At 38.9% G+C, this 144,179-nt stretch overlaps 2 long non-coding RNA genes across 2 annotated transcripts; both read left to right on the forward strand.

Annotated features, from left to right (window-relative positions):
• Positions 1–19,084: 19,084 nt before the first annotated feature.
• On the forward strand, positions 19,085–72,924 carry LOC119869681. Its single transcript, XR_005371822.1, has 3 exons — positions 19,085–19,295; positions 35,250–35,353; positions 72,137–72,924. It is a non-coding gene; the product is annotated as an uncharacterized LOC119869681 (long non-coding RNA).
• A 43,302-nt stretch (positions 72,925–116,226) lies between these two features.
• Positions 116,227–124,132, forward strand: LOC111090509. Its single transcript, XR_005371823.1, has 2 exons — positions 116,227–116,310; positions 123,941–124,132. It is a non-coding gene; the product is annotated as an uncharacterized LOC111090509 (long non-coding RNA).
• Positions 124,133–144,179: the final 20,047 nt, after the last annotated feature.

The raw sequence follows: 144,179 nt of genomic DNA on the forward strand, positions 1-144,179 counted from the left end.
GAGCCCTACCCGGGGGTGAGGGGGCTCAATCCCAGGATCCTGAGATCATGACCTGAACTGAAGGCAAATGCTTAACCAACTGAGCCACCCAGGTGCCCAGGGACAAAATTTCTATATGTAAGTGTAGAATTTAATTATTCATATATTCATGTGAAATTTAAAAATTGAAATATGAAATAAAAAATCAAGAATGCATATAATTTTGTTTTGATTTCTCATCTGCCTCATAGAAACTGTTGTCCCCTGGAATACACACAATCTTTTAAGACTATTTTATTGGAAATTCATTCCTGTAATGTGACTCTAAAGATAGGTGTCTATGTGACACACTACATGGACATATTGCAATTTGACGTAATCAATTTATAAATGTAAGCAGAGTGTTTTCTGGGAAGAGAAAGCACAAAACAATGTTAATATGAGGATCCTGGTATTTCTAAAATAGAATTTATTGCTTAAATGTAGCCTTTTCCATTGAAAAAATGGAATTATTATAATTTGCCCTTTGTTTCTGTTATTGCTGCTCTTTCCTGGAGTGACTCATTGTAATCTTTTATCAGTTCTATTTATCTTTTCACAAGTAAAATATTAAGATATTTGAAATAGATTAATATATTAAGCTATTCTTTTCATTCTATTTAGTATTTGAGGTTTGTGTATACCTCTACACACATTGTGTGTGAATACATATATCTTCGAATGTGTTAAAAGTAAAAAGCAAGCAGAGACATCTTGCAACACAGAGATTTTACAGAGATATACAAAGAAAAATTTAGTCAGTCCAGATATCAGTTGATAACAAGAAATCCATTTAACTGATGGATAACTGATACTGCAAATCTAGAAAGCATCGGAGAGACTCATGAGAAAACTGAGTAACATTTTGGACTATCTCAAAGAAACAGAACCATGCTGTATAGGCAAATGTAGCTAAGTCCATGGAACAAAAATAATATTATGTAGGTTCTGGTCCTTCTGTAATGGAATATTTGCTTAAATGTTTCTTAAAGTGAAATTTTTATAATATTTCTTTTGTTGTAGCAGTTTCTATTATAGTGGCATGGCTTAGATTCAAGAAATTTATTGAGGAATTTGGGTAGAAACATTTGATGATTATATTAATGGTCTAGTCTTGAGAATGTCAGAATCAAAAAAGCCAGAGAGGTCAAGCATTGTGGCTTCCTCTTTAGATGTGAATCTTCTCCAGCATTTCCAGTATGTGAAATATATATATATATATAATGATGAAGAAGCTTTTCCCTGCCTATACTGACAGTTCCTTCTGTTGATCTTGAATTCATCCATTCAACCAATTTTAGTGACTACTATATGCCACACACATTTATGTATTGAGACATATACAAAGGAAAAATAAGATACTGCCTCTGTCCTGAAGGCCCTCACAGTCTCCTGAGGGAGAGGAAATTATAAGTAGTTTATTAGAATGACAGGTAATATGCATGTAGTAAGAAAACATTAAAAGTTCTGAATGAAATCAGAGGAGAGAGTGATAGATGCTGGACTGAAGAGTTGACATGGAAAATTGGTGTTGAGTCATTACAAGGTCCTATTAAATTCCCTATTCTCTCTCTCTTTTTTTCTTTCTCTCTCAGACATACATGATAAAATTATGTAGCCATTTTTTTGTTCTTCATGGTAATAACTTTATGACTTATTTATTTTATTTTTTTTGCATTTGCCATGCTCATGTTCTAATCGATAACCCTAATAATGAACTTTACCAGAAATATACCCAGATGACCCAGTGAAGCATGAATTGAGCTAACGTGCCTCCAAAAGACATAACAAAGACTTCTGAGTAAGATTACAGGGCTCAGTGAAAACAACTGTTCTCTAATAATCAGCAAAGTTTAATGATGCAGTGAGCTGCTGTGGTGAGTACTAAGTTCTTCAACATCAGAGCCATCTGAGTAATGCTATACTTTTGAGTGGAATCAAATTATGTTGACTTTTGAGTTAAAGTTACAGAGTTGTGGGTTGGATCAGAAAACCTTTATATATAAATATTTAGTCATTTTAACCTTTTGTTCTCTTTCTGGATACAATTCTATGATCTGTGTCTGATAGTAATTTTAGGCAATCGGAACCAAGGACAGAGATTTCTGTCACAATGTCATGATGTTGATTTGATATTAAATGGCAACAGTAGAGGGGCACCTAGGTGGCTCAGCAGCTGAGCATCTGCCTTCAGCTCAGGGAGTGATCCGGGGTCCTGGGACCAAGTCCCACATTGGGCTTCCTACATGGAGTCTGCTTCTCCCTCTGCTATGTCTCTGCCTCTCTCCCTGTGTCTCTCATGAATAAATAAATAAATATTTTTTTAAATGGCAACAATAGCAACCACAGATTACCTGCAAATATATTGTGTAATAGGTCCAACTAATCGATCAGATTAATCAATCAGTCTAAGTTAGACTTGAGAAAGAGGAAAGCAACACACTGTACTCTTATTTAACAATAAATGTGTGCAATAAACATTGTTATTTATAGATATGAATGATGTATATATGTGTATATATGTATATATATATGCCTATAGGAATATGTATATATACATATATGTATGTACATAAGAATAAAATATTTTTATAATCTGTCAGTATATGTTTATGAATGAGGAAGTGAAAGCTAACCATTTGTTCTCAATTTTTTGTCCACCAGTCTCCATTGACCCTTCTGAGAGGCAATGACAAATGACTATAATAAACAAGACTTTTCTCAAGGTCACATTATTAGTAAAGAGATTCAGTCCCAGTTATGATTTTAAATCTCATTGCTTTTCTACATATAGAAGAGGAAATATGCCAAAAATGGAAAGGTTGCATCTGCATAGCCCAAAATAATCATGCAATTCAACCAAATTCAAAAGAAGAAAAATGCATTTTGTAGAGAATGGAGAGAGACATTACTGGAAAAGTAGTTTATTACTAGCTATATTTAGTTGCTTAAAAACACTTTGCTTTTTAACATGTATATTTGTATATATACTGAAGCTTTATTTTCCCAAAATGACCCTAACCTAGTTTGAAACACCTCCTGAGACCAGGAAGTTATAGGTCAGAACCAGTGGAAATCTGTCTAATTCTGTTGACATACAGTCAGACTGGGGGGGTAATTTCTGGAATGGGGTTATGATATCTTTGGTACTATGTAAGAAGTTTCTTGTCCTCAAGATTGAACTTTTAATAGGAAAATGAAAATGATCCAAACTGAACTCTGAATTTACATGGAAAAAATAAGGACAGTGTTTTGGAGTGAATGAAAAATAAATACAATAGTTAGATAATGTAAACAATTGACTCTAGGGTAAGCCCCTCAAAATAATTACACCTAAATTCTCATGAAACAAATAAAGGCTTTGTAAGAATGTTGCTAGCATGCCTGATTAATATCTTTGGAAGTTAAATAATAGGTGTTAGGAAATTTGGTGATAGTTTATACAAATTTCATGAAGCCATATCTCTTACATATCTCCATATGTAAACACGTGCACATATTGAGGAATGAGCAACCAGTAAAGCCCTCACATCCTCATTAATAGTAGTGCAAATCTGACCCCCAGATGCCCTCGGTGTTTCTTCAATATGCTATTCCTCAAATTTATTTTCCTATGGAAAATCCTACTCATCCTTTAAGGCCTTAGGTATAGCCTTGTTTGTGGTTGGCAGACTGGTTATTATTGATGTAAACAGAAAAATAAAATGTTTGAATTTTGCACATTTCTAGTACTATCAATAAATACTTAGCTTTAGGATTATCCAATTTTATGAACTGTAACAGAGATCTTCAATGTGAAAAAAAAAAAAAAAAGCTCCAAAGCCATCTGTTAAAGATATACAGAACATTAGCTCGGTGTGGAGTAGTACATAGAGTACTAGCTTGGCAGCTTGGAGATACAGATCCTTGCCCTGACTCATCATCTCTGTGCAGCTTTGGGATAAGGATGTTACCTTTCTGATTTACACAATAGAAACTTAGTAGTTACTACATAGGACATGTGGCTACTTGTCTTTCCAACTAGACCATGGTCATAGGCATTCTTATGTCCCTTTCTATCCCAGAAGGTACTAAGATATTTAATTTTAATTGACTTAAATAAGTTGAGTTTGATTTTTCTTTATGTGTGGAATATGAATAATAATCCTCTTTTTGGGTGCTTTGTCCTGTGGGTATCAGTGCGTGGGAAGGTATTTTTAGGAAAAATATCCCTTATGCAAATAGAGAGATTTATACCATAGTTTCATCCCAAGAGAAGCAGATCTGACTTACATGGCCTAAGTGTGACTAAGAAACTGAAGGAAAATAAATCCCTTGTAATTTGAATAATAGCAACCTGAATACCAATTCTAGAATCTGAATGCTAAAACTTCACATGCTTCAACAATTTCCCTGCAGCAATATTGGAGAAGAAAATTCTCATCTATTTCTCTGCCTTCATCTATAGGTGCCTACAATTGATTTATAAATATGGAAAATTGATACACTTATTTAGAATCAGGACCATATCTTTGTATGTTATACAATATATCACAGGGGTTCAATATTTTTACTCATATTGTTGCTTGAGCTTCACAAAAAGTAAAGCAAGAATATGTTTCACTACTTTGGAAGACTGAGACCCCAAAAATAAATGTTTGCCAACATCAAAGAGCTTCTTGATATCAGAACCAAGGTAAAAATTCTGGTGGCTCAATCCCCAACCCCCCCCCTATAATTTCTTCCCACTATGGTGTCTGGAACATGAGAGGTACTGGAAAACTTGACTCATGTAATCTTGATCCTTAAGATCAGAATTCATCTCTGGTGTCCATGTTCGGCTTCGTATCACTGACCTGTGACTAAATCTGTTTAATCATTTTCTTAGTCTCCTGAGATCCTGTGTGATGTCTTGGTTACTTCCAGAAAAGCACACAAGATAGATGATTAGTCATTTAAAGGAATATACTCTTCCAACCCCGAAAACAGCTGTTCAACATGAAATAAATCATCAATCAGCAAGGTCTTAGTTATGCGATTATCACTCTAAGACTTCCAAAGATCATATTCTCAAGGCCATCCTCACATGGAAAATTTGAACTGTAATTCAAATTTTGGAACTTAGAAATGTAGGTCTATTTTATATGGGATGGGTTGGGATATTAGGAGACTGTGTTGAAAATATCTTCCTAGGAAAGACTCCAATCATGTACTTTCCATTTGACAGCTCTTTTTTTTTTCTTTTTTTTTTTTTTTGGTCTTTCCGTAAAGTCTTAAAATTATTATGCTAGTATTAGCAATAAAATCCCTTCCTTGTTCCTTTCCACAAAATAACAGATGGTGAATAAGTCAATATTTTGGATATTTTACACTCTGTGACTATTTTCAGGCCAAGTATAGCTTTATCCAGATGTTCACAACCATGATCTAGAATGGATTTAGCATTTATCTAGCATTTATCAAATCTTCCACTGTCTTCTAACCACCAGCTCTTGCATATGACCATGGCATGAATAAAAACTTTAAAGTGAAATTGTTGTTGCCTATCTTGAAATACACAGAATAGTTTATTTGCATTTATTCATTGTAGGCATTGGTTGATATGTAATCTAGATATAGCTCATACTATCTTGCATGTCACTGTTTACCAGTATTTTAAGACTAAGTACTTGTAATAGACCTATTCAGAAACATAAAACTCATAGAGTGTATGAAATAAAACTATCTGCTTTCTAGCAGTTAAGATTGCATTGCTTTTGTGAAATCAATGTAATAAATTTATGGAGGCATGCCTATGATTCTCTTACTCCTTTTTATTTCTTAGCTGGGTAATATGCAGAAAAATGGGTTTTGATGTTTCATAATCTTTTTAATAAATATGTAATACCATATATATGTAAATCAGCATTCTAGGTTCTTCATTAGCAGGTATTAATAATATAGAATGTATTTAACTTTATAAATAATTCAATATGCCGATGTAATTATGCCTCATGATTTTTCTGTGTTGTGTGTTTCAGCTTCTGCCATTTTATTTAACTATAAGATCTTAAGGAAGCATGTGTTAGTTAAGAGGCTGGGTGCTGATTGGCATTTTATGTTCTAGAAATGGCTCAAGAAGAGAGTACGGTTTGATGCCTACTTTTGAGGTACTCACCATTTATATGTGGTGATTAAGCAAATAGATCAATGCCCTTTGGAGTTTCGGGCCTTACAATGAGGAGGAGCTTTATGCAAGGGGCTTTCATCTTTTAGACCTCCAAACTTTGGTTCCTGTCAAAGGAAAACCTCTTTATCATCAACTAACGTAGAGTGAAGGCTGAGGGAGAGAGAGAAGCTGCACTCCTGAGATGAGTCAGCTAAGAACAAGGCCAACAATCTGTCCTGGAATCTTTTGGTCACCAGCCTCCACAGATCCTCTGGGAGGCCATGATGATTGATCTGAAACAAGTCTAGGATCTCACTTACATTCCCATGAAATATGTTACTGATAATGTGATGAAATATGTAGTTTCTGTGCCATATGATTCCTTGTCAGGAACAGTCACACTAATGTTTCTTTTGCTAAGCACCAGAGTACCTTCCATGGAGGAGTCAGGCTCTATGCTCCTTTTCTTCATTCATCTCAGCCCTGGGGCAGCCTCCTTCTCTCATTCATTGGTTGCTTACCCCTCTCTATTTAGGATGAAAGGATTTTCACTTCTCGGAAATGTGAGCCCCTACTTCGGCTTTTTCTTGCTGCCCAAACTTATAAAGCATTAGGAATTTCATTCCAAGGGCTTACTCCTATGGGAAAACATGAGTAAAGAATTATAAACACAGGAAAGTATAAGTTCATACCAAGGGTTTACCAAGTTCTGTCGGTCCCTTTCTCTGGCCTGGCTCCTTTGGAAAGCTCAGCATTTGCTTTTATGCTCTCAGTGGTGTGAGATTTACTACTCCCTTCCCCAGATTCTATGTTTCTTTTATCCTACCTGTGAGAAGCCTATGTTTAGGATCCTTTATGTCTTAGTGACCCATTATCCAAATCTGAAGATAAGGCCTAGGCAACTCAATGTCAATGAACCTTATTTTATGAAAGATGAGATCAAAGGAGAGGTACACAGTTACTGAGAAGATATAAAGAAATTATGCTGAAGGACATTTACTGAAAGTCTACTATATGATAGCTGGATGGATAGGAAAGGACTGAACTCTAAGAATTTTAGCATTGTGGGGAATATATGAAAAAATATCCATTGAAATAAGCAACTGGAGTTATTCAAGCTGGAGAACAGAAGCTTGGGAATGGGGAAGGGAAGGGGAGTGTGGTGGCTGGCTGTTTTTAAATAACAACAGAGCAGTCTTAGACAAAATGGCAGTTGTCAGTGATACCAAGGGCTCAGACTAAGACCTGTGATTAAAAGGAGCAGGTTTTTGTTTTGTTTTGTTTTGTTTTGTTTTTTGTTTTTTGTTTTTTTTTTTTTTTGCTGCTTAATATAATGAAGAGTTTTCTGGTAATCAGAGCCATCTGATTTTGGATTTGGCTCCAGTGTGATGTGGTAAACTTCATTTCTGGAAGAGAGATTATCATTCACACATTGAGACAATCTAGAGGTCATGTGGATATCAGGGGGAGCTCAAGACACTCTAAATCTACTTGGGCTGTGTGTTCCACAATGTATTGGCCTGGATTTTCAGAACTACAAGGGCCTGAGTTGGAAGCTATTGAACCTCAATGCTAATTTCTTACCTATGATTTCTAACCAGGTTTGTTCACCTTAATTCCTGCCTTTTGAAAGCAGCACTTTCATTAAGCAAAGTAAAAACATTTCAGGAAATGAATTTTTTTCTTAAATTTATTTGTCCAGACTCCCTTTGGTAAACAACCTTGTTTCTTTCAGTTTTCTGACATTTGGCCTTTATTTTACTCAGTGTATTTTGCAATGTTCTAATCATTATTTCTTTGCTACTGCTAAATTACTTCCAGCCCCAAGATTTTGCTGGATAGAAGATTGATAAATATTTGTATTGCAAAGCTATACTCTCTAAACTTCAATGTCTTTGCAATGCAAGTTTCATCAGAAGTGGGGGTTTTGAATTTTTAGTAAATATGAATACTCACTCTCTCAGTGCTGCTTAGAATTTTACTGATTACACTTTGGAACTGCATAATTGTGTAATTAATCTTGAGGATGTCAAAATGCATATTTTTAAAAGTAATTTTCTTAGGGAAATAATACATATCTCATTATTTTTTATTGTAATTGGTATTCATACTCTCTTAGTTTATAGGTATAAGCTTTGCCAGAGATGGCCAATATCGGTGCCATATATTATTAAAATGGATTAATTTTTCAAACACATCTTCCATTCAATTTCTCATTAAACGAGGCATTGTAAATTCTGCTGTCAAGGAATACAAATAACATGATTATGCAATACTTGCATTATACAAAGTCTTCTCGGCTAGGATGGTTATCTGCTATAAACACTGATTCATTCTTTATGGAAAAGACTTTTAAGACACAGTTATCCAAACTGACCAGGAGCCAACTTCAGTCCAAACCTTTGATAATCTCATTGCTTTCACAAGTAATGATCTTGTGATCATTCATCTAAGAAGTGCATCCAAGGGCAGACCTAAAGATAGAGTCAAATTTGCTCTATGTATAGTTTTTGAAAAATGCATTGTTTATTTCAAGGACCACCACCCTCATCTAACACAAATGTGAACACATGAATGGATGAATGAATGAATGAATGAATGAGAACAAGTAAAGGAAAAATGATATATACCAGCACTGACATGGGTAAATTGTAACAAAGAGATGAATGTCATATGAGTATCTTATGCTGCCTATATACTCATAGACACATCAGGATGCTGATCTGTCTGAAGGCATTTAGCTTCCCAATGATGAAAGGGTTTGTAGAAAACTGTGTGGAGGTTCCTCAAAGAGTTAAAAATAGACCTGCCCTACGACCCAGCAATTGCACTGTTGGGGATTTACCCCAAAGATACAGATGCAATGAAACGCCGGGACACCTGCACCCCGATGTTTATAGCAGCAATGGCCACAATAGCCAAACTGTGGAAGGAGCCTCAGTGTCCATCGAAAGATGATAGATAAAGAAGATGTGGTTTATGTATACAATGGAATATTACTCAGCCATTAGAAACGACAAATACCCACCATTTGCTTCAACGTGGATGGAACTGGAGGGTATTATGCTGAGTGAATAAGTCAGTCGGAGAAGGACAAACATTATATGTTCTCATTCATGTTGGGGAATATAAATGGTAGTGAAAGGGAATATAAGGGAAGGGAGAAGAAATGTGTGGGAAATATCAGAAAGGGAGACAGAACGTAAAGACTGCTAACTCTGGGAAATGAACTAAGGGTGGTAGAAGGGGAGGAGGGCGGGGGGTGGGAGTGAATGGGTGACGGGCACTGGGGGTTATTCTGTATGTTGGTAAATTGAACATCAATAAAAAATAAATTTAAAAAAAAGAAAGGGTTTAGTGGAAATCTTGAGACTTTAGCCCTAAATAAGTGACAGATGTTGGGCTATGCAAAGAAGAATGACAGGGTCTTGCTATTAAGGAGCTCACGATCTCATGGGAGAACTACATAACTGGGCATAATAATATCAATACAACATTCCACAAGTGCCAGCAAAATACTTTGTGCACCTGTGGAAGCCATCACCTCACTCTGTAGGATATGGGGGGATTAATAGGCAAAGATTCTAACAGGAAGAGAGATCTAAACTTTGGCTTGAAGGATAGAGAGGAGTGTGTCTTCAGGAGTGGGGGGAAAGGCACTCTGTCAGGGCTAAGAGACCAGTAAACACAGAGGCATGAGGTTGGGATGGGTCTGGTGTTGGGGGAATCACTATTAAGCTCTACTTGTCCAGAACAAGCATTGGTCCTACCCTGGAACCTATTCTGGGAGTAGTGGAATATACCTGGAGGCTATGATGCATGGAGGAGCATAATGAGACTGTTTATTGGAAGGCCTCTCTGGAGACAACGTAGAAGGCAGTATGGAGGATAGAAAGGCTAAAGAATCTTTGCAGTATAGTGCTGGGGAGATGGAAAAGGGAGGTGTATTTGAAAGAGATATGCATGATTGAATTAAACAGAATATTGTGACTGATAGATATGAGGCACAAAGCAGGAGTGGAAAATTAATATTGGACCTTAGATAGATTATTAGGCCATCAATGAAACTCAGAAATGCAGAAGGGGCAAGACTGATGAGCGGTGGTGTTTCAGCTGATACCTTCAGTTTGGAGCATGTCGCAGTTGAATTGCTTATGGTGCTCAGGCAGAATATTGACCTGAAAGTACAGTGAGTTCCCATATCCGACCCTCCCCACCCTCCCCATTATCAACATCTCCCACCAGAAGGGTACATTTGTTGCCATCACTGAACATACACTGACACAGTATTATCCAAAGTCCATTGTTGATGTTAGTATGTATGAATGTACTTGGTGCTGTGAATTCTATGGATTTTGAAAAGAGAATAATGACATCTGTCTACTACTACAGCATCACACAGAATATTCACCACCCTAAAAATCCTCCGTGCTCTGGCCATTCATCCCTGTCCCCTGAAGCCCTTGGTGATCCTTGATCTCTGCTCTATTCATTGAGCACAAGTTGCTAAGTCCTGCCCCCATCAGGAGAGGAAAATTAAGTCCCATTCACCTGATTTATTTATTTGCTTGCTTGTTTGTTTATTTATTTTTAGAGCGAGAGAGTACATGAGTGGGAGAGGAGGGACTGAGGGAGAGAAAGAATCTGAAGCAGGTTCCATGCTCAGTGCAGAGCCCAAAGTGGAGCTCAATGCAAGGTTCAACTTATGACCCTGAGATTTTGACCTGAGCTGAAATCAAGAGTCAGATGCCTAACAGACTGAGCCACCCAGGCACCCCTCCACTCACAATAATTTTTTGAAGCTGTGAACAGTAGAGGATAGTACAGTTGTTAATAATAATAATAATAATTACAATGATTCTATTGTTGTTGTTATTACTGCTTTTTCTTCAATGAAAATCTAATAGAAGTTATTGGTCACTAAGAAAGCACTCTAAAGAAAAAACATCTTAATGGGTTTGGGAACTCAGACCAAGATATACTTTTCTGCCAAAGCTTGAAACTCCCCAGGAATAACCTGTTCTTGGACATTTGATGTTATTTTGTAGATTGTACATCAATTAGGGGACATCCTACAAAATGACAATTTTATATTGAGTTATTTGAGCTCAATCCAGAGCTAGACATTTTGACTGTGTCCACATCTTTCCAAAATCACCAATTAGGCATCAAAGTGTCTGCTAAAGGGCTAACTTAGATTACATACTTGAAGGAGCACCTTCGCTCAGAGATGCTAAAACCTGATAATAAATGAAGGCAAACAAATAAAACCCTCTGGTGAGGGTTGCTTAGACTAACTGGATTCTGATCTGAATGTTTATTCACTTCCATGAGAGTACTATATGTTCACAGAGTAAATATTTTATGATCCACGGCATATGTTCAGACCAAGAATTAGAGTAATAAACATCTAATTTCAAGCTGGATGTAAATACAACTATGTGCAAGTTTCTAGAAAGAATAATAAGCATCCATATGGCTGTTATGCACCATGTATGATTTATAATGTTTAAGTATCTGAAATGGCTTCTCTCTGTGTGTAAGTACTAGTTTTTTTTCTTCCTAGTTCTTCCTTCTCTTTCTTCCTTAACAACATTTGACATGTTGCAATATGCTGAGATTCCACTGAAGGAGCAGCCAAATTTCCCAAGTAAACCTGTGTGTGCTGTGATTCACTGTTCACACGGATTACTGGGAGTAGTGGCAGAGAAATGTGGTAAGAGCACCTATGGAGCGGGGGCTGCATTTGGCTACTCTTTGTACATCAAGCCTCCCCTCCCAAAGCATCTATGGCTAGCAGCTTCCTAAATGAAAGCAGACAGTCCAGCTTGAGCTGAAGAGCTGCCATCCAGAGGCAAATCCTCCTCCCTGGCATTCTCTGATTCCCAGCCAGTCAAGTAGAACAGCCAACCCTTCTACCTTAGTTTGCTTGTTACACCTTTTTAGCTAAATAGTAATAAAATGTTTCCCTCCACACAAAAGGATTCAATCCTAAATATGGCATTTGCTCATCTGATCCAGAGTTTAAAAAAAAATGCATCTTTAGAAAAAAATGAATTTCTTTACTGAGATCCACGTTTTACTACTATAAGTCACTGCTGAGAAATTATTATGGAATTGTACAAAGAATACAAGATTTGAAATGAAATAACGTGGTTTGAGTCATGACTTCTCAATTTGCAAGTTGCATGAAAATTAAAAATGAAGCAACATGGGAGGTGGGGTTTGCCCTGGACCTGGCAGAGTGAGGTGGGCAGTCAGCTGGGACTGAACACAAAAGGTATGAGCATAAAAATGCTTGAAAATGCTTGTAGAGGGAGGTGGTAGGAGCTAAACAAAAATTAGGGTATTGCTTTGTTTAAAAGAATGCTAGACGCCATGTTAAAAAGGTCAGACTTTAATTGTAGGGCATGGGAGGTCATCATAGGTTTCTGGGTAGGACAGAGCCTGACCATGTTTAGGCTGGTCTGGAATGGTGGCCCTGGAGAACGTTCCTCTTCCTCATTCTCTGGGGGAGGAAAAGTCTGGTCCATCTCATCTCTCTGGTACTTTCTGGCCTTAGCATTGAGATCTTGTGTTTTCTTGAGAGGTTCTATGACCTTACTTGTTCTCTGAGGCACTCGAGGGCTACGATAACTTTCTGCTGCTACTGAATGACTTTGAACTCAGTTACAAGCTCCCACAAGTGTTTTTTGAGGCCAAAGATTTTCATTGACTGAAAAAAAAAAATCTCCATAAGGGGAAACCACCTCCCACTTTGAGGAATGTAATGAGGAAAGTTGAACATTTCCAGCTAACAGCTTTTTATGGGCTATGAATAAGTAAATACAGAGCTAAATAGGAGAGAACAAACAAGTGTTTCACTGAAGAAAAATTTGTTTAGTGAACCAGTTGATATCAGCCCCCTTATCCCTCAGAAGGGCTAAGGTGGCCATGCTCACCTCTGTGCTCAGGCATGACACATACACTAGGTCTTCCGTTCATTCATGTGTTCATATACCAAACATTTTCTGGATATCTGCATTATTCCAGACTCACTGCAAGGTCCTAGGACACAGAATCCCCAATTTAGTGGGTGAGGCAGGCTTATATGTAACTAATTAAAATGTCATTTGGTGGGTCTGATATTGACACTAGTATATACTTCATTTTCTCAGCTATTGTTTTACTGGCATTTATCATATAAGAGTGACTGAGCATTCCTCTTCCATGGGGATATTCCTGGGCTGGAGAATAATATAAAACATCTGAAATGTTTCATGTACCTACAGTACATTTGCTTTGCAACAATCCTGTAAATAAACCTTTTACAACTGAGTGGTTAATAGAGAAAGAGGTTAGGTGACTTTCCTCAGATCATAATAAGTGATGTAACCTTGATGTAAATTGATGTCACTTGATGTCTGACTCCAAAGCCCATGGTGTTGAGGTGTGTTCTGAGGCTCCTACTACACCCAGCCCATGGAGAGGGGTGGGTGCAGGATCCAAAATGGTGAGGATCTTCTCAGACATCTCCTGTTTATCCCTTGGTTTCTCCTATATAGCCTTTCATGTCCACCTGGTAAACCTGTCATCCATACAAGAGTGTCACTCTGCAACATGTTTCTAATTGGGCAATGTATATCTATCAGGACTGTTTCACTGGATGACCTGGGCTCTCTGAAGATGTTTCTAGGACCAGAAATGCAAGAAAATTCAGCCCAGAGGGTCACGAGGCCAGAGAAGACACTCGGGAGTAGTTTCCCTGCTTTTGCTGAGCATTCCTGTCAATCCAGGCACTTTGTGATGGAGCAGGACATTTTCCCTGTGCCCTGCATGAGATACTTCTCTGGCACAGACTCATAAAGGAAACACCAGGAATGGGGAAAGCCTGGATGTAGAGTACTTCCCTAAGAAAACTGTGAACTCATTGCAATTTTGATTCAAAATCCCACCTCCTGTGTTGGAGTCTTCTCCCCCCACTACTTCCTGTGGGTCTTTGTCTTCTCTTTTCTTTCCCTGTCCCCATATGTCTAGGGAAGCCTCTGTAGAACATCTTGCAGCATGGTTCAGTGGAAAAGATCATGGGCTTTGGGGGTAAGCATGCCTGGACTTGCAGTATAACTTTGGATGGGGGCTGAATCTCCCTGAACCTCATTTCCTCACCTGTTAAAATGAGGTCATGACACTTATCTTGAGGAATATAGTGTGACTGCAGAAGATGAGATTGGTATATTGCTTGGCATAGTCTTGTGATATTATAGTTTGGTTTATAGACAGCAGTCCTTCCAACAAGCATTGCTATTACTATTAATTAAAAAGCAATTGAATTTGTTCTCACATTATATATATATATATCTTTACTTTTCATCTTTGTAAGGGATGCTTTGTTCTGTGTTAGGGTTATTTTCATCATCATGGGAAGGTATAGGAGCAATTGCTGGGGCCAGGTGTCCCTTCCTCTTGTTTCTGAAATAAGGAGATACTCAAGGAAGGGATTACTTGTTCCCAGAACAAGTAGCCATCCAGCAAAATACTTGGAGCTCATCTCCCAAGTACCCTCAAAGCAGTCAGACTCCAAGCTATTTATCCTTCTACTCTTTCCCTCTGCCTCCCTCAGTGGCAAGATCATTTCTTGCTGCCTGATTCTCTTCCTATGGGCATCCCTCTAGGTATAGGACAGACAGTGGGGAGACCTAGAAAAGTCCCCTTTAAGGTCTTCATCACAATCACGTGATGATAAAAGAGGGTGTGGCCTCTCAAGTATTCGGTGATTTGGAGGCAAATATATAAGCCACATTTACTCCACTTATACAATAAACATTACTTGGCAGCTGCTTGGTGCCAGGCTAACACAGTTAAGAACTGGGTTAGAGAAGTAAGTTAGATATAGTTCTGTCTCTGAGAAGCTCAGAGTCATTTTTTTAAAGATTTATTTATTTATTTGAGAGAGAGATGTTATTATCTCCTTTCAAAATGAAAAAGACAAACTGCCATGGCTTGTCATGATGTCCCATCAAGGACTGAGCCAAAGTTAGACTCTCCTTCTCCTCATTACTATCCCACTTATTCCCAAATCCCTGAAAGCAGTTTTATGCACACATATCTTATTTTAGAATCACACACATATACATTGATGCAGGCATTGATAACTATGCACAGGGAGACCCTGATGCTGGAATAATTCTCCTTCACATTTTCTATGCAGGTGATCATGTTTTACTGTTTTACAGAACATCTCAGATGAACATGTATTATATGTGTACAGTTCCAAGATCTCACATCCTAGAACAGTAGAATAAGACTCATTAATGGCCAAAAGATGACAACATTTTAGGAATGGAGACTTAACTATTGCCATGAATGCTGCTTTGGAAATTCCTCTACTTGCTAGCCAAGAAGTTTTCGGCTTGGCTTCTATAAAGCCATTTTTGGCATTATGGCCTTGATAGTTGAGTGAGGGCTAAAGCTGACATGACATAAAATATTCAGTAAAAGCCAAGAAGGTCAGTGAGCTACTTTGCAAACATACCCCTAGAGCTAGAAAGTTAATGTCAACCAAATCCATGAGGCCTGCATGTGTTTGAAAGTCTCTACAGAGATAGCTTAACCACTAGTCTTAGAATTCCTAATCAGATCCTAATATAACATAATATAACATAATACTAATATACCAAAATATCATAATGTGCTTCTGCCTTAATCTATAAACTATCACAGGAGGCTACCTGCCCTATCATCCCAATGGAGGGTATGGCATTTTTATGTCTTTCCTTATTGTAAAGCACAGTTGATATTCCAGACTTCTTTGCTTAATTTGTTGAAAACACAGAAACTGCCTTTTGGCAACAAAGATGAAGAAAATATATTTGCTTTTACTCATCAAAAAATATTAGTTTTCTCACATCTATAATATTTCCCTGAACGGTCTGAGATACTCAGGAGTAAAGTGATTACATTTGAATTTGCATTCCAATGTCTTAAAATAGTTCTTGGAGTATCCCACAAACATTCATATAATTTGATTTGTCTTTAATTATGACTAGTTTGGTTAGGATTTATAAATCTGTAATACTCCTAGGAAGCCAGTAGCTTCTCAAAGGAAATAGAAGTTAGACCTTAAAATGTTTTGATTAAAAAAATTACTTTCTTAGTGACATCTGGGCAATTGTCAGGTGAAGTAGGAAAGCTATGTGCTGTGTTCTGCAGTGTGGATATGAGCTGAGGTGGAAGATAGTACATAAGAGCATCTCAGGGCAGCTCAAGGTGTCATGTGAAGTATGGCATAGCTCTCACATAGGCCACTTTGCCAACAGACAGACCAATTAGCAAAGTGGCAGGTAACAGCTGCTCACATGGTCAGCTTACTTTGATATTTAGATTTACCAGAAATAAGTGGGAGGCTGGAGAGGGTGTTGGCTAAGAACACAGACTCTAGTTCAACAGCTTGGGCTCAAAGCGCAGCCCAGCCATCCAGTAGCTGGGAAAACATAGATAAGTTATGTGTTTTCTCTTTGCTCAGTTTACGCATTGTGGAATGATGATGATAATGGCTGTTATGGATTAATTGAGAGAATACATTTAAACACTTAAAAACCTAGAGGAAAACACAGGCAACACCCTTTTTGAACTTGGCCACAGTAACTTCTTGCAAGATACATCCATGAAGGCAAGAGAAACAAAAGCAAAAATGAACTATTGGGACTTCAAGATAAGAAGCTTCTGCACAGCAAAAGAAACAGTCAACAAAACTAAAAGACAACCTACAGAATGGGAGAAGATATTTGCAAATGACATATCAGATAAAGGGCTAGTTTCCAAGATCTATAAAGAACTTCTTAAACTCAACAGCAAAGAAACAAACAACCCAATCATGAAATGGGCAAAAGACATGAACAGAAATCTCACAGAGGAAGACATAGACATGGCCAACAAGCACATGAGGAAATGCTCTGCATCACTTGCCATCAGGGAAATACAAATCAAAACCACAATGAGATCCCACCTCACACCAGTGAGAATGGGGAAAATTAACAAAGCAGGAAACCATAAATGTTGGAGAGGATATGGAGAAAGGGGAACCCTCCTGCACTGTTGGTGGTGGGAATGTGAACTGTTACAGCCTCTCTGGAAAACTATATGGAGGTTCCTCAAAGAGTTAAAAATAGAGCTACCCTACGACCCAGCAATTGCACTGCTGGGGATTTACCCCAAAGATACAGATGCAGTGAAATGCCGGGACACCTGCACCCCGATGTTCTAGCAGCAATGTCCATAATAGCCAAACTGTGGAAGGAGCCTTGGTGTCCATCGAAAGATGAATGGATAAAGAAGATGTGGTCTATGTATACAATGGAGTATTACTCAGCCATTAGAAATGACAAATACCCACCATTTGCTTCGATGTGGATGGAACTGGAGGATATTATGCTGAGTGAAATAAGTTAATCGGAAAAGGACAAACATTATATGGTCTCATTCATTTGGGGAATATAAAAATTAGTGAAAGGGAATAAAGGGGAAAGGAGAAAAAATGAGTGGGAAATATCAGAAAGGGAGACAGAACATGAGAGACTCCTAACTCTGGGAAACGAACTAGGAGTGGTAGAAAGGGAGGTGGGTCGGTGGTTGGGGGTGACTGGGTGACGGGCACTGAGGGGGGCACTTGATGGGATGAGCACTGGGTGTTATTCTATATGTTGGCAAATTGAATACCAATAAAAAATAAATTTATAAAAAATAAATAAAATAAACACTTAAGTTTCGGGAACATAGGATGCATTGAGCAAATGTTAGCTATTATAATAAAATTTGTTTTATTTATTTACTCTTTATTCAAATTCCAATTAGTTAACATACAGTGTAATATTAAGTTTCAGGTATACAATTTAGTGATTCAACTCTTACATACAACACCCCAGGCTCATCCAACAAATGCCCTCCCTAATAACCCTCACCCACTTATCCCATCCCCCACCCACTTCCCCTCTGGTGACCATCAGTTTGTTCTCTATGGTTAAGAATCTGTTTCTTGGTTTGCCTCTCTCTTTCTCTTTTCTTTTTCCCTATGCTTGTTTGTTTTGTTTCTTAAATTCTATGTATAAGTGAAATCATATGCTATTTGTCTTTCTCTGATTAACTTGTTTCACTTAGCATTATATTCTCTAGCTCTATCCATGTCCTTGCAAATGGTAATATTTCATTCTTTTTGATGGCTGAATAATATTTCATTGTGTGTGTGTGTGTGTGTGTGTGTGTGTGTGTGTATCACATCTTCTTTATCCATATCAGTTGATGAATACTTGGGCTGTTCCCATAATTTAATTATAGATAATGTTGCTATAAACATCCAGGTATGTGTATCTCCTTGAATTACAATTTTTGTATTGTTTGGCTATATACCTAGGATTGCAATTGCTGGATCATATGGCATAAAATTCATTTGAAACATATAACTACAATCTTAAATTGTGTGGTGCAAGAGTTACTGGAACTCAGGCCTCCCATTTCATTGATGAGGAAATGGAAACCTAGAAAAGAACGAGCCTTGTTTAATGTAAGGTAATGTAATCAATGTCCAGTGGGAAGCCTGCTGACTGGCTCCATTATACAATTGTTTTTACATTGCAAGATTATCCTTCTACTTATTCAGAGCAGGAATACAGAGAAAAGAAAAAACAAGTTAACATAAGTGTCTTTGATTTTTAGATTTCATGAAAGTTTTTAAAAAGTGAATTTTAATTGCTCTTTTAAGTTACCATCTGTTCTTCCATATAGGTGAGTTAAAAATTAAGTGAATCGTTTTAAACTTATTGTTTTAGAATTCATTAAAAGTGTCTTTTAATTAATTTTGTTATACGTAGGGCCCTGAAGCAAGCTTTTTTGTGGTGCTTCTGCTGAACCATCTGCCAACTTGATAAATGATCTCATTCTGCACAGGGCCCTGTGTTCCTGCAAGTGGAGACCCCCTCCATGGGGTGAAGTATCACCAGTGCTATATCTGGGAAGTGGACAACGGTGCTGCCTGGTGATTGACTCCAGCTAATGGTCTCTTTGTCAGCAATCCATCAGTGACAACAGCTTGCCCACTGTTTTGGGTCTGAGCAGCACCTGTGCTGAGGACTGGCCTCCGTGCAGAGTAGAAATCAGCATGTGGCAGTTCTGGCTTAAGGTAAGCAAATTCAGGCTTTTGCAAATTTTTATTTATATGATATATTTCTCTCTACCTACAAATGTCTTGGTATTTGTATCATTTAAGCGTTCGGAAACTCTTATAGTTTCTAACTTTTAGCTGTCATGTTGTTAATCTTTCAAGCAGATGTAAATATTAATCTTAGAAATCTTTTCAATCTGGTGGAGGTGGAAGAGCTAGGGATACCACAGGGTAGAGAAAAAAACCCCGCCGGATTTCAAGATAAGCCTTGATTTCTGATTTTGGTCAATAAAATAGTTCAATAAGTATTTATTGAGCACCTGTGTGCCAGGTGATCGTTCATCTCTGTAAGTGGGGACTCCCTTTGGACAGCACCTACGTGTCTCTGGAGATGCTATCACCCTGCCTCCTATGATTTACAGATAACTAAACATCTGCTTCCATGTTAACTGTACATACTCTGGGAGAATGTGTGGCTCAAATGTTTCTTCTGACGTTCTCACCTTTCTCCATGTGGCTTCTCTAGCCAAGACCACAGATTCTTCTCTAATAAGATCATCTCAGACTGAAGTTCCTTTTCTGAGCTCCTAAAATCATGTGTATATAGCACATGGCTCAGATCTTAATGTATGTCTTCCCTAGTTATCTAAGGCATAGGCTTCTGCAGGAAATGGAGAATCTCATCCATCTTCTTCTGCGGTACTTACAACATCTGGAGTGGACTCAAATTCAGAGTAACTGCTAAGAATTACTTATTGGCTGATTCTTAAGACTTATTGTACAGACAAATAATATATTGAAACAGGCTACTTTCTCTTCTAAAATTGATAGAACCTACTATTACTCATTGATCTTGCAAACTTAAGGATGTTTGCTTGCATTTCTAATGGGAGGTTGGGCCCAACAAAATAAATTGGAAACCACATATAAAAATGAATCATCTATTTTTTATTGAATACACATTTTCACGTTAAACATCTTGAATACTTAACATGCATTCCTGCTAGCTTTAGAAATCAAACATGGTTTATGGATTCAATTTAAAACCTTTCATTGAAAGGGAATCTATTTTTAATTTTCATTTTAATCATTTAAATATTTAAAGATGTTGCCTTTGTTCTCCAAACTTCTTTAATCATATTGGCTATGTTTACATAGGGACTTCTGAGACAATGCATATTTTTATTAATAGGCTATTCTAAAGCAAATGCATTTTTCACCCTGAAATGCATTTTCCAGCCTCTAGATTGGCTTTTGAGTTCCATCAAAGGTGTGAGTCCTTTGTTACTATGCATAAGGAATTCTTATTGATGGAGTAGATGGTGAGTCAAAAGTGGCCTGATGCTTATCATTCAGTGGTATTAGTGAGGCTCCTGTTTCAGCTTCCTGCTCGTGCTCAAACCATCTCCATTGTCTGCATTCACTACTCTCACAGGTGATGAAGTTAAAAGGCAGGAATTCAGTTGGAAGATATTGGGCTCTGGAGGTCTGTCTATCTGTGGAATCTATCACGTATTTTCACTTCTAGCCTGATGCGGAGTCTAGGTTGACATGGCATGGGCTTCATGTAGACTGAGATTCCAAATTTGGCTCTCTTACCTCTTAAATTTGTGACTTGAGCAGTTTATTTAATTCCTTTAAGATTCAATTTCCTCACATAAAGTAATGTCCACTCTGTAGAGTCGATGCACAGATCAGGGATAATATGTCTGGCTCATAAAAGGTCTTTGGTAAATGGTCACTGTGCAAAGATTTCCAGTTTCCCATGAGAATGAGAACCTTGAAGTAAGAGACACTAAGTGGACACCCAAGGGGACCTCAATTTATCATTTACATATCTCCTGACCCTATTTTTAAGTCTGAAGTGCCCATTCTGTACCTAAGGGGACAGCTCTGTAACAACTTCACTGCTTAAAGCACAGATATATTGTGATTCTGAAAGCAGAGGATGCTGATTTGCCTATGAACAATGAATGAGATATACACTCTCCTTTCTGCTAACATGGACTCAACTTTGTTTTTCCAAGAGAGAAGGTCCTGTTTGAAGATATCCTGGGCCATGGATATTGCTGTGGCCTCTTTTAGCCCCTGGGTAGACCAAACATGGCCTATGCTATTTACATCCTCATCAGGCCAGCCTTGTATTTGGCAATGAGGTGGAGATGAGATGTATATGCAGATCATGACTTAAAGGATGCTGGGAGGGGTGCCTGGGTGGCTCAGTCAGTTAAATGTCTGACTCCTTGTTTCAGCTCAGGTCATGATCTCAGGATGGTGGGATCCAGCCTGATGTTGGGCTCCATGTTCAGTGTGGAGTCTGCTTGTCCTTCTTCCTCTTCTCCTCTCCCACCCCCAACTCTCTCTCTCTCTCAGAAATAAATAAATGAATCTTAAAAAAAAATAAAATAAAGGGTGCTGAGAAAGGTCCTCTGTCACATTTAAAACTACCCTATCTCCTCTTCTATTACTTTTAAAAGGAAGAACAGGCCTTTCCATTCCTTTTCTAGTTAGAAGGATGCACATGGCTCACCCAGTATGGAATTTAGCCCTACTAGGCCTTATTCCTATTATGCTGGTTTTCTTCTAAGGAGCAAGATTGTTACTTAGAAGATATTTCTCCCTCCACCTCTGTCAGCATTCCTTCTGGTACAAACCATTTTCATTTTCCCTTATTTTATAAAATGACCTCATTCAAGGAATGGGAATTTATTCAACACTCACTACACCTGCTATTGCATTAGGCAAGTTATATGCCTAATCTCATTCGCTCTCCATCACAATCCTCTTGGGTAAAAGGGAATGGTCTACATTTTTATACATGAGAAAAGGTTCACTATAAGGGTTTGAAAAGCACAGCCAAGACTATACAGTGAGAGAAGGAGAAAGCTGAGGTTTCAGAACAATTCTGTGTAACTGCAAAGTCTATGTTCTTTACATTATATAATGATACTATTTGCTCTAAAGAAAAAATGAGATCCTCCAGCACAACTTTATAATGACTTGCACTTTTGAAAACTGGCCGAGTGACCAAAGTATCTCAAAATACAACCTTCATTGCTTGTTACGCTTTTTTAGTTGAAGCATTGGAGTCACTGATTTAATGTATGTTTACCATTGTATCTAATTCATATGGTTTTTATTTATCAGTATCCATGAAAAGTTTGGAAATATATATAGCATTACAAAAGAGATCTCAGATCTCGGAAGCACAGTGTAGTGGGAAGAATTAAGACTTTAGAATTAGATATTCATCCATTCTAATCATTAGATGTTTGATCATGAGCAGTTTGCTTAAGCCACATCTTGGTTTCCTCATGTATCAAATGTGTGTTAATATCTCACATGGTTATTATGAGAATGAAGCAAGATAAGAAACATAATGTCACAGAATCTGACACATTGAGACATGCATTAAATAAGAGACTGTATTTTTAGGACTATTACCATCTCAATAATGTAGTAGCTTCAACATGTATAATGTGCATAGATATATAATATTCAAATACTATCTGAAATACCCCTATTTCCCATTTGGCTGTATCTTGTCTCCACTGTATTCTCAGCCTTGAGCACAGTACCTAGCACACAATAGGTTCTGAGTAAATATTGGTTGAATTGAGGATATTGGGGATAAAGCATTAATTTAAGAGACCTAGGTTCAGAACCTAGGATTTTACTAGGCCATCATCAATTTCAAATGTATAAAATAAAAATCTGGGGCTAGAAAATCCATAAAGTTGTTAACATTTCAAGATGATACATTTGGAAGTCCCCGAAATGAAATTTATAGGCTAGTTTTGGTTAAGCATCAATTAAGTAGCATTAAAGTCAGGTAGGAGACATTCAGAATATCAGGTAAAACCAATTTTCCTCCCTCTGATTAATGTATTTCATGGCCAGGGAAAACATGATAGCTTTTCAGGAGTGAATTTGAGGTCACCAACTATATTGAAATCACAAAGCCAACTACTTGATGGATGCATGACGAAATGCAGATAATGTATGCTGCTGGAAGCAATGATCCAAGATGTTGAAGAGGGGCATTCCAATTCATTAGGCATCTCTAATGAGATGTGGGGAGTATAAGTTAGTTGGTCAGCACTGCTGAACAGAGTGCAGACCCATGTTTGCTTGACAGGTCTGAGCTGGGGTTTTTGTAACTCAGGAACGAATGAAGATCTATAGTACCTTCATATCTGTTGTCTTCCATTTATGTTTTATGCTTCAGAATTTTATGGTGTTGTACTTTTTAAGAATCCTATACGTAAGTATCTTTTCATTATCCTGTACGATATAATAAGGAAAAGATACGTACATGTTCTTTGAGATCAAGGACACTGTGAACAATTTCATATATTCTCCACATTTCTAGTACAGTCATAATGAGTCTGAAAGCTGTAACGTGGGTATACTCTTTCCTGTCTTGTAGAATTTTTCTGAGGGCTGACTAAGCCTGAAGTGCAAAACAGTTAGCTCAGTGTCTGGAAGTTCGTGAATAAACTTCCTGTCATCATATTACTATTACTGAGATTATTGGTGTGCCAAGTAGATATTGAGGGTTTGCATCCTTCACTAAGTCATTCTTTTTAAAGAGTTTTAATAGAACAGCAGAAATTAGGGAGGCATAAAATGAGAGTAATCATAAAGCATTATCTCCATAAATGGTATTCTCCTATTTTTTTCTACTCCCGAGTATTTTAAGCCCTGGTGCTATCTCAGCTTTAAACAAATTTAAGAATTAAAAGCCCTTAGTTTGTCTTCTCCCACAGAAAGTTTTTTACTTTTAAATTTGAAGCACTGAACTATTTCCTATATTATTTCTTGATGAGAAAGATATTTTCTTGTGAATGAAACTTCTGTTGAAAGAGAGAGATAATTATCCTTCTCTCATCTTAACAGTGTCCCTCACATGGTTGAAATGAGATGGCAGTGAGTTCTTTCTGACCAGGAGATGTTCCCTGAAATCTTTACTGGATTGTTTCACCTCTGAGTATTTGAAATCTAGGTATTACCAAAAGAACTTTGCCACAAATAGTGACATATTTAGTACAGGCATGGCGGTAACTCACTTTAATTAAACTCTAACTCAACTCTAATAGAGAATGTGGTGATGCAATGTTGTGGACCTTTTTTGTTTTGTTTTGTTTTTCTTTAAATTTTAGGATCCACACAGTTAAGGACTTAGAACTACTTAAAAGAGATATGCATAAAAAAAGAAAAAAAAAACAGACCTTGCAAACAGGTTATTTTATTGAAAAAAATGCACACGGGGAAATGAAGGAAAATTATGAGAAGAGAATGCTTTTCCTTCCATTACTTTTCCTCATTTTATTGTAAATTGATATTTATGGTGCACAAAGGATTTGGAGACATTTGTTTCCCATGTAGGTGTTGTATCTATTCGAAAGCATGTATTCCTTTCTTTCTCTAGTGCTTTTGATTCCACAGCAACAGAGTGTCATTCTCTTGTCTAGAGAGTCTCTAGATTCTCATGGGAGAATGCACCACTCTTTCAATATGGTGCAGTTTTGTTTAGGGACCAGTATAGTCTTGAGAAAACCAATCCATGTGTCAGCCAGACGGGCTGTGTTATAGCCTAACGCTCAGCTGTCAGATCCCCTCTCACCTCCGTCCCTTACATATGCCTGGGGAGCAAGGACATTTCCAGCTGACTCTTCCCTGGGGTGAGTACCTGTAAATGGAACGGAGGAAGAAGTAAGCCATGTTGAGCTCTAATGGAAAAATTTCCCCTTCCACAATGTAGAACTGGGGCTCTGGCATATAAATGATTCAGCTGAGGTTAATAACCTGAAACATTGATGCTTTTTAGACTTGCAGTCCTTTTGGAAACAGTTGGCTCCCACCCTTCTACAATGTCACCCTCTGAGCGATTTCAGTTTGTTCTTTTGGCATAGCCTCAAGCTTCATGTGCCTCCAGTAAAACTCCATTAAAAAGCAGAATGTGGGGAAAAGGGTCTATGGATACTCTTGGTGTTTTTGAATTACAGATGGGATACCAAGCTTGTTTATTGTAACATTTCTTTTGAAATATTCATTTGTTGCTTCATGGAGAATTTAGTCTACAATTCTCAAGTTAAGATCTAGTAGAATCTTGTTATAAACATTAATTTTTGTCACATAGAACCACTGGAGGCAGTGTTTGCAAAATTGTTGCAACTCAAAAATTATTTGCTTGGTTTCCTTTTCTGGATGCTTTTGGAGCTAAGACTCCCTACTCCATATCTGTTTACCTAGGCCATGACAGGCTCTTCTGTCAATACTATTCACTAAGATGGGTAATAGGTGTGGGGATGGGGGACAAAATCTTTATTAATAACACTGCGATTTATTGTTTCCATGTCCAATGTTCCATCGTGTAGCCCAGAGTTCTAATCAAGTTGGCTGAGTTGTAAGGAGCAGTAATCTCGTTCAAACACCCCAAACACCCAGTGAATTATCCAAAAACATAAGTCATCAGAAATAAGCCACAGAGACTTCAGGGGTCACCTGCTGTGTCTTTCTAACTGCATCTATGCTTCTGTTTTCTTCTCTGTATAGACTAGTGTCCTCCACTTACTCATATTTTTTCATTTCCTTATAATTTCTTCTTGCAAAGGGCTTGTTTTCATCTTAAGTTTATTCTTGGCGTCCTTTCTGCTTCTGACTCCATCATTAGCTAAATATTTTTCAGTGATTTATTTTGTCAGTTTCAGAAAAGATCTCACTTGTACTACCTGCACCAGCCCCAGGTTTCCTAGTAGTAGATTCATTGCCATCTTTGAGTCGGATGACTTTTTCTCGCAATAGATTAGTTTGAATTTTCCAGAGTTTTATAAAAATGCCACAGTATAGTATGCATTCTTTATTTCTCTGGCTCACACCACCCTCCTCAGGATGATTATTTTGAGTTTCATCCATATTGTTTTGTGCACCTATAGCTTACTCTTTTTATTGCTGAGCATCCATTGTCTGGATATGTAAGTGTTTGTTTATGCATTCAACTGTTGATGGGTTTGGGCTATTACAAATAAAATTACTATGGGGATCCCTGGGTGGCGCAGCGGTTTGGCGCCTGCCTTTGGCCCAGGGCGCGATCCTGGAGACCCGGGATCGAATCCCACGTCGGGCTCCCGTTGCATGGAGCCTGCTTCTCCCTCTGCCTGTGTCTCTGCGCCCCTCTCTCTCTCTCTGTGTGACTATCATAAATAAATAAAAATTAAAAAATAAAATAAAATAAAATTACTATGAATTTTCATGCATTCATTCTTTGAATGGACATATTCTTTCAATTTTTTTTTTCTTTCAGTGAATTCCTCAGAGTGAAATGTCTAGATCATGTAGCAGGTAGATATTTGTTTTTAAGAAACTAATACTATTTTCCAACTGTTTGTTACCTTTTTACATTCCTGCCATCAGTGTATGAAAACTCCATTTCCTCTCGTCAACATTCAATATGGTAAACTTAATCACAGCCATTCTAATAGATGTGTAGTAGACTCTCACTGTGGTTTTAATTTTACTTTCCCTAATGACTAGTGAAGTTGAACATCTTTTAATGTGCTAACTCTGCATTCATATGTCATCTTTAGTAAAATGCTACTCAAATCTTTTGTCTATTTTTTTACAGATATAATACATTTTATTTATCCATTCAACAGTAGACAGGCATTTGTGTTGTTTCTGCTTTTTGGCCATTATAAATAATAATAATAATAATAATAATAATAATGGTGATGTTTTTGGCTATTATGAACACCTGTGTATAAGTTTTGTGTAGACATATACTTTCAAACCTTTTGAGTATATACTTGAGTGGGATTGCCAGATCATACAATAACTCTATGTTTAATCACCTGAGGAATTGCCAGTCCGATTTCTTTTTTTTTTTAAGATTTTATTTATTTATTTATTTATTTATTTATTTATTTATTTATTTATGAGAGAGACAGAGAGAGAGAGAGAGAGAAAGGCAGAGACACAGGCAGAGGGAGAAGCAGGCTGCATGCGGGGAGCTCGACGTGGACTCGATCCCAGGTCTCCGGGATTAGACCCTGGGCTGAAGGCGGCGCTAAGACGCTGAGCCACCCTGACTGCCCACCAATCCAATTTCTTAAGTGGCTGCACCATTTTCCTTTAATTTTTTGTAATTGGGCTATTTGACTTATTATCATTAAATTTCAAAAGTTCTTTATATATACTGGACACAAATCATTTATCAGATACATGCTTTGCAAACGTTTTCTCCTTTTAATCTTCCTAACAGTGTCTTTTCAAAAGCAGAATTTCCTATTTTTTCATTTTAAACTCTCATTGCTTTATGGCCATTGTCCAAAAATCTATTTCTTCATATATTATTCTGGTCATTTGGTTGTTTCAGGCAAGAAGGTGAATCCACCCTAGGTTCCTCCATCTTGGTGAGAAGCAGTTCTTGATCATAAGCTTGCTTAAGATAGAGAATGGATTTTTTATTATCTAGTCCTCCTCCATATGTAGTTAAATTATCTTCTATATGGCAAATGTCCAAAATAAATGTTTGTTGAATGATTGGAATTTGTTAAAGAAGTGAAGACTAAAATATATCCCCTGTATCAGCTGGGTTTTGTATCTGCTTTCTCCTGAAAGTAGAATGCAGTGGAATGAAAAGTCAGTTTGGTTTAAAACCCAGAGTAATTGGGATTTAATTAATTAAGGCTTCGGTTATTTCCCTCAAAGCAGATTTTTGTAGCTACAGAGCATTTTATTTTTTGTTATGTAATTAATGGATAAACATTATTTTTTCACTGCATAAATATCAATGACAAACATAGCCTCCATGGAAGTTTGTATCGCTGGTAATAAATAAACAGCTCTTAAATATGTCTGGGTATACTTTCTAATTTTCTTTTGTCGGTAGTATTCTTTTTCTAATTTAGTAACTCTTCACTGGGAGAAATAAAATAAGAGTTTCAAGCTTTTTACTTGTCAAAACTCATGAAGTTTCAACTACATTGACCTATTTGCTGAATTGAATTAGTTTGTTGTCATATGACACATTTAAGATCCTGCAGAGCATAATCTAAACCAAACTTTTATTTTCATTATTGGAATTAGGGACAGAAACTATAACTCTGATTTTGAAACTCTGATTTATAATTTGTCACAATAGCATTTAAAGAGTATTATTTTTGCTCTTTTAAATTTCAGAAAGTTTAATAACTTTGAAATATTTGTTCACTTTCACAATCTCTACCTTCTGTTAATTCATTTATCATATGGCTCACACTTAAGACCCTGGAGAGCACATTCTAAACCCAATTTTCCTCTTCCTGCTCCTCTTCCTTCTTCTCTTTTTCAACAGAATTATAGTAAGAGATCTTACCTTAAATTGAATTTAGTTTTTCTAAATTTTATTTCTAAGTTTTATTTTGGAGAAAATGAAATAGAGCACAGGGTGGGCTTAAACAGCATTAGGTAAGTACCAGAAGTTCGGAAAAATCTTAAGATGAAATTGTGCTGGTCAACGGAAGCTAGCAAAATTACTTGGCACTTTTATTTTTTTGCTTGTGGGTTAATATTCATTTATGAGTAGTATTTTAGCTGTTAATCTAAGTCAAACATGATACTAGATGTTTAAAATTAACAAAGTGAAAAAATTCTACCTTTTAAAGCTCACAATCTAGTTTGGATGTGGTTAACTTGGAATCAATGGTATGTCTCCAGAGGGAAGGTGGTGGAGGGATGGGGATGGCCATTATCAAAAAGATAAGAGATAACAATTGTTGGAAGGATGTGAAAAAAGAGAACCTTAGTACACTCTTGTTTGAAATGTAAATTGTCATAGCTGTTGTGAGAAACAGTGGATATTCCTTAGGAAATTAAAAATAGAACTATCATATGATCTAGCTATTTCATTTCTGAATACATCCCCAAAGGAATGGAATCAGGATCTCAAGGAGATATCTGCATTCCCATGGTTATTGGAGCACTATTCATAATAGCCATGTCTGTCAATAGGTGAATGGATAAAGAAAATGTGGTATATACAAACAGTGGAATATTATTTGGTCTTAGAAAAGGAGGAAATCCTGCCGTTTGTGACAAAACAGATGAATCTAGAAGACATGCTAAAGTGAGAGTAGTCAGACTTGGTAAGACAATTACTTCATAATCTTACATGTGGAATCTAAAAAAGTGGAATATATGGAAGCAAGCTATAGAATGGTGGCTGCCATGGGCCAGGGTGATGTAGGAAATAGGAAGATGTTGGTAAAAGAAATACCAAGTTTCAGTGTTGCAGGATGGATACAACTCTAGAGATCTAATGTACAGTATAGTAACTATAACCAATAATACTCTATTATGTACTTGAAGTTTGCTGAAAGTAAATCTTCAGTGTTCTCACCACAAACATTTTTTTAAAATGTTTAATTTATTTATTCATGAGAGACACACAGAGAGAGGCAGAGACATAGGCAGAGGGAAAAGCAGATTCCCCACAAGGAGCCCAATATGAGACTTGATCCTGGAACCCTGGGATCTCGCCCTGAGCTGAAGGCAGACACTCAACCACGGAGCCACCCAGGCATCCTACCACAAATTTTTTTAAAGGTAGTTATGTGAAGAATAAGTTACTTAGCCTGATTGTGGTAATCATTTTGCAATGTTTATGCACATGAAAATTTCATATACACTTTAGATATGTGCAATTTTTATTTGTTAATTGTACCTCAATAAAGCTGGTGGAAAAAAGAAAAGAAAAGAAAAGAGAAGAGAAGAGAAGAGAAGAGAAGAGAAGAGAAGAGAAGAAAAGAAAGGAAAGGAAAGAAAAGAAAAGAAAAGAAAAGAAAAGAGAAAAGAAAAGAAAAGAAAAGAAAAGAAAAAAGAAAAGAAGAAAAGAAGGCTAGAGAGGTAGACCGTGGACACAATTTGTTTAAGATGGGATGGATCATGTTGAGAGTCATTAAAATTATTTTATCTAGATATGGTGGAGAGTCAATTGTGGGGTGATTAAAATAATGGTGTTTTATAAAAAAAATAATAATAGCTGAAGTTTAATAAGCATGTACAAATTTCCCTGCTAGAAGATTTACTTGCAGATCTCCTGCAATCCAACAACATTCCTATATCTGTATAAAGCTAATTTTTATAACTATTTATATTTTGCAGATGGAGACACTGAGATTTCAAAATATTAAGTAACTTTTTAAATTCACAACCAGTTGATGGCAGAGCTTAGAGCTTAATTTGGTGTTACACATTGCAAAAACTAATCACCTCAAATTCCATCCTCTATCAAACAATGTAATGAAAGGAAGGAATATATTTCACTTCTATTCTGATAATCTAAATATTGTGGAACTTCCAGAGTAGCAGGTTACCTTGTTTCTTGATTTTACTTTTTAGTTTTTGGAAGAAAGTACAGATACAAATTTCCATCAGACAAGTCTTCACAAAATTTACAGATATAGTTATGTCATAAATGGCCACATAAAGTTAATAAAAAAGTTTTTGATCATTTTGGTGTTCACTTAAGATGTCCAAACTGGTTATGAGCAAATAAACAAGCATAGGCATTAGGCCTTGTGTTCCTTTCAGCACTGTTCAGCAAAATCAGCGATAATTTGTGAAAATTGAAAGATGTTGCCCACACTGTATTACTAAAACAAAATGGAAAGTATACAGATATTCATATGAATTGATTAAATAAGTTTGCTATTCGATGAAAATATCCACGACTATTGAAAGATTGTTGAAAACCTATAAACGTTGACTTTCAAAAAGTTAAAAATGTATTAAGTGTGAATGTGTTAACCATAAATTGTGTGCAAATGTTTATATTTTGGTATTTACATAAAATGTCTGGAAAGTGGCTATCTCTAATAAGACTGAGGCTGGGGCAGGGAGGATGGACTATGTTTATTTCATACCGTTCTCTACTCTTTCCCTTCTTACAACAAGCACATATATTTTTTGTAATAACTTAAAACCTTTATTTTCCTCTAAAAGAAAAACTGTGGAAATTCCATTGGCATTTTCTGCATTCTCAGATAAAGAATAGAAAGAAGCTGAGGAGATCACTTTAATATACAGCCAAAGTGTTTACAGATTTTATTAGAGACAAAAGCAATATAAATATTTACCAGCAAAACGCTTATGGTAATAATATGGGGGAAAGAAACCCTACTTTTGTATGACTCAGATTGAATTGTCTAAAACACAAGATAAAAACGAAAGCCTTGTGTATAACTCACAAAGAAATGAAAGAGTCCTGGGAATGTATCTTTTTTGTGATTTTGCAAAACCAGTACTATAGTGGGAAATCACAAAATATTCTATGGCAGCTGTTAAATTTCCTTCAATTTATGTAATGATGTGTAATGTAATACATCACATTAATGTAACAATAAAGTTCTCTAAGAAATTTGGTAGATACTTTTAAGTTTAAACCTCATATAGAATTTTACTGACTTACTGAGGTAGCCATAAGATTCATTCAAAATGAAGAGGAAAGCTTTTCCTATTTTTTTAATGGTAATTCATTCTACTTATGATTACTGAAACAGAGTTAGTGAATATCCACTTTCTTCAATTAAAAAGAATTGTTCTAAATTTGAGTCTGGATAATTGAAACTTTGGAAGCTGTTTTGAAGGGAAATTTAATTCAGTGTCTTTTTTATTTTTTTATTTTTATTTGTTTATTTATAAATTTATTTTTTATTGGTGTTCAATTTGCTAACATATAGAATAACACCCAGTGCTCATCCCATCAAGTTCCCCCCTCAGTGCCCATCACCCAGTCACCCCACCCACCCACCTCCGCTTCCACCACCCCTAGTTCCTTTCCCAGAGTTCGGAGTCTCTCATGTTCTGTCTCCCTTTCTGATATTTCCCACTCATTTTTTCTCCTTTGCCCTTTATTCTCTTTCACTATTTTTTATATTCCCCAAATAAATGAGACCATAAAATGTTTGTCCTTCTCCGATTGACTTACTTCACTCAGCATAATACCCTCCAGTTCCATCCACGTCGAAGCAAATGGTGGGTATTTGTCATTTCTCATGGCTGAGTAATATTCCATTGTATACATAGACCACATCTTCTTTATCCATTCATCTTTCGATGGACATCGAGGCTCCTTCCACAGCTTGGCTCTTGTGGACATTGCTGCTATAAACATCGGGGTGCAGGTGTCCCAGCGTTTCACTGCATCTGTATCTTTGGTGTAAATCCCCAGCAGTGCAATTGCTGGGTCATAGGGCAGATCGATTTTTAACCCTTTGAGGAACCTGCACATAGTTTTCCAGAGTGGCTGCCCCAGTTCACATTCCCACCAACAGTGCAGGAGGGTTGTCCTTTCTCCATATCCTCTCCAACATTTGTGGTTTCCTGCTTTGTTAATTTTCCCCATTCTCACTGGTGTGAGGTGGTATCTCATTGTGGTTTTGATCTGTATTTCCCTGATGGCAAGTGATGCAGAGCATTTCCTCATGTGCTTGTTGGCCATGTCTATGTCTTCCTCTGTGAGATTTCTGTTCATGTTTTTTGCCCATTTCATGATTGGATTGTTTGTGTCTTTGCTGTTGAGTTTAAGAAGTTCTTCATAGATCTTGGAAACTAGTCTTTTATCTGATACGTAATTTGCAAATATCTCTCCCATTCTGTAGGTTGTCTTTGAGTTTTGTTGACTGTTTCTTTTGCTGTGCAGAAGCTTCTTATCTTGATGAAGTCCCAATAGTTCATTTTTGCTTTTGTTTCTCTTGCCTTAATGGATGTATCTTGCAAGAAGTTACTGTGGCCGAGTTCAAAAAGGGTGTTGCCTGTGTTCTCTTCTAGGATTTTGATGGAATCTTGTCTCACATTTAGATCTTTCATCCATTTTGAGTTTATCTTTGTGTATGGTGCAAGAGAGTGGTCTAGTTTCATTCTTCTGCATGTGGATGTCCAATTTTCCCAGCACCATTTATTGAAGAGACTGTCTTTTTTCCAGTGGATAGTCTTTCCTCCTTTATCGAATATTAGTTGACCATAAAGTTGAGGGTCCACTTCTGGATTCTCTCTTCTGTTCCATTGATCTATGTGTCTGTTTTTGTGCCAGTACCACACTGTCTTGATGACCACAGCTTTGTAGTACAACCTGAAATCTGGCATTGTGATGCCCCCAGCTATGGTTTTCTTTTTTAATATTCCCCTGGCTATTCGGGGTCTTTTCTTTTTTTTTTTTTTAATTTTTTTTTTTTTATTTATTCATGATAGGCACACAGTGAGAGAGAGAGAGAGGCAGAGACACAGGCAGAGGGAGAAGCAGGCTCCATGCACCGGGAGCCTGACGTGGGATTCGATCCCGGATCTCCAGGATCGCGCCCTGGGCCAAAGGCAGGCGCCAAACCGCTGCGCCACCCAGGGATCCCTCCCCTGGCTATTCGGGGTCTTTTCTGATTCCACACAAATCTTAAAATAATTTGTTCCAACTCTCTGAAGAAAGTCCATGGTATTTTGATAGGGATTGCATTAAACGTGTAAATTGCCCTGGGTAACATTGACATTTTCACAATATTAATTCTTTCAATCCATGAGCATGGAATATTTTTCCATCTCTTTGTGCCTTCCTCAATTTCCTTCAGAAGTGTTCTGTAGTTTTGGGGGTATAGATCCTTTACATCTTTGGTTAGGTTTATTCCTAGATATCTTATGCTTTTGGGTGCAATTGTAAATGGGATTGACTCCTTAATTTCTCTTTCTTCAGTCTCATTGTTAGTGTATAGAAATGCCACTGACTTCTGGGTATTGATTTTGTATCCTGCCACACTGCCAAATTGCTGTATGAGTTCTAGCAATCTTGGGGTGGAGTCTTTTGGGTTTCCTATGTAGAGTATCATGTCATTGGCGAAGAGGGAGAGTTTGACTTCTTCTTTGCCAATTTGAATGCCTTTTATTTCTTCTTGTTGTCTGATTGCTGAGGCTAGGACTTTTAGTACTATGTTGAAAAGAAGTGGTGAGACTTAACATCCCTGTCTTGTTCCTGATCTTAGGGGAAAGGCTCCCAGTGCTTCCCCATTGAGAATGATATTTGCTGTGGACTTTTTGTAGATGGCTTTTAAGATGTTGAGGAATGTTCCCTCTATCCCTACACTCTGAAGAGTTTTGATCAGGAATGGATGCTGTATTTTGTCAAATGCTTTCTCTGCATCTATTGAGAGGATCTAATGGTTCCTGTTTTTTCTCTTGCTGATATGATGAATCACATTGATTGTTTTACGAGTGTTGAACCAGCCTTGCATCCTGGGGATAAATCCTACTTGGTCATGGTGAATAAGCTTCTTAATGTATTGTTGTATCCTATTGGCTAGTATCTTGTTGAGAATTTTTGCATCCATGTTCATCAGGGATATTGGTCTATAATTCTCCTTTTTGGTGGGGTTTTTGTCTGGTTTTGGAATTAAGGTGATGCTGGCCTCATACAACGAATTTGGAAGTACTCCATCTCTTTGTATCTTTCCGAACAGCTTTAGTAGAATAGGTATGGTTTCTTCTTTAAACGTTTGATAGAATTCCCCAGGGTCAGCGTCTATTTTTAATAAAAGATTTTATTTATTCATGAGAGACACAGAGAGACAGGCAGAGACATAGACAGAGGGAGAATCAGGCTCTTCACAGGGAGACTAGATGATCTGGGATCATGCCCTGAGCCAAAGGCAGCTGCTCAACCGCTGCCCCCCTTGCCCCCACATCCCTCAGTGTCTTAATGTTTATAGTACAAGTCTCATGATTCTCAGCTCATCACAATGTTGAAAGGGATTTAGTTTTCTCAGATTCCATATAGAATATATGAAGGTTTCCTTTGAAGATCAAATAAAAAATTCATAGTCATTGACTCTAGAAAATTATGATGGAGTTTGGTTTTTTGATGAACTCATTAATTTATTTAATAGTAATTTAAAAATGAATAACATTGCTTATCAGCTACAATTATCTTTTTCCTTGAAATTCATCTAGGTTTCAGATATGAAGAAAGCATAAATTTATTCTGCAGTCTACTCATCATCTTCTAGTACTACCACATGACAGTCACTTCTGGAACTATGGAGAACAATGTAACAGTGAGCATTTACTTAGCCCTTATTAAGAACTTGTTCTACGTTTAAGCGGTTTTATTTATTTTCTTATTAAACCTCTATAACAAACCTATTACATATTATTATTCCCAGGGTCATCATTATAGAACCTATTCCTTTCTCCTGGGTGACAATGTACAATTAGAACTTAAAGGATAATTGCTGAAAAAAAGAATCAATGAGTGGATGGATTTTCATAATAGTCTTCTGAGTAAAATAGAAGAATCATAACTATTCTCATCTGATAGGTAAAGGAGGCAACTAGTTAAATGACCTGCCCTCAGAGATTCAACTAATGATAGGTTGAAATCAAAATCAGATCTCCCCATCCTGAGGCCAGGCTCCTACTCATATAGCACCCTTTTTATTTATTAATTTTATCAATAATTCACTTATTCATATAAAGTTTTGTGAACCTTCCATGTGTCAAGAATTATGCCGAAATCTGAAGATACATGACAGTTATAATGACCAAACATTCTCTCCTGGTCCCAGCCACACATGTTGGATTAATGGCATAGAAACTTAGGCCTTCTAAATATTCCATATGCTCCCTTACATTATCTACTTCCTAACAATTACGTTAGAGGTTCATGGCTAGTTCTGGCCAATACACTGTGTGGAAGTGACGTGTGCCACCTCCAAGCCAAGGCAATTAAAAGCTGATACATTTCCTCCAACTCAATCTTGATGTGTACCAGTGTCCACGTCCATGTATTGAGATGACATGTCACAAGATGGAGAAGCCAGGGTCCTAAACATCATATGGAGGAGAGTCCTCATTGAACTATAGTGGACTTTGTGTTAGAAAATTCTAAGCCAATAAGATTTAAGGATTTATTTGTTACTACACTATATCCTAGATTATCTGATTAAACTACTAGAGGTTAACCATTTCTTGAAAAGGTCTCTCCTTTATTGTACTTCTAGATGATGCTTGAAAAAGTATAGTTCAGTAAACATATTTTTCTGTTCATTATTTTTTTCCAAAGTGATGCTTTATTTGTACATTTCCCCTAATTAAGAGGAACTAAAATACTAAACATATATAACATAAGACAGAAAAGATTTGAGGGCAGTTAATTTTTTTAAAAATTACTTTTTGCTTAAGAAAGAAGATAAAGATCTTCATTAATAAATAGATTTTGTCAAGAATGCATGGTAACATATTAAAATGAAATTTGAAAGCTTTAAAATGGAATATATACCCTTCTAACTCACAGATGGAAAAGAGGAGAATAAAGAAGCTGAAAATTCAAGAAAATTCAGTAAATGAGAGGCATAGAAAATTCAGGGTAAATAGTACAATATAGGAATATACATATTCATTATATTAAAGGTAAATGGACTAAACCCATCAGTTAAAAAATAGTGGCTGCCAATTAAGAATACAAGACAAATAACAACCTCCATGTTCTTAGAAGAGATGTATTTAGAGCACAAGGACAGAAAGATAGCAAGTTAACTGATTGGGAAATCACACATACTAGGAAAATGCAAATCAAAAATTGATGTCACTGTTAATGGCATAAAATAAATATAACAGGAAAAAATTTATGAAGGATACACATGATTCCAACCTAATGTCCAAAAGAATCATTCACAAGAAAGATAAATTCTAACTGCAAAGTACCTCAGTTTGATGAATTCACCTATCGGCATGGGAGATTTTTAATATTCTATCTGTCTGAAAAAGCAAACAAAAAATTTAGGAAGGCTATAAACAAGATTTAAACCAAACATATAATAGTCATCTATAAAAACCTGTATCCAACAATTTGAGATAATACATTCTGCTCAAGCCCACGTGGGTATTAACAAAAACTGACGAGATTATAGTTCTCCCAGAAAAATGCACTAAATTTCAAAAAATCAAGATGTATCACCCTATCTTTTAAATGAAATGGGTTTTCAAATATCCAACAAATACTAAAATTAAGAAGACTTTACATATGTAAACAGCAAAACACACTATTTTGTTTTGAAACTTTTATTTTTTCATGATAGACACAGAGAGAGGCAGAGACATAGGCAGAGGGAGAAGCAGGCTCCTCACAGGGAGCCTGATGTGGAACTTGATCCCCAAACTGGGATCACGCCCTGAGCCAAAGGCAGACTCTCAACTGCTGAGTCACCCAAGTATCCCCAAAACATACTGTAAAATAATTTTTAGTTTAAAAAAGAAGTCATAACAGTAATTAGAAAATACTCTGATCTCAATGTTAATGAAAATACTACGTAGCAAAAGTTTCAGGATGCAACTAAAGCAGTATTTAGATGAAAACTTACAGTCTTAAATGTTTACATAAGAAAAGAATGGTTGACCTTCTCCGATTGACTTATTTCACTCAGCATAATATTATATGGTCTCATTTATTTGGGGAATATAAATAATAGTGAAAGGGAATAGAGGGGAAGGGAGAAAAATGAGTGGGAAATATCAGAAAGGGAGACAGAACATGAAAGACTCCTAACTCTGGGAAACGAACTAGGGGTGGTGGAAGGGGAGGTGGGCGGGGAGGGGGGGGGGGCGGGGGGGGGGTGACTGGGAGACGGGCACTGAGGTGGGCACTTGACGGGATGAGCACTGGGTGTTATTCTATATGTTGGCAAATTGAACACCAATAAAAAATAAATTATTAAAAAATAATAAAATTAAAATTAAGAAAAGAAAAGAATGGTTGAAATTAATGTGTTAAATATGCAACTTAAAATTTTAAATTCAAATAATGAAATAGAATAAACTTAAAAAAGGAGAAGATAGGACGTAGTACATAAGTACAGAAAGTATAGAAAACAAAATGTAGGGATCCCTGGGTGGCGCAGCGGTTTGGCGCCTGCCTTTGGCCCAGGGCGCGATCCTGGAGACCCGGGATCGAGTCCCACATCGGGCTCCTGGTGCATGGGGCCTGCTTCTCCCTCTGCCTATGTCTCTGCCTCTCTTTCTCTCTCTGTGACTATCATTAATAAATAAAAATAAATTAAAAAAAAAGAAAACAAAATGTAACAGAACCAACAACAAAAACAAAAACCATGCCTCAAAAAGGCAAATAATAATGAGGCAACGCTTGGGCAGAATTGGTCATGAAAAGGAAAGCACAAATGAATAAGATTAGGAATGGAAAAGGAGAACCTAACCTTAGATAGAACAAAGGCTTATTTCTGAAACAACTAGAGATTACTATTGACAATTCAGTGTCATATATTTCGAATCATAGGTGAAATAGAAACTTTCCAGAAATTATACCTTAAAACTAACAAAAGGGTCATTTGAAAACCTGAATTAGCCTGTATATATTAAGTAAATTGGAGCCATTATTAGATATAATATCCAAAATACAAAACATTTAAATCCAGATAAGAGAATTATACCAAATACCTAAAGAACACAAAATATTTAGCCTGCCTCATAGTATTGTTGCAGAGAAGAAGGGGCAAAGGAGCTGGTATCATCGTGTTTCTAGAACCACAGCCATACCAGTGAGAGATTAAGGTGGAGTGACTAAGGAGGTATTAGCAGGAATGGAGACAAGTGAATATATTTCACTGATATTTAGGAGATGTAGTCAATGGTGCATGGAGAAGAGTTGGTGTTGTAGACTGGCAGGTGGAGATTAGCCTGCAGGAAGATTATGTAAATATGCTCTTGGAATCCGTATCTTCGAGGAAGGGATAGCCGCAGGACTGGGAAGAGGGAAAAAGTGGACTGTGATGAAGACATAAGCATTCATTAGTGAGCTCTGAAACTGGGAGGGCCCTCTGGATTTGTCTTGAGTTGGGCCTTTAAACTCATGGACATCTCATTGGGCACCAGCTGCCCTTTTGGGTGAGCTGGTTTTCTTGGGCTGAGAGGAATCCCAGAGAGGGATGAAGGCTAGAACCTCTCAGCCATTAGGATTCCCACCCGCTGGGAAAACATACACTTATATCCTAGAGAGCAATCTGAAAGCACAGCATCATGCACACTGCAGTGTGATACTGAGGGTAAAGGAGAAGGAACAGTGAAATGGGGTATGAGAGTTTCTAGCTGAGGCATTTTAGTGGATATTGGTTCTCTCCAGAGAGATAAAGAACATGAATGAAATGGTTCGGTTGGATGAGGAAGAAGAGAATAGTTCAGTTTAGGTCATGTGGAGTCGAACTCATACAGATGGAGATGGAGACTCCCACTGTTAACTGAATTTCTTAAGTTTGATATCTGCATTGAGATTTGTACTGGGTATATAAGTATATGTGTGTATTTGTGACTATAATTTAGATCAGGGAAACTGCTCACATATAGAATCCTTTTGTGTAAATTAGAAAAAGGTACTTCCCTCAGGTGAATACCAGCCCTGAGGTACTTGACCTGGCAAGTAGCTCACAGACTGGATTTCTGCCTTCACTCTCTCCTCCAACTTAGCATATTAGGGCAGTGCACAACCTGCACAACCTCACTTAGTGGCCCTGAGTAAAATAACAAGTGAAGTCTTGGGAGTGAAAGATACTGTCTAAAAGGAGTAGTTAAAATGAGAAGGCAGTCTATTCTGAAAGATGGCTAAGGCCAACCGACATTCAAGAAATGAGAAAAGGAGGTGTGGCACACAAAATGATTTACAAAGGCCAGTCAGGGACATTGGAGGGAAAAAGTGAAACCAAGAAAAGCTAATAGTCAAGAAACAGTTTTGAACAGTGTCAAAAGCTGCAGGGAAGGCAAGTAAAATGAGATAGAAAAGCTTCCATTGAATATATCAACATTATACTGACAATAACTAATTAAATACATTAGCACTAAAACTCTTGATCAACATTTATTACTTGTGAATTAAAAATCCCTGTTGGGTCTTAGAAGGCTAATCTTAGAGTCATCAATATGAGCACCACTTCTCAGGCAGTGGCTACATCAAAATGTACACAGTCTAATAAAGATATATTACTATAGCCATGCAAAGACTAGATGATTGTGTCTGAGTAATAGCTACCATTTTTCTAGCTTCCTCCATGTACTAGAGTCTCCATATATTACTTATCTCAGCCTCATAACAACCTTATGAGATAGATACCATTATACCAATTTTACAGATGAGGAAATTGAGATTCAGACTTGAGTTACTTGTTCAAAGATAAATAGTGATGAGTGTGTGAATTAAAATTTTGTTCCAGGGCAGCCCGGGTAGCTCAGTGGTTTAACGCCGCCTTCAGCCCAGGGCGTGATCCTGGAGACCCAGGATCGAGTCCCACATCGGTCTCCCTTCATGGAGCCTGCTTCTCCCTCTGCCTGTGTCTTTGCCTCTCTCTCTCTCATTCTCTCTCTCTCTCTCTCTCTCTCTCTCATGAATGAATAAATAATCTTAAATAAAGTAAAATAAAATTTTGTTACAGGTCCAATGACCCCATAGCTCATGACTTTTGCTCTGTCATTTTGCCTGTAGAATCTTAAAATTCTATATAAAGTACTTCTTGCACTCTAGTATTTACTTTCTGAGTATCAAGCAGATACCACCTAACAACTGCAGGGTTTTTTGAGAACTTATGTGGCCTCTTGCCGTGGTAGCCTAGACTGACCCCTGGTAGATGAATGCCACATTCGCCATCAATCCAAACTCAATATAAACAAAACTGGGGCTTGTTTTACAATGTAGACTCTGCCAAGCAGTATAAGTGGTAATGTTTATTTTCACAACTGCAGTGATTATTGTCCTTAAATCAAGAATGTGTTATTGGTCTATAAATCAAAGGTTAGATGTTAAATTACTGATCTACTAAGTTAGAAGTCAAGAAGAACAAACATCACTTTAAGAAGTTGTAAATTTTCCACTACTACCAGATTCTTCATGTGATACTGGGCCTTAACTTTCCCCTCTATTCTAGAGACAAGTACTAAATTTTCCATGTATGGAGAGAGCATTTAACTCCCTAGATCCTGTTATTCTGAAAAAGGTTTCTAGCATTGACCTGAAGCTTGATTATATGAATAAATAAATTCTATTTTATTGTTTAGGTTAACTCAAAATAGATATTTAACCAAAAAATAGTAGCCTTTTATGATAAAAGGCTCAACAAGTTGTGTATGAAAAGAGTATATTCGAACATAATACAGGCCCTATATGACAAGCCCACAACTGACATCATACTCAATGATTAAAAGTTAAAAGCTTTTCCTCAAGTATCAGAAATAAGACAAGAGTGCCTACTCTCACCACTCTTATTCAACATAGGTGAAAGCGCTAGCCAGAGAAATCAAGGGAGAAAAAGGAATAAAAGACACCCAAATCAGAAAGAAGTAAAATGGTCTGTGTTTGCAAGTGATATTACATATATATATATATATATGTATATATATATATATATTATTTGCAAAGGATACTTTATGTATATATATACATATATATTATATATAAAATCCTAAAAAACTAGGCACACACACAGAGAGAACTGATCAGTGAATTCAATAAAATTGCAGGCTACAAAATCAACATAAAAATCACTTGCATTCCTTTACATTAATAACAGAATACTTGAAAAAGAAATGAAGAAAAAAATACCATATACAATAGCATCAAAATTATAAAATACTTAAGATAAATTTAACCAGGGATGTGAAATATCCATACACTGAAAACTATAAGGCTATGATGAAGAAATGGAATACCACACAAGTAAGTGGAAAGATACTGTGTGTTTATGGATCAGAATTAATATCATTAAAATGTATATATTACCCAAAGCTATCTATAGGTCAATGCAATCCCTATCAAAATTCTAATGGCCTTTTTCACAGAAAAAGAAAACCCTAAAATTTGTATGGAACCACAGAAAACCTCGAAAGGCCAAAGCAATCATGAGCAAGAAGCAATCAAGAAAGAACAAAGGGTGTGGGATGCCTGGATGGCTCAGTGGTTGAGTGTCTGCCTTTGGCTGAGTGTGATCCTGGGATCACATCAAGCTCCCTACAAGGAGCCTGCTTCTCCCTCTGCCTGTGTCTCTGCCTCTTTCTCTCTGCATCTCTCATGAATAAATAAATAAAGCCTTAAAAAAAAAAGAACAAAGGGTAAATGACCCAGCAATTGCATCACTAGGTATTTACCTGAAAGATACAGATACAGTAGAACGAAGCGGCCCCTGCACCCCAATGTTCATAGCAGCAATGTCCTCAGTAGCCAAACTGTGGATGGACCTGAGATGTCCTTTGACAGATGAATGATAAAGAAGATCTATATCTATATCTATCTATATCTATCTATATCTATATATATAGATAATATTCCATTATATAATATACATTTATATAATGGAATATTACTCAACCATCAGAAAGGATGAATACCTACCATTTACATTGACATGGATGGAACTGGAGGGTAATATGCTGAGTGAAATAAGTCAATTGGAGAACAACAATTATCCTATGGTTTCACTCATATGAGTGAAACAAACTGAGGGTTGCTGAAGGGAGGTGGGTGGGAGGATAGCGTAACTAGGTGACAGACATTAAGGAGGACACAATGTAATGAGCACTGGGTGTTTATACCATACATTATCAAATGGAATTTAAATTTTAAAAATTGTTAAAAAAAGAACAAAGTTTGAAGCATCATGCTTCCTGATTTCAAACTATACTAACAAAGCTATAATAATCAGAACAATATGGTACTGGCATAAAAGCAGACCTATAGACCAATGGAAGAGAATAGAGAACCTGGAAATAAGACCTTGCATATATGGTCAACTGATCTTTGACAAGGGAACCAAGGGACTCAATGGGAAAAGGATAATATTTTGGATAAGTGGTGTTGGGAAAACTGGATAATCACATGCAAAAAAATGTAATTGGACCCCTACTTTATACCAGTCACAAAAATTGACTTGAGATGGATTAAAGAGTTAAATATAAGACCTCAAACTATAAAACTCTTAAAAAAAACTAGGCTACTGCTATGTATATAATACACAAAGTGTATACAACAAAAGCAAAAATAAACAAGCAGTACTAAGTCATATTAAAAGGCTTCTACACAGCAAAAGTAACAAACTAAATGAAAAGGCAACTTATGGAATGGGAGAAGATATTTGCAAACCACCTGTCTGATAAGGTGTTGATATCCAAAGCATATGAAGAACTCCCACACCTCAATAGCAGAAGAAAATGAATAAACAATCTCATTAAAAATGAGAAAGATTTAAACAGACATTTTCCAAGGAAGACATGCAAATGGGCAAAAGGTAAATAAAAATATATTCAACATCACTAATCATTACAGAAATGCAACTCCAAACCACAATGAAGCATCACCTAGTACTTGTTGAAATGTCAATTGTCACAAAGACAAGGGATTAAGTGTCGACAAGGATGTGGAGAAGAGAGAACCCTCGTGCACTGTTGGCAGGAATGTAAATTGGTGTAGCTACTGTGGAAAACGGTATGGAGGTTCCTCAAGAAATAAAAGCTAGAGCTACTATATGATCCAGTAATCCACTTCTGGTTGTATATGTGAAGGAAATGGAATCACTATCTCAAAAAGATATCTGCATCTCCATGCTCACTGTGGCATTATTCACAACACCCATGGGAACCAAGTCGGTGTCCATTAAACAGATGAATGGATAAGATGTGATATGTGATATATATATTATTATATATTATATATATAATTTATATCAAGTTTTGTCTTCATTTATGTTTTTCTTTCTATTTGACTTGCAGCTCATGTTTTATCGCTTCCTGTCGTATCACTATCTATTCCCTAACTTTTCTGTACTTTGCTTTGTGCATTTGTTAAATAGGAGTAATTGTTTCATTAAGTTTTCTCCCTTTTTAAATCTCTGACTATTTATCAGTGTCTTTTGTGGCAGGAAACAGAACTATACTAGCTGGGCTAAAGCAAAATGGGTTTATGAAAGGATAGCTCACAACTCTCCTGGAGGACTAGGGACGTAGGCTTGGATACTCTACAGCCAGGAGAGTGCCCAACCACACATGGGCGATGCTCAGTAATTGGTGGAACCAGTTACTGCTGTCTCCCATGCTCTGGGCTTAGGACCCTGAGGAACATACACTAGAAGCTCGGCTCCACAGCATGGAACCAGTGACCTTCACCCCTGCTCTTGCCTCATGATCAGTTTTTCCACATGTGGATCCTATTATCTGCTTCCTTCTAAAAATCATATGTGGGTATTTTTGCTTAGTGGATCTTTGTCACAGACAGAACTCTAGCTACAGAGGAGTCTGAGAAATGATCCTATGTATTTTCTAGCCAGCTAGAAGTGCTAGAAGGGAATTGGAGCAGACACTGCTTTAGCCACCTGAGAATATCCATCACATTATAAAGAAATGTTTGATCACAATTTTCATTTCCTCTGTGTCTATAGTTGTCTGATGTATGTTCCTTATATATCATGTATTTTCTCTGTTTCTTTCATTCTTTTGTGGGTTTTTTGTTCATTTCTTGTAGTATCTGTACAGTGCTGATTCTAGTTCTTTTTCGTTATTTGTCTTGAAAAGTTGATTTTTCCCTGGACCAGTTCTTTGGAGGACCTGCTTGCAGTGAGTGAACCAGAGAAACACTCAGAGTTAGCAGGGATTTTCTTACGGTTCAGTGTCATGTTTGTGGCTTCTTTTAGTCTTTATCCCTCTCCGTACACTAGCTATGGGGACCTGCGGACTTCTCTAGACTGTTCAAACGTAAAGTTCCTCTTCTGCCCTGTTCTCTCATGTGATTTTTCATTCAATGCTGCCCACTGTGTTTCACGATCAGACAACATCCAGGGAGGCTCCTATTGCTGGAGGTGTACCCAGGGACCTGGCTATGCACCACCCCGTGCCTCTGAAGTGTGCTGATGGCTCTTTCTTGCTGACCCAGCCATGGGTTTCACCTTTTTGCTCTCTCCCACATCCCTGTGCAACACTCCACTGTCTGTGGCACCCTCTGATGGTTTTGTGGTTAGAGCAGTGCTGGTTCCATTAACGATGTGGTTGACAACTTTCTTTTCATTCCCTGTGGTGGTTTTATGTGATTTATGAGAGGAGAGGGGAAAGGCTGATTTCACACTAACATTTTTCAAACCTACCTCCTTCTTGAAATTCTTCCTCCCCTCTCCTCCGTGTCCCCCTCTGTGACTAGCTGCTGTTTCTTGGTCATCTTTGCTAGATTTTCTTTTTTTCCTACCTCTAACTATTGAAATAGTACAGGATTCAGTCCTTAAAACTTCTCCATCTGTGCTCACATCCAGTCCCAGCACTTGATATTTACTGATAGCTTCCAAATTTCCATGTGCATTTCTAACCTTTATACAGAGCCCCAAATTCATGTGCCTATCTGCCTACTCAACACTGTCACTTGGGTATCTATTAGGCATCTCAAATTTATCCTGTCCAAAGCGGGCACTTGATGGGATGAGCACTGGGTGTTATTCCATATGTTGGCAAGTTGAACACCAATAAAAAAATAAATTTATAAAACAACAACAACAACAAACACACACACACACACACACAAAAAAAAAAAAAACAAAGTGGAGCTCCTTTTTTTTTTTTTTTTAATTTCCCACTCAGACTTATTGCACCACCATTTTTACCCAGTTGCTCAGGACCAACCTGGGAATTATCCTTAATTCTCCTTTTTTCTCCCACTTCATATCAATGCTATTAGAAAATGTTATTTGTTGGTTCTACCATCAACATGCATCCAGAATCCTGCCACTTCTCACTATTTCTTATGTTCTCTAGTCCAATCCACCACAATTTCTCCCTTGACTACTATAATAATCTCTCATTTGGGTTTCCCCTTTCATTCTATTCTGCTAACCTATTTGCCATACAGTAACCAAACTAATACATTAACATATGTCATGTTAAATCATATGATTTTTTTCTCCAATGGCTTCTCATCACACTTAAAAAATAAATCCAAGCCACTAGTCTATAAGGGCTTTTATGATCTGGCATCTATCTCATTGGCCTGCTATACTCTTCCCCACACCTTCTGGTCCAGCCACGCTGGCCTCCTTGGTGATCCTCAAGGGACCATATATGCTGGTGCCTCAAGCCCTTTGCATCTGCTGTCCTTCAGTCTGGAAACCTCTTCCCTCAACATTTGCCTAAGTTATCTCTCTCAGTTCCATCAAGATCAAATTTCTCTTTATAGGAACCTTCCCTGTCCATCCTATATAAATTTGACACTCTGATGAAACTTTAGCCCCTTAACCTACTTTATTTCTTGTATAGAATGTGTCACTACTTGATATAATAATTTGCATACATGTTATTTCTTATGTGCTTTACTATCACTAATGTGGACGCTAAGAGAGCAGGAACTTGGTCTGTCTTGTTCTCTGATATGCTCCTCTTACCCAGGGCCTAATATATAGCAGGCTTTCAGTACAAGTATAATGAGTCAATAAATGAATAAACAAATGTAAGCCTCACGTTTCTTACCTATGAAATCTGATGGCAAACTGTTGTGCTAGTCTCTTTTTTTTTTTTCTTGATGCTACAGAGCTGACCACCTGGACAAAAAGTCTAGTTTTCAAGTGCTCAGATGTTTGGCAGGGAGTGTAGATAGAGCATCAGAAGTCACCATTTTTTTTTGGCATCTGTGAATGGCAGCACCAGGATTAGGGCCCCGGGCATAAGCAGGGTGTACATGCTTATGCACCATCTTGCCAACATCCTTGAAGTATCAGCATCTCTTGGACTGTTTCAGTAGCATAACTTAACACCCTACATCCAGCTAGCTTCTTCCAATCCATCCTACACCCAAAATAGCAATCTTTCTAGCATGCAAATTGAATCATGCCACCTTCTTCCTGAAAACCTCAACTTAGAACCCATCCCATAGAGAGGGCGATCCATCCGGAGTATGGAATGCTGGATTTACCTCCTCTCCATCACTCTGCCTTCACCCTAGGGATGTTCTGAACCTGACTGATCTCCATGCATTTTTCAGCATGTAGCATCCACACACATGCTTTTCTTCATTCTTTCTTCTCAGGGATCTGACATTTGATGTTTCTTCTGACTGTTTCTTTCTACTCTATCTGTAGCCCCTCACTCATTGGTGCTTTACCTATAACCCTGTCTGCCCTGAAGACTACGTTTGGGAGCCTCTCTTCTAGGAGGGCATCCCTGAGTGTTCTCCTCCTTCCACACGCAGCCCAGATCCAGAGAGAAAATGGAGAAGGAAAGGGTGAGAACAAACCCCGAGAGACAGTAAAGAAAACTAAGAGAAGAAAGAAGGGGAGTCCAGAGAGAAAAGTGAAAAGCCAAAGAATGAAACAGAATGGAGAAAACAAGGAAACTTAGACACAGCTAATATGGTTTTGGAAACTGCCCCTGAGTTTTACACAGTTTGAGAAATGACTGATCAAGACACCTCCATGCTGCCTTATTATAGCGCTTGCCATACCTCCAAGACTGTGAGCAGTTGGGGGCAGTGATCATCTCATAGCCAACTCTCCATTTACAGAGCCTGGCGTACCTTCAGCTCTATAAATACTTCTTGACTCAATGGAAAGACAAAGTCCCAACGGAAGGATCAGAGAGGGGAAAGTATGAATTCTGCTTTGGGCGAGGCAGGGGATGGTTGCGGGTGGCTCTTTAGAAAAGGAAAGATGTATGCTGGAAATGTAAAGGATCAGTAAGAGTTTGCTGAGTATGTGATGAGAGCATTTTGAAATGGAAGCCGAGAGAGGATTACGATAAATGCTAACATTTTTTAGCACAACCGTAAAACAAGCATTCTTCAAAAACTTCATGTGAGTTTGCACAGTAAGTCCTTACAACATACCAGGGGAGTATGTTTAATCATGACTATCATTTTACAGATTAGAGAAAACAAAAAGAGGTTTCCTAACATGGTCAAGATCACACATCTAGTGAGTGGTGGAAGGAGGCTTCAGAGCCCACACTCTATGCCACGTCTTTCCCCAGGGCTTCTCAGGGAGACAAACCTCTTCTGCAGAGCAATGACCCAAAGGTGGGATAGTTTGAGGGAACAGTGAACTCATCATTGAAGAAATCAGACAAAGAATCCCAAATTTCTGTTTTCTAGGCCAGTGTTATTCCTATTCTCCTATGCTGCCCCTCGCAGAGAACACAATATTTAAAAATCAATCAAAGAAAAGACTCGGGCCAATAATGATTATGTGAGCAATGTGATTGATATTATTTACTCTAGCTAGATTAAAATGTTCCCTAGGAAAAAAAATCTATAAAGACAACAGGAACCATTATATAAAGCTATGTGGAGCCTTCCAGATAGTAAAATGGGCGTCATAAATTATTTCTGCTTCTGTGGAGAGGGAAGTCTCTTTTCTTGTCAATTTAGCAAGCTCGGAAAACCCTGGAATCATGGGAGTCTTCCTATTAGAGTAAATTTACCTGGTTTCAGCTTTTTTTGTGCCCTTCCTCACATCCTACATAAGTGTTTTCCTTCCAGAAGCTCCCAAATCAAGCCTAAATTGAGGATCTTTGGAGGAAATTTCCAGAAAGGGAAGGAAAGCTAACTTCTCAACTCCTTATGGCATATACAAGGCATATCCTGTCTTCCCTCTTGCCCCCAAGGTAGACTTCACTGCATTTGGTGATGCAGCACTAAGCTTTCTGTCCATCCATCAGGGATGAGGAAAAAGAGCATAATCTGTGGTGATTGACAGATCTGGGACCCAAGCTTGGGCCAACGTCATGGCCTTGAAAAAGTCAACTCACCTCTCTGAGCCTCCATCTTTTCATCTACAAAAAGAAAGTAACAAGTGTTCCCCCCCTCCCACATGATAATAAGGATTAGGTGAGACTTCTCATTTATGGGTCAACACATGACAAATATGCAGTTGATATTAATCATCTTCATTAAGATATGCACATGCAATATTCATCTGACCAAATCTGTATTCACCTGATTGGGAGTTGTTTCAGCGAGGAACATGAAAGGAAAGGGGATGGTAATGTTTTGTGCAAATGTGAGGACTGACTGCTATCGGTCTGGGTTCTGGGATGTTTTATGTGTTTGGTTTGTTTTGTTTTATTCAAAGTATCCAAAAGGAAGAAAATGCATTAGGAGGAACTTTTTTTACCCATCAATAAAGCAGAAGGGGCTTAACCTATTTGCCAATGACTGCAATATTTATTCTCCACATCATTAAGTTATATTACTGAAAGTCACAATGAACTGATCCTTACCTCTGAAGCATAAAATGTCACAAAGTTCTCATAAAACTGAAAGGGACCTCTTGTCTCTTGAAAAGAGATGCATGCCCACGGCACGCGAATGTACTCTTCTGGAAGCCACAGAAGCAGCTTCCAGTGGGCGGAGTTGAGTCATGCCTGAGCTGACACCACTCAAGGGCAGTCCTAGGTGGGCATGGGAGTGGGTAGAGGTGGGGATGCTGCAGAGGGAGGGCCTATTGCCCCCCATTCCACCTCCTTGCTCCTCTCTGAGGCAGGGACAACCTGTGTTACTGAGTGGTTGGGACAGTGTTCCACTCTGGGGTGTTTACTTTCCCAGATGCAAAACCGTCCCCAGAACTCACACCAGAATCTGTGTGCTGTTTGCATCCAGTGGAGTAAAGACAGTCTCGAGAATGTGTCAGGGCCAGGGGAAACCTAAGAGGTTTAGCTCCTTATTGAGCTTCTTTAATTAACACATTAGCCAGAAGATATTTCAGAGGCAAGGGCTCTTGCCTGTGCAGCGAGTTGCCTGATTTGAAGTTTGCAGTGAGGACCTCTGAGCAGCAGGTGGCTGGAGATGTTTGTCCATTGCTCGACCTGATAATAATGCTTGCCTCATGCCTGCTTCTATGCCCTGAGTTCTTCATTACTTAAAAGGCAGCTTAGCAAGCAAAGGGAACATTGATCCCTTGATGATTAGTGGAGTAGTGGATGATTAGTAGAGTAATGGCTCTACTTCAGCAGGCACAGCTGCGAGTGGAGACACAGGTGGCCATGGCGGAGACCTGGCCCCTGCAGTCTCTAATGCCTCCAAGGACAGAGGCACTAACCCATGCTTTAGTTAGAGGGAAGCCTACTGTGTTCCTACCATAAGGTGCATGCTTGCCACATCCATTTTCTGCAGTGATCGTAATAATCTGTGGCACAGAGGTAGGTACTGGGCCCAGTTTAGGGAGAGGAAAGCCAAGAGACCATTGGTAAAGAGCACAGACCTTGGAGTCCAACTGCCTGGGTTTGCTCTACTTCTTGCTGGCAGTCTGATTTCTGGAATATTAATTAAGCTCCCGATGTCTCCTTTACTTCTTTTAATAGTAGAACCCCTTCCTTTTGGTGGTCTAAGCTCTGCATAAGATGACGAGAAAGGTCAGGTGGAAGGCTGGCCATCACCACTGCCCAGTGTCCACAGCTGTTCACTTCAGACTTGAGACTCACACTTGCTCTGGCCAGTGGCCACACCCTCACCTTCACCCCCACTGCCTGCTCCCAGTTCTGCCACGTGACCTGCACCTGCCACTGCCCACATACTGAACCTGTAGCTCCCAACCCAACTGGGTTAACGAGTGGTTCAGAAGTGAAGCTCTTACCTGTTTCAGGTTTTTCTGTTTTTTCAAATGTTTTTTCTACAGGAAAGCCAGAGGGCAGTGGAGGTAACTGCAGAGTAAGTCCTTCTAATGGGACATTTGAGGAAAGGGTGACTCTAGAGGGCAGAGAATCCTTTTTGGTTCCTTTGGCCACTCAGACAAAACCTTAAAAAGTAGTGTTAACATGAGTAGTTTCCCCAGCATACATAGTAAGGTCCTCAGACCTCAAATTCAGCATTCTAGAGTTGATCTAGCTTGGGAAGGCTGACTTATTCTAATCAAGCTTATAAGAGACTGATATATAAAACCAAAATGACATTTAGGGACATTTTGGAAAATATGGTTGCCAGTTGTAGAAGAATGCAGAAATTTGTTTATTTGTTTGTTTATTTGTTTTGTTTTTGGTGCTGGCCAGGTTAAAACTTTCCAGTAATCAAGGGAGGGACATAAGAAATCAAATAAAAATTATATGATTGGTTGGTATGTATGAAACTAATTCTCTTATTTAGCATATAATTGAGAGATTCCTATTTGAATAGGCACTATGTTATATTCTAAAATTACAGCAGGAAAGAGGAATAATAATAACAGAAATAGTAATAATATTAATAATATCAATCACAATATGTGATATTATTTTGTATTTTATGTATGTGATTATGATTGTAAAGTGCATATATTATATATATAGTATAAGGAAGCACTCATAGAAGGTTTACTCCGTCAGAAAGTGTTCTGAGTGCTTTATACATATTTGTTCTCTTGATTCTCATAACAACCCTATGAGGTCATTGCTGTAGTCCTTTCTAGTTTCCAGATAAGGAACCTGGAGCACAGGGAGTGAAGCCATAATTTTGCATTTAAAGGGTTTACAGTCCAGCTGATCATGGGTGAAGTAAGCAACTCAATCTAATGTAATAAACACGGAGGTAAGAGTAGGTCCTGGCACCTGAGAGCATATGCAGGAACCTCAGCCCAGGGCTTAGGGAGCGAGGGAAATGAAACCCACATGGAGAACTAAGGGACACGGGGGCGTTGCCAGGGGAGAGAGGGAGGAGAGGGTGCCATAGGACAGCAGGCATCTGTGCAGGGTGGCAGGAGATTATCTTGGGTGGGAGAGCCCGTCGTCTGAAGTGATGCTGCAGAGCTTGGCAAGAGTCAGCTTGTGAAGCCTTCTAAAACACATTAGCGTAGTTGAATTTTACACTGAACATAATAGGAGACCGTTGCAGGGTTTTAATCAGGAAAGCAACACAAAATTTATGATTTAGAAAGATCTTTCTGGCTGCACGTAAAGAATGATTAGAAGGGAGAAGGGAGTGGAGGCAGGCAGAGGTTGGGAAGCCAGCACTGTGAGAAATCTAGGCGGTGCGGACTGTGGTGGTGGCAGAGGGGGTGGTGGAAGCTGTCACAGTTGAGTTATTTAGGGGGCAGAGTCAATAGAGGATCAGATAAGTGAACTTAAAATATGGAAACTTGGGTAAATTATCAAGAAATGCAAAGACACCAAGTGTCCGTGTCTGTGTTGGGCTTACCTACCTGCCACAGCCCCATCAGCCACCCAGAGGCCTTTCTCCTAAAGGCAATTTCTTAGCAGTCTTCCCATCCTTTCTTAGGATGCTCTCTGGCCTCCTCAGGCCCTTCTGAAGAAATGTGCCTTCAGTGGCCAGATCCTTTACCTGGGAGACATCCTCCATCCTTAAAGTGGCTCTCCATGACTCTGCTATGACCCACTTTGTGTTTGTTTTGCAGTGTAGGTCCCAGAAAGCAATCACATTTTCCTTATTGCCAAAGTACTGGGGTGTGCTCACGCAAGTGCCTCCCACACATCTTCTCTTATTGCCTCAGTTTCATGGACACCTTCGGGGCCACAGAATCATCCCCATTCCATGACCAATGCAGGAAGTGTCCTGGTGCGAGGTACATCCCATGCCTTCACAGGAGGGTCCCCACCACAAGGTGATAAATGGAAAGTTGAGTGGGGCGGGGGAAATCTGAAAAGTCAATTCATGACAGAAGTGAAAGGTGAGTGGCAGGGCTAGGACTTGAATTTCAAAGCCTTTGCTCATTCCATTTTGCCTTATTATTTTGCTTGAGTGGAATCTTTAGAATGGTCTCCTGATACATCAGTTTTATGAAAACTTAGGAAGTACACATTGGAAGTACACTTAGGAAGCTCACATTGCTATGTGTATAAAACACACATAATGTATGTAAATATGTGTGCACACACACATGCACAGGTGCATGCACACCAGCAAACCACACTTACCCAAATATGCGTATATTTGTCTCATTCACTGACACCCCTAACATGTAGCACAAACCTGGCACTAATATCTTGAGCAGATGGTAATGTGACAGATTAAGTTCCAAGTCATTTTTTTTTCTTTCTTTTTTTTTTTTTTTTTTTTGGTGAAAGTCCCTAACTTAAAGGAAATCACATGCCAAACTAATGCCAGGGCCAAGACCTGTACTGATGCTGTTGTCGCTTTGCTTGGACAGTGAACCAGTGAACCCCTCAAGGGAAAATGCACACCTTCCCCTCTCATTCCCTTGGCCATGCCAGCTGAGAGTGGACCTTAAAGTCACTGCCTCCCCAGGGCACCTCGGTGGCTCAGTGGTTGAGCGTCTGCTTTTGGCCCAGGTTGTGATCCCAGAGTCCAGGGATCGAGTCCCACATCGGACTCCTTGTAGGGAGCCTGCTTCTCCCTCTGCCTGTTTCTTTGCCTCCCTCTCCATGTCTCTCATGAGTAGAAGGGTAAAATCTTAAAAAAAAAAAAAAATCAGTGCCTCCTCAACCTACCTGACTTGGTCTGTTTCCTCTTCCAAGTGCACAGATTCCACATCCTGATCTGCTTGTTCTGAATCACAGATAATCTGATATACTCCAGTCAACTTTTTTTTTTTTTTTAATTCTTTCTGTCTCCCTATTTTGGTGGGAAAAGGTTACAGGCCCTCAGCTGTCATTCATCCTGTGACAGTGCTCTGGCGGCCTCTGTTTGTCAGTCACCTTCCACAGCCAGTGACATTTATCAGTTTAGATTCCTAAAAGGTTAGAGAGACCAATAATAGGAAATGTCTTTTTGCCTCAGCCATAATAAGAGCTGTGCCTGGTGCAGTTAAAATTTGGGGACATGGCACAAGCCAACCCACAGAGATCCTACTTTATCTCAAGAAGCATTTCAAGCTGGAAGGAAATGAAAGGAGGCATCTGCATGGAGTAGGGTAGTCCCCTCCTGGGCTTCCCAGGATGAGGTTCATTGTCCCAAGCTCATGGTCCAGTGGTCTTTTTTTTTTTTTTTAGATTATTTATTTATTCATGAGCGAGAGAGAGAGGCAGAGACACAAGCAGAAGGAGAAACAGTGTCCATGCAGGGAGCCTGACACAGGACTCAATCCCCGGTCCCCAGGATCAGGCCCTGGGCTGAAAGCGGCTCTAAACCGCTGAGCTACCCAGACTGCCCTGGTCCACGGTTATTTATTTATTTATTTATTTATTTATTTATTTATTTATTTAATAATAAATTTATTTTTTATTGGTGTTCAATTTGCCAACATACAGAATAACACCCAGTGCTCATCCCGTCAAGTGCCCCCCTCGGTGCCCGTCACCCATTCACCCCCACCCTCCCGCCCTCCTCCCCTTCCACTACCCCTAGTTCATTTCCCAGAGTTAGGTCTTTTAAATGCAGGGAGAATAGGCATAGCATTAGCCTAGGGGTCAGGGCTTAATTATTCTGGTCCAATATTCACCTGTAGGTGCATTTAGCAAGGCTCTTTCTCCTCTGTGCCTCTAATTCCCTTCCTATCTATGGGTAGATCTTTGTTTTTATCTATGTATCTATGTACCTATCCATCCAATTTTTTTTTTTTTTGAAGAGAGAGTAAGTGGAGGTAAGGGGCACAGAGAGAGGGAGACAGAGAATCCCAAGCAGGCTCCATGCTCAGCATGGAGCCCAACAAGAGGTTCAGTCTCACAACTCTGAGATCATGACCTGAGCCAAAATCAAGAGTTGGGTGCTCAATAAACTGAGCCACCCAGGTACCCCTCCAGTTCCCTTTATTAAATGAGAGAGTTATACTAGATTCTTAGAGTCCCATCCAAATCTGGCCTCCTACTTTTGATTTCAAAGGACCTACAGGTGGGATCAAAAAGAAAGCAGTCCCCTGTGGAGCAGTAGACCCCAATTAGACCCTACAGACATAGGCTGGTACTGGGGCCAAGAGTCTATCTCAGCACATAGTGGTGTGCGCTAAAATATCTGGATGAATGTCTATTACCCCAAGGCCTGCATCTGGCAACAGAGAATCATGTGGAAGCCACGTTAGTCTTCCAGAGTGTGAGACTAGCCACTCGTCTCAGTGCAAGCTGCCAGCATAGGCTGGTGGATTGCTGTTCTCCTGTCTACGCTTCCGGCAAGAGCTGATAACTAGGGTTTCCAGAATAAAGGCCATAGCAGGAGGAGGATGTGTAAAGCCTTCAAGAAGAGTTCTTTTGGGCATGGGAATCCTCCCACACCAGGCCATGATGTCCTGGATTCCAATGGCGTACCAGTCCGGAGCCACTTAGCCCCAGCAGTGTCCTTCTGGTGGTCTTATTCCCTCTGGTCCTGCTAGCAGCCTGATGGCTTCACAGCTGGAGAACTGTTTCCTGGGACTTGTCAAAGACATTTTTGAATTTTTGGCTGTTGTTACCTTAGAGATACTAGTAGCTTCCTATTCCCAGAATGTAGGTCCAATCCTGTAGTCCCAACTAAGATACATTAGGAGGTCTCCTTATCTCTGCCAACTCAATACCTAGATTGTATTTTGGCCCAAGTGTCCCAGAAATATGGTTAACATTTTTCTTAGACCCTTTCAACTTCTTCCAAGCTATTGGTCCTGTACCTTGTCTGAGGCCCCTGCCCATTGGGGTTGCCTGCCAGCTACAGCAGCCCCATCACTGCCAGCTTCCTCACAGTCATTTTCATCCTTCTTCAAGAACATAGTCATTGAAACTTTTCCTAATTCCACTTTCCACCTATTCTTTATTCCACTTTCCCTCTTTCTGCCTTTTTTAAGATTGTGCATATCTTACAATTTTATGTAAACTTCTATGCTAGATAGTAGCTATAACTCTTTGTTGTTATGCCAGTGGTTGTTTTAGGGTAAATTATACACATCTTTAACTTGTGACTACCTCCAAGTGATATTATACTGCTTCTCTGATGCTGAGAGAACCTTAGGACAGCATACTTGCATTTCTCTCCTAATGATCTTTATGTTATTGCCATCACACAGTTCACTTATGCATAGATTAAAAATTCAGAAATACAGTCACCAGTTTTGCTTTCAGTGGTCTGTTATCTCCTACAGATATCAAAATAATAAGAAAAAATAGTATTTATATGTACCCATTTTGTTACTATTTCAGATGCTTTTCATTCCTCTGTGCAGAACCATATATTTCCATACAATTTCATTTTCCTTCAGCTTGGAAGACTTTCTGTAACATTTTCTTTTGTAAGTATATGCTGGTAATTAATTCTGTGAGTTCTTGTATGTTTATAAAGTCCTTATTTTGTCTCCATATTTGAAAGATATTTCCCCCTCAGGGAAATTCTTTCTGAGGAAAGAATCCTCAGGTCTTCTTTTCTGAATTAAATGACATTGTTCAATTGTGTTCTACCATGCGTTATTTTCAAAGATATCTGCTGTCGTATTTATTTTGTTTCTCTAGGATGTTTTTTATCCAAGCATCACTGAAGTCAGTCAGCTTGCTGGCTAGGCTCTTCCCTGGGTTGTAGTTCCAGATACGGTCTCAGGGTAGGAGTTCAGTTAATGATCAGGCTTAACTCTAGAGTGAGAAGGGGGTGGACTCAAATTGCCAAAGAGAAGAAAGTTTTAGTCTAGAGTCCCCAGAGTTATGGTAGCAGACTTCAATTATCCAAAGCATTTCACTTAATTTCTTTGCAAATTTCCACCTAGTGTATTTTCTTATGGCAAATATTGGCTTCTTGATTTCCATGTGCTGGGGAAAGAGAAGAGAATGCCCCATAACATTTTGTGCAGTTGTCCCATATAATAATCTCTAACTGCTCCTTCTACCCAGCTTGTTACTCCTGAGCCCAACACATAGGCTGACTCTGAATTCAGTAACTCTCTGAGGTCCTTTGGGGAGACCATCTGTGACCTCCATGGTGGCTGTCTCATGGCATATTCTATGCTGTTACAATCTCCATTTCCATTTTATCTGTCAACCCACTCCTCTCTACAATTTTCTTTTAGAAGTTTTACAACTCTTTATCAATGGGGTTTCTATTCTCCACTTCCTTCACTTTAGCACTACTGATTTATTCCTCTTTGTCCTTTTCTTTCTTATTTCAGTGGGATCAAGAAGAGAGGGGCAAACTTGTATGCCTATTCTTTCACCTTAAGTTCAAGACACCTCTGTAACCCTTCTTAATTTTTTCCTCTGCAAATGAGTACGTTTCAAAGGAATTAATGAGACAAGTTCAAAGATTCATAGTGAGTTGTTGATGGAGTATGGGCCAGAATTTTGGGCCATATCATTGGCCATCAGGATGCATATTACATAGATTAAATCAATGCATTGATACTGTTATAGCACTGCCCTTATCATTGAGGGCAGGGAACTTTCTGATTCACTACCATTTCTCTGATTCTTGCAAGATGCCTGCCACATGTTAAATTCTCATTGATAAGTTAATAATACTCATAAGGTAAATGGCCTTTGAGACCCCTTTTAGCAGTAAGGATCTGTCACCTATTGATTCTATTTGAGAACTAAATTAAGTCTATTAAGAGGATATTATCTTTCTTCTCAATCTGACTCTATGGCAGACTATTTTTGTTTGGTATACATTGGCTTAGAAAAATCTACTCTTAAAGCACCACATTTCCTTAACTTTGACTTTTTAAAATAAATAATAAGCCCTGTGATCCTTAGTGGTTATCTTTGTATATACACGGTGAAATTTAGGAAGGACAGGATAGCCAGAAATCAAAGGATGAATTGCATAAGGCAAAAAAGAAGTCTCTATCATCTTGGGCACTGAAGGTATAAAGCTGTATAGGATATATATTTCCTGTCCAAATGGAGTCCGTAGTAGAGATACATGAAATAGTTCTTACAATATAAGGTCCTTAAAAAAAGTCAAACTTGAATTTGAACCCACAAAATTCAGAAGACATAGACAATATAAACAAACACTCCTCTCAGATGCCCAGTTTCTGAGGAATCATCCAAGCCAATAAGAGCCTTCAGGTACATGTTACATCTATAACTTCAAACGTGAATATGATTTACCACTCTCCCTTTCCCTGACTCCTTTCTCAGGATGCATTTCCTGAGTGCAGGCAGACTGCAGGGAAACAGCCAGAATCCTCCAGAGTAGCTGATCAGTGACACCAGACATTGTTGTCTTTGTTCAAGATTTGCTTCAGATTTGAACTAAGGTGAAGTAACCACACCTATTTCTAAATTACCCTTTTTTTAAAGATCAGGTTTAAAATGTTGATGGAAGAATTCATAACATATTCTGGTTTTTAGGTGTTAATTTTTGGACTTTATGTAATTATAGGGAGAAGGAGAATATTTTAACAACCTATTCATGCTAACAGGAAGGGAATGAATTTTCAGATTACTCAGAGAAATCCTCCTCTTAGTTTTGACTTTCCATAATGAACCAATTACAAGAATGTATTTGTGATTGACCCACTAAACCAGGCTGCTCTGATTTCATTTACCCTTCATACCTAATCAGAAATATTTTCTATCTTGATGAGAAGCACATTCGAGAGGAATGAATTGCACTGTGCTGGGAACACCGCTGTGGGCCCTGCTCAATATCACATTACCTAGTAGTGTGCTTTTGTACAGTGAACATCACAAACATTTGCATTTTAATGTGCACAATGAATCTCAATTACATGTCTTGAGTCTGTTTAAAGACCATTTTCCCTCCACATTACGGTCTCTTTGGAAACACCAATGTTACAACAGTGATAACCTTGAAAGGGCTGCTGGTGGATAATCATGACTTAATTACAGAAAAAGACAAGTTACCTCAGAGGAGCCCAGAACCAAAGACTTGAGAGGAAGACAAGTGTCCCATGTCCTCACCTGCTGAAGTGATGGGAGGAAAAATAGAATTTACTCTTTTTTTTTTTTTTTTTTATAATTTGGGAGTCTTTGCTTTTAGTCCAACACATGTAGTGAAAGTAACTGTACACTTACAAAAAGCTCTATTATTGATCCCATTGAAATGAGATAGAAAATCTCAACTATTCTACAACTAAGAACAGTCCCCTGATCTCTATAATCTCTGATATTTTTCTGTCAGATGCAACTTTATTTTTATTATATTGAGACCGACCTGATGTCAACAAAGACAAATACTGCTTAACATCAAAGTTGAAAGTAGTGTGGACATAAGGATAAGGATTTCTGAATGTCTCCACTAATGTTTCCATGCTTGGAGGTGATAAGACTGGAGCATAAATAGGCCATATACAGGACAAAAAATTTTTGTTAATTTTAGTTCATTATAGTCTATAGATTAGCAGAGCTGGTAGGGTAGGAAGAGAAATTACATGCCAGACTTTATCATTGTTTTCTCTGGTCCAGCTTCCAAACAACACAGGTAATATTTGGACATTGCTGACTTTTCACCAGTAGCCCCAATTCAGGAAAAAAGACACATCTATCCACCAAACAGGAAGAAGAGAGGATTCGTTACTACCCAACTTCTCACCAAAGTGGGCAATTGACTCATGGCTGTGTGATAAAACCCAAGATCTAGGGGCGCCCCATTCTTGAAAGAGAAAGTATATGCTTAAACATCATGAAGATGTTCTGGTATTTGCAGAGAAACTCAGAGACACAATTCCACAGCTGACTATTCCCCAAGTACCAGTAACCACTCCTCAAATAAACTTTTTACTCAACATCCAACTTTTCACTTAATATATCTAAGTGAGGAGGCTCTAGTGACATTGTGTAAGTAAGGGAGAGAGTCAAGAATATGTGTCCTATGGTATTTTGGGGGCAATAACAGCCTGCGTGGTAAATGCCCCATTGAAAGATAATTAAGAAGAAATATAGCAGCCTGTGGTCTCTGAATAATTCCAAAGCAAATATATATATAGGAAGGGAACATAGTGCAATCCAATAATTCCATAACTGGGAACACTTTATCTTTCAGCCATAAACAACAAGAACTTTAAAAGTACCCTTAGTTTTAGATAGGGAGAAACAGACAGGGCAGGAATAGAATTCTTCAGAGGATTACACTTTCTGGATGATAACATAGGGAGGGCATCGCAGATGAGATATGTGTTCTCACTGAATAAATGAGACAAAAGGTTAGAATTTCGGGGGAAAAAGTACTGGAGGAAAGGAAGATATAGAGATAACATGTATGTAAGGTTTTCTGGAGTATTTTATCTGAATACTAACCACCATTTGTATAAGTTGAAACTCCAAGTGAGATAGATAAATTTGATTCCATATAAAAAATCTATTAATATTATTTGCTTTCTATTGCTAACTGCAATAAGTTACTACAAATTATTGGATTAAAATAAGACGAGTTCTTTGTTTTACAGTTGTGAATGTCAGAAGTCTGATGCAGATCTCTCTGGGTGGCGTTCTGTTCTGGAGGCTCTAGAGGATAATTCCTTTCTTTGTTCTTTGGGGTTCTTGGCAGAATCCAGTACTCTGTGATTGAGTACTGACAACTATGTTTTCTTGCTGGGAGTAAACTGTTCCCAGCTTCTGGAGGCCGCTGCATTGGTACATGTTTTCCTTTCTCCAATTCCCAAGCCAGTAACAGTGGGTTGAGTCCTTTTAGCACCTCATCTCTGAACCACTCTTGCCTTTCTCTTTCACTTTTAAGGATCATCTAATTAGTTGGGCCCACCTGTATAACCTATATCATCTATCGCCTCATTTCAAGATCTTTGGGCTTCATAATTACCATGAATGTCTTTTGTCCTGTAGGCTAACATCGTCACAGGTTCCAAGGATTAGAACATGGACAGCGTTGTTCCTACCATATCGTAAGAGGTTAACAGAGAAACCTATGGAATCATTTCAATAAATGTTAAAAGAATATTCAATGACATTAAACATTCTCTTATTATTTTTTAAAGATTTATTTATTTTATTTTAGAGAGAGAGAGTACATTAGTAGGGGGAAGGGCAGAAGGAGACAATCTGCAAGAGACTTCCCACAGAGGAAGGAGCCCCACATACGGCTTGATCTTATGACCCATGAGATCATGACCTGAGCTGAAACTAAGGGTCAGATGCCATTTAGGCACCCTGAAACCCTAAAAATATTTAATAATATTATTTAATAATATTTAATAAATAAATATTTAATTTAATAAATAAAATATTTAATAATATTTCTATTATTGTTAATGAATCTTAGCAAGCTATAAATAGGTCTTTTTTCACCTGATAAATGTCATCTTGCCAAAAAATCCTACAGAAAATATCATGCTCAATAATAAAACATTAAAAGTATTTCTCCAGGGATCCCTGGGTGGCGCAGTGGTTTAGCGCCTGCCTTTGGCCCAGGGCGCAATCCTGGAGACCCGGGATCGAATCCCACATCGGGCTCCCGGTGCATGGAGCCTGCTTCTCCCTCTGCCTGTGTCTCTGCCCCTCTCTCTCTCTCTGTATGACTATCATAAATAAATAAAAATTAAAAAATAAAATAAAATAAAATAAAAGTATTTCTCCAAAGATACAGGAAAGACAAGGATGCTAAATGTCAACTCTTCTATTAACCATTTACTGGTCATCCTAGCCAACGAACTAATCTATGAAAAATGAAGCATAATATAAGCAAACTAATATAAGAAAAATAGGAAATTTGGAAACAAGAAATTTAACTATCATTTTTTCTAGATAACATAGTTGTTTCCACAGAGAACACAAACAGAATCATAAGAAAATTGTTAAAATTAATAATTTAGATTAATAATTCTATATAATATAATATAATATTAAATTGACTTATTTATTATTTTATACTCCAGCTCACAGTTTTAAAAATGTGATTTCATAAAAACATAGCATCTGCAAGAGAAATATAGAAATATAAGATATCCAGGACTAAGTCTAACTGAATCTGTGTAAGGCACATACGGAAAAATTATAAAACATTCTTGAAAGACAATTGTTAAAATCCTAAATAAGTTGAGAGAAATATCATGTTCATGAATAGGAAAATTTAATATGATATAAAAATATAAAATCACCCCAAGTTGATCTATAAATTCAATGCAACTCTTTTTTTTTTTTAAGATTTATTTATTTATTCATGAGAGACACACAGAGAGAGGTGGAGACATAGGCAGAGGGCGAAGTAGGCTCCCTGCAGGGAGTTCAATGAGGGACTCATCCCAGATCCTGAGATCATGCCCTGAGCTGACGCAGAGACGCTCAACCACTGAGCCACCCAGGTGTCCCAGATTCAATGTAGTTCTAATCAAAATCCCAAGAGGTTTTGACAAAGTAATTCTAAACTTTAAATGAACAAGTAAAGGGCAAAGAGTATGTAAAAGATTCTGAAGAAGTATAAGGTGGAAGAACTGATCCTATCAGGTATCAATAATTCTTAAAAGGCTATGGTGGCTATGACTGATGTTGGGAAGAACAGATAAATGGTATTGGTTCAAAGGATAGACAAATCAAACAATGGGACTGAATGAATACTCAGAAAATGGCATATACAGAAACTTCAAACATAACAGAGGTAGCTGAAGATTACTGGGGAAGGGATGCATTTATTGGTTTTAAAATAACTAGGGTATCAGTATGAAAACATTTTAAATGGAACTCTGTCTCACACTTTACCAAAAATTCAAGTCTAGATGGGATAAGGTCTTAAGTATGAAAAGTAAAAGATTAAAATTGTGAAGGCGTTATGAAGAATATCCCATCGGGGGCGTCTGGGTGGGTCAGTCAAACAGCTGAATCTTGATTTCTGCTCAGGTCATAATCTCAGGGTCATGAGATCAAGCTCTGAGTAGGGCTCCATGCTGTTTAGGACTCTCTGCTCTCTGTCTCCCTCTCCCTCTGCCCTTCTCCCCTTCTAAAAAAAAAAAAAAAAAAAAAAAAATCCCATCAAGATAGGAGAGAATTTCTTAAATAAGACATAAAATGCATGAACAATATAGGAAAATATTAAGATTTTATTACCATAAAATTAAGAGTTTTCCATTTTTCAAAAGACATCATAATTAAGTGGACAATACATGGCAAAATATGCCAGGAAATATTTGCAATGCATGTAGCAGTCAGAAGAAAAATATCCGCAATATATAATGAACTACTACAAACCAATAAGACTAAAAACAGAAAAATGGGGAAAGGTCAGAACAGGTGTTTCACAGAGGAGGAAACACTTTTAGTTTTTAAACTTTATGTTCAATCTCTTTAATGAACAGGCAAATCCAAATTAAAACCACAATGAAAGAGATAAAACACCAACCAGATTGACACAACTTATGAAGTTACATGATTCCAAGTGTCCGCAAGGATGTGGAACGATGGGAATACTAACTCAGGGCTTGTTTGAATGCGAATTGTTTTTACCATGCTGGGAAAGGGATGGCGTTATCTAGAAAACTTGCAAATTTGTGCACTCTGCAATTCACCTCTTCTTTTCTAGGTAATTGCCCCAGAGAAGCTTTGCCACGTGAGTGCCAGCTGATATGCATAACAATACATAAAACACCTTGTTTGTAATAGACACTGAAAGCAAACCAAATGCATTAATGAATTATGATTTATATGAGTAAGAGAATAAAATTATAGCAATGAAAATAAATAAACCAAACTTACACTCGAGGGAATACATCCTGCAGCTGCTGGTTTCTGGTTCTCTGTGAATGATTTACCCTTCAGTTCATTGAGACTGTTACCTCATTTGTAAAATTAGAGAGTTTGGATAAGATGATCTTAAGGAGCCCTTTAGCTTTAATGCTAATGATTCTCTTTATTTCCTTTTTTCTTCTTGGAACAGGAAGAGTTTCATATGCTATTGCTCTTTGATTGTGTCTGTTCTTCTAGCACATATTCTGAGACCACGCTTTTGTTTTATGTGATTAATCTGCGAGGCACCTTGCCGAAATGATGCAGACACACTTGATCACCAGTGGGCAGTAAGGCAAGATGTCTCCTTCTAATTTCTCTTCTAAGATTATCTCACATTCAGTGCATGGTACCTAAGTCAGTGAGTTTTAGACTGTGGATTTCAATTGTTGATGGAGGCATTGAAGGCCATTTGAAGTCAGGACTCTGATCTGTCTTGCTTCCTAGTGACCTTTGGCCATTTAGTGGAAGAGTTTCAAAAATAAATTGCATGGGAGGATGAGTGACATGAAGGTGACAGCCTGACCTAAAGTGTGAACATTTAATTCATTGGCTCCAAGTTTTCAGAAACTTAGTCTCTGTAGGGGTAGAGTTGAAATGCATTTTCGGTTTGGTCTTTCCTTGTGTTTTGGAATTGATTCATTTTTCTCAATATTTATGGATTTTGCCTTTGCTAATTATTTAGAATCTTCACCCCAGACTGATAACTTAATTGATTTTAGTCTTCAGCAACAAAGTTTTCTGAAATTAAGCACCTTGAGACTGTGGGCAATCCCAGTGCCTCTGGGATCAGAATGTGGGCTTTGCTGCCCTCTGCTGTTGGATCGGGGCAATCCTTTACCTAGGGAGATTGCAGAGGCTGCCAGGTCCCATTTCCCCACAGAGAGGCCCAGAAGGAAGAGACAGGAGGAGGAGAATGGCTCTTGTTCTGGACACTGGCCTACATGGTATAGTCTTGAACATTCTCACTATGGCATGAGGAAGAATTTCTGAAAATTTCCATGGAATTCGTGGGTGTTAGATAAAACATTTTACTTAATAATTTATAGAAAAACTTGTCAGTGCCCCACCCATTTCTCCTAGGCCTACTTCTTAGATCCACTTCTGACATCACCTATCTTGATTAATTACCCTGACACAACTTGGAAACAAATAGTTGGTTGACGCAAGTATATTGCTGATTACTTTTGGGAGATACATCTATAAAAAAGTGAGATAGGCAGACGTGAGCAGAAAGAGAAGGTGACCAATTATGCAGATTGTTACAACTGAGGCTTCAGCCAGTGCAGTGGAAGTCCTGGAGCTGGAATCTCATTTTAGAATGTTCCAAATTGAGACGTCGAGACTAGGCCCTGTAACCCTGTATTAAGCAGGTCATTGGCCATAGGCTGCCCCCTGTGAGGTGCATAAGCTTGGATAAAGCAGCTTCTTACAGCCAAGAGACCATTCCGTGTCAGAGTCATGATCCTAAGTCATAAAAAAAAAATAAAGATGTCATTTCCAGTTGCCAAGACAAAAGTATCTCATCCTTGAAGAGGGGATCTGGGCCATATAACAGGATATCTGTTCATCCAGTATTGCCTACTTAGAGGATTATAGAATTTTAGAATTATGTAATTTGTAGTTGGAGGAGGCCCACCCTCTAATGTGAAATTTTAATATTTCTACATAAATATGATATTATTTGAGAAGAGCCTGGAGAAATGGAGATCTTGGAGATCCTGACACAAGGAAATCCTTGAGATGAGGAGAGGCCAACTAGAAGGTACAGCCATATAAAGGCCAAGAGACAGAATATCACAGGACAATTGCCTGCAACAAAAGACCCTAGACTTAGAAATAACTATTGTGAAGGGTAATAGCAAGTATAACATTATCAAGATTATGTAAAATCAAAGCAACACAAAATTAGTCTTGAAGATTGTCCATGTCCCAGTCCTGTGGCTGACTAACTGTAAGGGCATTAAGTGAGTTTCTTCATCTCTGAGAGCTTCAGTTTACCCATCTATGTAAATAGGGAACAAAATAATACTTCCCTCTTATAGTCTCAATGCAAGTTAAATAAGAGACCCACATCAAAAGCTAGAACTCCCAAAGCCTACAGTCTCAATGTTAGAGATGAGCAATAAAGAAATCTCACTATGCACGCACATATCCACATAGATTTTTCTGTGTGCACATGTATATGTGTGCATGTATTTGTATGTGCATTTTTATATAAATATATCTATATTCATCTACATCTGTGTCCACATCATCAGTAGTTCTCAGTTGGAGGTGATTTTCCCCTCAGGGGGCTATTTCACAATGTCTGGAGACATATTTGATGGCCATAGTCCCTACTGGTACTGGGGTCATACTGGTGTGTATAGAGGTAGAGACTAGGGATGCTGCCAAACATTCCACGATGCACAGAACTGTCCCCCATGAGAAAAAAAAATCACTTGGTTAAAAATGTCAATAGTGCTAAGGTTGAGAAACTCCGATGTTTCCACATTTTTAATATCATATCTAATTTGTCATTGTGTGTGACCCAGAGTGAGAAAAAAATATGTGTCTATGTTTGCTATTATCCTGATGATTCCAGGTTGTGGGAGATACTTCTAGGTTCCTGTTACATATCTATTTTTCCATTCTTCCTTGATAACAGTTCCCATTATGCATAATGCAATGTGTCCAGCGCCTTTTTCAGTTTTCTTGCAGCAAACATAGTCATTTTGCACAATTCTGGCTAATTAACTGTCAGGAGTCTCTCAGGGAAGATGATATCTTTCTGATGAAAATGAAGAGATAAAACAGTGCACACTATTCCTTCCCACTGTTCTTTCCATGTCTTCCTACCTGCAGTGGTGATAAGATTCTTAGCAGAACAGCAGCCCTCTTACAAGCGTGGGAGTGAAAGCCACACAATAAGACTGGCAGAGCAGAAGGAGAAAAACCATGGGGGGGTGTCTTTTTCTGGTAATGTTATATACTAAACAAACAAACGGACAAACCCTCCCAAGAAAAATATCTTCAGATATGCTAAAAATAAAAACTTTCTTATTTTAAACCCGTTGTTGATTTTGCAAGAAATAAAAGACTTTTTACTTCTCCCAGAAAGAGTGAGATGGGAGAAGGCTAAGCTTCGCTTTTCCTTCACGGGAATCTGCCAATCATTGGTGTCCATGAACTTCCATTCCAATGGCTGCATAAGGCTCACGAGACAGGCAATAAATCCAGTCAATCCAAGGATCAATTAGGGATCACTGAACAAAAACAAAGCTCCCCCACAGAAAGAGACAACAAGAACACGTACCTATTTCATTGTTGGCTTTGAGGGGAAAACGTTACTTATCTTATGGGTTTGTAGTCATAAACCAGCTCTTACAAGCAGAGAATTTAAATCAAAGTGCTCCATGACTGATAAATGTTCCCAGGGAACTGAAAGAGACAGATTCTCTTGAGAGGAACAGTGCTTCAACACAACTTTGAAGAATCCCCAAAGATGAAGTTGTAAAGAATGTGAAGTTGCAGCCAAAAGAATATTTTAGGACCAAGAACCAATATCAACAACAGACAGTAGAGGCGTTTCCACAAAAGTACAATTGGCCTGCAATTGTTTAATGGAAACCTTTGGAAGTGGATACAGTCCAGAATTCAGAATTTTGGGGATATTTAGAAATATTATAGAATCCATTCATGGTAGATTCCATGCAGCCAGAATGAGGTCTGTGACAATACTACATAATCAAACATCTCAGAGCAAAATACATGAAATGGTACCAACAGAAGCTTAAGATAGTCTTACAGCAATGCAGTTTGGATTTTGCTTATGAATGACTGTTGTCTACCCTCTTACTAAAAAAAAAATACATTTTCAGAAATTTTTCAAGTCAGAATTTCAGAGAGGGCAATTTCAAAACTATATTGAGATATCAGGCATACAGTGCAAAGCAAGTACATTTCATATATTTTAGGAAACTAAAGAGATACTGGAAAAACATGAACAAGGAATAAGAGAGTATTACATCCAACTTGAAAATAGTTTAAAAAATAGAACATCTAGAAATAAAGAAATAAATAACTGAAGTTTAAAATACAATGGATGCATTAAACCAGAATATTAGACCCATATGAAGAGTTAGTAAACCGGTTTTGCTCAGGAAGAGGGCAAACCAATTAATTAACTTAATAAGAATGTTAAGTATTCAAATTCAGATCTAAAAATAGCTACAAAAATATAACTACCCAATTAATGGAGAGAAGAGAAAATGTAATGAGTAAGAAGGGAAAACAAAAGAGAAATTCAATCAGTACAAAGGAAGGCAAAAGCAAAGAGGAAAAAATCCAAACAAACCAGAAAAACTCAAAACAAATGACACAAAGCAAGATAGTAGATAAATCTGATTGCAAAACTAATTGCCCCTGGTATAAATGGACCCTACTCACGTTAGTTAAAAGGAAGCTTCAGCCTGTATTTTTAAAATTTCAACTCTGTGCTGTTTTTTAGAAACTAAAAAAGGACAGAGTTTAAATTAAAAATTTAGAAAAATATATTCCAGATACATAATAACCTAAGTAAATCTGCTATGATGATACTCATATCAGGCAGCTTGGCACTCAACTTCAGACCCTGATTTCCAGACTTGCTCCCACTGCAAGTAGTCAGACAACTGGATTAACTATACGAAGCCAGTGCTTTCACATATTAGATGACTTGCAGAACAGTGCGGAGACCACTGAGAGAAGGGAAGTGAATCAGGTGAGCCTTGCTGGACGGACTGTTCTCTGCATGGAGGCGCTTTCTGGGCAGCAGCATGGAGGAGGGCCCAAGCAGAGCCCAGCAGTGTCCTGAGACTAAGAGACAGAGTACTGAGGTCTGAGATGCTGGGGTGGTGGGAGTCTGAGGGCAGAGGACAGGAAACGAGGAGGCAAAGAAGGAGACACAGAAGTCTGCAGAGGGGTTGGTTCCCTTTGGTCTTTTGCTAAATACTAAGCCATAAATGCATAAGGTCAAACCCCATGAGGTTGGGCAAGGAAGAGATAGATACCAGGTTGCTGTGAGCTGAACAAATGACCTCACCCAGGGCTGGGAAGTGGTCAAGGTTACACTTACAGATGAAACAAGTAGACAGAAAATCACTAAGATTCCAGATGCTGCCCCGATGAACACATCAAACATCTTGTCTTTACTGATATCCATAGGACAGTGCATCAACAATAGTGAAATATACTTTCTTCTAAAGAGCAAAGAAGGCATTAACCAAGAAAGATGATATGCAAATATAAGCACATTTTATATATATATATATATATATATATATATATATATATAATTTCGATTTGCCAACATATAGAATAACACCCAGTGCTCATCCCGTCAAGTGCCCCCCTGGGTGCCCATCACCCAGTCACCCCCTCCCCCCCGCCCACCTCCCCTTCCACTGCCCCCTTGTTCGTTTCCCAGAGTTAGGAGTCTCTCATGGTTTGTCACCCTCTCTAATTTCTCCCACTCATTTTTCCTCGTTTCCCCATTTCAAAGGTTTAAAAGCATAAGGCGTATTTTCTCTGACTTGTTTTCACTGTTCTGATTTAATCTCTGCAGCAGCTCCGTGTTTAAATGAGTAAACCAAAAGTCTGAGAGTTAAGAAATTTATCTGGACTCAAATGGAAGAGCTACGAAGGTGGGTGGGTCGGTGGGTGGGAGAGAATTTTTGGGGTCCCTGGGGTCTTCTTTGAGTTCTCAGTGGTGCACCCGGGGAACAGGGACATGCAATGACTAGCAAGTGCCGCTAGAGGGAAGTATTTGCTCATGAAGCCAGCAACCTAAACAGTACCAGAGGAGGATCTGGGGTGTACCCCCGGATTACTGCAAGAAACCCGAATCGAAATATGTCGATGGAGTGTAAACTGAAAGACGCCCTGCTGGATCTTTCTGTGGCAGGATTCCAGTTCAGTCGCAGGGTGACTACAACAGTAGACTCTCACCTGCCCCTCTCGTCTAGCTGTGACCCTGCCTGCCCATGTGGTCCTGGGTGCCTGGCTGGTGCTCAAGGGCCTGGTCTCTGCACCCCCTGCTTTAGTCCCTGGCGCAGGATATCTCTTCTTGCTTCCCAGCTGGAGGGGCAGCCCTATCCAGCTGCTGTTAGGGAAGTCTCAAAGGAAACAAACCTCCAGCCCAGCTGCTACCCTTTGCACAGTTTTATAAAATGAATCTCTGGGCACCTGGGTGGCTCAGTGGTTGAGCATCTGCCTTTGGCTCAGGTCATGATCCTGGGTCCTGGGATGGAGTCCCCCACTGAGCTCCCCGCAGGGAGCCTGCTTCTCCCTCTGCCTGTGTCTTTGCCTTTCTCTGTGTGTCTCTCATGAATAAATAAATACAATTTATAAAATAAAATAATAAATAAAATAGTATTTTTATCTTAATAAAATAAAATGAAATGAATTTCTGTGACTAACTTCAGATTCTGATGTAGTCTTATCTCAGTTCTTAGGAAATTGGGCAGATTTGAGTTCAAGTTTCAGACCTTTTAACTTGGGTATTTCTTCACTCTTGGACTTCTGCCTCGTTTATTTAAAACAGGGAGCAGCTGCGAATATTCAATCAGAGCAGTAAATACGGAGCCCTCAGAACCTAGTAAAGGCTCAGGAAGTGAGTTCCCTTCATTCTGTTCGCTGTTTCCTTGACCAACCAGCCTTCTTTTATTGTGCCCAGCCTGGTGGTGATGTTCCTGGTGATAAAAGGATCGTAGGAGGTTTGTTCATTCCTCATGCCACTCATGTGGAGAAGGACCTTGTCACTTTTCTTAGAGCATTGCTTCGCCGACTGCAGACATTCTGTACCAACATCATCATCTCTACCATGTTCACTACCTACCAGCACCATTATTTGTTTAGTGTTTTAAAAATCATCTCACTTCTTAAAACCCTTGAATCTACTTTAAAGGGAAATGTATATCTCTTCTGTAAACAGAAAACTAACATCACTCACAGGAAATATAAGGTCAGCATAAAAATAAACATTGAACTAAATCAAGTCATTAAATACTGTAATGACATAAATAATATAGAGACCACTCTATCGAAGTACTCCTGAAGGTCTATAGTAAGACCTACTAGTCCCAGGTACTTGGATAAGCCACTTTAATACATACACAGAAAGAGGTGGTATCTTTAATGATTGTAAGCGCAGATACATCTGCAGTTGTAATTAAATTTGTAAAGAGAGTGTATCTTCATTATTTTATTATTCCTCAATAGCTAAGTTGACCTCTTATACTTCCTCCTGTCTGGTAATTCAGTCCATTCCCCAAGACTAGATAAGTCTGTCTCTAGTAAATGATCCACATAAATCCTCAGCTATCTATCTTTCTTTTTTTTTTTAAGTAAAAAATAAGTTTATTCTGGAATAGCAGAGCAATTGCAATTTGGGACAAGCAAACTACAGTGAACCAATGGCAAGTCTGAAGATACAAAAGGAAGTTCAGCTTATGTTAGGTTTTAGGAGGAAATTGGCAAGGGTTATTTATTTATTTATTTATTTTTATTTTTAATATTCTATTTAAATTCAATTTGCCAACATATAGTATAACATCCAGCACTCATCTCATCAAGTGCCCTCCTTAGTGCCCATCACCCAATTACCACCCCCCCAACCTCCGCTTCTGCAACCCTTTGTTTCCCAGAGTTAGGAGTCTCTCATGGTTTGTCTTCCTGTCCAATTTTTCCCCACTTAACTTCCCTCCTTTCCCTTATGGTCCTTTTCACTATTTCTTATATTCCACATATGAGTGAGACCATATGATCATTGTCTTTCTCTGATTGACTTATTTCACTCAGCAGAAAGTTTTCCAATGTCCCTCTCCCTTCTCCTGCTTCTCTTCCAGTGGGCAGCTGGATTATGGTCAAGGGCTGTGGCTTCTGTGATCTTGTGTCAATACGTGTAGGGCATGATGTGTCCATGGGGTATGATGTTGACATTCTTCCCATGCCTGGAGTTGGGACTGTCTGCCTCAAGACTCAGAGCAAGGAGAGATCAGCTCTGGAAAATGCAAAAGAGAAAAGCAAAATAATGTATACATTTAAAAAGTACTTATTACATACATTTTGTCTCCAGTAGCTTTAAGTGGATCAGGCATGTGTGACATTTAATATTCATTTTAGGTGATCCTGCAATAACTGCTTTTTTAGAGGAAAATTATAATAATAATAGTCACCATAATAGTATTAATGAACCTATGCTGCAAATTAATTTTGCTTATTACATGTAGCCAATAAGGGATATATTGTCCTAAACAATGTAGTACTAGCAAAGGGGATGTTTCAAGACTAGATACATTTGCAAATATAATACTCCACTATATTTTAAGAGTATGTATGTATTACAGGACCCAGAAGAGTCTCCATGCTGATGAACAATTGATCTGTTGCTCCTGCTCTTTACTACCACTGCAGCAAGCCAGTCCTCCCCTAGCTGACACCCGTCCCTCAGTTCGGCCAGAAGGAAATTCTCCTTCCTCATCTGCAATGCTCCCAGTAAGCTTTGCCATGAACCCATGCTTGAAGACAAGATTCAAGGGAGCCCAAGGTTGCATGGTACATTTGGACCCGGAGTGTTTCCTCTACCATGGGAGTTCTCAACTGGGGGTGGTTCTCCCCCCAAAGAAGACATTGGCAATGTTGAGACACTTTGATGGTCATGCCTGGAAAGTTCCTACTGCCCAGTGGAGAGAAGCCAGGGGTGCAGTTACCCATCCTGCAAGGCACAGGACAGCGCACAACAAAGATAATATGTCAGTATTGCCAAGGTGGAGAAACTCAAGTCTGCTCTACCAGAAAGCAGAAAGAAGTATAATGAAGACATCTTCAAGCCACTACATGATGGAAACACACTTGCTGCTTTCAGTGTTTGATCTCAGCTCTCTATCTACAGTGACTTTTGGAGCCTCATAAATGAAGATTTCGTCTAAAATCTGTGCCTTTGTGGATGAGAGAGTATCAATAAATAAGTCAGTGAATCCTAATAAATAATATTCCCTTTTAAGTATTTCTTCTTGAAAACTGTTGCCAGCAGGAAGGAACTGCTGAGGACTAGGCAGGGTCAAGTGGGGGTGGTAGTGAGAAGTGAGAAAAAGAAGGAAATTTGGTTAGAACTAACATTTCCTTATTAATTATTGTATTGTTATTATTATTCTGGTAAAATAAATAATCCCTAAGATGTTGGAACCTGATGGATTGTAGCAAATCTTGTTTTGTTCTTTTTCTCCCTTCAACATCCCTCCCTCCCAACTATCATCATCCTCCCTGCCTCCTGGGTACACTCACCTGACAGGTGCACACTCACCTGGCAGGTGCACACTCATCTGGCAGGTGCACACCCTTGCCACTTCATATTAGCACTATTAATTCATTAATATCTTTACTCTCTCATAGCTTTTATGAGGATGAGATAGGATTTGTAAAATGCCTTTCACATTTCCTCAAACCTCAAACCTTTCACATTTCCTTAAATTTTTTTTCTAATCCACCAGGAGCATATGCAAGTTGGATGATATCATTCTGAGGTTCAATCACTGGATTTTTTTTAAAGGATGAGAAGATAGACGCCCATAATGGTCCCATCTATCCCATCACTGACAATTAGGAAGCCACCTTCCATCAGAACACTATTGGTTTTATGTTTCCAAAGACCTAAATAGAAGAATTTGCTAAATTATATATACATTAAGACTAGTATGTGATGTCTTTTTTTTTTTTTTCACTTGTTTCTTTGAATGATTCAGAACATTGGGTATTGCTTGAGGATGAGAGTATGTTTATCCTCTGATGTGACATAGTGTGAAACATCTTTGGGAATATTTTTGAAACTATTGAGTGAATGAACAAACAAATCTATGATCTTGGGAGAAGGGCTAGAGGTCTCTAGTACCTACTGACAATCAGTTAGCCTACGGAGAAGCCTGGGTGCTCCTCTCTGGGGGACCCACTTTACGTCAGTCAGCCTTGTGGAGAGAAAACTTTCATGTAGTTATATGGGAAATATTTGGTTTTCAATCCATCTTAATTTCATCAAACAGGGCCTTCTAGGAAGACCATAATTCAGTTGTGCTAAAACCAACTAATAGTTGACCCTAAGTGGAAAATATAAGCCATATAGAATGTGTTACCCTAAATCAAAATTCATTCTTCATCTGAAGCCTACAGATTATAAATCAAGAATTAAACTCAGGTCGGTAAATCCAAGCAAATGCACACAAACCTGAGAGTTTGCACAACTGAAACAGAAGCTTGGACGGTAAACCTGCATAAATCAAATCTCTAAATCAAAAGGGGAAACAACGATTTTTCTTGTCCTACAGAGCAAGAGAAACGAACCCTCTAAACCCCTCAATGCAGATAAAAGTTCTGGCTTGTATATAGCTTGATATATTTATGTATGGAGGAAGCACTGCTTGAAATTAAGCAAGAAGAATGAAATATTGTAATGACCGTGCCAGAGAAGCTGCCCTGCAAGCAGTTTCACAGCTGGGTCATTAACAAGAATGTTTGAGAAAACACTCGGCTAGCATTCAGCCATTCTTGGCCAAGGGATGGCAGGGGGTGAAACATTTTCAGAATCTGTCAAAGGTGTTAGTTCAAGCAGCTGCCCCGTGGTCGCGAAGGGAAAGGTCTCCTGCAGCTTCAGGCTGAAGCCACTATTCCTGACATATTGCACCTTCCACGTCACAAGAGCGAATCTGAGTGTTGTGTTCTGCACTGATCCCCACTTGGCTCAGGAGCTCTGCAGTCCTGAGGTTTCAGGACTTTGGAATGTTAATGTCACTTTTATAATGTAATTTTCCCTCATTTTAGAAAATTTCTTAAATCTAATTTACTGCCCTGTGTTTTCACAATCCCCTTATTAAGACAGCCAGACCCTCAAATCATTCCAGTTTATTGATTAAATGTTAAGAACCACGTGCACAAGGAACTCTATTTTGTTTTGGTAAAAGGGCACAGGGATAAGCCAACAATATTGCTTAGCTTATTTGCTTTAATTGGAAAGACATTAAAGAAAAGGCTTTAGTATTTCATGTAATACACAGTAGGAAGTGGGGTCCCTTACAATGCTTCCCATGTTGCATTTAATTTCAGATTCTGAACTGATGTGCGCACAGAAGGGTTTCTTAATTAAAATAGAAAGCCTTGTGTAATAGCATTTTGGTGAACCCATACACCACACAGAGCATACCAGTGGATGTAGGGTTCTTTGCACGACTATTCAAAGGACATGGTTGGGTGTATATCTCCTGTGTACATGTATGTTTGCACATACAGGTAGAAATCCCTTGCAGTGCCTGAAAACCAGTTACAACTGTTCATGATTATTCTTTGATAAATGGCTCATTTGAGGCAAGATACTTAAGTGCTGAAAAAACTCCCTCCAATTGCCTGCACTTAGGCTCATTCTAGAGACCTCTAAATTATTGAGAGTCTATGAAGGAGACGTCTATTTGTTAAAATTCATTCAATCATCCCACAGATATTTAATGAATGCCAGCCACCTCTAGTGCTAGTTACTGTTCCAGGAGCTGGAGACCAAGAAATGGTGGAAACAGACAAAAGTTGAACCCTGAATCAATTTAATGAATCAAATTAACTAGTCAAATTAATTTCCTAATGAAATCACGTTGGGCTGAGTGCTTCCTTAATAAGCTTCCTTTCTCATACAAGGGCGAAGTAATTCTTACCATGGTTCTTAGGGTAATGTCTCATCACAAATTCTGAAAGTTCATTTTATTTGGTGAAATTTTATCTTAGCATTATGCTAACCCTACTAATGTAGGGAGATAGACCCTATCATGAGCAGGAGATAGACCCTTTACAATTGAGAAGAATAAATGAAACGCAAACATTTCATATACAATAGATAATATCAATATAAAAAGATGACATTATGTAGACAAAGTCTTGGAAATAATAAACTAAAAAAGGGAAGTGCTAGGATAGGCGAAGACTCAATAGTGTGACCAGTGCCATGTGCATCACCTGGAGACACATCCTCAATGCAGATCCTCAGGACCCATCTCAGACCCACTGAGTCAGAAACTGTGGAGGTAGAGCCCAACCTGGACCAGAGCAAGCTGTCTAGGTGATCTGGATTTACTCCAGTTTGCAGTAGACATTGAAGATTCTTTTACTTAAAAACCCTTTAATTGTGTAGTTGCAAGCACAATTATCTTATAAAGCTCGCCATGTTCCGGAGAAGTGAGAGACTCATCTATTATTTAAGGCAGATCTACAAGGCAAATCTGAATTGGCGACTAAGCCAGTAACTTGAACTTTTTTGGTTCAGAAAGTTGCTTTCTCTGACCCAGAAATGCCCAATCCCCAACTCACTGGTCAACATTGGCTTTGGGCTCCAGACATAATTGTTTGTGCTGTCTGCATCCTGGGGCTGGTAAAACCTCACCTCATCTTAAGCATATCAAGGCTCAAGTTATGAAACTTGGTTGCCTGCCCACTTGCTGATGGAATCAGAGCATGTTAGAGAGGGCCACTGAAAGAATCAATCAGCTAACTCAATTTTGTACAACTCCCATGTGCTGGGGACTCGGCCTGGTGCTGCTGGAGAGGAGGGGTAGATAGGACAAGATGCCTCTGGCCTACAAGTGGCAGGGAACTTTAGACTTTTCATCTGTGAACAAAAGCACTCAGCACCCTAAGCTTTGTGCTAAATAACCATGCAAAGAACAGGAGAGTTCAGTGGCCCGGGGCAATCAGGGACAACTTTGCAGAGGCCATACAGTTGGGCAAGAGCTTGGTAGGAATCAATCACGCGGCTGTGGTGTGGAGGTAGGAAAATCCATGGCATGTTTGAGTGAAAGCTTTGCTTACACAGTTTATTAGTGGGAGAGAAGGTTGGAATTGTCTGAGCCAGATGGAAATGGACCTTGGATAATATCCCATGGACAAGACGGAACCATGAGAGGTTTTCCAGCAGGGGTGTGCTAAGATAAAGATGGAGGGTTAAGATGGCAAGTTGGAAATAATTGTCTTTCTTTGCTCCTATGCCACAACGAGTTAATCTAGACTTCCTCAAGCAGTCATGAGTCACTCAGGCTGCAAAATGGGTCCATTTGTCAGTAAAGGGGAAAAGGTGACAACAGCTAAGAAAACGGAGAACAGCAGGATCCCAGTCAGAACCTGGCCCCAGAGCGAGAATGCACACGTGTACCGCTCGGAGATGAAAAATGCTTTCCTTGGGCCATCCATCATCATCATCATCCATGGAGACAGCTCCTCCATCTAGGGCACATTTCTCCTGAAGGGAGAGGCTGGGCCCTGGGGATGCTGTGATGCCCGGCCCTCTTTGGACAGCTGCATGTGATTGATGGTCTTGGGCTCTGTGCCTCTCCAGGATGAGTGTGCAATATGGCTGGGAGGTGTGGAGGGCACAGAGCCCTCACTTCTCAGCCAGCAGCAGGGAGGTGCAGGCAAAGCCTCTGAGTCACAGGGGGGAAGTCTTACCTATCTCCCATAGTCCACTGTAAGCTCCTGGAAGATAGACTCATCTTAACCTGTCATTTTTCTTTTCTGCAACAAGCCTGGCACACATTGGGCTTTCGGTTCACATTGTTGAATGAATGTATGAACCTAACAGGTTGCACATAGAACTTTCTTCCCCTTCTCAATGTGCTTCAGTCAGAAATTGCAAAAACCAGAAGCATTCTCAGACACTAGTCCAAACACTTAATATGAAAATAGAGAGACTGAGGACCCAAGAGGAATAACGGCCTACACGAAGACTCCAATAAATTAGTAGAGATTGTAGATTAGGGTCATTTAATAATACCTTGTCTCCTATAACACATGGACTTCTAAAGGACTTTTTAAAATTCAAATCGAAGATCTAATAAGATCTCTCAGTTCTCTGTGTAAGTATCACCCTATCCATGAAGCCTTCTGTGATACCCTATTTATGATAGAAGCCCCTTTCTCTACAATTCCTGACTCCCGCCTCATAACCTAGCATTCCTTCCTTCCCCCCAGCCCTCGACCTGCCCTACTCTATTTTTTTCTATAGCTCTTATCGCTGCCTGATATTCCAGATATTTTACGTGTTTATATTTCTTTCATTTGCCCCAGCCCCCAAGAACATGATCTCCATGAGGGCGGAGACAGTTTTTACTCTATTTTGACTCTATTCTTTATAACATAGTGAGTACTTAGACGGCATTTAATACACATTTACTGAATGAATGGAAGAAACTAAATTAATTTTCCGCAATACAAACCATTCCCTCAGCATCTTGGTCAATTATGATTTATTTCTGTACACGGTTTAGTGATTATACCATGACATTGATTTCTAGAGGCAGGAGGCTTTGACAGTGAGCCTTTCCAGCCATAGTTATCAGGATGGCATCCAGTAGGATGGAGCAGAGCAAGCCTAAGTGTGACAGGGCACTCCGATTGTTTTTGCAAAGCTGTCTCTCCTACTGGTCTGAGAGAGCCTGAGGACAGAACTGTGTTAGAGTCCTTGCTGAGCCCCAAGCCCATAGGACAGGGCATCATAAACTCCAGATGCACTGCACAGAGTGGCCCCAGATTTTCAATATGTTTACTGAACAAATAACTGCAACTGATTTAATGGGAAAAAATCCATTGTCTATATAGTAAAAACCTTAGTTATTTGGAGGGGTTGCATGTAAGAATTAGCAACGAGTTAAATGTGAGAATTGTTGATTGTCTAAAATAATTGCTCTTTTGCCAATCCCAAGCATGTACTTGATGTTTTTCCTTCTGTCATAATCAATACACAGGAATCAAAACTCCTTTTGGATAATTCAATATCAGACCATGAGGTATTTACCATGGCCTTTTATAGTCTCTTGGATTATGATTGTGAATATTGCAGTTTTTGAATTACCAAAACTTAATCACTTGGTTGTATATCGTTAGACATATATTTTGACGTCAGCTTTTTTTCCTAATATAAACAAGAGTGTAATAAATACTCTTTTACCTCACTCTTTGTGTAGACTAGGATTTTTATTTCGGCTAAAATAACGTAAGTTATTTAGAGGATAGAAGTGTCTCTAAGCCTTCAGAAACTCAGGAATGTATTTTCTATAAAATCCTTTTGACCTCCTTTGATGAAATTATCAAATGGGTTTGTCCGGGAGGGTCCTACATTGGATGGCTCTGTGCACTGGCCCTTTGAAGCTGTTGCAAGAGACCTTACCACTGTCCCTTCAGGATTTGCATTGGCATTCCTTCCCCCATGCCTGGAGTTGGATAAATGCTACACTACTACAAGCGTATATAAAACTAGAGGGGCTTAACTAAGACAGAGGCATGATTCCTTCTCATGTAAGTCAGAAGGGAGCTTCTAAGATTATATAAATATAGCTTCTAAGGTTGCCCATCTTAGACAGCTACCAAAAGCAGACTCAGGGGAAATATGTACAGAACCCAGAGTAAGAATTCTGGAGGAAATGACCTGAGAGTAGCTCATATCACTTCTGCTTTCTTTTCACTGGCCAGAAACCAGCCTATGGCCGCATTTGGCAACAGGGACCATATTAATAAAGTCCGGTTAACGATACATCCTTAATATGATAATATCTCAAATATGTTTATTTATCTGTTTCTTTACTGTCATTGTGTTCTTTCTGGCCCCATCACCTCCTTTTTTTTTTTAAGATTTTATTTATTTATTCATCAGAGACACATAGAGAGAGAGGCAGAGACACAGGCCCAGGGGGAAGCAGGCTTCCTGCAAAGAGCCTGATGTGGGACTCAATCCCAGATCCCAGGATCATGCCCTGAGCCGAAAGCAGACTTTCAACTGCTGAGCCACCCAGGCATCCCAGGCCCCCATCATCTCTTGACTAGATGAGCATAACAACCTTAGAATCCATCCTCATTCTCAGTCTTAACCACTTCTGATCCATCCCCTGCACGTATAGCCGGCATGGTCCTTTTGAAATTTGAATCTGATCACATCACTCCTTTGCTTAAAATGTTAAATGGCAAAACACTGACTTTAGAGAAAAGAAATTTTAAAAGCCAAACACCTTCCAATGACATCCAAGGCCTTTCTTTTTGACCCTACCCAATTATCCGCCTCATATTGCTCAAATGTCTGGGATGCAGCCATGTTGGCACATATTTGGTCTTTTAAGGGTGGAAGAAATGGAAGCTAAGAGCTGAGACTGACAGCTAACTTCTCTGGGATATGAAGTGAGAAAACACATGTGTTTTCTATCACTCTAACAAAATTCAGCATTTGTCCTCTCTTCAAACATATGTGGAAACTACCTATGTGAAGGCTATGGTTTCCTAGGACTTCCAGAACCCCAGCTCTTTACTCTATAGGACTTGTTGGGATTTTAGAGATTACCTGGGCGGCGGGGGGCAGGAGGGGAGATACAGGGTTCTTTGCTGAGACCAGCTTGTGGAACTGACCTGATGAACCTCACAGAAAATAAAGTGGAGTTTCACATATATTGATTTTTATATGCAGGTCTCTGGTATTATTTCAAACAAAAGAAAGTTCTAAAGGGCAAATGTGGAAGATATTTCTCCCTGCTCAATAAAATGGCTCTGGAAAAATAAGATTTCCTCTCTGGGCCTCAGTTTCCCCATATGTAAAATGAGGGTGTTGGACTAGAATGATCTCAAAGGTTCATTTCAGCATGATAAGGAGATCAATTCATTCAATGCTTATTTTTATTTAATTTTAAGCCCTCACTGTACTCAGCACTATTCTATATCTTGAGGATAATGTGTTGTAAAAGATAGACAAAGAACTTTCTCTAATAATGATGATATTCTAGTTGGGAGTGGAGTGGTCAAATAGATACACAGACAGATGATACAGAAACAATTTGACGGCGATGCTGACTATGCAGAGGAATAGTTAGTGGATGGTAAGGTAAAATAAAAGGCTGTCTCTGAGTGACATTTAGGCTAAAAGGCAACTATGCCAAGATCAGAAAGAAAGCATTCCTGAGGGGAATGATGCAGAGAAGCCATCAGAAGCACTGAGCTTGGTGTGTTTCATGGAAAGAAAGAGGTTTAGGAAATGAAGTGAGGTTGGAAATGGTCCTAGAAGAGGCGGAGAAGTTCGATCAGGGCCAGATCATGTAGGATATTTACACCAGAGTAAGAGATTCATCAATGTGCTATCAGGCATTTCTGGAGGATTTGAAGCATGGGAAAGACCCTTCTTTAAGTTTTGATATCATCACTCTTGGAATTGTATGGAGTATGAAATAGGAGGAAGTGGGAGTGGAAGGGGAAGCTACTGAGGAGGTCATGGGGTCATTGTAGCAGTCCTGGGGAGAAGTGGTGGGGGCACAGGTGAGAATGGTAGTAGTAGGTAGAGAAATGTGCACACACATGAAATGTGTTCCTGGAGTGGTTGCAGGGAATGAGTAAAAGAAAGGGGAGGGATGAGGTGTCTGGGTAGCTCAGTCAGTTGAGCATCTGACTCTTGGTTTCAGTTTGGGTCATGATCTCAGGCTCATTATCTCAGGGTTGGGAGATCCAGCCCCATGTGGAGCCCCATACTTTGGGCTCTGCACTTAGCTTGGAGTCTGCTTGGGATTCTCTCCGCCTTCCTCCTCCTCTGACCCTCCCCTCACTCATGTGGACACACTCACTCACTCTCTTTCTCCCTCTAAAATAAACAAATACATACATACATACATAAACAAATAAATATTTAAAATCCTTTAAAAAATTGAAAACTGAAGGATATCAGCTAAATAAGGCCATTTTCTGAGTTTAAGAGAATGAAAAAGGGTTCTTTGTTTTGAACATGTCGACTTTAAGACACCCATTACATCTATGAGTGTAAGTGTTAGGAAGGTCATTGCTAGGGATGTAAGTTTGGAAACCATCAGCAAATTAGTAGTTTTTCCAGCTGTGGCCTAAAGGAGATGATGCAGCGGGAGAGCATAGACACAGAAGACAATGTGTTCCTTAGCTGTGGGGGTGCTCCTTCATTTAAAGATTTGGTAAAGGAGAAAAATCCTGCAAAAGATACTGACATAGAACAAGAAAAAAGGTGGGAGAAAAATCAGGGAAGAGTGGTTTCACTAAAGCAGGGAAGGGAAATCTTTCAAAAATGAGGTCATTTGTCCTGAATGTTTCTGAGAGGTCACGCAAGGCCAAAACCATAAAGGAGCTATTGGACGTGACAACATGGAGGTCACTGGTGATGTTGACAAAAACAACCTCATTGATATGGGGGGACAGGGTGCAAATCAGAGAAGATTAAGGATGGACATTGACATGAGAAGGAAGGTGGAGAAAGCAATTAAGTAAAATAGTTGCTCACTGGAGCAGAGATATGATGGGGATGTGGGGAGTTGAAGGGGACAAATGACAGCATGATTTTAAGATGATGGCAGTGATGCTGCAGAGAAAGAGAAATTGCTGGTGCAGAAGAGCGAGAATGGTTACAGAAGAGAAATCTCAGTTGCCAAGTGCAGGCGAGGTTCAATACGCAAGTTTGGGTGTTGCCCTTGGACAGAAGCAGGCACCCTTCTTCCAAGGTGACAGAGGGAGACAGAGAGTGTGGGTGTTAATACAGGAGGATGAGAAGTTGTGGGGAAGCAGATGAGTTCATCTCTAATAACCTTTATTTTTCAGTGAATCACGGGGCAGCTCACGGTGGGCAAGTAGGTGGGGCAGCAGGGAACACCAGAGACCGAGAGCTGAGGAGAGCCCATCTGAGAAACAGATTAAAGGTTTTTCTCATCACTTCTCATTATTTATTTGTAAATAAAACCAACACTGTGTTGGGGATCTAAATACCTGCCAGGTCTTCTTCATGCATTATATCTAATTATTCCAATCCCAACCCAAAAAGGCAGATGTTGTCTCTGCTTTCCAGAAATACAGGCTTGGCTTCATTAAATAACAGCAAGACCCTACCTTTCTTCAAAGCCCTTGCTCTTTGAAGCCTCATTACCAAGCGAGGACGCTAGCAAGGTCAAGGTTATCAATTCAATTATCAATTCATTGCAGCAGGCATTTCCGCCTACCTACTACGTGTTAGCTTTAGACTCCCAGGGCACACTTATATGGCCTGTGACACCTCCCCTGCACCTGCTTCTAATCACTCTACGTGAAGAATCCAGGCTGTAGAAGTTACAGCCACACCCCAGGTTCAGCCCTCTTTTCAGAGAAGACAAGTAAATGAGCAGACCTAAGTGGGTGTAATTAGGATAGTGAGCCCAGAGAGTGGTGGACACAGCCTTGCGGGGCTCAGTGAAGGTGCCCAGAGGAAAGACAGCCAAGCTCCAGGCCCTGTGGCTGCTTTGCCTCACTAATTGTCTCCTCTTCTCTGCGGCCCATGTCTGTGTGCCAAACTTCAATGGTCTTCCCCACGGGAGTCCCCACTCCACCCTCAGGGATTCACCACCCTGAAAAGCTAACACAAGCACTATACTCTGATCATGGCTCCTTAACCCAGAAGACCCTTTTTCCCCAGTTCCCATATGGCTTTCTTCTCTTTGCTCTTCCAGACTCAGTTCAGGTATTGTATTTTGCTGGAATGGTTTTCCTTGCTGATACTCTCCCCCCAAAACATACACACCCTCTCATCTCCCCTGCACCACTGAGCTCCTGCAGGACTCTTTACTACCTCTGCCTAAACCTTAACACACTGCTTTGAAGTAGTTTGATCTCCGCCTCCTTCACTCTACTGCCAATTGCTTGATACTGGAGATGGATCTTAGTAATTAGAATCGTACCCAGCAGACCGTAGGAGCTCCACATATGTTTATGAAATAAAGAATAAAAGAACAAATCAACAAACAATGCCCATAGTTCTTCTAAATTTGCTTTGTGCTCTTAGCCTCCAGTCCTTCGAATATGCTATTCCATCTCCTGGAAAAATCTTTTCCCTTCTCCATCTATTGCCAAGTCCACTTGGCACACTCCCATTCTTCCCGACACTCAGAAAATTTTGCGGCATATCAAGGCAAAGGTTTCTCAGAAAAATCAGTCTTTTAAAGTGAGTATCACCTTATTATAAACTATCCCTGGATCATTTTGTTTGGGATCCTTGGAGAAAGTGGGCTTTATTAAAGTGGTTTTGAACACGAAGTTTCAGTTCTGTTGGGCTACTGTTGCAGAAGTTTAGATGTGCATTCCAGAAGGTCAAGGATCTTTTAAGTGTCAGTACATACTTCCCTTCCCCCACCAATCACTCCCTTGAGAATATTCTATTTTACAAAGCATTTTTTTTTTTTTAAGAAACCTACACTTCTGGACCAATTCATCTGCAATTTGCTATACTTCATAGGGCTCAAAGCCCCCGCGTGCCTAAACTACTAGGAAAGATTTCTGGACACGTCAATAAAAGTGTCCTAATGAACAACAGCTGCAAAGAACATGTCTTTAAATAAATTGATTCCAAATTTCCCTGCATGTTTCTGTGATTTTCCTTTTTAAATGGGCACCACTGACTTTAAACTTGGCTATCTAAAAAAAAAAACGAAGGAAAATATATCATATATTGTTTCAAAAAATTTTCATTGTCTTGCTTTTCTTCACCATTCTTTGTTTGAAGAGGTTAATGTGCGTTCACACCGATTACCTCACTTCTGCTTGTAATGGCTCTTTGGAGCAAATGGAGGCAAGTTATATATCTTCTCCATTTTGAATTTGGTACAGAAAGTTTACAGACTTGTCCAGTTTGGGGACCAGGATTAAAATTCAGATCTCCTGATCTCGAGGATTATGTTCAGACCCTGGGCTCCATTGTTTCTTAAAACAAAGCCAAAAATATCCTTTCCACCAGCAGAGAACATGTATGATGAAAATGTCTGTTTAGACTCCACGAATGTCACATCTAAGACATAGAAGTAGAATTTGGTTCAAAGTTTGTGTTCAATTATAAAAAGAAATGAGATCTGAGTTTTTTCCTCCAAGGAGTAAAACTTATCATTTATTAATACTAAAAAAACCTTTTATATAAATTACTTACTATCTGAAATGGTATTTAAGCTTTCAATTATATTTAAACTTTTAAAATAATGAACCTATTTTACTAATCATCAGCAAATAAAGAAGTGGCACTGGGAAGGGGATTGTGACATACTTCCATTTTGGGTTTTAGCAGCACAGCAGATGGTCATTTTTTTTTCTTATACAGGAGGCTAGAAATCAAAATTTGGCTCTACAGCCACATGATTTCCCCTCTCTGATCTACTACTCTGGACATCTGGGTTTCCTGTGGATTGTGTTCAATCAGCAATGTTAAGGTAGTAAATATTTCACCATCCAGGTCCCTTCTTTAATTTTTGCTGAATGGAAGGGGAGAGAGCATGGTAGATCCCTATCTTGAAAATTCTCCTTCTGTCACCTTGTACATGTTGCCCTTGCCATTTGAAAAAAGCAGTTTGTGACACCGTTTTGTTAGAGCAAAGACAAATGCATAGTAGTGGGAGGTAGGATGGAGGGAGGGAAGGGTTGAATTAGGACCCAGAAATTGTTGAATAGAACAAAATGAAAAGCTGTTCCCAATTTGAAAAGTGAGTTGACGTCTGTTACTCTGGTATGCAGTAAAACATGTTTTTCATCTAAGACATAATAAAAGCTACAAGCATTTTACACTGTGCATTAAGAGCTGCATCTTTAAGGGAACATCTTTTCATTTAGAGCACGTACAAAGTTCTTATTTGATGATACTTTTGAACATTTTATTTTTACAGTAGTTGAAACATCCTCCAGTCATGGAAATCCTAAATGAATTGACGAAACACCTTTGCAAAAATGACTGTTAGGGGTGTGTTGCCATTGCATTTTTTTCATACATTTCTATGAAGTTGCTGTTCAAGCTGAGTGTGGATCTGGACGACATCATCAGGAACAAGCTTCCATGATATGCAAATGACCCAAAGGACCTGTAGAGCTAGGGTGGGTGAAGATTTTGAGATGATAGTGAAAGGGAGGTAGGAACAAGGATATCATTCTCCATATCTTCTATGAATTAGGAAAAAGTCTATGTGTTAAGGATGAGATCAAGTGGAAAAGGGCCTGGGGAGCCATCCCATCACAGAATTGCACAATTCCTGAAGGGTTTATTCACCTATATTGCATAAATGGTACCCCCTAGAGTTGTACAAATGTAATATCCCGGGATCCCTGGGTGGCGCAGTGGTTTAGCACCTGCCTTTGGCCCAGGGCGCGATCCTGGAGACCCGGGATCGAATCCCACGTCGGGCTCCCGGTGCATGGAGCCTGCTTCTCCCTCTGCCTATGTGTCTGCCTCTCTCTCTCTCTGTGTGACTATCATAAATAAATAAAAATTTAAAAAATGTAATATCCCTGTTGAGAAGAATGACAAAAATTCTAAACATCTGTCGTGTGAAATAAGAAAAACAAATGTCTAGGCACATTTCTTTCTTTTGTCTCTGATATTAATTATTTTAAAAATTCCTTCTTAGTCCCTTTCTCTGGAATTCTTTCTTCACCTGTCTCCCTCTATCCCCTAGCTTTATTGAAGAATAATTGGTACCCTTTTCTTAACTACTGGTGTTCTCTTGAGCCCCTAAGGGATTTTACTTCTCTTCCATCCTGTATACTCTTTCTACGTAATCTCATCCACATGCACAAATTTAACTACCACCTATGTATTGATGACTTCAAATATTTATCTCTGGAGTTTCCTTTCCAAGAAGCTTCAGCTCTGTATATCCACCTGTCTCATGAGTATTCTCTGGATCCTATCCTCAATATTTGCTAAATTAAATTAATGATCAGTTCAATTATCTTGCTCTTCTATCTGTACTTTCCAGTAAATTGTCCCATCATCAGATTAGTATAGTCTGGAACCGTAGCCTAAAATCTTGGGTGTTATCCTAATCTGTTTCCTGCCCTGTGCTCTGAGTATCTGATTAGCAGTTAGGCCTAGGAAATTCCTAGTGACCATGCCTTCTTCACTTGTTTGGCTGTCACCTTAGTTCAGGCCTCCGTTATGTCTTGCCTCATCTGTTAAACTGCCTGGGGTTCTCCAATCTCTTTATGATGTATACATTTACACATAGCAGCATTTTATTCTCAATGCACATTCAGTCATTGTTATTTGAACTAATGACTAAGTTAATGATGTTTGTATTGAGTGCTGTGCTTTTGCTTTTGATGATTCCTTAACCAAGAATATTTATTGACCATTAGATAATCTTTCAACAATTGTTTACTGAGCGTCTGAGTAGATACACCTCCTCTTCACCCTCCATGTGTTATAGGCCTCATTGTAGAGTATGAAAAGATACATAAAAATATAAGTGTCATTCATTATAAATGTATAATTCATGTTAAGAATACAAAATAGAAAAGACTAGAATGATGGCTAATGATGGCTAATAAAAAGTATAATTTGAATAAAAAACTAAATGTTTTGTATTAATAGGATGAAACCAATCCAGAGATAAAAGATTCTTGAGGCTTAAAGTAGCCAGGCAGCTCTGTGAGGGAGGCAGAACTAAAGAAAAGATTGGATTTTCAGATGCATGGTAGGCAGGAATGGGAGGGTACTTCACAGCCGACTCACTTGAATGAGAAGAAGACAGCCAGGATTGATATCTGGCACTGCTGGGAAATGGGGCAGTAGCAACATGTGTGTTGAGATTATAAAACTAATAGTGTGTTGATATTTTTAGGAGAGGCAAGTCTCATACAGTAAAAGAGCTCTGGTATTAGGCAAATTTGGCTTCAAATTCAAGCCCATTATTTGTTAACTAGGTGCCTGAAAGAAAAAAACTACTTAAACTTTTTGAGATTTTATTTTCTTATCTGTAAAATGAGGATAATAACATCCATGTTGCAGTACTTCATGAGGATTAAATGTGAAGATATAAAGCAGTCATCTTCCAAGATACTTGTCATCTGACAAGTTGTCTGAGCTCCATCAAAGGCCTGGACCAATAGGAATATTATGGTTCCTGGGCATGGATGCTTCAAGGCCACCAGGCCTTAGGCAAATATCATTTGAATGAAAGTCAAGCTCTTGTCATAATATGATACTTACAGTTCTTATGGTGGATTTGTATAGAATATGTACTTGAGCTTCTTCTTTCTCAAAGCATAGAATCCTAGAATGTCAGAGGTCAACCAAGTCCAGCCCCTAGGGACTCTTCCTTTCAGCCTATGTGGCTAGGATAATCACTGCTCCACACAGTGGGTATACAAAGGGTTCTGCAGCTCACCCAAGTTTGGAAACCATTAATCTGGTCCAACTCCATCACTGTGTCGAGGCATAAATCAAGATCTATGTCAAATTTATTATGTTTTTACAATTAATTATAAATGGCATTTACAAAATACCTATTAGTTTATAATCTTCAAGTTAATACAGTGATTTCATCATGCACATGGGCACATACATATAATGATGTTCTGAACAGTTAAAGTTATCCATGAAAAATGCTATTCTAATCAAAATTGTGTCAACTTTAAAGATTTTTAAAGATTTTTATTTATTTATTTATTCATGGGAGACACAGAGAGAGAGAGAGAGAGAGAGAGAGGCAGAGACACAGGCAGACGGAGAAGCAGGCTCCACGCAGGGAGCCCGACGTGGGACTCGATCCCGGGTCTCCAGGATCGTGCCCTGGGCTGAAGGCAGGCACCAAACTGCTGAGCCACCCAGGGATCCCCTACTTTAGCATTTTTAATGCACTACAAGATTTGGTTGCATAAGGAAAATCTATACCAAATATTCTATCACGTAAAAAATTCTTTGCTAAATTAAGTAATCTATTGAGTCAGAATTTTAATGTTTGCACTTTTTAGAATTTACATTTTTTTTTATCTAAAAAAATACTGGGAAAGAACATTTGCCTATTTGAGTATACTCCATCTAGATGACAATGTGCAGTTTGTGTTTCTCATAATTATTTGGTCTAAAGAAAATTTATAAGCTTTTAATTGGAATTAAATTTAAAAAGAAAATTAAATAAAAAAGATTTTGTAGGCTAAAAGGAAGCATGGCATGGTGTAAAGAAAATGGGCCTTGATTTTTCACAAAACTACATGGAAATTCCAGTTTGGTACTTTAAAATTTTGTGACTCTGAGTGACCTTTTTCTTCATTTATCTTTTTATGAGGTCAGTACTACTATTCCACTATGCTAAAGAGGACACTGAGGCATCCAAGGATTATACAACTTTCCAAAAGTTGCAAGTTTAAATTTATATAAAATATTAAACATATGGTTAATGGCTGAGTAAATTTGACCATATGAATTACCTTCTATCAAATGGGGTTGAAATACCTACAGTCTTTAAGTTTAAAATAAAATAGGACATGAAAAGTACCTATAACAGTGCCTGAAGCATAGCATAAAGGGAATATATATATATATATATAATCATTAGAATAAACCCAAACAGGATAATTTTGCAGTGACAATCACTGAACATCTTATTCCTCATATAGGTTCTAGAACTTACATAAAAGAGCAGAGAAGAAGTCAAAGAAAATCATAATAACAATTCAATGGCATAGGGATAAGAAGAGAGTCTCAGAGCCTCAACTTTTTTTCTTTAAGATTTTATTTATTTATTTATTTGAGAAAGAGACATAGAATGAGCAGGGGAGGGGCAGAGGGAGCGGGAGAAGCAGACTTCCCACTGAGAAGGGACCTGGATGGACTCAGGACCCTGAGATCATGATCTGAGAGAAATCATGAACGACTGAGCCACCCAAGCACCCTTCAGAGCCTCAACTTTTTAAAAAATATTTTTCATTTATGTATTCATGAGAGACAGAGAGAGAGAGAGAGAGAGAGAGAGAGGCAGAGACACAGGCAGAGACACAGGCAGAGGGAGAAGCAGGCTCCATGCAGGGAGCCTGATGTGGGACTCGATCTCAGGACCCCAGGATCACGCCCTGGGCCGAAGGCAGGCATCAAACCACTGAGTCACCCAGGGATCCCAGCTTTTGAATATGACTCCCACACATACACATACAGCCTCCTTTGACACCAGGATCTCTTCTACCCATAGTGAAGATAACCTGGCTCTTCACACAACATCAAAGAGTGCTTCCTCTTTGAGTTCTTTGCCAGTTATCAGTTAATTGCCTATCAACTTCCAATTTATCTAGCATAGTCTCTATTGTGAAAATATGGAGAAATACCTTTCCTCTTGCTATCTAGCATCATGTAAATCCTTGTCAGACATTGCAGGAAGAAGAGGTTGCCCTTGGTTGTAGCATGCTCTCTCAGCAGACTCTTGCATCATGCCCAGCTCTGTCAGTGCCTGGCATTGGCAATACATAGATTTTCCAGTACTAGGCTCCTGGAATATGCGCAGCTCCTCTAGCACCTCACCCCTGCAGCCTGAAATGCACTCACAGCCAGCTGCATCCAACAGCCTACTGCTTTCCCGAGTGATCCCCTCAAGTGATTTTATGGCACAGTGCCTCCAGCAAGCCACTATTCCTGAAAAGAAGATTTGTATGTGCCACAGAAACCATGTTGAGCCATGACCATGTCCTTCAACAAAGATTGGATCTCATCCCTGGGGATATGGGCGGGAGGCTCTTCCTTGGGATCCCTATTTCAGTTCTACAGATAGTGGTTGCTCCTTATATCTGCTATTCCTGTATTCTTTAGAGTTCTCTTTATTTCTTATTAGCTAATTCTTCATTACTTCCACCCCCTGTTTTACTATTAATTCTATTAGATTTTCCCCCACTCAAATTACTGTGTGGTTCATGTATTGTAATTGGACCCTGACTGATGGAGGGTCTCACATTTGCCATTGCATAGAGAATGTTTAAGGAGGTCTCACAACTGGGAAGCCTGGGTAGCTCAGTCTGTTAAGCATCTGATTCTTGACTTGGAGTCAGGTCATGATCTCAGGCTCCTGAGTTTGAGCCTTGCATGGGCTCTATGCTGGGCTTGGAGCCTGCTTAAGATTCTCTCTCTCTCTCTCTCTCTCCCTTTCCCTTAAAAAAAAAAAAAAAAAGAAAGAAAGAAAAGAAAATCTTTGAAAAAAAAAAAAAAGGTCTCAGGACCAAATCCTAGGCCATCAGCAAACACTTTAGGCTCAAAGCAAAGCTGCAAAGCAAGTTAGTTAATCCTAGACATTACTAGCAGTTTCTATGGCTCCCCCAATCCACTGATTTTCTAGATTTTGGGGGAAAAGTGGAGAATTGAATTCTGTTTCTCAGGATGATTAGAATGTTCTTTGCCCCGTTTGTGTTTCAACACTAACTTAGCTTGATCTACTTGTTTGTTTTAGTTTGTTTGCTTGCTTGTTTTTAAGATTTATCCATCCATTTTAGAGACAGAGGGAAATAGAGCACTGTGGGGAGGGGGAGAGGGAGAGAGAGAATCTCCAGCAGACTCCTCACTGACCACAAAGCCCTACACAGGGCTTGATCCCAGGACCTTGAGATCATGACCTGAGCCTGAGCTGAAATCAAGAGTCAGACTCAACCAATTGAGCCACCCAGGTGCCCTGATCTGCTTCTTTGTTAAAAGAGAAGAAGTTAGCAGGAAACTCTAAACAAATACTCAGTGGCCTAGGGGTATTAAGGCATCCTCTGTGGGCTCTGTAATTCGAGCTGGCCATGTCTTTTGGCCACTAAGAAAATCTGGCTTTACATTTCAGTGAAATGTTGAAATTAAATTACTTTTAGCTAAGCTTAAAGTTGGAAAACTTTGTCATACAGAGTGAGTAAATCATTGTAAAATGCTCTAAGTACCTCCTAGTTTTCATTTCTATGGCACTGAAATAATCCATATAGGTTTTCCTGGCTCTTCCAGGAGTGGATATGCCAATGTACTCTGATTAAATCACTGGAAAATGTAAGGAAAATTCCTTCTTTTGGAAATAACTTTATTGGGGCAGAGTCTCATCATAAGAGATCTATAGGGACTTTATATTTAGAAAAGCAAAGCAAAAAAAAAAAAAGGAAAAGAAAAATTGTTTCACTTTCACTCTCCTTAAGTTCTAAGTCCATCATCCTATGTAGTCTCAAGGAATGATTAAATAGAAAATATAGAAAAATATGATTTTCCAGATAAAAACTTGATAGGGCTAGATAACACAAGGGCTGAGCCTTCTGTTTCTAAATATGACTTCAATGTAAAATATTGAGTCTCTATTGGAGAAATATGTATGGTAACTCAATTAGGGCAATTACCATTTATTTGATAGTGATATTTTCTCTTTCAATTGGAGGATTGGAGTATAATTTAAACTTTAGGAAGTTTAAATTCCAGCTCCTCTATCATCATGTGACATGTTTCCTTCCAAAATATTTTTAATTAGAAAATTTCTAAAATATCTAGGTTTTTCCCTTTGGCAACCTCATTCTCTCAATGCAAGATTGTCTGATTGGGAAGTAAAAAAAAAGGGCTCTTTCAGGCCACATTACCACTAATAAGAACATTTTAAAATAATATAAATCAAATGCAGCTAAATTTCAGTGTAAGGGTTAGGGCAAGAACCCAGGCTCATGATCTTTTTTTTTTTTTCTTTTTTTAAAGATTTTATTTATTTATTCATGAGAGACACAGAGAGAGGCAGAAACATAGACAGAGGGAGAAACAGGCTCCATGCAGGAAGCCTGATGTGGGACTCCATCCATGAATTTGGATCACGCCCTGAGCCAAAGGCAGACGCTCAACTGCTGAGCCACCCAGGGGTCCCCAGGCTCACAATCTTGTAAAAAAGCAGGATCCAACAAGTTATTAAGTTATTTTTAAAATGTTAGATTATATGGAGTGTCTTCTGCTTATGAAGGAGCAAACATGCATAAAGCATTTTTAGAAAGATTTAAATTTGAAGTCATGATTTTTATAAGTTAAAGTGCTTAAGAAGATAAACCCTTAGGTACCACTTTTGAATATTTACTCAACATAAGTCCTTTACATCTATTACCCCACTAAATATGATATCTATTTTACCAGTTTGGAAATTGAGGCTCAGAGAGGTTAAGAAATTTCCCAGAAAGCATATACCTGGTAGGTGGTAAGAATGATATTTGACACAGAAATATCTATAAAAAATATGCACATCCCCACTATCCTATCCACGTTGTCTTTTTTGTTTTCATTGCATGGCCAACATGGTCCTTTAGGGCCATAATGATTGACTGGATACTTTGGGGGAACTTGCTTATTTTTGGAAAAGGTATTTAAATTTTAAAGCAATGAAATTAGAATAGCAAGAGTTCTGGGGCACCTGGGAGGCTTAGCTGGTTAAGGGTTCAGCTCTTGATTTTGCCTCAGGTCATAATTTCAGGGTTATGGGATCAATCTGTCCAACTCTGTGCTCAACATAGAGTGTGCTTGTTCCTCTCCCGCTGCTTCCTCCGGCTCTATCTCTAAAATTAATAAATAAGTAAAATCTTTAAAAAAATAGGAAGCTTTAATCACCCACTCCCTCTTATTTTTAGGTTATTTTTCAATTAGCTTGTCCAGTTTAGTCATCATATAAACTGTAGTCTATACTAGAAAAATCTGACAAATCCCTCTCTCTCTTTATTAGAGGAGCATTTCCAGTTCATCATTTTAAAAAGTTAATATAGGCTTTCATTTTACGTTAAAAAATATTCCTGTTTCAAGATATATTGACTTTTCTAATGTAGCTTTGAGCCCTTCTCGAAACAGTCGTTGTCTGGAAGCCTTAAGAAGTTTTAATGCAACTTCCAAATGGGTCTCACCCTACTAGGGAGTAGTTTTGGCACTGGGAGAATTTGGCTCAGCAGATTTCAGCAGAGTCCCAGCTCAGGAAGTCAATTAGCTTGGAAAGACGAAACATCTGAAAATGTAAATTATTAGTTCAGTTGCAACTCTATGTGTTACATGTGTAGAAATGCAAAAACACATTTGTTCAAAAGATTTATCGTGAGCTGCCACATTGGACAGTATGAACACTTAGATATGCTTACATAAACATATGAGTCACCTTTTATAAAATACAACTTTCCATGTAAGCAAGCTATTGATGAATGTGGAGTTTAAGACATTTTCTCTTTGGCTGTTGTAAAATTTTCTACAAATGATAAGAAAGAACATCTTTAAATGCAATAAGTTCAGGAAAATAACTTGTCACTAAAGGGAGGGGAGCCAAGGGGTCCCAGCATCCCTCACTCCCATGTCCTAATGTAAGTGCCTTTGCCAGAAAGCCTTCACTTTCTGAGGTGAGTCAAGGGTCTTGAGAGCTGCCTCCAGTTTAGAAACAGAAAGGCACAGCTTCCTTCTGAGGTCTTCTGAGGTTGGCACTGTTTAAATATCTATTATCTTAGAGTTTGGAGATATTTTCCCTCTAAATCAGAATAGATAATGAGATACAAAGTAGCTGGTGTTTTGGGAATGTCCACTCTGTGGATCATATTCCAGGTGACTCATGTTTCTGCTTCTTTCAAAACAAGCTATTAGCTGTACGTATTAGTTGAATTTAGAAAGATGGGAAAATTTTGTTGTTTTTCAAAATCTTCAATATATGGTCTTTCTGGAACTAAAGACTGTCCAACAAATATCACTCAAATCCTGATATCCATTGCAACTTAAATGAAAAGCACCCCAGCCCCACCCTAACTTCTAATTTTTTAACAGTTCTCCTTTCCCCAAGCTACTCCTCTACAACTCCCCTTCTTTGTTACCTCTCTTTTTAGGATATATTTGTATTTGAGCGTACTAGGTTGCAGTTATTTGTAATTTTACCTGCCCCTCCTCCCTACTGACTATGAGATCCCCAAAGGTATGGACTTTGTCCTAATACATTTTTTACAAGCCAATCCCTAGTAGTAGGACTGCCACCGAGATGCTGCTTAATAAACATTGGTAGAATATTGAAAACTTGAATTAATTAATTAGCCATCTAATAATAAAGTTAGGATAATTTATGATACTGATTTGATGATTCTATACTTCTTTTAGAGTTGAGAATTCTGGATTTTGTTTGGGTAGAATATTTCTAATAAAGATTGTCTTTAGGCTAAATACAATTACCTTTTCAAACACAGACAGTCCTGAACTTATGATGATTCAACTTCCAATTTTTTGGATTCACAGTAGTGTGAAAGCAGTATGCACCCAGGAGATATTGACTTTGAATTTTGAATTCAGATCTTTTCCTGAGATTGGTGAAATGTGGTATTTCATCAATCTCTTGTGATCCTGGGTGGTGGCAGCAGTCACAGCTCCTGTCAGCCACATGATCACGAGAGTGAAGCTCAGACGAATCTATCAATCATTCTGCATCCGTAAAATTATTCTGTTCATCACTTTCAGCACAGTTTTCAATAAATTACATGAGATAGTCAACAATTTATCATAAATCAGGCATTAAAGTTAGATAATTTTGCCCAATTGTAGGCTAATAGAAGTGTTCTGAGCGCATTTAAGGTAGTGCTAGGCTAAGCTATGATTTTCAGTAGATTAGATATAGGAAATGCATTTTTAATTGATTTATTTTCATGGCCTTATCAGGCATAACTCTCATCATAAGTCAAGAAAGATCTGTATTATCATTTTTTTTCCTAATAAAACTTGCCTCATTGTAAATGTCACCACAACATATAATCAGATTTCTTAAAACGGAGAAAAAGTCACACAATTCAACATTATAACAGTATTTCTACCAATATCCTTATGGAACATAATCCTGCATTTTTTTCATAAGAATATTTCTATTGAATTACTGCAGACACAAACAACTATAACCATAATTGAATAAATGGGGAAAAAAATGCTGAGCAGTAATTGGTAACATTGCCAGAATTGTCCCTTAACATATGGAAAATTACAGTTAAATGTTGATCTTAACTGATACACGTATACTTAATATACATTATTAGGAACATCTTAGTTTTTTTTAAACATTGTATTTTTCCCATTCTAAAAGAAAAAAATTCATCATTGAAAATGTGAAATGTAAAAAAAAAAAATGTGAAATGTGACAAAGTAGTAAAAAAGAAACCAGAAGACAGAGAAATGAGTAAGCATGTAGACAGCGACCATTACTATTAGATACATTTTCTCACATACTTTATATATTTTTAAATAAAAATTGGTATTGTATATGCAACAAGTTTTTTATGTCGATTAACATTAAATACTAAACCTTTTGACCACATCACCAAAGTGTCTTAGGAAAAGCTATGGTTTCATACTATTTCATTATTTAAAGATATTTGTAGTTTTACTTACTGCCCTTCTAGTTAGGCTTTTTTCCAGATCTGATTTTTTATTATACATAATTAGCTTTGTAATATATATTTCATTATACATAAATCCTTGGGTGGATTTGTGACTATTTCCATTAACTGTATACTCAGAAATACTTTTAAATATTCTTGCTACATATCAACAAATTCATTTCAAGACTATGGAGAAAACCTGCATTCCCACTATCAGTGAAAGAATTTAATTTTCTTGTTCGTTTTACCAACAGTAAATATTATGATATACATTATTATGATATACAAGACTCCTTTTTTAGATTTTTATTTCACAAGTGTAAACATATTCATAGTATTTCTTTGTAATTAAAAAAGATTTTTGTAATTATGGCTGCAAATAGACTCTTGTTTCCGATATTGTTTATTTGATTTTTTTTCAGTTGTTTTCTCTAAAAATTAATTTTCTAAAAAAGTGCAATGGCATGGTAAAAAAATATGCACACTAGAAAATGCACACATAAAAAGAAAACATATCCTTTTACTATTCCACCACCACTTTTCCTTCTTTCCAGAGGTGATAATTATTAATAGTTTCTCAAATAGTCTTAAAAATTAGCTGTCTAATCCATATATTAAAATCCATATCCAGTTTTAATAGAAAGCCCTTTTTAAGACATAGACAAATATGTCATGATTCAAACTGTTTTGCAGTTAGCTCTGTTCATCTATGTCTTGGATACCTTTTCATATCAATACATAAGTAAATATGCCCTACTGTTTCTAATAACTACAAGAAATACCATATATTTTGAAAATTTATTAATTTAATAGGTAAGAGTAATATCTTACTGTTTTAAATTTCATATGCTTTTTTAAATTAGATGAAATCAGAAAAGGAGACAAACCATAAAAGACTCTTAATCATAGGAAACAAACTGAGAATTGCTGTCAGGGAGGGCAGTGGGGTGGGGACAGGGTAACTGGGTGATGAGCATTAAGGAGGACACATGATATAATGAGCACTGGGTGTTATATAAGACTGATGAATCACTGACCTCTACCTCTGAAACCAATAATACATTATATATTAACTAATTTAATTTAAATAATATATTTAAAGTGTGTTATATAATAAATAAATAAATTTCATATTACTTTGATTTTTAGTGTAATTGAACATCATTTTTCAAATAATTATTTCCTATTTGTATTTCATTGCTTCAAGATCTTTATCCGTTATCTATCTGGTGTTAGTGGCTTTAAAAGCCATTTTGGATAAAATATGTCTCACAGAGATTTCTGGAAGGACAGCTGGCTTCTCTTCTAATCCCACTCTAGCTCAACTTCTCTTCTATGCTGAATAGCTCTTAGAGTAGCAACCAGGGAAACCCGGGAGGCTGTAAGTAAAAAGCTAGTAGTGGCTTTCTTTCCTTTCTGGGTCTGGGAATCAGCATGAAAATCTTCAGTCATGAAATCTGAAAGTGATGGTCCCTGGGGAGAGCTTGACCTTTGGAAATGGGTAAGTCCAATCTCTTCTGGATGCTAAGGCAATTCGGAATAATTGTACTGAATCCTCTGTACTTCCAAACCAAGTACCTGTCTTGAAGACAACAGGTACAAAAAAATTTCCACTTGGTATCTCCATAAAGAACAGACAGGCAATCTCCCTGATTCTCCATCCTTAGCTTGAAGTTTCAGATGTAGACATTGTTAATGTTTATCGATATTAGGTTCTCCTTCCTCTGAAGACATGGAAGTCTGGGTTTCTCTGCCTCCTTGCAGTTCAGTGGAGTCCTATGACCATATCTAGCCAACAACATGGGACCTAAAGATTTGAATTAGATTTGCATAGTTTCCTATTTCTCTTTTACTCTGCTATGGAAAATCTTGTACCTTGTGCTAAAGGAGGGGTACTTCTCTCTCTCTCTGTGACTATCATAAATAAATAAATAAATAAAAAAATAAAGGAGGGGTACTTTATGAGAGGGGAGCCTTGTTACTCTTGTTTCTGGGTCACTGGGAGAAGAAGCAGAGCCCTCTGTTAGATCCCGTTAGACATAAGATAATCAGAGAAAAATACCCTGGCATTTTTGCTGCAGCATAACTTAGTCTATATGGGTTAATAGAATACCCTAATGAAGAGACAAAAAGAGGCTTAACAACTATAAAGAGTAACAACAGACTCATAAAAGTACAACTGTCAAATGAATAAATAATAATTTGAAAAAAGCTTGGAAGCTAAGGTGATTGAAATTTTTTAAAATGTAGAATGTCTTGAAAGAAAGCACTGTGACTGTTGAGGCTTCATTTTATTAAGTGGAGAAGTATTTCAAATACTAGCCAAAAACACAAAAAGAAGTCATGCAGAAAATACAAGAAGTTTGAAAACCAGATTCAAAAGAACTAATGTGTGAGTATCAGAAATGCTGGAGCGTAACAAAAGATGGGTAGAAGAAAATAATAATTAAACAAAAAAACAGAGAAAAGGTTTTACAATTAAAAAGCTTCTAACCTACAGACTAAAAAGATGGAGTGAAAAACATGCACACACATAAAAACAGATATATTTTGGTAAAACTGAATTCCAGAATGAGATGTGATGGTTTCCTCAAAAAATTAAAAATGAAATTAGTATATAATCCGGCAATTCCACTTCGGTGTAGATACCCAAAAGAATTGACAGGGTGTTAAAGAGATATTTGTACACCCATGTTCATAGCAGCATTATTCACAATAGCTAAAATGTGGAAGCAACCAGTGTCCATCAACAGATGAATAGATGAGAAAAATATGATATATATACACAGTGGAATATTATTCGGCCTTAAAAAGGAAGCAAATTCTGACATATGCTATCATATGAATAATGTGGAGGACCTTATGCTAAATGAGATAAGTCAGTCACAACAAAATCCCCAAAACAAAAAAATACTCAGGATTTCACTTATATGAGGTCCTTAAAGGAGTAAAAATTATAGAGGCAGAAAGTTGAACGGTGGTTGCGAGGGGCAAGAGGGAGCAGAGAGGGAGAAATTATTGTTCGATGAATACAAAGTTTCAGTTTTACAAGATCAAAATTGTCCAGCAGGTGGATGATGATGATGGTACACTCATAATATGAGTGTACGTAGTGTAATGAACTGTGCACTTAAAAATGGCAAGATAGTAAATTTTATGCTATAAATATTTTGTCATGATAAGTAAAATGAAATGAATATATGTATATTGTACCATTTATATAAAATGCATGTATATGTAAAAATTTTAGGAAAAAGTAGCAGTTCTACATTACTGACTTGTAGGAATAGCTATGATATATTGTCAAGTAGAAAAAGTAATTGGCTGACTAATATGTATAGTATAATTATATTTTAATAAAAGACAATCAGGACTACTTTAATATATCTATAAATATTAGGGTGATAAAGCGTTGATTTATGTTGCATCTGTATATATTTAACATCATTTGTTTCAACAACAACTAATTACTATCATAACTTTAAAAACTAAATACAGAAAATTTTTTAAAAATTTGGTAAGGTCATACTATATATTATAACAAGATCTGTAAACCTCTGCCTTTCACATTTGGTGAATGTATTTTTCCAGTTTGAATTATATCTTTTAATTGTGTGATGGTATAAAAGTTATCAAATGTAATTAAATATATTACATATATTACTATTTTAAATATATATTATTGTCTTAAATTACTTGTATTATATTACTTATATTATTATGTATATATTAACATACATAATACCACACACACTTGCACAACACATACATGCATATACATATCTTTTCGCATAAACTATTGCCATGGTATCTATGATACTCAAGGAAATTTAAATGATACACTTTCACCCAACACACATAGACACACACACTCTAAGTATAATAGCAAGTACAACTACCATAAGTAGATCTGAGACGAGAAACAACTGAGTTGTGGTAACCATAAATCTTCTTACTCTGAGGAAGAAGAAGACACTTGCATTGAAAATTCCTAATATATCCTGAAATAAAAATATTCATAATCCTAAACACTGAACAGAATTAACCCAATGCATCCTCTTAAGTCACTTTATTTATATTAGGAACACATATCAGAAAGCTGCTATAACAAACAAATGTCAGTGACTCAAAATAATAGAAGTATTTTTCTTGCTGATGTAAAATAGTCTAAAGCTTGTTGGCCATTGTTTCTGTTACATGAAGTCATTCTGGGACCCAGATATCTTCCATCTTTAGGAGCTACAACTAACCACAGTTAGTCTCTAAATTAAAATCCCCATGGAAAAAAGAATGGAGAGAGGATTTTGCGAAGCTCTTGACTGTCTCAATCAAGAAGCGACACATGACATTTTACTCATATTCTATTGTCAAACACTATGGCCTGATCTTTTCTAAATTAGAGCCAGGAAATGCGATTTAGCTGTGTGCCCAGAAGGGGAAACAAGATTGGTGACCATCCATCCAGTCTCTGTCACTTTTTTTTTTTCATTCCACAAACTTGAGTATATCAAATTTGTATTCAAATTGAATGGAGAATTGAAACAAAGGATTGAAGTCAGTAGCAAAGAAGTGGTTCCCACAGAAGTTAAAGTGGCCTGGGAATAAAGATACAGCATATGGTCTTATCTTCAATCTGGTGCTTTAAGATATTTGAACATGTTGATGGCCTTCCTTAGGGTTCAGATTCCTTTTTATGCTGGAAATAAGGAATTAATCAATTTCCAATTTTAAAGAGAGATAGGCAAATTGTTCTAAGAATGTTCTGGGATAATGTCGGTGACTGGGAAAGGACTAAGACAGGACCCCAGTTTAGCTCTATGACCCTCCAGATCACTTTCTCACATATCTCCTGACACCCTGGGCAAAAATTCAATATTCTGGTTTATTAAGAACAGATTTTTTTCCTTTCTGTTCATATTTCTTCCCAACTTCAAAGTCATAAAGGAAGAGACTTATAAGCATTATATATATATATATATATATATATATATATAAAACATGTTCTTAATTTTATTCATTCAGCATCCACACAGTGTTTATTAGTGACTCTGTTTAATTTATGTGGCTTTTATTGAGAACCTACTTTGTGACAAGCTCTATATTGAGACATGGGAATACAGATAAATAAACTTTAAAGAAGTTAGAGCCAAACTCATCTATTCATTCATTGAACAAAGATTTAATGAGCTTCTTCTTATGAATCAGGCACTGCTCTTATGAAACGGGTCAGAGGAAACAGTTCCTTGAATAAATGCATCAATTACACTAGAGAGTAAAAAGTGCTATGAAGGAAAACAAAAACAAAACAGTGAGGGGAGGCTAACTGAATTAGGTGAGAGGACTCACTGGTACTTGAATTAAAAGAGGAAGACACCTCTGCCAAGTTCAATAGCCAGAGGGATCATTCCATTAAAAAAAAATCAGGAATAAGTTGAATATGTTCAAGAAAGAAAACTGGATATACATGCATGAGAGAAGTTGGGCAAACGGATGCTTCAAGGAGAGAGTAGTTTCCTCTCCCTCACCTAATCATTGCTTTCCATCCTCTTACCCAGGTAGGTCCCCATGGAGACCTGAATGAATGAATTTATGCTGAATGAATGCTCCTGGCTAAATCTGGGTAAGCATTTTTCAGACTATATTTGTTTGCTAGGGCTGCGTAATAGTTAACTTTATGTGTCAACCTGATGGGGCTAAGGGATGTGCAGATATCCAGTCAAATGATTATTTTCAGGTGTGTGTCTGTAAAGTGCCCCAGGAAGAGATTCACACTTGAGTCAGTAGACTGAGTAAAGAAGAGTACTCTTACCATCACCAGCGGTTATCATCCAAGCTGTTGAGGGCCTGAATACAACAAAGATGTGGAGGAAGAGAGGATTCACTGTCTCTGCTTGAGCTGAGACATCCATCTTCTCCTGCCCTCAGACATGGGAACTCATGTTTCTCAGGCTTTCAGACTCAGGCCAGAACTTACATCATCAGCCCTTCCCCCTATTCCCCCATTCTCAGACCTTTGGATTTAGACTGAATTATACCGCTAGTTTTTTCAGTACTCCAGTTTGTAGAGGGCAGATGATTCAACTTCTCAGCCTCTAAAATCATGTGATCCAATTCCTATAATAAATCTCCTCTGGGCAGCCCGGGTGGCTCAGCGGTTTAGCACCACCTTCAGCAGAGGTTGTGATCCTGGAGACCCTGGATTGAGTCCCACGTCAGGCTCCCTGCAGGGAGCCTGCTTCTTCCTCTCTTCACAGGGAGCCTGTGTCTCTGCCTCTCTCTCTCTATGTCTGTGTCTCTCATGAATAAATAAATAAAATCTTTAATAAATAAATAGTCACATTCTGAGGTATGGGGTATTAGGACTTCTACATAAGAATTTGTGGAGGAGGCACAATTCCCCCATAACACACACCTTAAATAAAATGTGCCCATTGAAAGTGGGAGATTTATTTTCTATTGTGATATGTAACATTTAGGTAAGGGTTAGGTCATCAGGGCATCATAGGTTATGAGATAAAGTATGAGACAAAATGAGAAACCATTGGATTTTGTCATATGTATTTAAGATCATTCAGTTTGTTGTGTAGAGAATGAATTCTCTGACTACATCAAGAAGTGAAGGTGACTTGAATTAACATCATAACAGAGGAGATGGTATGAGATTCTTAGATTCAGAATCTATTTTGAAGTAAAAACCAGCAGAACTCACTGATGGATTAGATGTAAAGAAAGTAGGGGGAAAAAGAGGAATCAAGTAGGACACAAATGGCTTATGCCACTGTGGAGTTGATGGGTCCCAGCATGGGCTAGCTATGTGGTCTCTAAGATGTAACTTTATCTCTATGAGTCTCCATTTCCTCATTTGTAAAATGGAGCTGAAATTATTTCCTTCATAAAGCAGCCATAAGGATTAAATTACATAATGCCTATAAAATACCTTGCAAGTACTTGACATGCAGTAGGTAGTCAATGGATGATATTGTAAAGTGTCTACCCTACCGAGATGAAGAAGATATGTTCACAGACCAGCCAAGCAATACCTGGTTAAATGTCTAGCTAACAAGAACTGATCAGGAGATGCCCTTCTCATGTTATAAAAAAGAAAAATCAATGTGGACCAGGATGAGGAAACCTCTCCTGGTAGGGTGAATGATGGTTGAATGTGGAAGACTTGACAAAAAATTTATTTCATTGAGGAAGAAGCCCTAATGGTTTAACTGGCTTCCCCAAATCAGGGAAATATAGTGTGTCCTACAGTAGACAATCCCAACTCTGCTATTCCCTAGTAGACCTTGAATTTGTGAAGTAAGCTTTCTGGTCTATGGTTGTCTTACAAGTATAATAAAAGTTGTACTAGTTGGTCTGTAACCTGAAGCCAGATACTCAATGTTTAAAAAAATGTCAGGTCATTAATTTGAAAATTTCAATGTTACTTCGTAAGATAGTAAAACAGAATTGCAAATTAATGATTCTAAAGTAAATCATACTTTAAAAATTAATGAATTTCTTAGAACATTGCTAATAATTCATTTAAAATTCTGAAAGATGTTTAAAAAGATGTAGAATATGATCACCATATTAGTAGCCAACAAATATCACATCATTGTGTCTGATGGATTCTTTGCAAATGTAACTATTGTGTAATTAATTATCTAGTCACCTGGAAACCATTGTTGTAAATGGTATAATATTAATCACAAATATTTAAGGAAACATAATAATTAAATACTTAAATATGGACCCAGAATTGTGGAAGAATTAAACTTTATCTACTGTACACATCCCCCACCTAACTACTTTGTCACTTTGTTCCTTGAAAATGATCTGACAACTCTCTAACTTAAGGGTTTGACTGTTAGTCTACTGTCCCCAAGCACTAACCTAGACAGAGTCCCCTTTTCCTCACCTGCCCTTGACCTGATGATCCTATCTGCCTCCAAAGTCAGCACTAAAGATTCTAAACTCCAAATCCACAACAGGGGTCCCCCACCATTCACTTCTCCTTGGTCCGAAGCCAAGTGTGAGCTGGAGCTTCTGGGCACCAGGGTGAGGCAGAGACATGTAATATGAACCAGACTGGAGGTCAGGTCTTATTTTCCTCTGACTACATGCTTGCTGCTCCTCTGGAAACTGCTGCAGGGAGGGTTTTCTCCCTCACCTAATCATTGCCCCCCACCCCTCTCAGCCCAGGTCCCCGTGGAGATCTGAATGCTCCTGGCTGAAGCTGGGAAAGCATTTTTCACACCTTAAATAAAATGTGCAGATTGAGGGTGGAAGGATTATTTTCCATTACAATATGAAACATTCTGGCCTTTTTCCCAGAGTTTATAATAGCCTTTGGAAAGGGCCTCACCCCAAAAGTATAGTCCTAGAAACCAGCTAGAAATGAACTGGGAAGTCTGGACTACGGACTTGCTAGGGAGGGAGAGCGCATGCTGATGGGCAGGTTGGAGCACTGGCCTCGTTACTGCCTAGACCAAGATTGCCAAGAGCTGTTCATGTGTACAGAATCCATCCATTCCTTTGTTCTTACCTTCGGAGCCCCCAGGGATTGGTATGTTCACTGAGTTTTAACTTTAAGATCCTGGAGCTCTCAAAAGACTCTACACACAACAATATGAAAGGTCTTCATCCATTGGTCCTATCTCTTTAATTATCTTTGATACTAGTTAAAATTCAATTTTCCTATAGACTAACTGCAGTAATAAACAAACTAAATCCTAGTGATTAACACTACACATGTTTAATTCTTGCTCATCCCATAATGAGACTTGTGTGACGGATGTCCTTCCATTACATGGTTAGTGACCCAGGATCCTTCCATCTTCCAGGGCCTTGGATTCTTCCATCAGATTCTCTTCATTCTGTCTGAAAACCATTCTCCCTGAGGGACCTTGCAGGGGACTTTAGGAGCCAGGAACACTTTACTATACCAACATACCTTTGGCCAGAACTGTCACATGGCAGATATTCCAACTATTGGGCAGTCTGAAAAATTTCTATACTACCTCCCAAAGAAGGAGAGGGGACTCCTAGATATTGATGAGCACATTCCTGACCATATCTCATTTAAAATAGAAATGACTCTGGGTTGTCATCAATCCTGACACACCCATGGGAATAAAGGAGAAAAGGGTGATGTTAGGGAAAGGAGCCCTTGAGGACAGGGGAGAAGAGAGGGAATCACTGGTTTCTTACCTTACATGTTCATGGTCATAAACTTACAAGAAAATGGTATAGAATGTATTATCCTGCATTCACAGTAAGGGAGAGCATTTCTAGAGTCAGCCTTCTAGCAAGACAAAATCTTACATCGTATGAGTTGCATCCATCACCTTTACCATATTCTGTTGTTTGGAAATAAGTCACAGTTCCCACCCACACTCAAGAGGAGGGCATTACACAAGGGTGTGAATACCAAGAGACAGGAAACATAGAAGCATCTTTAAAGTTTGTCCTCCATTGGTGGAGATTTCTAGCTAATAAGTAGATGGATGGATGAGGAGACCTCAAAGAAAGACCTCAAAGAAAGAGGCTTATTGTGAGACGACATATACGCTGCTCCAAATCTTATTCTTATCACTTATAAAATGATAACAGTGATACTCACCTCATAGGACTATCAGGCAATTAAAGATAGAAAATGTCAAAATCTGGCAAAATGAAGTCCAACAAGTCTCCCTTTATTTAATTTGGTGATGGACGTGGCAAGTCATTTCTGCATGCCGAGGCTCAGTTCCTGCCTCTATAAATGAACATCCAGTTCCAGAAGATGTTCTGGGGGTCACTGCCAACTTGAAAACTCACATCACTGGACAAAACTGACTTGTACACAGTCTCCCCATAAAAACAAGAACTTGAAAAAAAATAAATTGAAGATGAAAGATAAGGAAATTCCCTCCTCTCACTTAATCATAGACTTGAAGGCAATGAATATATTTCTTCTTGGTTGCTCAGTTGGAGACATTTTGGAAGTTGTCTATGAAAAGATTAACCATTTAAGATTGTGTATGAAATAATCAGAGATTAGATCATCTAGTTCATTTTATGTATTACTGACTTTCTGTCTTTGGCTTATTTCTTTTTTTGAGCAACTGTTAATAAAACACAAATTCGTTCAATCACAACAATGGCAACTCTAGCTCTGTTGAAAATTAGAGGAATTTCTAACTTCTCCAAAAAAGACCTAAGAATATAGAAATAGAAGCTTACTTGCCTGGTTAATTTTCTTCAATAGGAATCACTTACTGTATTTCATTGGGGAGCGGTTGGGGGAAAAACAACTCAGGACCAAGTCACCACTTGGACTGATAACCATGCTGGCAGAGGATGTTCTGCATTTACTGGGCTCTCATCTATAAATTTCTCTCTATCCAACACTTTTCTGGGCTTCTCTTTATCACACTCAGAAATTCCTGCTCTTTCCCCAGCTCTCTTCCTTGCCATCTGTGTTTGGCACACCCAGGAGAATCAAGGGGAATGCTAACAGAATTACCATTCAGCCTGAGATTGTTTCTCTTTATTCCTTTCTCAAAATGAGGTGTCTGAATGATTGGAAATTTTAGCCAACCCTCTGAACAGACTCTCCTGGGGGCTTGTTGTCTCTAACGAGGTCTCTATGAACATTTGTAGGGGCATACCGAAGTGTCTTGATTCCAGTCACAATGCCTCAAACTCCCTTAAATTGAAAATATACCTGTAACTTTGTCCTGAATTCTAAATGTCAACCCCCTCTGGGAACTCCTGTGGGTAATTCCTGAGGCTTTGGGGGTATGAGACATGTGCATGCTTGAGTGAGTGCCCCTTAAATCTTGTACCCTAGGTACCTCACTCATCTCACCCTAATCCTAACCCTGCTAAACAGGGCAGGAAGCGCCTCACTGAGCTGGATAGAAAGATTGTATATTCATTTCCTAGTGTTGGCATAACAAATTATCACAAACCTGGTGGCTTAAAACAATAGAAATTTATTGTCTTATGGTTCTGGAGGCCAAAAGTTCAAAACCAAGGTGTCAGCAGGGCTGTGCGTCCTCCAATGGCTCTAGGAGAGAATTCTTCTTTGTTTCTTCCAGCTTTTAGGTGTCTTCTGGTGTTCCTTGGTTTGTGGCAGTGTAAGTCCAACCTTTGCTTTTGTTTTCATGTGACCTTTCCTGTCTGTGTCCTCTCCTCTTCTTTTAAGGACATTATTGAGTGAAATAAGTCAGTCAGAGAAGGACAATCATATGGTTTCACTCATATGTGTAATATAAGACATAGTGAAAGGGATTATAAGGGAAAGGAGCAGAACTGAGTGGGGAAAATTAGAGAAGGAGATAAACAATGAGAGATTCCTAACTCTGGGAAACAAAGGGTTGTGGAAGGGGAAGTGAGTCGGGGGATGCAGTAGCTGGGTGACAGGCACTGCAGAGGGCACTTGATGGGATGAGCACTGGGTCTTATACTATATGTTGGCAAAGTGAATTTAAAAAAATAAAAAGATAAAAACAATAAGGATACTTGTCTTTGGATTTAGGGTCCATCCATATGACCCAGGATGATCGCATCTTGAGATCTCTAATTTAATCATATCTGTAAGACCCCCTTTACAAATAGGATCATATTTATAGGTGAGGAGTGGAAATATATTTTGAGGAGTCACCATTCAACCCACAACAAATTGGAATCAAGAGATTGAAATCGAGAAATTCAAATCATAAGAATCTGAATAGACTTATTTGTTCATCATATCTTTGCTGAGTGCTTACTCTGTCCCTAACACTACCAGCTCCAAGTCAGATGAGGACAAAAATGGCAAAGAGGAACTGACATGGTGCTGTCCCACACCTCCCCAAAACAATAGCGAAACAAACAAACAAAAAGATATTACTACCCCTCTCTGACAAGGAACCTACAACCATTGGGAAAGACACCAATGATTATACAGCATGATTTAGGGGAGAGAGTGTTAATAAAGACACACAGTAGTAGTTTTAAGACTAGGGTGACTGATGGATTTCAAATAACTCAATCCAGTGCTCAAGGAGTTCCAGCCTATGAATTCCTTGTACAACATTTGCTTTTTTTCATCATCATCATCATTATTATTATTATTCATTTAAATTCAAGTTAATTAACATATAGTGTATTATTAGGTTCGGGGTAGAGTTTGGTGATTTATCAGTTGCATATAACACCCAGTGCTCATGACATCAAATGCCTTCCTTAATGCCCATCACTCAGTTTCCCCACCCCACCCAACAATATTTACTTTAAAAAATATTATTACTTAAGCAAAAAGAGGAGGATTCTACTGAAGGAATACCTATGACATAAAAGTGCATTGGATATGGAAAAAAAATCACTAATAGCTAAAGTTGATAAAGTCATGCTTTAAAATCCATCTCAGCAATTCATTGTTAAGTACATATTCAAGGGCAGCCCTGGTGGCTCAGTGGTTTAGCACCGCCTGCAGCCCAGGGTGTGATCCTGGAGACCTGGGATCGAGTCTCACATCAGGCTCCCTGCATGGAGCCTGCTTCTTCCTCTACCTGTGTCTCTGCTTCTCTCTCCTTTCTGTGTATTCTCATGAATAAATAAATAAATAAAATCTTTAAAAAAAAGTACATATTCAAATTCTTCCCATTTTTGAAGATCCAGCTCAGGTTCACCTCTTCTGTAAAACTATTCCAAACACAACTCTGAGTTCACGTGGCCTCTCCACGATATTGCATTTCTTTTTTTTTTAATTTTTAAAAAAATTTTTATTTATGATAGTCACAGAGAGAGAGAGAGAGAGAGAGGCAGAGACACAGGCAGAGGGAGAAGCAGGCTCCATGCACCGGGAGCCCGACGTGGGATTCGATCCCGGGTCTCCAGGATCGCGCCCTGGGCCAAAGGCAGGCGCTAAACCGCTGCGCCACCCAGGGATCCCCGATATTGCATTTCTAAGCCAGTTCCTTCCCACCTCCCCTGTCTCAAAATGTAGCACCACCACCAGATTCAGCAAGTTTTGATGGGCTCTACTGCCTAACATACCTGATTCTGTATAATTCGCTGTTAGCATCCAGTCACAGCATAACTTCTTGTCTGAAGCATTCACATCCTCCTAGTTAGTTCCTTCCTTCCACCCTTCTTTCCTCTAGTACCCATTCTGCACAAGGCAGTAATTGTGATCCCCACAAGTAAACTATGCATTTCTGTGCTTCAGTCTCTCCAATGGCTTTCTACTGCACCTCTAGTATAATGAAAAGTCACTACCCTGGCCAAAGGTCTTTTTTTTTTTTTTTTTTTTTAAGAGAGTAAGAGAGTGTGGGGGAAGGGTAGAGGGGGAGGGAGAGAGAGAATCTTATGCAGAGCCTGAGGTGGGGCTCAATCTCAGGACTCTGAGATCATGACCCAATCCAAAATCAAGAGTCAGACACACAATTGACTGAGCCACCCAGGTGCACCCCCTCTGTTTTTAGAGCCAGAAGGTCTTAATATGATCTTGCCTTTCCACACCTTTCTGAAATAACCTTCCTTGCCACCTAAGCTCCAGTGACTTTACTTCTGTTTCTTGAAGAAGCAAAGCCAGGCCTTGCCTTACGACATTTGCATGTGATTTCCCTACCTGAAAACACTTTCCTGCCTTTACAGGCCTACCCAAATATTCCTGGCTGGAGTTTCTCTTCCTTAGTCTTCTTCCCTGATCACCCAGTCTATAGCGTTCCATCTTCATCTATCCTTATCCAAACCACTTTTCTCTGTTTCCTTCACTGCTCTAAACAACCGAATCGATTTTCATTTACTATTTCTCATTTATTGCCTATTTTCTTGCACTAGAATACAAATTTCATGAGAACTAGGACCTTATCTGTGTTCTTAACATTGTATCTCCATGTCTAGATCAGCCCCAAATATGACAGCTGCTCAAGAAATATTTGCCCAATGATTAAATGCAAAATCATCTGTATTAGTTGTGTTTTTTTAAGTAACAAGCTCTAGGGACGCCTCGGTGGCTCAGCGCTTAAGTCTCCGCCTTTGGCTCAGAGTGTGATCCTGGAGTCCTGAGATCGAGTCCCACATCAGGCTTCCTGCATGGAGCCTGCTTCTCCCTCTGCCTATGTCTCTGCCTCTCTCTGTGTGTGTCTCTCATGAATAAATAAATAAAATCTTAAAAAAAAGAAACAAGCTCTATGAGAGAAAACATCATTTTATGGTTTTCCATGCAGAAGAGAACATAATTTTTAACACACACAAACATTTATTTAGCTGTTCTGGAAAGGAGAACCAGGAATGTGTTCTAGGGTTTCTGCTGAATACCCTCTGGATCTCTTTTGTGTTTTAAAGATTCTATCCCTGTTCTGTTCTTTGCTGGGTTTTCAATAAGACAAGGCAGTTTATTGTGAATAGTCTCTGTTTCTCCTTCAGAAATCTCAAATTTGGTCAGATATCTAAGAAATGTAGTATGAGAAGTTTTCCCCCCTTCTTCTGGTTCTCTGCTTCCCTGGATCACCTCCACTTCTGAGTCTTTCATATATTACAAAGAAATCCATCCCACAAATAGCTTCCAAGCTCTTACCTATAGAAATAAGAAACAAACACAAACTGCAATGACTATTGTCTGGAAGAGCACACTATGCTTTACTGAAAGACACCCGTCCAGAATGCTTGAAACTTCTTTCTAGAAACATTTGCCAACTTTAATAGCCATTATCTTTGCATTTTATGGTACTTTGGGTTCCGTCTTTTATGGCCAAGGAGGTCCTCTCCCTATCTCTCTTTTGTTGTCAGTGTAGCCCTGAAACCAACAAGATTTGTGAATGATGTACCTCAGGGGATTGTGCTGGGGTAGCCTGGTCAGACAGACTCTGCTCTGTGTGAAGTAATCCTATCTGTGTGTGCTCAAGTTTTAAAGTTGACCCTCATTAATCATGGCTCTGGTTCTCTTAGACATTCCAGAGCTGATCTATCCCCTTTTCCCCCAAGCAACAATCCATATAGACCCCCAAATAAGTTATTTATTCCTGAAATGACTTGATCTGGCATCGGCCAGCCTTCTATAACCTCCTGTGTATGAAAGAGAGAAATGGATGGCTTGGACAACATCAAAGTGTTGTTTTACTTTCCATATAGTCATTAACTTTAAATGTTCCCAAACTAATAGTCCAAGACATTGTAAAGAGGTAATAAGTTCAAAGGAACATGAAACATAAAGCAGAACTCCAGAGTCATTTGAAAGTATTTTCTGTAAATGTGTGCAAGCTTTCAAGGCTGCTAGGCAAAGGAACCTGGATCGGCATTTTGGCTAGTGCTGAAAAGAATTTTCCCCAAGTGGAGTGTGTAAGCGAGTTGCCAGGCCAACCTCTTTGAGAGCAGAAGCATGTCTTTAGAGGATCTGCTGTTCCAGAGAATGCTGCACTGAGCTGGCTCATTCTTCCTCCAATTAAAGGGCAATTTGTCTCTTTTTAAAAATCTCTCTTCCCTTGTTTGGATCTAGGTGTTCCAGGTCACTTAGGGAGGGTTGGTCTACTGCTCTACAAAATAGGATGTTTCTGTATAAGAGAAAATTACAAATGGATTAAGTTATATAAACTGAATATCCAAGTTCCTGTTATAAAATCTCTAGTCACTGAGATAAAGAGTGTGGGGTGGGAGGTCAGAGCCCTACATACTGCTCTGAGACATCAGAGCTAAGACTGTTATTTTTATTATTTATTTTTTGTTGTAGACAAAACACATCCTTTGAGAAGCCACCAGTGAATGGAATATCCCATGAGCAGACTTGCTTCGGAAGCCGTCCACGGAGATGAAGTGCTTCTGCTCTTGCTCACACCTTTAGAGTCTCCGTTTGCCCTCACATTGGACAAGTGTAGATTTTGCATTCTAGCCTAACATCCGGGGCAGAGATTTGCAATCATTAACATCTGTTTCTTTTATTTCAAATAAGAAACAATGAAATTCGAGACTATTTTGTTATATTTTTCTTTACATACTTTCTTTTCCTCTTTCATTACATACAAACTTCTTCTATATATTCATTATCACAAGAAGCCAATTAGGTCTTAAATAGACATTTAAATCCTGTTCCGTAACTTTCATAAGAGTTAAAGTTTTCATTGAGTTTATGTCCCAGGATTTAGTTAACCACTGCCTATAACTGGATTTTTAAATTGGTTCCAAACTGTTCTTCATTAATGATAAGTCAGCAATGAACATTTTGAGATATGAATGCGTTTCTTCTGTCAAGGGGAGGATGTCATTAGGATGGAACCTTTCTAATGGGATTATCAGGTTGAAATGCTTGACCGTTTTTATAGCTCTTGATAGTGGTATGTATGTTGTTTTCCAAAATGCTTTTGCTCAGTTGCAGTATTTACCTGGCATTGCTCAGGCACCATTTCACTATACCCACACCCACATGGGGCCTGGTAAGAGGGAAATAGTAAGCATCCCAGAGATGTCAAACTGTAGTAATCACTGACCAAACCCAAAAAGTATGACAAGCTGAATTCAGTCAAACTGAAAATTATGTACAGATACAACCTAATACGGGTCTCCCTTTTGTTGTTTTCTAATCATCTTATTTTTAAAAAAATATATTATATGAAAATATATGACTCATTGCAACACATTTTGAAATTTGGAGAAAAAGAAAATAAGTATCACTAATATTGCTACCACCAGGATAAGATATCATTGACATTTTGGAGTAACTCTGATTATTGTTCTATGCACATATTTAAAAAACACAAAAATATAATCGAACAAAACATGCGAAGTTTCAGTCTTTTATTTTTCATTAAATATGAGAATATAAACAATGCATATATGGTAAACATTTTTATCACATATCAATTGTAATGACTATTTAAGTTTATTATATAAATATATAAAATATCCTGTGGTTAGTCATGTCATGTATTTCAATTTTTTATCTACTACCATTTATGTTGCCGTGGTAGTTACCATTCTAGTGGTTATATCTTAGCACAAACCTGTGATAGTACCTTAAAGACATTTTAAAAGAATTTCTGGATAAAAATGTAAGTGCATTTCTAAGGCTTGTGACAAGTATTCACAAATTGCCCTCCAGAAATGCTACCCTGCCGAAGTGTATGAGATGATCTATTTTCTAGACACTCACCAATATAGCACAGCATCATTTTACAACCAATCATTTTAAATTTGATGAATTAACATGATAATGCTTGAGACCCCCAAATAAGTTATTTATTCCTGAAATGACTTGATTAATATGCATTTTTATCGTTTGTGAATTTAGCCATTTGTTTTCTCATATTTTAATATGTATATTTTAAGGGTGTGTTCATGCTCTTTCTTATTTTCTTATTGCTCACTCTTCTATTTAGCCTTCTAAATAGCCACCGAGAAGAATGATCTTCAGGTTGTTATGAGCACCTGGCGTCCTACATAATGTTGATATTGGCTATTGGGACACCCCATATCTTCTCACCTTTTTCCTACTGAGATTCTGGCCCTGAATCCCTGAAGTGCTCTGTGATTCTCTGCTGGCTTATTGCATTGAATTAATGCTGGACTTGAGATTGAAGAGGCAGGAAATTCTGAATTTATCCTGGGGAGTGGCACATAATACCTATGTAAGGAGTGTCAGGAGACCTGAAAATGAACTTGTGCTAGATCATGCAAGGTCTTCGATGCCAGGAGTTTTAGATTCTTTTCCGTCAGCAATAGGGAGCCATTGAAGAGTTTTGAGTGGAAGAGAAGAAAAGATGTGTTTCAGAGAGTATCCAGGAGATGGCACCATTGTAACGTGTCTTTTGCCTGAGAGCTTCTAGCTACTTGAGCTTTGCAGGTAAAGTCCACATGTGAAAATGTACCTTCCCTGAAGCATTCAGACTAAAATGGTCTAGATTATTCTAGTGGACTAGACTCAGATGGGTTTTCTTAAAAGGCGCAAGAACTCTTACACAACAACTCTGTCCTTTTCTTATATGACATACTTATTTAAATCCACCCCCCTACCAACCAGACCCTGCTTTTCGATTATGTACATCTAGACAGTCATTTTCTGCCATTAACTTCTTCAAAATGCTTGAGTGGTAATGACAGACTATTGATTATTGAGTATTTCAAGGTATATGAGAAAATTCGGTAACTCCTCTATTACTCTAAGAGGCTTCTAAATTTTTTCATTCTCTTTGTCATTTGATTCAACTTACTTGAAACATCTCTACTTACATGAAAAAAGAAGACTCAGTACAAAATATGAGAATCCAAATGTTTTTCACTGAAGCCTCAGTGGATCCCCAATGAGAGACAAGCAAGGCACATGTTTGTAGTTGGGAATCTGGCAGTAAGGAGCTTGAGGGCTGATGGTCAAGATGTTCTGGTTCAGAAGTTAGAAAATAAATAATTCCTGAGAGGAAGGATTCTTAGGCTCTGGGCAGCTGATACGGCAATAAAATAAATAGGCAGTAAAACACACTTCCTGTTTTGAGAGTTCACATTTCATATTGGCAAAGCGCATCTCTTAAATTCAATCTCATGCTTCCATAAATAAACCTGGCACCTTTTTAAACACTTTTCCATCTGCTTCAGAATGAGGAGTGCATTATTGAATACACCTCAGGGAGTCCCAGAAATGGGAATAGACTACTTGTGAGGAACACACCATTGCAGTTGGCCTTGGCCCAGAGAAGCCATCAGGAGAGTGTTTGAGTTCAAACCATTGTAACAAGACCCTGAGGGTGTTTCCCCACCCCCTTTGCTTCTACTTGAGGTTGTCACGGTGGGAGCTTCGCACCAGGAGGAGCCAGGAACCTTCTCAGGTTGAGTCAGGGTTAGGCACATGTTTGCAGGATTCTTTTCTTTAATACCTGGGCTAATCCTTATTCAGTTCCCGACACCTTGTTCCAACATATTAATTCAGTTTCCTAGGGTGCATGGGGGAGCCCATCATCCACCTTTCTTATAGCCCAGAGGTCTGATGTACAGAGCAAAGAAGTATTCAGGGAAATCCTAGGGTTTGTGGTAATCAACTGTGCTCATCATCAGTTCGATGCTGGAAAGCACAGATTGGTGTCACAGAGAAAGGATTCAAGTCCTCATTTTGTTATTAACTGTGGGATCTTTGACAGGTAGGTGTGATCTTTGACTTGTATCCTTAGAGTCTTATAAGACAAAGTAAAGTAAAACCCATGAAATCAATTGGCATGCTGCCTGGCACCAAATAAACAATCCACAGATACTAGCTATTTTTCTTATTTGATTTTCCCAGGTAATCTTTGTGAACCAGAAACTGGGAACAGACTCTGCCTGGCTCAGGCGGCCAGCAGACAGAGTTATCATTCAGCATCTACATTTACCATTTGGGGCCATTCTTAAATATTGGATACTTTCCTAAAATTTTTTTTTTATATCATATAATCTAACCTTTACAGTAAACCTTAAATATTAAAATTTTAATTTAATATTATTATTGTCTTATACACAGAAGATCAGAAATACTAAATGTTACCAAATGTGAAATGCCACTGGTTGGAAGGTGTGTCATTTTTTAAATTAACTATCACAAAAGGAAATTAAAAACCTTGATAATTATATAACGGTAAGACTTCATCAGTTGCAAGACATTGGAATTTCAGAGACTTTTAAAATAGAGGGGGAAATGTGCCTTTAAAATCAATGAACTGGGCAGTCCAGGTGGCTCAGTGGTTTAGCACTTCCTTTGGCCCAGGGTGTGATCCTGGAGACCAGGGATGAGTCCCACATCAGGCTCCCTGCAGGAGCCTGCCTCTCTCTGCCTGTGTCTCTGCCTCTCTCTCTCTCTCTCTCTCTCTGTGTGTCTCATGAATAAATAAATAAATATTTTTTAAAAATTAAAAAAAAATAAAACCAATGAACTATATAGTAAGGAACTTGCCCAATCTCATGCGGAGTTGGCGGCAAAACTAGAATTTTAGTGCAAGGGACACCAGAGACTCCCAAGGTTTTTCTCCAAGTCACTGTTTATTCATCCTTATCAGTCCGTTTCACACCCAGCGGGTCTTGGAGCAGCTCTGCCCTCCTCTGGAAGCCCCGATCTGCTGCCCCAGGGCTTCCAGAGAGAGCCTCCAACTTGTGCTACCACTGGTTCCATGATGCTCCAGTTCTGAGCTCCTTGAACATGGAGAGCCAGACACACAGGAGTTTGGCTCACTGGTGCGGGCGCTGGTGGCTGGGCATTTCAGAAGTGAGTAGGAAGCAGGAGCTGCTGAGCACTTCATTGGTGCTGCCTAAAGTCCTTGAGTGGCAGCGAGTGTTCAACAAATGATCTCATTATTGCATCACTGTTGCTGTCAGCTTGCTAGCCTGTGATTAAAGTGGGCTGTGATTGGAGTGGGTTTTCGGCACTAGGGGATCCCCTTATCTCTGGCAGACACAGGCTTGTCTTTCTCTTTGAATATCTGGGACTGTGAGTACTCTCAAATTCCATGTGACTCTCAGTATTCCATCTTTTTGACTTTTGTGCTTTGAGGGAATAAATTGCTTCTACCCCTTCATTGATTCTGTTAAGATGGCAGGGAGAGGATTAGAACTTGGGTGGCAAATTCCGAAACAAGAGGTCTTAAGATTAAAAAAAAAAAGTAAAAGCTTTATTAATATAGAATGGCAACACAGAAACAGGTTGTACACTTGCATTTCATCTCACTCACAAATTTACCAGAATTAAAAAGTGAATATGAAATTATATTGCCTTTCAGAAAAAATGCAATTAGATTAAATCGGATTTCCGATTCTACCACTTTGGCAAGTCAGATCTTGCTAAGCGTCAGTCTTGCCATCTATCATTCAGAGAGTTGAATTAGACTCTCTTTCTAATCCTTCTTGGTCCCGACATTCCAATTCTCTGACACGTCTCACCTTACTGGGTTGGGCACCAATTATTATTGATTGCATCATTTCTTTTTTAAATTTTTTAATTTTTATTTTATTATTTTTTATAGACTTATTTTTTATTAGTGTTCAATCTGCCAACATATAGAATAACACCCAGTGCTCATCCTGTCTGATTGCATCATTTCTGTCTGCATAAACAGAAATGACTTGGGGATCACAACATTTTCACACCTTTCGTGGTATCACTGGAATCCTGAAATAGCCCAGGATCTCATCAAAGGCAATGTCCCTTAACATTTGCTTCAGAAAACCTGGTCACTGTGCTTTCCCACAGATGATCACAGAGCATTCTCCATCTATGCTTACACAGCCTTGACAAGGATTCTGATCCAGCAACATGAGTACAAGAACCACAGAGTAACCTCCTGCCATGGTGCTCTGGACCAGCCTGGACCTCTGGAGGCCATAGGACATCTTCCCTGAGGCTTCATGCAAAGCTTGACTTGTGCCCAATTTTCATCTCCCTTCTGAGGTCCCACCATGCCTTTGCACATGATTCTATCCTGGTGTGTGTGGTTGTCCATTTACACAGTGGTTTCCCCAAACAGTGTCAGCTGCTTGCAGCTTCAAAAACCACCGTTATCTCTGGATCCACAGAATCGACATGGTGCCTGGCACTACTGTGCAGATTAAGTGAACCCCTAAATATGAGGTAACCCTTGGTGGCATGGATGAGAGGAAGGGGCTTCCTCAGGATAGGTATCATGGGAACACTGCTGTGGGAAGAAGAAGGAAGACTTCAGAAGCAATTCCTAGATTATTTTCTACCTTTCTCCTACCTGCTTTTGGGTCCTGTGTTTGTGTATGTGTGTTAATTTGACTGGGATTTCTCTTGCATTCTTGTCTCCAGGATGCTATGAGTGCATGTAGTACACGTCTCGAGAATTCGTTATCCAGCGTAGTGTGTTTATGTTGTAGTTCAGGATTTGCCTTTTGTTTTACTAAGTATTGACATCATGCTTCCCTGGAAGGAATTATCACTCTCTTTGAGAAGTTGTAGCAAAGGTCTTTTTATTTTTATTTTTTTAATAGCTTTGGATCTTCTTTTACCTCCTTTCAATTGGCTTCTCAAACAATGCTTAAATTATCCCACCATCTCCCTCTTTGACCTCTGCTTGCCTTTGTTTAATTTTTCCCTTATTTTCTCTGAGGATAAGGAATCCCCTTATTTTATCATCAACTTCTTTAAAAGATCTTTTTTGATTAACTTAGTTATTTTAATACTTGAGTCATCTTGGCAATTCATCATTTATCCATGCTGCAAGTTCTTCTGATTTATTACCAGCCTTTGTAAGGCACATTTTCCCTTGTTCCCCACCCCCAGATTAATCCAAACCCATCTGTGAAAGTTGTTCCCGGACAGTTGGAACATTCCTATTTACTTGCTCCCTGTAGTGGCTGTAGGCAAAAGCTCTGGTACCCTGCCAGCCTTGCCCAGGGTGGCTGGTCAACCTACTTTAGCCTTCCTTGGATGCTGGCACTGCCAGGTGTGGGAAATATGAAGAGTGAAAAGAGTAGCATCTTCCTGGGTAGCATGCGGACTGTCCAAGTTCAGGAGTTAGGGCAAGTTTCCAGGTCAGAGATGCACCTCAGGCCATTGGATGCAAAGTGTGTATGATGCCAGCATCTGTCCCATTCTGTGAGCACACCCTGTCCACAGCCCATAACATACAGAAAACATCAGTCCTTTTGATCCAAGAACTGCATCAAATCATTTTGACCCTTTGAGGAAGATATGTAACCTGGGCCAAGTGGAGCCAGATGACTTCTTTTATTACCAGAGCATAAAGCAATATTAAATGATTTCATGAGTTGCAGCCAGAACATCTGTTATTAAACATTAGAAATCTGATTTATTCAATTATAACAAATTGGCACTCTGCCCTCTCTAAACAAATGCCTTGCCTTTGGGGCAAGAAAGTGTTGTTTGTCAGTTTTCTTTTTGAACATACCATCCTTTCCACATGTCATACGACTGCTCCTCTTTTCTCTGAGAGATGGCGTCCCTATCGAGGACAAGAACTTCCCTGGGCAGAGGAGTGGCAGAGGATATGCTCTACTGTTTCAAGGGGCAATGTAGTAGATAGGGAGCCATAAGGCCCCAGAAGGCAGGCAGGTTGTCATAGGCGGGAAGAGAGCACAAAGGAGGGAATGCTCTTACATAGAACTCTGAAGGCTGGGATCCTGTGGTGGCTCAGTGGTTGAGCATCTGCCTCTGGCCCACGGCATGATCCTGGAGTCCTGGGATCGAGTCCCACATCGGGCTCCTTACATGGAGCCTGCTTCTCCCTCTGCCTGTGCCTGTGCCTCTCTCTCTCTGTGTGTCTCTCATGAATAGGTAGATAAAATCTTAAAAAAAAAAAAAAAGAACTCTGAAGGCTATAAAACTGATCCATGGAGCTGCAAAGCAGGTGGGTTCTGTGTCTGTGCCTAACTCCTCCAAGTTGACCCAATTTTTCCTTCAGCTACCACTCCAGCAGCCTTATTGGCACACTGTTCTATTCCATATAGCTGCCATCCCCAGACTTTGGAGAAAATTCTGCTCTTGAGTTCTTTATTTATCACAGATAATATAATATTTATCCGAGAAATGAGGACATCCAATCCTTGGGACATTAGCCTTTTGCATTGATCAGAGTAGTACATGGAAATTATGGTATTCTACTGGTGGGATTTCAGACTGTAGTCATCAGGTAAGTGTTGCTGGGTGTTGGAGCTGGCAAAAGGGGCAAAAGGAGAAAATCCCTTGGAATATAAGGGCTTCTCAGAGTAATCCAGAGTCATCCATTCATTTTATGGTTCGTTTACATATCACTAACTAATTGGTTTTCAGACACGTACCTGTGCTAGTCACTGTGTTAAGTGTTGGGAAATGGACAATAAAAGTTAGAGAAGAGTTGATCCATTAACTCAAGAAATCCACAATCCGATAAGAAAAGTACGATGCTGGCACAAACTTAAGGAGAAACTTATGAGTCATGGGAGAGTCACAGATAAAGGATCAGGGAAAGTTAAAGGGGAAAGAAAGAATACTTGAATGTTCCAGGAAGGGTTTCATGAGGGATGTGGAATTTGTGCTTGGCCTCAAGGCAGGATAGGGTGCTGGAAAACAGAAAGGAGAGACAGCACTTCTCATAAAAAGAACTCGTGGCTGGAAACAAGGCATAGGTATAGGGCACCATTAAGGCATGTTCGAGTATTGGCAAACACTTGGTTCCCTGAAACCCACAGTCCAAATGGAGGACTACTGGGAGATGAAGTTGGAGGACAGATTGGTGTCTATCTTGAAGGTCTTTATGTGCCTTGGCAAAAGTGTATTCAGTTGGCTGAAGCATTCTGACTGTGCAAATGGCAGTGCAATTCAAGAAGATTAATCTAAGACCATGAATAAATTGCAGTAGAGACACCTGGAAAAAAATGCAGTTGAGAGAGAATAAAAACTTGCACTGGAGTAATTGGAATGGAGAAGAAGAGATGCACAGAGATTGACAACAGAGGTGCTGGTATGCTTTCGAGAGCTACGTGTTGTTATCAAAAGAGTGTGGGGCTTGGAATCAGACAGACTCTAAGATGACCTTCAGTTTGTTTTCACTCAGAACTATCTGGAGTAAGTCACAACTTTTCCAGGCCTTCCTGTCTTCCTTCCCAGCAATGCCCACTTGCATGTGTTATCCAAGGCTCATCTTATCCGGCCTGGGTTGTGGCAAGGCTCAGGTGCGATAATATATGTGGGAACACTTCATAAAGTCTGAAAAAACAAACCCAGAAGTTCATTGTGGTTACTTAGGTACTACCTGGATTTGTGGCATGAACAGAAGTGAAGGATCTCAGATGAACCTTGGGTTTTTGTACCAGGATGACTCTGAAGGTAGAGAGTCATATGTGGAACATGAAGGAGGAAGGGAAAGGAGGGTCCCCACTCACCTGGTACCTCAAAATAAACTCCAGCTGGATAAACATTACACTGTTAACTTGAAACCACTGAAGGGTATTTTATAACGTAACCACTGAGAAATTCTACCTAAGAATCAAGGGAAGCTTGAAACCAAAAAGGAAAAATATTAATATATTGGGCTGAACTAAAAATTACAACTTCTTTTTTTTTAAGATCTACTTATTTATTTGAGGTACAGTCAAGAGGAGGGACAAAGGGAGAGGGGGAGAGAAAGAATCTTCAAGTTGACTCCCTACTGAGCACAGACTGTCAAAGGGCTCGATCCCAAGACCCTGAGATCATGACCTGAGTCGAAATCAAGAGTTGGAGGCTTAACCCACGTGACCGAATGGGTTAAACTCTCAGGTTGTGATGTGGAGCCCTACATTGGATCCCACACTGGGCTCTGCACCGGGCGTGGAACCTGCTTAAGATTCTCTTTTTCCCTCTCCTCTACCCCTCCTCCCTCTAAAAAAAAGAAAAAAAAAAGAAAGAAAGAAAAGAAAAGAAAAGAAAAGAAAAGAAAAGAAAAGAAAAGAAAAGAAAAGGAAAGAAAAAAAGATACGATAACTTCTACATAACAAAAAGTAATAAATAGTATTGGAAGGTAAATAGTAAGCAGGAAAACTTGTTGGCCAAACAGGTGACTGACATGGAATAGATTTCTGAACACTTAAGAGGTTTACAAAACAATTAAAAGCATGAATGAGTGGCCACATAGAAAAAGAGGCAAAGGATGTAAATGAATAATTTATAAAAGGGGAAATACAAATGATGATCAACATATGAAAGAAAACCAATTATATCTTAATCAAAGATATTCAAATAAAATAAAGGGGTTTTTTTTCCTTGCTATATTGGGGATTCAATTAAAAAGATTGAGAATAATGTTTTTATGAAGGGTTGAGAAATGATTACTAATGTGTATTATTTGGGGTGTGGTTGAAATACGAAATATAGCAGTCTTTGTGGTGCTCAGTTTGATGACTCACATTAGTAGGTATGGTGATGTATCCTTTCAGCAATCAGACCCACATCTGAGACTTTACGTGAAGAAGACAGATATATAGATGTGCAAATATAGATAAGTAAAGATGGTTCTTGCACTGTTTAAATTGGCAAATAATAGAAACAAATATTCATTAAATTAGGTGCATAAACTATGATATACCTAAAATTACCTTTAGCTTCTAAGGTTGATAACATGGATCTTCATTTATTTAAATGTAAAACTGTTCACATATTATTGAGTGAAGATGTGTAGTATTATCCCACTTAATTATAATATTACATGTACCTAAATATACCTAAATGTACATGTTTGTTTGTTTATGTATTGATACAAGACATACCTAGAGAGAAGTTCATTAAAATGTTACCAGTGTTTTTCTCTGGATCATAAGAATCCTGGTACATTTTTCTTTGTTGTTTCAACGTTTAAATTTTTAAAACATTTTTTGCCGGAACAACCACATTTTAAAAGAAAATACATAAAATAAATTAAGAGAAAAACCCAAAGAAGGAGAGAGGAAATAAAGGAGAGAAGGAGGGAGGGAAGAAGAGAAGAAAGAGGAGAAGGAGGTGTATTAAAATGTATACATGAGGTTTTAATTTATGGAGATGACTGAATGCCTATATGGAGAGACCAATGCGTTGAAATAAAAGCTTCTTACATACAATTTTCAAGATAAGGAGCCACACCATGTCACACAAGGTCACAAAAGGAAGCATCAGATTTTTCCAGAAAGCAAAAGAAGTACTGAGGAGAAACCATGATCCAGAGCCTTTCCTGGGCTTTCTGAAGGCAAAACAGGGCAGGGCAGGACAGGAGAAGCAATTCATGTCTGGTGGTTGGACTAATGTCTACAGGCTCTGGGATATCGAAGCAGTCTCTAGCTACCTGGTACCTGGCCCTGGCTTGATTCAGGACAGGTGAAATGCTGGCTTGCTGCGTGTGAGTTAGATGAAGGAGGTGGCTGGGGGGATGCACTCAGGATCGGTTGGTTTGCGTGTGAAAGGTATGTTTGCAAAAAAAAAAAAAAAAAAAAAAGAAAGGTATGTTTGCAGGCAAGTTGTTTATTAGCTCTAGGAATTAACTAGTCCTGGAAAGGGCAGTATCTTCCTGGCCAGCTAGCTGCCCCCCTACACACACCTAATGTCAAAACATCATAAAATTTCAAACATGATTAATACAGGAGTGGGTGAATGGATAAAGGGAGAGAATGAATAGTTTGTGGGAGAAGGCCTTGAGAAGGTGGAAATGATGGATTCTGAGGGTAAATGTGGGGCAGGGGGTGGATCTCTTGCTTTGATCTCATAGAAAGGCAAGGCTTCCTCCAAGGATGAAGGGAAGAAGATGTGAGAAGCTACACTAGCTTCTGCTATACAAAGAGAGAGGCAAAAGGAACCCATCCTCAGATGACTTCAATTTTAGCAAAAAAGTAGCCTAAGTTATTTCTAGAAAATTATCAGGATAAAATTTGGAAAAGAATTAGAAAAAAAATGAGGTGGTTTTAAACAGTTTTTGGAGAAAATTCAGCATGTGATTTTCTAGGTGTGAATAAAAGTATATCCATTAGGATCCAGTGAGGGTCATATTCAGGCACAAAAAAAGAAAAAAACAAACAAACAAAAAAACAAAACCTGGGTTTTGACACAGGGTGAAGCTTGGATGTTTGCTCATCATGGAATAGACCTCTAGACTTTTTATCCTTACTTTTAAATATCAAATCCTTGAATAAAACAGTTTCTGCATCAGAAATTAGCTTCCCTTTTGGACCTGCCAAGATGATACAAGAACCTGTATTGTCTGCCATATGGGCAACTGTCTACCATGGTGATTGGCTCTTGAATCATTGTTAGCTGGAAGACCCACCCTTCTATGAGCCAACACCGCCCCCTACATATGCAGTGTAGGACATGGTAAATAAAAACCCACCTCCCAATGCCTGACATGACATGAGAAAGGGGTAAAAACACATTGTCTTATCACTTTCCCCAACATTCGATAGATATCCTGAACATTTTCACAGTTTTGTCTGTTTAAATCCTGCTCTGTAATGAAACCAGACCCCACATGGAATTCATATGGGCAGGAAATAAATTTGTTAATGAATGAATGAATGATTCCATTCTTTATTTCAATAGAGTTTTACTACTATATAGAAGATGACCTAATTATCATTGCTTTCTCTCTTTGTGCTTGGTTTAGTGACTGATGTCTCCAAATGCTTGAGTGAGGGCAGATGAAGGAGAGAAACATGAAACAGCCCCCAGATGTCAACTGATTGCACATGACAGCGCCTGGCTGTGTGAGGCGATAAATATATTCTGCCGACATCAGGCTGAGTAGCGCCAATGTGGACACATATTCAGAAAAACAACAAGCCAACGTGGTCATTTCTCTGGGCCTTGTCTCCTTTTTTTCCAACTCCACTGCATTCTTTACTCCTGATTTGGAGGCTATTTACAGTATATCTCAGGGAGCCAGCCCGCGGTGTTGACTCTACTTTCTTTTGGAAATATTAGAATTTGTCTCCTCAGGGAGTCAGAAGGATTGTTTGTTAGTTTAAAAATAAGTCATACATTTGATGATGATTGTGCAAGACTCTCTCCTCTTCCATGAAGTGTCCATCTCAGGGTTGGTGGAAAGGAAGAAGTCCACAGGGAGACCAGAGGCAGGACAGTTGTCTGTGGAGCACCATGTCTCTTATCTGGAGATGAAAGAGCCAAGAAAAGAAATATAACACGGAATAATACTGCAGGGTAACTGATTTTTTTTTTTTTTTACCAAGAAATGAAGTCAAAAGGGAAAAGAATTCTCCATTAGTGGGAGGGGATTAATACTTAAGCCAACTTTTCCCATAGTTTCTCCAGTGGATTCGTTGAAATGAAAACAGCAGGAAAAGCAAGCAGGAGTTGTACAATCAATACCTACAAAGATCCAAAACAGAGATTTTGAAAGTTTCAGCCCAGTTGAATAACTGTCTCATTCTGTGTCATGTCATCTAGACACTGATCTGGACCTTTAGTCTGATTGTATGATCAGATTTTATGATCATTTCATGTTTGAATCACACAGATAATCCCCGCTTTTTTTCCAACCACACATTCTCTCTCTGAACAATCTTGTCCAAGCTCATAGCCCAACACCACATGTGGGATGATAAAACCTCACTTGTAAACTGTAGACTCCGTCTCCTTTCTGAGCTCTGACCATGTCTACAAAGGTATTCCTCATTGTCTCAGAGAGACCTTAAGCTTGTTCCCCAAACCAAATCCATCAGTTTGTGGCCTAAAACCAGTACCTCCGCCATCCTGATATCTTAGTAAATGGTCCCCAAGTCCCATCTTTCAAAGTCAAAAAATACCTGCACCACTACTAGAGTCATTGTCCTTAAGACTTGATCAGATCAGGTCTCTTTGAAAAAGAATGAAATACACATTTCAGTTTAGAATGAAGTCACAAGCTGTGCAGATTGTCTTTATTATCTCATTTGCATCTCCGGGGCATTCAATGCTGTTGGCTGCTGCCTCCTTCTTGGAACGCCTCCTTCATTCTTGTAACTTCCTACTCCTTCATCCATTCTCTTTGTGAGTTTCTTGTTTTGGCTCTTCTGTCTATTTCCCTGTAGTGATGCTATTCCCTGCTAAAGATATTAGGTAATCTCCTTTATCACTCTATATTAGAGTGCTTAAAAAACACCCTGAGGGCTTCCTATTTAGTAGATCCTGGATTTGTACTTTTGAGAAGTTTTCCAGGTGATTCTAGGTGGTTTGTGTAACACCATTTTATATCTAAGTTGCAAGGCAAACAAATGCAAGGTGATGCTATTTTATAGATGGAATGTATACTGTGCCTCTAAGCTGTGTTTTTCCTAATGGGACCAAATGGCTGAGACTGCCTAGATGTTCACCAAACCTATTTCCTCTTCTTCCAAGACATTCAGCTCCCTTGCAGTTCCTTGAAATCATGTGTCTGAGTTCTGGTTTGTGAATGGAAATTAATACACCCATAAAAACCTTCCATTTGTACTTCTCTGTGCTGTTTTCCTCTCCAGTTGTCTGAGTCAGTACCCATGGAACACTTGAAAGTCCTGAGCTGAAAGTTGCACAGTTCTGTTATCCTGGTTATTGACATATTGCATGGAAGAGGCTTTCCCTGCTGACCTCTTCACTTCAACTGGGACACAACCAAGAAAAAAATTTACACTGTGCCAAGCCATTGACTTTTAAGGGCAATTTGTTATAGCACCTGACATGTCACTAGCTAATATAGTTAGATAAAAGGTAATGATGGATCAGCCATTTCCATGGTGTATCTCAAGATCCAGGTACTCTTTGATCTCCCATGCCTCATGGCTTCCCAGTTACTGTAAAATTGCCCAGCTGAGGGGTTCTTAACTTTTCTTGTGCCATGGATACCTTTGGCTGCCTGGTGAATCCCATGGATAGTTTTCAGAAGAAAATATTTTTGAATGTTTAATTTTTAAGATTATTTATTTATTTATTTATTTATTTATTTATTTATTTATTTATTCATGAGAGACATACAGAGAGAAGCAAAGACATAGGCAGAGGGAGAAGCAGGCTCTCTGTGGGGAACCTGATGCAGGACTCAATTCCAGAACCCCGGGATCATGACCTGAGCCAAAGGCAGGCACTCAACCATTGAGCCATTCAGGTGCTCCTTCAATGTTTAAAATAAACCGTACAGGGTTACAAAAGAAACCCATTTGATTGGCATCATTACCATAACCTTAAAAAATTAAAATTTAGGGGCACCTGGTGGCTCAGTTGGTTGAACACCCAACTCTTGGTTTTGGCTCAGGTCATGAACTCAGGGTCATGAGATTGACCCCCGGGTGGGACCCCACACTGGGCGGAGAGTTTGCTTGAGATCCTCTCCCTCTGATCTGACCTCCCCCTCCCCGCTCCCCGTTCTCATGCTCTCTCTCTAAAAATAAACAAATAAATAATCTTTAAAAATTAAAAAAATAAACTCCCTTTCAAAAATAATTAAAATTTATGATACTGCTATGAACATGCTAAGAAGCAAAACATGTTTTACATGTTTACATTAAACATGTAAGCAAGCTAGAAGTGGAATTTTTACACACATATCAGTATGTGATGGTTGGCTAGTGTCACTTGCCCTGAATAAGAATATTGAACTGTGGGGTGGTCTTTGTCAAGGCAACACACATGTCGTTAGTCAATGTTGATTTTTTTGTTTTGATGGTTGCAAGTGTAGAAATCCCAATTCACAAAGGTATATTGAGGCATTTGAAATGAAAATTTCCATAGATGGTATTAAATGGCCAGGAGAGTCTTCTCTCAAGGAATACCAGAACTCTCCGAGGACTTTTGAGTTAGACTGATGCAGTAAGATTTCAGTTTTGCGATCAATGAGCTCATATTTGGCTAGATTAACATCTTTGATACAGTTTATATCTGAAACTGTTCGGTAACACATAATGAAAATGACTCATCCTTTTCCACATATTGATCAACAAACAATTGTAGAGAGAATGTATTGCAGATGTCTGGGTAACTAGTAGTTGGTGACTGAATGATACCTGGATTGGGGTTGCCCGAAAGCAATCTGGTAACATTGCCCAGGAACACTGTAATCACATGGGATCTTAGGTCTAGTAACTACTCTAGTTTTAAAGAATGTTGAAATATTGGCAATAACTGTAATATAATAGGGCAATATCCAGTTGTTACGGGTGAAAAGTCACAAATTCTGCTAATGTTCTTGTGGCTCATTGCCTACATTTATAATGAAAGAAATGTTCAATTTCAGTTAAAGTTATAGGGGGGAAAAGGTGTTTGTTTTCTCAAACAAGTTCCAGAATCCACTGAATTCTGCCTATGATCTTTTAGGGAAAGTGTGGCCTCCAGGTAGAAATCCTTACTCCAGTCCTTTAAGATAATATTGTGCAGATAAAGAAATCTTCCTTCTTGCCACACGATGTACATGTGGATGTGGCATCACGTGGCCAAGCATATATCCTGAAATGTGAAATAGTTCACTTTTCCTCCTTTTCCCTTAGTTGACACCTTATATATTTTTCCCTGCCCTGTCTTGTGGCTAGAAACCCCACCAAAAGGATGCATTGCTGGGACCCAAGCTTTAAGCCAGACCACATACACTACAGTATTGCCAGACATATAACATTCCATTGTCTGTTCAGTAGTGGCATTGGGGAATCTTCTTCAATTTTCTATCTTATTTCTCCCTTGAAAACAGCCTGGTTTTCTCATAGTTTTATACGAGCACCATATAAAATATAAAGAGGACTATGTAAAAGTGAGATGGAAGTAACTACCTATAGAGACACAAAAATACAAATAAACACACATGTTCACCATGCTTACCTTTCCTTAGTTAGGATAATTTTCTTAAGCATTAGGTTTAGTACATACACATATAGTGAGAAAGAGAGAGAAAGGAGAGAGAAAGAAATTGGCATTATCAGTGAATCAGGTTGCACATGGAAGACATCCACTAGAGGAGTGGAACTGAGTCCTGGCATCTGTGAATTTCTGCTACCTGGCTCAGTGAATGACACACAGAGTATGTAAATAAGTAAATGTTGGTTAAAGTGAGATAAAGTCTGCTAGTTTAGGGATAGTTTGTAAATATCTTGGATAGACATGTATCTAAAACAATTGGCACAATCTATTTTTTTTAATTTAAATTCAATTAGCCTGGGGATCCCTGGGTGGCTCAGGGGTTTAGAACCTGCCTTTGGCCTAGGGCGCGGTCCTGGAGTCCCGGGATCAAGTCCCGTGTCGGGCTCCCGGCATGGAACTTGCTTCTCCCTCTGCCTGTGTCTCTGCCTCTCTCTCTCTCTCTCTCTCTCTCTCTCTCTCTGTCTATCATGAATAAATAAATAAAATCTTTAAAAAATAAACAAAAATAAATTCAATTATACAACATATAGTACATCATTAGTTTCAGATGTAGAGTTCAGTTATTCATCGGTTGCATATAAGACCCAGTGGTTCAATCTGTTTTTAACTGAAATGAGTTTACTTGAATGCAATATAGTTTTTCAGTGATCCTGTAATCTTAGGGAAGTCACTTAAACTCTCCACAGCTCCCACAGCTCATTAACTAAATTGGTAAAACAAAGATAATAATGCCTACTCCTTAGAATTAAAGGATTAAATGAGTTAGCACTTAAAAAGATCTTAGAGAATGATACTTGGCACATAGTAGGCACTCTGTGTGAGCTATTATAATTATTGCTAGATGTAGTAGGATTCATAGTAGCAATCTCATCACTATAAAAAGTGCCAAGGAGTATTGAAATGCTCAGAATTTAATATTCTACTACAAAGTCTGGATCTTATTGCTTATTATGGTCTTGCATCTGTGTTTAAATTTGTTTTCTCCTTCACCTCATTGTCAGCCAGTTAGCCATCACCCTGAGTCACTCTAATAAGACTCCCTACTTCTAAAGATCCCCTCTAAATTGCACTTTGTGGGTGACACTAAGGGTGACAATGAACTTGGAATTGAGATAATGCAAGACTATTTGGGTTGTGTACAAAATAGTATTAAATAGATGGATCTGTATGCATCTCATAAATGCATCTGTTTACCTGATTGACTTTTATGATGACTATATCTAGATATCTGGAAGGATTCATTCTTTGCTAAATTAATGTGTCCACCTCATAAGTAAGGTAATGCTGTATGGTTACATGGGTACTGGCATCCCTTTCCTTTTATCCCCTTTATCATGATTACCTTCTCCATCCTCACTCCTGGTCATAGGCAATAAATTCTCTCAAAGCACCACCAGGTCGTGGTTGGAAAACAGTGAACTGGATGAAATAGAGGGTCAGCGGCCACTAAAATGTTCTATGATTTATACACATGACCAACTCCAGGCCTCAGGTATATGTAAAGATGAGCAGGATTGGCTAGACACCACAAAGGCATTTCTTCTCATGCTTTAGATTCCAACTTTAAAAAGTGATGATATTTCTTCTTGTCAACACATGGACATGCCTGATGTGACTGCTGGCTCCTGCTGGTGGGCAGAGGCAGAGCTGTGCCTTGGCCACATTGGTGAATGCACATTCAGCTCCTGTTTTAGTAGATGAGCAAATACCAGAATTTTGGGCTCTGCAGGTGGTTGTGTCATTCTTGATGTATTTCTTGCTGTCTAACCAGTTTGCAATATAAGGTTTATAAATCTAATCCTATAGTGGAGACAAGTTGGATGGGAGATTTTGTGTTTAGGAAGAATATACCTATGGGGCTTTTAAACTGAACACTATTGAGTTGTTTGTGTCACTGTTTTATGGTTCTGGATAGTCCATTCTAGCTGGACAAGATTTCAAGATTTATGATAACATCAGGCTAAAGAATGGTATATTTTTAACATGCTCACATATCACCTTGCAGCTGAGGGAGCCTTATCATGGTTCCTACTGCTTTGGCTGGACCAGTTTTCCTTCTGGCTTCTTGATCAGGTCTTTGTCTTAGGAATGAAAGCCTTCCCAGGATAAAGCTTAGCCTTCTTAATGCACATCAACAGAATGGCCAAACAAGAGGCATATTCCAAAGCAACAGGAGCATTTGCTTTGGGGAAGTATGGTGCAATGGGAAGTTCAAGGAAGTAGGAGTGGAATATGTTGACTTTAGCTCTCAACTCCATCATTGAGCTAGCCATGTGACTTGCCTTTATCAGGAGCCAGGATCTCTCTTGACACCAGTGTGGTAACCATGGAAGTGCATGACTCAGCTCTTTCTCAGGGAGAATATCTCCTGTGAGGATTCTGATGAGCTGATACCCCTGGCTGCCACACACTCAAGGTCTACAACAGCATTCTTGCCAAGGCCACACTCTTTTTGGGATGCTTCCAGGTAACAACTGAGCACATCAGAGATATAGAATGGGGCCATGCTGTATTCCTTCTTGCCTGGCCAGCATACTCAGAGTTGCACTGGAGTCTCAGCCTCTCCTTACACAGCCTCCATCTTTTCTCTCCTTTGGGAAATATTGGACCAGCATCCTACTCTGAAGACCACTCTTGTTGTTCATGCTTCTTCTCCTCTTTTGCTTCACAGGAAGTGTCCCCCATAAATTGCTTGCATACCGATTTCCATTTTGGCATTTGCTTCTTAGAGGATCTAATCTGACAGTCAGTGTGTGGACATGTGCTATTTTTCCCTACACTGTACATCTTACCTCTTCTTATCCTAATGCAATCCCCGCATAAACTCAACTACCTGATTATAGAGTTACTCTTCTCCAGCCCCAAACTTGGGGCTATGGTAGACTATCAAGCAAATATTCCGCTTTCTTGTTCTACTGCCACTGGGCTGGGCACATGAGCCAGGGCAGACTAATTAGTGTTCTCATCTCTGGTATAAGTGGTTCAGGTGGGCAAATGATTAAAACAATCCAATCAGGACCTCCCCCATGATATGACACACTGACACTTAAGGACTTTCACTCCTTCCTATTAGAGATGAGCTAAGGGTGTGAATGGAACCTCTGATAATGATGTGACTCACTACAGAAAGGAGACTAAAGAAGGAATCCAATGGTCAGGAAAGAGTAGAAGCAATAGCCTCGAGATCCAGAGTCCCCAGTCTGGAGGCTCTCAGAGCTAACCTCCCTTCTGTCACTTTTCCTTCGGTCTCAAATCTACTTCTGAATTCTTCTACTCTCTCCCTTTTAATTTTTTTTGTTGAATTGGGTGCTGTCAGTTATACTTGAAATATTTTTTGATAATAGAATCAGTTTCTAATAAACCAAATCTATAAACAGTTCTATAAACAGGGCGGTTCTGCCTTGGGAATAGAATAAAATGTGGAATGGTAGGAAATTTCAGCAAAGTTCTTGACACAGAACAGGCAACCTACAGATAGTTTTGAATGAAACTGTAGAAACATAAGAAAATGAGAGAATAAGGAAATTCCAGAACCAGGAGTAAGAGTATATAGTTTCAAAAAGGCACGATGGTACACATGGTAAACATTCAATAGTTATTGTTGTTGAACAAATCTAAGAATAGGAAATATTTGGCTCTACTCTAAGTTTTTTTTTTGTTGTTTTTTTTTTTGTTTTGTTTTGTTTTGTTTTTTTACCAGGTTATCTGTTCTTCTTAATGATGAGTCAAGGTGCCCGGAATGGCATCCTTTCTGAGACTATGATTCATCTTCTGCATCTAAATCAGGATTTACCACTAGAGAGGAATTGTAGAGACAAAGGTAGTAAGGAAAGGGGCCTGGAGATATTCAGGGACAGTGGAAGCAAAGAGGAATGATCATGTGGGAGGTAAAGAGTGGGGCATCTAGGAGTAGTTGGGGGATCCTGGGGCTTTCTTATTATTTCAGTGAAAGGAGCCTCTACACAAGACCAGATTGAGAGCCATGGCTTCTCCAAGTGGACTAATAATTTGGCTTCCTATCAAATAGTATTCTTTAAATATTTGTTCAGCACCTATTTAGTGGGGGGTGAATTAGTATCAGCAGGGAATTTTGTTACTATTGATTACTACCATCCCAGGCCTCTTCTGTGTTTGACAAACTGAACTTATTTCCACTTGATCGGTATGTTAGGAGTCCCACAGGCAGGGAAAATTGGCACCACATTTGTAACTTTGTTGGTGTTAGCATATCTCAAGGTAGGAAATATGACACTAATCTGTGGGTTCATCAGGTTCTGCCCATACAAGGAGTGGTAATTGGAGAGGAGGCTGGAGGAAACATTTCTGACTGACTGCCCAAAGACAGCCTAGTGCAGAGAAAAGATTAGTCTGGAGAGCATGGTCAAAAGGGCTAGTTTCCTGGTATAGATGACATATTTCTCCATCACATATCATTCAGCCTTTTATTCATTTTACATAAAAATGTCCACGCAAAATTGCCTTTATTTCTAACCAATGTATAAACAGATACCATATAACACAGCCCTGAATCCACAAGTACTCTGAAGTATTTTCTTTTAAGTTTATGGAAGCATTTCACTGAAATGTTTGGGTGGGCAACTTACTGTAGTAAATAAGAGTCATGTAAGAAAGAGGAAGGAATGATGTGGAGACGTGAATGTGGTGATAAAGCTGAGCATGTGTGACCTGGAAGATCACACAGGTGAAGTGGATCCCACAGATTACACCACGGGTGCCAGGACAGGCAGGGAAGCACCTCCTCAGAGCCGCAGAGTGTCTTTGAGGTGAGGACCTGGGGGAGGACAGCCATCCCTGAGCTGAGGGCATTGAACATTCCCATCTCAGAATCCACAGGCTCATTTTCCTCAAGAGCACATTTCTCCATATGATTAGAAACTTGACAATTTGTTCAGAGAAGTAACATTGCTTTATCCCAGGGTTGTAAGACGACTGTATTAGGGGCCTTGTGAGAACGTTCCATCGCCCTGCCTTCCTGCTGTGTTCCAGAGTTAAATGTTTGATGGCCAGCTTTGTCTCTCCTGCTTTTGACTTGTCTGGAGTCACCAGGTTCAGATCTGAGACCTCCCTTTCCTGATCCAACACCTGTCTTTTATTTCCACTTTCATCTTGGAGAAAGTGCTCCCTATTCTCCCTTTGAGACTATCTGGCCCTCACAGCCAGTATTGTCCTACCTTTCATACCCTGGCCACCTAACTCCCAAGAGTCTTAGCTAACCCCAAACGCTTTTGTCTTCCTTCCTCTCCTCAAAGAAAACATTCACTTCCTTGTTTCATAATAAATGCAATCAATAGTCATCAACTGAGCTTTGACTAATAGCACGTGGGACACAAAAATGATACAAACAGGGTTCATAGGCCCTTCTCCAAAAAAGCACACATCCTAGTGGGATTGGATGAAGGTACGCCAACATAGTCAAGGCAGAAGGAATACGAGGAAAGGGTCCGAGAATCTGACTGAGGAGATGAAGGCAACTGTCATGGAAGAGGGGGCACCAGGGTCAATGAATGACAAGTGAAGTTTCAGTACAGAGGACAGTAGGGAGTGTAGGTCATGCTGAGGGACCAGCACATGCGAAAGGTTACGGAGGCATGACAATGAACAGGGGGTAAAACCCAACAGGCTGGAGCTAGGGAAGCAGGAGCTCTACTGGCAGACCTCCCCGTTTACTGCTACATTATTTTACGATGGTGCCTGGAGACTTCATGTCTGTTTGTAATTTTCCTCCCCATTTTCCCCTTAAAGCTGGAAGCTGGCACCCTTCTCCACTACCTTGAGCAGAGATAGGAGCCTAGCAGGTGCTTAGCAACTGATCTCTGAGTGGGTGTTCAGTCTACAGAAAAAAAGGCACCAATGGCTTCCTCTAGCAAGTATGTGGCTATTCTAGGCCATCTGTTTTCCTCAGAGGAGGGCCCAGTCTCAGGAGGGATGGGCCACTGAGGTACAAAATGCTGGGGACCAGCCTCGCTGCTGCTCTGTCTTTGTGTCTGTTAGCCCCTTGACCTGGAGGGAGTGAACTTCTACTTATCAGTTTACTTTTGGACTGTGGACATGGAAGCAGAGCTTGGTTGGTGGAATTACCACATTTCACACTGATTCTTCCCTGTTGAATGGGTATTGACTCAAACAAGCCCGGACCCCTGCTAAAACATTTAACAGTAATGGAGACTGGTTATTTTATTTTTTATTTTTTCCTCCAGTGGGTTCTTTTGTGACAAACAGTCACTTTTAGAACTTTCAGGCTGTGTGAGCTTTGAGCTTGAAAGGAAACAGTCTTGTCTCTCTTCTCTGGAGAAGTGTGCAGTTCTTTGAATAAATTACCAAGGGAGTTTTTCCAGACAATTCTATCCTCTGGTTGGAAATGGCCTGTGACTCAGTCAGAAAAAAATCCTTATACCTTACATCATGGTTTTCGGTCAGTTGATATTGTTAATACTGACACATGATAAGTAATACATATACGTTGACAAGTGATTGCTTAACTGATGGGCAATGGAGTTGTCCTAGGGTTCGCTTTCCTTTATTTTCAAAACCACTCCCTCATTCCAAATGCCCCAGATGCCCACCCAGATAGCAGCACCACTTCAGTGTACTCTGAGGTCCCACTGTCTGTCATCCATGTCCCCTCCACTGCTAAGGAGCGGAGAGATTGTATTCTCTGCTGTTCCCTCTGATTGGAGTGGTATTTAATTTGTCCCTGCCAAAGAGTTATGTTTCAGTCAGCTGCTTTTCTTCATTTTGGCAAATCCTGCTTGATATTTCTCAATTACAAACTAATGACTCATATTGCAGCATCTTCTGATTTAAAATTAGCACAGCAGATTGGATTTGTTAAATCGAAGAAGGCTGGAAAAGCAAGCTAATCCTTCATAGCGGTGACAATCTCTGTAGTCTGTGGTGCGATTGGCAAACTGAAAGGCAGAGGGACCTGGAAGAAAAGTGTTTTTAATCCATTTGGAATTTCACGGGTGAGTCTGAGTTGGGTGAGTAATTATGCTCCATAAGATTCTGTGGGACTGTCATGACACTTGTCAAAGTAGCCTTACATTATGCGACAGTAACACATTAATCCCCCAAATCTCAGGGTTTATGACACAAGGGTATGTTTCTGTGCTCACGTGGCATGTCCAACATAGTCCGAGGGAGACCCCAACCACACAAGGACCCAGGTGGGCAGAGGCTCCCTTATCTGGTCTTTGTGGTGTGAAGAAAAGAAAGAAAATAATTTCACATGGACTTTTTACTACTTCAGCCAAGAAATGACAATTGTTACTTCTGCTCATATTTCCTTGGTCAGAACCAGTCACATGGTCCACCTCAGCTGAACAGAGGAGAAATACAATTAATTCCCTATGAACTTGGAAGGAGAAAGGACCAGATATTGGCCAATACTGGCAATGTCAATACATCTGCTCTCTGGCCATCAAGTGATTGCTTTACTTTTGTTCCCACCCCGGAAGTACTTATCCTCTTGGCCACAGGAGAAAATCTCAAATCTCATTCATTCATCACAAATCTGTCAACATCCAGGATGTCAGGGGCATAAACAGTAGTTTCTACATCAGGTCTGGGCATTTTTTTCTCTTGATCCAAAGACTCATGTAGTAAAAAGGCAGTGTGCATTCAGGGAATAGGGGGAGGGTTACCATAATAACTATTGCCACGTTATAAGCAAAGAATGAAAACACTCATCAGGCATTGAAATGACAATTCTGGAATCCAGCTAGGGGAATATTCTACAGCCCCATAACCTGAAGAGGGAGAATATTCTCTACTTAGGTTCTGATTCTGCTCTCTGCAGGAACATACTTGAGTTCTTTGTTCTCTTTGGCTTCTGGGTCTACTCTCTGGAAGGGTCTTTTCCATTTTTAGCCTTCTTGGCCACTTCTGACATGGGCACTGGGTGACCCACCCTCTTTATTAATTTAGTTGTTCTTATTATTTCTGCATTTAAACTGGCCCACTCTTTCCTGAGCCGTCTTTCCAATCACACCTTGCCAAAGCTGCCACTTTTGGTTTTTTGTGTTTTTTTTTTTTAATTTTTTTTTTTTATTTATTTGTGATAGTCACAGAGAGAGAGAGAGAATGAGGCAGAGACACAGGCAGAGGGAGAAGCAGGCTCCATGCACCGGGAGCCCGACGTGGGATTCGATCCCAGGTGCCCTGGGCCAAAGGCAGGCGCCAAACCGCTGCGCCACCCAGGGATCCCAGCTGCCACTTTTGACACATTATTAACCTCTTTATTTCTCACTCCTTGTCCAGGAGCCATGATTTCATTAAGTTCATATCATAATTGTTCATTATTTTACCAAACATTTCCACATTGCATGCCAAGGACCACCATCTTTTTTACCACCTCCGTATCAGTAAATACAGAGGGACCTCAGGGGCTTCCTTGTACCATCTGATCTGTAAGCCAATGCTATTGCTTGAAGGTTTTTCTACTGATCTTCTTGTTAATTGGTTAGCAACCTCTTACTGCTAATTTTATAATAACCAGATTAGATTATGCCACAATACAATTTAGCCCTATAATCTTAGAGGTTTGATACATAATGTTTGTTTCTTGGCGCATGGTAAATGCCAATAACTAACTACTTGCTAAATGTTGTGCAGATCGTATAACCCAAGGCACATTGTGTTGGTGTCCCTGGATCCAAATGAAAATGAGGAACAACAGAGCTAACATTTATGGAGCACCTTATATGCTCCAGAAATCTATCAATGTTTACATACATCAACATAAGTAACTTACTCCACGTCAGTGAGTCAGAATTGGAAACCAGTTCTACCTGGTCGCAAAGCTCATGCCTTTAATTTTTCCTTTCACTCTTTCAAATTTCTACATTTGACTTTTTGTAGTGGTTGGCACAGGAGAGAGGGTGCCTTAAATAAGTGCTTCTAGCACCTTCATGTGCACACATATCAATTGAAGATCTAATTAAAAGGCAAATTCTGATTTCTGGTGAGAGGCCGGTGATTCTGTGTTTCTAACAAGATCTCACATGATGCCAATGCTGCTGATCCATGGACTGCTTTTTGAGTAGCAAGATTCTGGAGCATTTTTATAATAATCAGAGACAATCTTATGGGAGACAAGCTATCCAAAGCAAAGTCTTTTCTGATGATCTAGAAAGATACTGTTTTAAATCACACTCAATCCAATCACAAATATCTATTAGATTCCCATCACTTGCTACCAGAAGGGTTACAACTAACAATTTCCATTACTTCTCAATAACACAGCTGATAGTCAACTGGAAGATTTAAATAAGGCCTCACTAAGAGTTAAAGGATTATCTTCCCCTTTGTAAAGGGTTAAAAGGAATTAAATGAAGAGCAATGTCCAATTAAATAGTCTGGCTTATGTATTATAACTCCCTCATATTTATTCTACTATCAACTGTATCCCTCGACCAGGATTCATATGTCATAGGACAATAGTCATCTGTCCCCCAGACAACTTCAAAGAGCCTTCCCATAGCTATTTCTGAACTACTTCTCTGGCTTCATCTCCTGTACCAACCCACCTCTACTACACACCTGAGGCCTAATTGTCCTATTTCACTAGTAATTTACATTTGCTACAAGATGCCAAGCTTCTATACCTCAGTTTTTTTGTCCCTTGACAAAGTTTTCTCTTTCTCTCCCTGACTAGACTCTATCCAGGCTCCTCTGAGCACTTTCTGGATGAAGCCTTAATCTTGGCCTATAGAAATTTAAGCAAAACACTAACATAGTTTGTAACAGCTCAGGGCCACATCTCTAGCATGACCATGGCCTCCTTTAAAGCACCTGCCTGAGAAAACTTAGGAATGTCAATAGAATTCACTCTTCTAGCCAACACCTAATGATAGGTCCCCCATCTTCCAGAAATTGTGGGAAAGTAGGAGTCTGACTTCAATAAGCAACTGGTAGCAAACTCAGTTAGGTTTCACATGGGCCAAGCCCTCCTTTCCACTTTTTGTAACTCTTCACTTCCCTGACTCTACTGACCCTTCAACTCACCCCCTTCCCTAATACTTCCTTCTGCCTTTAAAATGTCTGGTCACTGCTGTGCAGAGGGGAAGTGGGATTCAGATAATACTGGACTCTCTTCCCTATTGCAATAGTACATTACTGATTGAAATATGTCCACGTTAGCTCGTGTCTGACTTTGTTTATCCCTGACACCCTCATCCTAGAAATCTTTCTTCACTCTATCTTTTTCCCAACTTTAAGATCCTACAAATATAGCTTAAAAACTCTCACATCACTTTCCCTAAGTCTCCAGACTGTATCTTTCTCTGTACTCCCAGAGTACAGAGTATAGAGCTGATAATCTATCTCAGCCCTTACTTACCTCCGGTGTTTTGCTAGGGCTTGTTTTGTCTACTCCACTGGTAAGTTAGCTCTTTGAGATTAGGAACTATATGTGATTATCTCTGGATGCAAAGCCTAGCTCTGCTTTTTTTGTTGGTAGTGCCCACCATTAGCGATATTGTTTGTAGCTTTAAAGCAAAGTAGTTTGGCCAAATGTCTAGGCTCCTGTCTCTAGCCTCTGGTTTTAATAGAAATATAAAGTCATTTATGCCTTAATGTGGCAAAAAGCTGTAATAAAGGAAGATTGTCTCCTGAGAAGGCATATGCTGAGGCTGGTGTCTCTCACTTGCATTGCTATCCTAGAAGGCCCACTGGGTGAGACTCAGTGACTGGATAATTTTACCACCTTTCTGCCTATCTCAGGTAAGGCCCTTCCATGTAAAACATGCATACCCAAGCACAACACATGTTACATCATTGCATCTCACCATGCCCTCGTGTACACAGCATATACCACTTGCCAACTACATGCAGTTAGTCGTATGCAATGCATATTGTGCATACATATATACTGGGAGAGGAATAAATTGTGATATATTTGAGATACATTGTCAATAATTATCAACAAGAATGCAGACTACTATAGTCAATATGTTAAATAGAAATTTAAGCAAAACATGTTAAATAGAAACATTGAGGTAGAATAAAATCAGCAAATCTGCCTTTTTATCCTGAATTCCTCTGGCCCACTCTGAATCCTGACCCTCCAAACCATTCTTGTCCTCTTTGTGTGTTCAAAAGTAACTTGAATTCTCCCATATATATTATTTCCGTTATATGTTTATTCAAATATTTTCCTTAATTTTAAACTCTTAACAAACAATCCCAATATTCAGGGCCCTGCCCAAAATATACTAAATTCAGAAATTTCTGAGAATCTCAGTCCACTGGGAAACGAATTCTTAGAGTGTAAATTAAATATTCATTTAAATGATTCATGATGTTTTCATGTTAGAGCAGTCTGATTGTAAGGCCTTGAGTTTAGGATCTACGTCTTGTATGTAAACACTTGGTGCTTAATGCAGTACTGCACATATACTAGCTGCTCAGGACATCTGTAAGGATGTCCATCTATGGGAGAGGAATGTGTGGCCTCCCCCTCTATCATGGAGTGTAATTCACTGGCCCTTCGCCATAGGACCTTCCTTCTTCAGACACCCTCTTGGAAGAATAGGTTATTAAAGCCATAAACCCAAGATCATAAATAACTTACCCGAGTCCCAATAAATCTGTATTTCATATGAAGCATGTTATTTTTGACAACAGGCCCAATTCCTTTGGAAATCACGTAGTAAGAAATAAGGGAGGTATCTTCCACAGAATCACATAATGGTTTCACATAAGGCTCGTGTCAGTCCTCACTCAAAATATAACACATTAGCCAATCAGATACCACAGTCTTGGTGGCTTCAGCCCTTGCTACAAAAAGCTCATTTTCTTTCTCTCTCTTGGGGCTGGAATTTCCACTGCTCAAAAGCCATTTGTCTTGAAGATTTCATTTTCAACATCAGCATAGAAATTAAAAAAAAAAAAATGTCGTTTTAGCCCTGCACAAGATTGAGATAAATCAGGCTTTTTTAAAATGTCTTTGGGACTTCCTGGCCCTGGTGACCCTATAATGGTGGGTGTAGGGGGAGGGCAGCTATTTAAAGATGCTAGGTTTCCCATGACTGAGGACTATCGGCACATTTAATGGCTTTCTGGGCTTTCCAAATGGACCAATTGGTATCAGTTGTTCCCAGAGTCAATTTAACTCTGGGAACAATTCACTGGACTCTGATATTGGAGTGAGTTTTATACACTTTGTCTTTGGAAAATGACCTTTAATGCCAACTCCATAGTCAGGAAAAAATCCAGATGTTCCTAATTTAATTTATTCTGAAGTATCACAGACCATTTATCCATTTATTCATTGATTTAGCAAGTATTTACTGAATGGATACTTTGTGCCTGGGGGCTATAGATACAGATACAAATCAAGGCTACCTTTTTTGGTATACAGGGCTCCAGATAAACAATTTTCTTTATGACCATTTAAGTCACAAATATCAGCATGTAAGCAGGACCTGAACACACAATTGCATGCCATTCCTTGAGAGAAATACCATGCTGGCCAGTGAAAGATACTTCTCCCCAGATTCCCTCCCAGAAATCTCAAACCAGGGCCTAGCCATGTGGCCCTAGGACAACTCCATCCACCAAAATGGAACTGCTGGCCTGAACTGGCCTTTGGCACTAGAGGGAGACTTAGAAAATATCCAGGAAGCCACTCCAAAATCTGAGGCTGCTTGACATGCAGGCTGTGGTAGGCACCCCCTTTGCCTGGGTCTGGGGGTTGTGTCAACATCCATTGGCCACTAGGTTATGATTTCTGGTCTTGAGATCTCCTATTGTATGGAATGTTCTTCTAACTCCACATGCCATGTAATATAATAAGTTCAAGTGAGTGTTATAGATGACATGATAAGGGTATATGCATGATGTAGTGGAAAGTCCAAAGAAAAAATGGTCCCCATTTGATCAGCCTAAAGAGAACAAAGTAGAAATATATTGATGTGATGATACAGTTGGGAATTTATTTTCCTGAGATGTCACTTAAGAATAATTTGGGGAATTCTTTTGTTTGTTTCACCATGCTAATCTGATGTCTAAAGAAACTTCAGCATTGTGAATTGACAATCTGAAATGGTTGACACTGGAAATAAGAGATTTGAATGTAGAGAAAATTGCACCGTCCAATATGTTCACCACTGGAGTGTATGGTGCTGGAGAAAGTAACTCCTTTAAGTCTCGGTTTCCTTATCTATAAAATGGGAGTTGTAATGTAGATTTCAGTGGGTTATTCTGAGGCTTTAATCACAGAGTTATTTGTAAAATCATGCCCATGGCATACAGGTTCATTTGTTCTCAGAGTAAAAGCAATTACAGAAAATATGCAAAAAAGAAAATATTTCTAGAGAGAAGATCAGCTCAGTCTAGGATACAAAACTTTCCTACAAGCTTATTATTTGAGGGGCATGGCCCCAGAATGTTAGATGGCAGGCCCTTCAGTAAAATCAGGCTAGATCAACCAGTTAGCATGGATTTCCAGGCTGGATATACATTTTCTAAAAGTTTACTGGGTTTTAAATGTCTGTTTGAGCCTCTGAATTTCCTCTGTGTCTCAGAGATTTGGGCCATATTATGGACTGAATGTATCCCCTCAAAATTCATATACTGAAATCCTAACCCACAATGCGATGCTGTTAGGAGGTGAGGCCTTTGAAGATGACTATAGGAAAGTGGAGCCCTCATGAATGGGAATAGTACTCTTACAAGAAGAGACACAGAACTTGCCCTGGGGGATCCCTGGGTGGCTCAGCAGTTTAGCGCCTGCCTTGGGCTCAGGGTGTTTTCCCAGAGTCCCAGGATCGAGTCCTGAATCAGGATCCCTGCATGGAGCCTGCTTCTCCCTCTGCCTGTGTCTCTGCCTCTCTCTCTCTCTCTCTCTCTGTATGTCTCTCATGAATAAATAAATAAAATCTTTAAAAAAAAAAAACTTGTCCTTTATCTTTGCTCTCTGCCATGTGAGGATACAACTAAAAGGTGGCTGTCTGCAATCCAGGAGGCCTCATCAGATATGGGATCTGTCTTCATCTTGGACTTTGTAGCCCCTAGAAATGCAAGAAACCAATGTTTGCTGTATAGTTCACCCAGTCTATGGGCATTTGTTATAGTAATCTGAACTGAGACCTCATGACCTCATCTAAGCCTAATTACCTCCCAAAGGTCCCATCTTCTAATACCATCACATTGGGGGCTAGAGCTTTCACATATTATAAAATTTGGGGGGCACATTCAGTCCACAACAGTTTCTAGGTACAGACTCAGACCTGTGGAAATGAAGGTTCCTGGGAATCAGAGCGGTTGAAGAAAGGCTGGCCCATTTGACTTCTTTCCTGAGACCTCAGCAAAACTCCCTCAGTGCCTGCCTCTGCCTATGGAAAGACTCTGTATCCCACTGATAAATGCTTGAAACCCCAGTCCCCCCAGACTAGCCTAAGGACATAACGTATCACTCTCCCAACTCTTTTTAAAATATATTTTAGAGAGAGCATGAACAAGAGGAGGGGCTGAGGGAGAGTGAGAGGAGAGAGAATTTCAAGCAGACTCCCCACAGAGCCTGACATGGGGCTCAGTCTTATAACAATAAGATCGTGACCTGACCTGAAATCAAGAGTTGGATGCCTAAAACCAAATGAGTCACCCAGGCATCCCAGTGCTATTTATTTATTTATTTATTTATTTATTTATTTATTTATTTATTTTTAGAGAGTGAGAGAGTGTGCACACACATGCATGTACATGCAGGTGTGGGAAGGGGCAGAGGGAGAGAGAGAGAATCTTAAGCAGGCCCCATGCCTTGTGCAGAGCCCTACACGGGGCTCAATCTCACAATCTAAAGGTTGAAGATGGGCAAATGTGCAGGGGAAATAGATCAGAACCAGAAAGGTGGGAAAATAGGACTGTGTTTGGGGACCATGGAAGAAACTAACCTGGCTCAAACTAGGGATATGCCCATAGAGGATTGAAGGGTACTGGGGAGCTGGGCAAGTGAGAGAGTCTCTGGAAATAACATTCCCACCCCAGAGTTGGCCTCACAGCCCCATTCTCCCCTGGGAGTTGCCTCTTAGAAGAGAATTCAGGAAGAAGCCATCTTTTTAGCACCTCTTGATTTTGCAGTTGGAAGCCTGAGAGCAAAGCACAAGGAAATTAAGAGAAATGTTTTGCACATTTGTATAGAAGGGGCCACTGTTTTGGAATAGAAACATCCGTTATAATAAGTCTGCACACAGAAACAGATGGAAGGAGATAAGTATCAAGCTCTTGCCTCCAACTCTGTCAGCCAAGAGAAAAGGAAATTTGTGTTGTTAGTTATGGAAGCTTCCTCAGATCCAGGCCAGCACTGAGTTTTTGCTATTGAGTTACTTCCCCTGTTATCAGAGACCCTTCATTTCCTAGGATGCAAATATTTTGGAAGAGAAAACCCCTTTAAAGCAAAAGAAAGGGAACTATCATTTTTATTGAAAGACTCTGCCAGACTTATTTGCATTTAAATGTTCATGCTCATAAAAACCTTGAGGCAGGAATTATTACCGTCTCTGTTTTTACAAGAAGCAGGCTCAACACTGAAGTGACTTATCTCATATCATACAACTTTATAAGGGCCTGGCTCGGAGTTGCTGAATGCCTGGATCCACGTTCAGCACTTAGACAATACAACCTTTCAGGCTGTTGGCTCACTCTCTCCAAGTAGAAAGACGCAGGGGCAAGAAAAAGGAGAAAGGACATAAATCTGTAAATAAAGTTACAAGTTAGACCAGATCATTAAAGCCTATGATCATAATCGAGTCTGATGTCAAGTCACCAGATTTGGGAAGTGCCGGGGTCCAGAAAAGGACCTTGTCACTCAGCCTCCATGGCAGTTACCTCAGTGTCCTAATAGACGCCTCCCATAGTAAGGCTGGATTTTTAGCAAACAAAAAGCTATGCGGGATGGCTGGACTCAGAACCCTTTGTGGCACCTTTAAGCTCCAGGTCTCTGTGGTCCCTACCAATAATCCAACCCATGTCTGTGTGTGTATGCATGTGTGGTTATGTATGTGTGT

The sequence above is a fragment of the Canis lupus genome, chromosome 17 (genome assembly GCF_011100685.1).
Source record: "Canis lupus familiaris isolate Mischka breed German Shepherd chromosome 17, alternate assembly UU_Cfam_GSD_1.0, whole genome shotgun sequence".
NCBI lineage: Eukaryota > Metazoa > Chordata > Mammalia > Carnivora > Canidae > Canis > Canis lupus.